Below are 144,179 nucleotides of genomic sequence, written 5' to 3'. Positions count from 1 at the left end.
TAATCTCATTTCTGATAGATAAAAATGATTCACCTGCTCTAACCGATAAGTGACCTTCTTTTCTTCTTATCCTCACAGCAGTTACCTACTGTATATGACTAAAATAAGAGCATCTTTGTAAAACCAAAATGGTGATTCATACATATTAGATGCATAACTTCATTGCTTTCAGGTTAGTAACTATGGGAAGACTGTATCCTTGTCTGTTTAATTAATGATGTAGGCTTTTATATTTGGTTTTCATAAGAAATCTGTTGTTGCCTGGTAACCGACTTGCCTGTGGGCTCCCAGAAGAAGCTGGGTTTTCTAAGCAAAGCCCCCCTGTTGTCTTATAAATAGGGCAGTAAAGCTTGCTCAGACATGTCTTAGGCATTCAGCAGCTCTTTTACTGTACAAGTATCTGATTCTGACTGAGAAGTTCTCTTCACTAGAGATACACTCAAGTGGACAAAGAGGAAGCAGAAGAAAGGCCCCAGTTTCCATTTTCGTTTAATAGTATGAAGGAAGGCAAAAGACCAGAGAGATATTTGCTCTCATTTCCCAAACTGGGAAAACAAACTACATTAGAGGAGTATTAATTAGCTGAAGGTAAAAATCGATTATGATTCCTGGACAATTTAGCTTTGGGACAAACTAAAGCACAGCAGGACAATGGCAAACAGTACCATCAAAGCAGAGACATTGAAAAAATACAGCTTACAAAAATGGATTCTGTAAGGTATGTAGCTCTGATCATGAGGAAAGGTTTTGCTCAGTTAGGTTAACTATGTCCCCTATGCTGCCTTTTATATACTCTATTAGTGCTAGTATAAAATTATATTCTATTTATTCTATATACCTGTTTTTTTTTTCCTATGACAATATAAGCTCCAAGAAAGGAGGGTACTTTTCTTCTTCCTCACCTATGTTCACAACACTTAGAGAACCGATGTGTAGACACAGTGGGAGATTAGGTATGACATAAATACACTACCATGTGTAAAATAGATAGCTAGTGGGAACCTGCTGTATAGTACAGGGAGCTCAACTCGGTGCTCCATGATGACATAGATGGGTGGGATGGGTGGGGTGGGAGGTAGGTCCAAGAGGGAGAGGATATATGCATACATATAGCTGATTCACTTCGTTGTATAGCAGAAACTGACACAACATTGTAAAGCAACTATACTTCAATAAAAAAATTAAATTAAATTAAATTAAAAAGAGCCTGACACAAGATTTGCACCCAATAAATGTTTGCTGAATAAAAGCCAAAAGGAATTTGAGTTCTCTATGAGCTCTTCAACGGCAGGACAACATTAACATTTTTTATTGTACATAACTGTTTCTCAGTAAAGTTTTATTAAGTGAAGATAGTATGAGTGAGTGGATGAAAAAATGAGATGAATGAATGAACAAGTAAACGAATAATAGAAAAGAAGAAAGGAAGAACAAAACTTCTTAACTGCCAAAGTTAAGTTAAAAGCCATTAAGCCATTAAGACTCACCACCATCATTTGGTGGTGACTAAATACTCATAGAAAAAACAGCTCAAAGAGTACTGAGGATGTACTTGGGAAAGCAATTTGGGCACAATTAACTAAATAACTATGGATATCCAGTAGGATAAAAATTATTGCCACATGTGTCTTAAGAATCCATTATGATATATATAATTTTTCACTAAAATCTGACTCAAAGAACTTTTGGCATTTTAAATTTAGCTACTATTTATTGAGTGCCTACTATATTCCAGGCACTTTCCTCAAACTATTTTTAATTATTAACATATAAAATTTAGGCATTACCTTCCCTTTTTCAAGTTAAGCAAACGAAGACAGAAAGAGGCTACAAGACTTGTAAATGCTCCATGTAAGTTAAATAAAATATATTTATGTTATTGTAGGGCACAAAATTTGTCACCTCAAAATGTGTCTTTGGTATGTAGATTATTTCAAACTGAAAACAATCAAGGTCCAAAAGACTCAGGAAGAAACTTTGACCTTCCCCCTAACTGCCTAAGGAATTTTGATAAGACCTGTTGCAGGAAGGGAGCTATCACCATTTGTAACTACTGTACAAATTAGGTGTATAGACAGGGAGGAACCTAGTAAAGTCTGTTTGTTAAAATTTTTCTCTGTGTCCCACTGTCTCTGCATGGCCCAGAAAACATTTGTTTACAAAGTATTTGCTTTTCCATCTCAATGTCTATTGCCTTCCTCCCTTTTGAGGTCCCAAACCACTAATCCCAACATCTTCTTTTGTCTTTAGCTGAAAATGATATTTAAGGTGAGGGTTTCAGCCATTTTGACAAGTTACTCAATTTTCTTGGGTCTCTCCCATGTTTATAATGTTTTTAATTTTTTGTTTAATTTTCTCTTGCTAATCTGTCTCATGTCAATTTAATTCTTGGACCAGCCAGAAGAACCTAGAAGTGTGGAGGAAAATTTCTTCCTCTCTGACACTATGCAAAATAAATTGAAGAAAAATATTCTGTATTTATTAAAATAATACCAAAAGGCCAAATAAATGTTTGTCTGGAGTCAATTTAATATTTACAGTTTATCTACACAGAAAATAAAATATTGACTGTGAAATGCCAAATCTTCTCTTACCAGTACCCTGGAATATTTAGTCAAGAAAGGAAAAATAATCCTATGACAATTATACACTAGGAGACATGTTTGGCTTTTGTTGTCTCTATTCTTATTTTTTGTGACAATGAGTAAAAATTCCAGAAATTTTATTACAGTGATGTTCTACTTCATGGAAACAACAACAAAAAAAAAATGTTTGGTAAAATACATGGCAAAAATAGAGTATTTATTAGGAAGGGTTAAACTATCAATTTCAGAATGGTGAAAATTTTTTTGTATATCTAATAATATTTCAATGCTATCTTCAATTCCCTTGATTACATCTTAGAGTTCCACAAGTAGTTATTGAAAACATAAAAGGGAGGGGAGGAAGCTTTATGAAAATAAATGTAAATCAGACTTTAACGTTTTCCATGCTGGCAATAGAGTAATGATTTATGTTATTATTATTTGAGTCTCAAAATAAATAATACATTTCTGAAAGCAAGAATTGTTTCTTGAAGTATATTTATTTTCTAAAATATACAATTTTTTTTGTTAAAACAATGGAATTGAAAGAAGTAAAAAAATCAAACCCATTAAATAGAGAATATTTTCTCTGTCCTTGAAAATAACCAATCATATCATGTACACTAGTGTTAGAACCTGTATGAAGTAGCAAATAAAATACAAAATGAACTGCCCATCTTTCTATGTATTTATAATAGTTTTCTCCTAAAATAGTCATTTTACTGCATCTGTCATATTGGAAACATATCAACTTCTAGGAACTTTAGAGGGGATAGTAAAAAATGATGGCACAGCAATGGTTTTGAAAATATAATGTCACAGTTGGAGCTAAGTGAAACAGAGCAACCCAACATATTTAACGTAGTAAAACTACAACTATTTTATATGAGTTTATTTCTTGAAATTCATACTCCTAACTTTGAAGCAAAGCCCATAAAGCCTAAAACTCAGTACCCTATAAAAGTGCACTGTCATATTTCTATTAGATGGCTCTTTAAAAATAGGACTCTTTATTATTACTTGAATTTTAAAAAATCTGTTCACCCAAATATTTATCATCATCAATAATTGGTTAATATACATCTACCAGATAAGATTAAAAATCTCCAGGTTGCTTTCATTGAGCCCTGTATTGATGTCTCTTTGTACAGATGAAAGCCACTACAGTAGCTGCAATGTATCATGGTGCTTAAGCATGAAGACTCTAGAATCAAACTGCCTGGGTTCCAGCACTTGGTAACTCTGTGACCTCATCATAACCCCTTTATACTTCAGTAGACTCATAAAATGGAGATAATAATAGTGCCTATCTTATAGAATTGCTATAAGAATTAAGATCAACGATGTTAGATATCACTATTAGTTAAATTTGGTAGAATAAATTTAAGTTCCACAAGGGTGAGAACCATACATATTTTGCTTATTACTGACTCCTAATGCCTAGTAAAATTTCCAGAAAACAATAGATACTCAACAAATATTTATTGAATAAGTGGAAGAATGTATGAATAAGAAGATGAAATATAGGATAGATGGAAAAAAAAACATCACTTCACCAGCTATTATTTTTCTAAGATGCAAAACTGAATATTCAACCAATATTTTTCTCCCCAGTAAATTGTTCTACTGTTGGGCTAAGTAAACAAAATATTATGTATGATCTCTGAACATGATATTTTCCACTGTTCCAAGGTACAGGCAATTTTCTCAGGAAGTAACCTACAATGTTCCTTTACATTATTAAGCTTTTGGAATGATATGTGAAAGTGATGGAAATGTTTTTGACAACTTAGGAAGGCTGCTTCCTTATAATTCATATTGTGAAGCATCAAAGGTACATGTTCATGTCTTCCCAGTGACCTACTGTTCTTACTGGGTGGACACAGGTATATGTTTTTGTACCTTGAGAGCTAGAGATGTCTCTAATCTAGTGACTGACATCAAGACTTAAGAGTCTTTAAACCTTTCCTATTTTGATTTGAAAAAAAGTAAAAGTTGAAATGAAAATAGTTAAATTAACATTTATTAAGGAACCGCTGTACTTTGTGTTCTGCACAATTATTCTTACATGTTCCTTAACTAATTGTAACAACAATTTATTTTATGGTTTGGGAATATGATGTCCAGAGAGATTAGGAAATTCACTTTAAATTAGGCAGATATAACATGGCAAAGGGAGAATCCAAAGTCAATTGTATCACATTCTGAAACCCGTTCTTATCTTATTATATAGGATAAGATTCCTTCAATTGTATCTGTTGCATTATATATAAAGGTGTTATTCCCTAAAGTGTGTTCTGAGTAATACTAATGCTCCTTGAAGTGCTGGTAAGTTAAAACAGGTTTTTTAAAAAGGGACTGTGTCAATTAATTTTGGGAAGCACTACATCTTGGAAATTTACAAAAAGTTTTATTAATCTTTGTATTCTTCATACCTGGTACTAAGATTAGCACATGAAAAAAATACACCGTAAACATCTGTCAAGTGAAGAAATAAAATGGTTATCATATATTCAAACTGTAGTGGTAGGCAAACATAGTGGTAGTAAGAAAGATTAATATTAACATATAAAAGGGGTCTTTGGTATATCCTACAGGAAATAGCCTCATATAATTTCATCTAACAGATTTTGCAAATGTCTAGTGCCTTGTAATTTCTTGACATGTAGACATCAATCAATAAATTATTTGGCAAAAATAATAACATAGATTAGTTCTCTTAGACTCTAGACACTGTGTCGGTGCATGTTTGGGTTCAAAAACAAAACACTCAGACTCGTATTTGATTATAACTGAGCCAGAATTGTTAGCCCATTTGTCACAGAAGAACAGAAATCACATGTGAGGAGCAGTTGCAGATGAAATCAGCTTTTCACAGACACTTTGTCTTGGATTAAGGACAAGACAAAATTCCAATGTCTTGTACTAATTTTCTAAACTTTAAATAAAACCTATAGTTTTTATACTGGACCATGACTTAAAACATATTTCCTCTAAAACAACAATAAAATTCCGGGAACCAGACATAATTGTGGATTTTCTAGATCTATTAAGTGGTCTATTATAAATTTTAAAGTCCTATCCAAATTAAAGAGAACACTTTTGGAAGGAATAGTTTATTCAATCCATAGTTAATTATGCCTCTTCTTTAGTCATCTACAGTTGCATTTTTGGTGGGTTCAAATTCTCTTCAATAGCCAGATCCTAGCTTCAGGATAATAACTACTATTTACAGGTATTTAAGCCAGTTCACTTGTGTGACACAGAGGGCTAATGGACCACCAATATCCATAATCTCTATAGTATAAGACGTACCTGGAAATATCTCCCAGCCCTTTGTATCTAGATAGTGCCAAGCAACTAATTCTAGCCAATGAAACATGAGCAGAATTGATATGTGTCAGTTCCTGGCTGAGACATTAGCCAGAAAGAAAACGGAAGAGGAGCTCTTTTTCCCTTTTCAACACATTTAGAAACCTTATTTTACAGCTAGCAAATTCATAAGCTGCATGGAGACTGAATTTGTGAGAGACACCACATGGAATAGGGTCACCCTGTAAAAGTACCTAATGGGAACATCGGAATTGGAATTTATATGAACAAAGAAATAAAATTTATTGTGTTAAGCACTCTAATCTGAGGCTTGCTTCTGAGAGAAGTTAGCTTACCAAACTAATAAAGATGTCTAGAAAATTCAGAGACCTTAAAGGCAATATTCATTACACTTAAAAATTAATCAGTTATTAACAGGAAAGTTGTATCTAAGGAACACCATAAGAATAAAAAAAAACTCTCCTTTGATGTGAATTTCTCTAGCATCTTCCCTCATTTATGTGTCAATCTTTATTTCAAAAAAACACTTTTTTATCACTTATTATGTGCCAGGTACTAAATATATATATTCAGTCTCTAACTTCTAGGAGTTCAGAGACATATTAAAGAGATGACACTTTAAATTACTATAAAATATGATGACAGGTACATACAAAGGGTATGGGAGAACAGAAGAACTGGTATTTCAATGTTTTTCGCAGTATCAGGGAAGTTTTCATCTGGTAGTTAATTTTTAAGCTAAAGTGTATGAACGGGAGTTTGACAGATGGCCAAGAAGGGTAGTAGATATTTCAGACAGATGGAACCATATGAAAAACCGCACAGAATTCCAAAAGGCATGGCAAGTTTAAAGAATGGAAAGTAATTCAATAAGGCTAAAATCTGGAGTTCTGGTGGGTGGTAAGGGGGGAAACAGAAATAGAGAGTGAAGGTATGGATATCAAGATTAACAGGCTAGATTGGAGTCAAGGTTGTAAAATGGCATATGTCTTACTTTAGTAAGTAAGAATTATTTATAATTTCTTTCCACAGGCCTTTAAACAAAATTCTTTTACATTTCATGAAAGATTGTACCATAACTCTTTGGTTCACTTGTCTGTCTCACAATATGAGCTCCTTAATGCTGGAGGCTCTGAAATAATAATCAACTTTGTATTTCTAATGATATACACAGTGCTCCATACATAAATATTACATATTGGTTTAAAAAATAGATTTGACAACTCACATAAATAGATTTAAAAATAGTCCAAGATGATAACAGGAATTGGGGTAGAGGAAGCTTTTGAAATATGTGCCAAAGTCCTCATCAAAGGAAAATGAATACCTTAGACATCTGTATACATGAGCTAAGAAGATGGAAAGTAGGAGGGGGGAGATAGTCTTATGAAATACATTTACAGAGTACTAGTTATTTAGAAAAGAATTAAATTTAATTAAAAATTAAATACTAACAGCATGTCAAAAAACAACTGACTTTTTGTTGCACCCAGAAATATTTTGGGGAGAAGAAAGTGTGGAATGAAAGGAAGAGGAGGATGGTCATCTTCTACTTGAGAAAGTTTAAAGTGATCTTATGGAGTTGTTTAAAGTCATAGATTAGGTGTTTTAGAAAAAGAATGAACTATAAGATAAACTCGTGTAAATAGAACAGAATTTTCAGAAGATAGGAAAATGTCAGAAGCCAAGGAACGTACAGGGTGAGATAAAGTATGATCCAATGTCAATGAATCTATTCTAGCAACATCTTGACTTTTAAGGAATCTATCATTTTGAAACCAACTGCATAGCATATTATATCAAATATTGCCTTTGATCAATGTAACAATTTTGAGAGCTTAAAGATTAATTGGGTCCATGATCCTCAACTATGTATTTTGTGTGACTGAGGGAGATGTTTCACATTAGTCCTATGGTTTGCTTACACACGGTCACACTGTAACTACTTTGTCTTCACCATGAAACTGGAAGGTCTTTGAAGGCAAGTCATGTACTTTGCTCATTGCTGCCTTCTTTTCAGGTGAATTAGGAAAGTTGGTGCTTTAGAATTACTGACTTCAAAAAATATTATGAGTGAAAAAAAAAAAAAACTCATTTACACTCATTTCAAGTCACCATGTCACTACCTAATGGAAAAAGTAGAAATATTTTGATAAACTCTATTGAAAGATTGAAAGGACTTACTATAGTTTCTTTTAAAGCTATCTTGTTCATCCATTTATAAATGCATTGTTGTCATTTTCTTCACAGAGAATGAAAGTTTAGCCATGTTTATGAAATGATTGCCATGAAATGGAACACTTGTTGCATTTTTTCTAAAGTGCAGGGGCATGATAATCTAACCAGATAATTCAATTTTCCATTTTTTTTTAAACACAAGAAATGATGAATCTATTTTTTTCAGATGTTAGAAAAAGGCTAAGTAAGTATATTTCTTAAAAAAAAAAAAGACATGGTATTCTTATCATCAACTAATGTCACGAAGACTGCATTTTCTTAAATTCTATAAGCCCTTAGATTCAAAAGCCTAAATAAAATGATTAATAAGAGAACTAAGTATTAATCTAGCCATGTCTTTTCACAAAGTTGAAGACTTTGCCTCATTCAGTAACAGTTCCTTTGGTTTTACTGCCTGGCCTATCAAACAAAAGATAAATGAAAAAGACAGCCTCTAGTTTTCAAATTATTAATTTATGAGACATGGCTAAAAGTTTTATATAAGAATTTGAGACAAAACCAAACTCTAAGTAGATTACAAACAATTGATGATGGCAGATTTTAATGAAGTTGCATAACAACTGACAATTTGATGGAATTAGTCTTGTTTGTTATAAATGGAAACAGCTACACATTCTCTTTGTCTCTCATATAAGGGCTATAGTGATATCATTTTGAACTAAGGCATGATGTGGCAAGCTTGAGACATATGATTATAATTCAACTGCATATAATAGATATTAGTATATAATTATTAAACCAATAAACTAATTTCCCTCTCATATATAAGCTTATGTTAATACCTAATACCAAGTGCACGTGCTATGGCTAAAATAATGATTAAAAGAGAGCTGATTAAATAAATTTTTCATTACACTGTTTTTACACTAACTTCTATAGTTAAGTAATTCTGTAGAAATAATGCTTCTTGGTCCTTAGAAAAGGGCAATTACAATATAACTTCCTAATTAAATATTAACTTATCGGGCTTCCCTGGTGGTGCAGTGGTTGAGAGTCCGTCTGCCGATGCAGGGGACACGGGTTCGTGGATCCCGTGTGGGGATCCGTTTGAGGATCCCACATGCCGCGGAGAGGCTGGGCCCGTACCCCATGGCCGCTGAGCCTGCACGTCCGGAGCCGGTGCTCCGCAAGGGGAGAGGCCATAGCAGTGAGAGGCCAGCATACCGCAAAAAAAAAAAAAAAAAAAAAAAAATTGACTCATCAAATTTCAGATTTGAGAAATTATTGTTACTATTGGTAGAATATAAATAATAATTGTTGAAAGTCAAGTTTATCCATTAAGTCTTAATAAATAAATATTTATTATTTTTGTGTTGTGAATACCTATGAGAATATGAATTTTTATCTGGTCATCAAAATATTAAAATATGATTGTGTTTGCTACATTTAATTGTCTTTTAGGAATCAAGTTTTTAAAGATAATTTTTTAATGAATATAGAAAATGTTGACATTTTTTGAGGTATAGCATAAATTAAAGTAATCATTATCTTGATCAAGACTCAGAATATTTCTAGTACCTCAAAATGTTTCCTGGTATCCTGGTATCCTACTCATTACTTACTCACCTGCTAAGGAAGCTACTGTACTGACTTCTTTTACAATAGATTAGTTTTTCTTATTCTAGAACCTCCTACAAATCGAATTATATGATATGTACTCTTTTATATGTGGTCTCTTTTGTTCAGTATAATGTCTATGAGATTCACCTTGTTGTTACATGTGGTGGTAATTTATTCATTTCATTGCTCCATAGTGTTCCATTTTATTAATATACTATACTTTGTCAATTTTGCTGGCATTGGACATTTGTTATTTGCCATTTATTTACGACTACTAAGAAAAAAGTAGTCTTGAATGTTCTTGTACATGTTTTTGGTGGACAAATGCACCGGAAATAAGTCTGGCAGTGTAATTTCTGGGCCATAGGATAAACATATGATTCACTGTTTTAAGTATTGGAAGGCAATTTTCCCAAGTAGTTTTGCCAATTTATGCTCCCACCACCAACATATAAAAATTTCACTTACACCATCCTCATGTCATTTCTTGACATTATCAGTCTTCTTAATTTTAGTCATTCTACTAAAAGTGTAGTGATATCCCATTTACAGGTATTTTTATAAATACAAAATAAGTAAATAAGATACACCTCAGAAAAATGACAATTTATGTTTTGCTAATACAATGACTATTTCAAAAATAGCCTGATTAGAACAAGCAGCAAATTAATAAACTATAATATTATTTACATTTCAGAGGCAGACACAGAGTGTTTCCTGTTGGGATTTTAAGGGACAATACATAGTATTTTTTCCCTTCTTAATCAAAACAGCTTGAGAGCTAAGACCCAAATATAGACAGATGGAGAAGAAATTACCATCTTTTCTATATTGCTAAAGCTATTTGGAGACTATGGCTCTAGATCTGCAACCATCACCCCCGTCTTAATTAACGCAGTTGCACACAGTGGCACAGATAACACAGATACCCCTAAGACCAAAGCTGTCCTCTAAGACCAAAGCTGTCCTTATGTTGCCTGCATGAAAGGAAACAAATCAAATACACCCACATTGCAGATTCAGAGGTCTTGAAAGAGAAAAAAATGGGAGGAATGAAGTGAACATGTCCTTTTCTTCAAGTTTAACAATTAGACCACCCTGCAGAAGTGGGGAGAGGAATGAGCTGAGACTGTTGAGGAGTTCTAGGAGGTTTATCATACATAAAGTCTCACCACATGGCAATACGAAGTCAGAAATTTCTTCCACTGGCCCTTTCCTAAAAGGGTTGCTTCTCATTTCATAGCATTATTATTAAGACTACTATCTGTATTACTCAAATATGTCTTTATGTCCTTTATCTCTAAAAAAGATAAGCCTATTCAAGATAGTCATTTTTCAAATTGGCCGGCTGAACATTATACCCACACCTATTCTTCCAGAAGATCAGAGGTTTACTATTTGAAGAGATTCTTTCAGAGACAACGTGGAACCAAGGACAACAACAGACTCAGTTGATGGAGAGATGCAATATTGAAAACAGCAGAATTAAGTAAAAGAATACCTACTGAATAATGAGACCATTAGACCTACCTCTAATATAGATGAAAGATGGTTCTTACCTAGGAAAATAAGGACCCAAGAAAAAAGTAAAGACCTACAGCCATTTCACTTTGTAATGAATCCCACAAATCAAGGAGTCCAGCCCATATAAACTGAGCTTTCCATTAGATTTTTATTTATTCTGTCAATATCTTTTATTCTATTTACATTTAATGGAATTAGTGATATGATTGTATTTATGTTTATTATTTGTTGCCTGTTTTCCCCTTCTGTACTTTTTCCTCTTTTCCTGTCTTCTTTTAAGATAAATAACTTTTTTTTTTTTTTTAAGAATTTCATTATAAGTGTTATGGCTCTTGTAGAGTTTGTCTAGCAGGTTTTCCGGTTCCCACCAGAAAACTTCCTAAAAAAAAAAAAACAAACAAAGAATTTCATTATAATTTATCTATTGGCTTTTTTGTTAAAACATTTTGCATTATTTTTTCTTTAGTGTTTGCTCTAGGGTTACAACATACAACTTTTCACAGTCTACTTGAGTTGATATTTCACTGCTTAATGCAAATTGCAAGAATTTCACAAACAGTTCCATTTACCACTCCCCACATCATTTATGCTATAGTTTTCATTTATATCTACATATGTTTTAAACTGCTTAATATAAGTTATATACTTTATTTAAACAGTCATATGTATTTTAAATTAAGAAAAATATTTTATAAGTATAAATATAATTTTAAATTCATAAATATAATTTTATACCCATAATTATAATTTCTAGAGCACTTCATTCCTTTCTGAAGGTATGTACTTCCATCTGGAATCATATTCTTTTAGATAAAATAATTCCCTTTTAATGCAAGTTTGCTGGAAATTCATTTTCTTAGGTTTTGTTTATTTAAATATGCCTTATTATGCTTTTACAGTTAAAGAATATTATCTTCAAATATAGACTTTTTTTTCTTTTAGCCCTCAAGATGTTCCACTGTCAAGATCAGTTCCACTACCTTGACTTCCATTGATTCTGACAAGAAATACATGGCTTTGAAATTGTTGTCCCCTATTCTAATGTACGCTTTTCCTCTGCTTTCAAGATTTTGTCTTTTTCTTTGATTGTCTTTCTTTGACTAACATGTAATTTACTTTGTATTTATTATGCTTTAGAGCCAGTGACCTTTTGAATCTATAAATCTATGACCTTTACTAAATTTGGGAAATTTTTGGCAATTGTTTTTTCAAATAGTTTTTCTGTTCCTTTTTTCCTTCCTCTGATTCTGGGGCTTCAAATGCTTATATATTAGAAATTTTGATATTACCAGATACTTTATGCTCTATTCATTTATGGGGTCAATACTTTTCCTCTGTGTTCTTCAAATTAGATTATTTAATTTATATTTCTTCTGTTAAGCCTATCCAGGTATTTTTTATTTCATTTACTTTTCAATTGTGGAATTTCAAATTGAATCTTCTTTATAGTTTCTTTATAGTTTCTATAGAGATTTCATATTTGTTCCTTGATTTTAAGTATGCTTTGCTTTATAACACTGAATGCAATAATAATAGCTTCTTTAAAGTGCTTTTCTCTTAGATTTGCTATCTAGTGGTTGGTCTTTATTGATTACCTTTTGTTTGGAAGATTGGTTGTATTTATTATTTCTTAATAAATCTAGTAATTTTGTGATTAAGTCCTGGACATGGTGAATGTTGTGTTGAAGAAGCTCTGGATTCTTTTCTATTCCTCTGAGTAATGTTGTTGTTGTTGTTGTTGTTTTCTTTTATAATACAATTAACTTAGACAGACTCATATTACAAACTTGGTCTCTGTTTACCTATTTTAACCTTTCCTGGGCTGCTTGGAGTCCTTTTTATGCATGCATAGATCAGAGCTCAACCAGAAAAAAGAAAAAGAAAAAGAAAAAATACAGTAAGAATGTGAGAACTTCTTCACTCAAAGCCTTTCTTTTCTGTCAAATGTAAATGTCTCTCCAGTTTCTCTATGATTTTGCTGTGGGAGGAATGGTCTAAATAGAGCTACTTGGTAACATTTGGACATTTCCAAGCCAGTAAGATTTTTAGTAATTTGCCTCTTAATTGTATCCAATTGAGAATCAGGGATCATGAAACTTTTGAAAAAAAACATTCCACACAAAAGGCAATAAACAAATGGATAAATAAACAAATTAATTAATTAACAATTAGTAAAATAATAGGTAAAGAGCTTTGGGCTTCCCTGGTGGCACAGTAGTTAAGAATCCATCTGCCAATGCAGGGGACACAGGTTCGAACCCTAGTCTGGGAAGATCCCACATGCTGTGGAGCAACTAAGCCTGTGCACCACAACTACTGAGCCTGCACTTTAGATCCCATGAGCCACAACTACTGAGCCTATGTGCCACATCTACTGAGGCCCACGCACCTAGAGTCCTTGCTCTGCAACAAGAGAAGCCCCCGTTCTCCACAATTAGAGAAAGCCCATATGCAGCAACAAAGACTCAAGGCAGTCAAAAATTAATTAATTAATTAATTAATTTTTAAAAATGTAAACAGCTTAGAAAAAAATGAAACAAGGCAGGGATAAGAATAAAATTTCCAAAATTTATGATTAATATCCACAGAGATATAAGAGAAGGTACTGTATGCAATCATTTTAACAAATATTAACTGAAAGATGATGACAAGTATTCTTCTAAGTCAGTGAACATAATAGACCAGTATTCTTCCCTCATGGAATTTACATTTTGGTGGGCAAGGCAGACCATAAATAAGATAATTAATATTGAATATTAAAATATACTAATTACTGACCATTGAGATTATCAAAAAGTAGGCCATTGACAAGAGCAGTGGTAACAAGTGCACAAAGTGACCTATTAGCAATAAAGACCAAATTTGCATGGGTTTAAGGGAGAATGAGATAAGGGAAAATGGAGCAATGAGTGTAGACAATTTTTCCAAGATGTTTTTCTGTAAAGGCAGGGAAAATGAGCAGTCAGGTGGAGGAGAAAGTAGGGTCAAGCCAGAGATTTTAAGATGGGATAAATTATAGTGTGATAATACATTGATAATAATAATCTTGTAGAGAATGAAAAGTTGATATAGGCAAAAGACTGGAGAATTGCCAGAATGGTATCTTTGAGTATGTGAGAGAATATTGGAGTCTTTGATAGAAGCATGGGTAATTCATCCATAGCACAGATGAGAGGCAAAACAGATGGGATCAGATTGTCGTATCTGAGTAAATGTGGTGCTAAGTATGAGTTTGTAAAAATCTTTAAATTAAAAAAAAATTATCCTCAGTGAAAAAGGAAACAAAGTCTTCAGCTGAGCATGAGCATGAGAGCATCTTGGAAATTTGTATAAGGGATTGAAGAATTCATTCATCATCTATGAGAAAAAGTGAATGATTACAATGTATCTAGTGTGATTTCAGGGCAGTGTAAAGGACCTGGTAATACATAGGATATAATGGAAGAGGAATATTCAGAGAAAGGAAATTCTTAGAAATTAACATGATATAATAAGAAAAAGGAAAAATTCAATTGAAGGACTAGAAAGAAAGTTGAGGAGATTTCTCAAAATATGAAACAAATAAATAGTTATAAAATAGGAAGAAAAATATTACAAAGGTAGAGGAGGTCAAATATCTAAGTAATAGAAGTTCCAAACAGAAAGAAATGGGAAAACATAGAGATGGGAATTATTAAAGATAAATAATACTAGAAGATGTCCCAGAGATTAAACATTTGTTTCCAGTCTTGAAAAGTACTGTATGGAGGAAGAGGGGGAAAAAGAGTCAAACCAAGGTCCCATTGTTATGATATAAAAATTCAACATTGGAAGTCAGAAGGCAAATGAATAATTTCTTCAAAATTCTAAAGGGAGTTAATTTTCAACTTAGAATTATTTACTCAGTCAAGGTAGCTATCGAATGTGAGACTGCAATAAAAACATTTTCAGACTTTCAAGGACTTAAAAAATGACTTTCCTTGCCCCCTCTCTCAAAAGCCTACTAAAATATTTGCTTCACTGAAATGAAGCAGTCATCAAGGAAGAGGAAGATTTTGGATAGTAAACCAGAACGTCCATTGCAGGCAAAGGGCATCCTGCTGATGATGGTGAACAGAGATTCTAGTAAGAACGCATATATTAAGCAATCCATTCAGACTGCTGAATGAAGGCCAGGAATGCTGGCAATAATGGTTAAAGAAAAACACAAAACCCCTAGAGTTCCTGATGTGTGTGAGCCACAGAACCACAAAGAATCTCACCTGACTCCTTGTAACTGCCTCTTAACTCTTCTTCCTGTTCTACCCTTTCCTCCTCTGCCCTCCCCTCCAAATAGTACCCATTATTCTCAACACAGCAGCCAAGAAGATCATTTTAAAACAAAGGTCAGATTATCACTTCTCTGCTCAAGCACTAAAAACTTCTTTCCCTCAGAATAAAACACAAAGTCTTAAGTGGGCCCCATTTCCTAACTTCATCTCCTACCTCTCACCTCCTCACTCCCTCAGTTCTTGCTACATACATCTCTCCAACATGCCAGGCATGCTTCCTTACTACACTACTTCCAAGCCTGTACTCCTTTAATGTCTTCTCAAAAGTTGCCTTTCCAAGTAAGTCTGTCCCAACTCCCTGTTAATGATGAAAACTGCATTCTACCCACTGTACTTACTTTTTTCTCCCCCATAGCTTCCAGCCCTTCTAACATTATTGGTAGTACATTTATTTATTATAATATTGTTTATTATCTGTCTCACCAGCCAGAAAGTAAGCTCCAAATGGTCAGGGAGCTTTTTATGGGATACTGTTATATCTGTTATATCGCAGATTCTCAGAGCAGTCCCTAGCAATCTAGCAGGCACTCAGGAAATTTTTCTTAGAGATTTATGTTTCTGCAAGAGTTTGAGAATGAATTAGAATAAATTCTTATGAAATTAAAAAAACAAAAATGGCCCAGTTATTAATTCCAAGGAAATCAAAAGTTTGCATGAGAAATAAAATACAGTGGTCCCTCCAAGTCCACAGGGGACTGGTTTAGTTTTAGCACAAACTAAAATCCACGGATGCTCAGGTCTCTTAGTCAGCCCTCTATATCTGCAGGTGCAGAACCTGAGGATAGGGAGGGCCACATAAAATCCTAGTCTGTTACCTGACTCAGCTGTGAAAATATTTACATAGTATTAATAATGTAAACTTTACCTATTGCTGTAAACAAAATTGAGGACATAAACTTAATTGGAAAAAGAGTAAAGATATAGTGTGTGTGTGTGTGTGTGTGTGTGTGTGTGTGTCTGTAATAGGGAAAAAAACAAATCCTCCTATTTCATTGTAGGAAGCAAAGATATCTAACTGAAAAATCATGACTGCAAAAATTCAAAAAATTTTTTGATAAATATTGACAGAAATTTCTTCTAGGAAGTGAAATTTGGGGAAGTTGAGTAAAGAAAGAGTTGTTTTTACATCATACGCAAAATTTTTTTTTTAAACTGCCTACATGAACTGCAACACACCTGTTAGGATGACTACTAACAGAAAGTGAAAATAACAAGTTTTGGTGAGGATATGGAGAAATTAGAACCCTTGTGCATTGCTGGTAGGAATGTAAACTGGCACAGCCACTGTGGAAAACAATATGGTGATCCTCAAAAAATTATAAAAGGATTACCATATGTCCCAGCAATTACATTTCTGGATACATATCCAAAAGATTCAAAACAGAATCTTGAAGACATATTTATATACCCAAGTTCATAGCAGCATCTTTCACAATAGATAAAATGTGAAAGCAACACAAGTGTCCATCCACATAAGAATGGGTAAGTAAAATGTGGTATATACAAGCAAAGGAATATTATGCAGACTTTTAAAAAAGTGAAGGAAATTCTAACATATGTTACAACATGAATGAATCTTGAGGAACATTATGCTAAGTGAGATAAGCCAGCCCTAAAAAGACAAATACTGTATGATTCCACTTATATGAAGTAGCTAGAATAGTCAGAATCATACAGACAGAGAGTAGAATGGTGGTTGCCACAGGCTGGGGGGAGAGGAGAATGGGGAGTTAATTTTTAATGGGTATCGAGTTTCAGTGGTGAAAAATGAAGAGTTCTGGAGATCAAGTATGGTGAGGTTGTACAACAACATGAATGTACTTAATACTACTGAACTATACACTTAAAAAGAGTTAAGCTTGTATACTTTGTTATATATATTTTACCACAGTAAAAAAATGAAAAAAGTACAAAATATCTTTGATTTTTTAAAAATAAATGAATACATATTTTTAAATGCAATTCATTATTATATTAACTGTTCTTCCCTGTCATGACCATAAGCTGTGTTTAGTCAATACACATGGATCAAAATCACTAAATAATTTAAACCCCTGCTTTATTTTGAGATCCAGAGCACTGACAAACTAGTTTAGTCAATCTGTAACATAAGATATGATCCATTTATTTAATCATACCTAATCTCTAAAGCTGTGTACAGAGGCCACAAAAAATAATAAAATAGATCATAGTCTATTAAATTGATTAATGATTAAAAATCATAGGTTGTTAAAGCAGATAAATATAACCATCCATGTCTAATCTACATGAAATTTGTCTTGATTATAATCCATCTAATTCATATGTCTCTTACATGGGACAGGTAGGTTTATAATTCTTTAGTTGTATAAGGGGATGAAATAATTGTGGGATATATATGATCATCACTTAGATTTGATTTAGCCTGAGCTCCAAATTACCCTCTCACTCAAATGACAATGTCATAAAACATGAAAATTCCTAAGATTCCAGGACATTAAAAGTTTGGAGAAAAATTAACTTCTGAAAGACAATGGAAATGAAGAAAACTCAAAAACAAGGAATCAGTTTAATATTGGTAACTTTCTGCAAGTATTTTGTAGATGTACTGCTTAGCTTCAGTATTGAATCTACTAAGTGAACTAATATGGAGAATGAAGTGCATTGTGGCAGCCTGATGACAAGTTTACCATCTCAATGCTCAAAATACTTTATAGCTTTTCAACCGGCCTGTGGTTAGAGGTGAATGTATTAGTTAAGCTAAAGATGGTTTTTACAATCTCAATTTTATCCTCTATGTATTGGGTTTACAGAGAAAAAAAAAATTCAGTAAGCTTAATCATAGACCAAAATACCAATAAGAAGAAGTACATTCTCTTTACCTTATATTTGAAAGGTCAGCTATCCATCATATATCCTTCTCTGCCTTGAAGACATCATGAGATTACACAATCTTATTTTGCTTGACTTACTCTGGATTTATTACTTTTCTATCAATGGAACACGTTTTATAGTATGCTGTTCATATAAGCTGTGATACGCACCTACCAGGAAAATATCCTACTTCTGTGAAGATTTCTCTCTCTCTTCTTAATAAGAGAAGCTCTTGCATTCCTTATTTGCTGATTTCAGTGGCCATCTCTTTTTCTCTCACCTGTTGTTATGTATGTCTAGTTGCAGTCATATGTGAAATTCTACTTTGGTTCGTGGTACAGCAAAAATATAATATGTGCTCTTATTCATTTAGCATAATTTTAATTAACAATCATTACATGCAAAGTTCTGTGGTAGATATTAATAAAAGAATGTGCATCATATGTTAGATGAAGTTTCAATATAAATAATAATACATTTTCCCAAAAATGAAATGGATCTACCTTAGAGGTAGTTTACTATCACTAGACATGTTGCACATTGGTTAGATAACTAGTTTTCACAATTATAGATGAGTAATTTTTCTGGGTCATAACATATGGAAGAGAAGAATCAATCACAGAGTAGAATGAGATATTGTATAGTAAAGAATGTAAACTTTGCTTCTAGGAGATAATCTCTAAGCCCTTGGAACGTCAAGCCTGATAGGAATATTTTTTTATGTCAGAAGCCTTTTATTTTTGGGGGAGGCCACGCTGCACAGCATGTGGGATCTTAGTTCCCTGACCAGAAAATGAGAAGGAGAGAGAGATGGGTAAATCCAGGGAAAAGGCAGGAATGCTATAACCGTCTATAAAGGTGGGGGGTGGAGGGGTGTGACTTCTGAAGATGAACTAGAGCTTGTGAGGAAGGGCTTCACCTTTATCTTTATACCATGCAAAAAAAGAAATATTGAAAACAAAGCTAGTATATTTTCTTATTTCCATTTTTCAAATAGGTTAAATGCTAAACTTAACTAAGAGAAAATCTGACGAGATAGTAACAGTGTTGTTTTTGTGAAATTGGACCCGTGGTAATTTATCTTATGATTTATAGTCATCTGTAGTTTTCACTTTTTCTACAATAAGCTTATGTGTTAAATAAAATTTTATAAGAAGTTTTCTTGGTGAAACCTGGAAAAGCAATGAAGATTATTGCTAGATCTGAGTATAGTACAATTATACCTCCTACCTCATTTATCTTTAAAGTAAATGGATTGTGATGCAGTTCATAATTTTGTGTTTAATTGCCACTTATGTATATTTCTAGCACTGGAGTCAAAATGGATGTAATAAAGAAAATTTTCATATCTTCTGTATAAATAATTAGAAACTGTCCCTCTGAGTTTCTCTGTCATCAAGTGTAGATGCAATGTTTATATTTTAAGCATCTGTTATAATAATATAAAAACTTATCTTGTTTATCCCCACAGTGCCTGGACTTGTGTTAGGTACACATAGGTTTAATAAAAGTTTATTGAACCACAGCATAATTGAATAACTGTAAAACTCAAATCAGTTTTTAAAAAGGGAAGTTTAATTCCCCTAGGGAGTTTTTTTCTGAAACAAAATTTTACAGCTCAAGGGGAATATCCATTTTGGAGTTGAACTCTTTATGGCTAGAACTGCATGGGGTGTAGTGATAAATATGTTTCCTTAAGGTTGCCTTTGTCTAACTGTTAGCAACTCACCGGGTGGCTGCAACTGTGGAAAAATATTTAGGTCTTTAAACATTTCAGTCAATGTGATAGTTATTTACACGATGACAAATAGCAAACATTTCTCCATAGTTTACGGCCTTTTTCTTAATAGGTTTTCCAGTGGGAGTGAGAGCTCCTATTTAGTCAATACTTAGTCAATGTTATTTTTCTAATTATACAATATGACTAATTTTAAATGCCTTAACTTTTAATCAAATTACCTTTTTGCCACAGCATGACTACCTTTTCAAATGCGTAGTTTCAAATTTTCCCCAGTCTATAAAGTCTAGTCAAATGCCATTTCTCCATGGAGCTTAATTATTTCTCCTTATTCAGAAGTGATTTTTCTTTCCTTTGAAAATTCATAATACTGTCTTTTATTTACATTTGAATACGGCTTTATTACAACCTGCTTTCATCTGTTATTTCTTTTGAGTCCTCTATTATTTATTTATATTCATCAATTTATTCAATAAGCATTGAATGCATTCTATATGGCAAGTACCATTTCTGAGCACTGAGGAAATCATAGTGTACATGAAGAGGTCCCCATCTTTAAGGAGTTTGCCATCTGAGTTTTGAATTTAGTGTATTCCTACTTATGTTAAAGTTACTCTGGTCTTCCAATACTAGAATGAAAACATCTTGAGGAAAGAGATTTAGTCATATTTATCCTTGGATACCCCTTTGCTCATCAGAGCGTACTCTACGTAACATGCATTAAAATATCTATTTGAGGAATGGATAATTTATACTTATACAATATTTTATCCTTTACCAAATATACTGTAATACATTCTCTTTTAATTTTCATTACAACTATGTGAGATATATAAAATTAACTCTATTTTAAAGATCTTAGTCAAATTCCAGTGTTCATTCATTTATACCTTAAAGTATATAGAAAATTTCCTAAGATTTCTTACATTGTGAAAACTGGAAAAATCTGTAATTCAATGGTCAAGAAATCAGAAGTTATATAGGTTAAACATTGTGATCATTTTTTCCTCCCTAAATAGAAAATGTAAGAATGCTAAGACTATCAAAAGTATTTGCAAATAGGCATAAATGCCAAATAACTAAGCATGTTCAAAGCATTTCTCACAGAAATGGCCATGAAAAAGCCTGGAAGTAAAAACTGCTGAGATAGATGTCCAATGTGATAAGACATTCAATGTGTAACGTTATTATTTTTAATGCAAATACTTGACCTTGTAATTACCACAGAACATACGGAGAAGTAATAGTCTAGCTTTTATTACTATATTTAAAATGTCAATTATTATAGAATACAACCAGTGTAAAAAATAAGAAATTCAGTCATTGTTCACAGATAAGAGTCGAATACTAGCTTCTTGAGATTAGAGAATATGTCCCATTTTTCTATATAACCCATAGCTTTCCTGACATTACACTCTTCTTGACTACTTTCCTTGGTCCCTAGCATCTACTCTCTGTCTCCCAAGCTAGTCCTTCCAACCTTCACATGACCATGAAAAGTTGAAGCTTCTCAGAATTCTGTGCCAAACCTCTTGTCTTCTGCCTTATTTTTCTACAAAGGTAATCATAATCACTCCCATAATTTTAAATACAAGTCCATAGGCCCATAACTGTCAGGTTTCTACTCTAGCACTTGTTCATTTTCTGAGCTGCAACTTGCAGAATGACTTAGGGACTAACTTACAAAAAAATTCCAAAGAATACTTTTCAAAGAATTCTTTATGGCCCATTCTGGCAGATATTCTAATTGTACCGAGTCATAGAGTGTTGTATATGCTATTGTAAGACACTGGTTTTTCCTTCAAGTGAAATGGTGAAAGCAGAGGACTGATATGATACAGTTTATGTTTCGGCTGCTGTGGTGACAAGGAACTATATGTGGGGTTGGGGGTGGGGGAGCCAGGTCAGGAAGAGGTGGGTTCAGACCAATAAGTTAGGAACCATTTAGTAGTCTAGCCATAATCCAGGAACAGGCTGATAGCTGATATCACTTAGACCAAGATGATAGCCTTGGAAGTGAAAGAAGTGCCCTGATTCTAAATATATCAGAGGTTGAGTGGACATAGTTTGCTGATGCAAGTATTACAAAAAGAGAGTAATTAAGGATGAATCTATGATGGGTTTTGCTTTGGACTTGTTAAGTTTTAGGTGCCTATTAGATATCCAAGAAGGAGATATAGAATAGGCAGTTGGATATTTGACTCTAGAGTTAAAGAGAGATGTTCAAATTGAAATATAGATATGGGAGTCATCAGATGGGTTTCAAAGCCATGAGATTTGATGAAATACCCTTTCAAGCAAGGATAGGCAAGAAAAGTGAATCTCACTTCTTTGTGACTCACCCCTTGACACCATTCAGAACAGACCTAGATCAGACTATGGAGAGACCACATAAGCCAGAGCAATTTTGACTCTTAATGTTAACTTGACCTATTTCATCTACTAACAAATAAGATCTGGAGAAAATCCAGTTCATAGTTGGATACTTGAGTACCTATGTGTCTCATTTACTAGACTAGGATCTCCTTGAAGCTAGAAATTATATATTTTTTATTAATCTCTGAATCACTATGCTTATTTCTTGAACATATCAAATGTCCAGTAATTGTTGGGTTAAACTAAATTGGAAAATGTTCCTAAAGCGAACGCTGTTGATGCCCACCCAGATCACCTTTGCAGGTCTGGTTAATGCCTCAGCTTTTTCAGTGTTGGTTACTAATGGTTCAAACCTACACTCTTCCCTGGAGGCTCATCCTTGGCTAATGGGAACTACCTTACAGGGAGGTTCCTGGAAGATTTGCCCCAGTCCCTCCCAAGGGCCACCAGTAGCCCATGGCTGACTTATGGAGAACATAACATAACAACCCAGGACCTTTGTCTGGTGTAATTCATGTGCCAGAACTCCCAGTAAGGTCAGGCCTGGGTTGTATTTCTCCTGAAATGCACATTTCTGCATAGCTTCTTCCCCTGCCTTATCACTCAGGTTTTTCCTTCAATGAGTCACTTTCACAAGGGTTTCTGCCACAGACCCTATTTCTAAGTAACTGGACCTAAGATAATAATCACAGATAAAGATTTTTGACCCCTAAAATATTTCTCTAAGTGCATTTGTACTTAATCTTTAAATTATTCAACTTTTCTAGTTTGGGGAGTGGAATGGAGAAGAGTTTTTATTCTGTATATTCTTCTCAGGTTTACTTATATAAATGGGACATCAAGTCATCACTTTTTCTCTCCATCTACCACCCCACCAAAGTTCCATGTTCTTTTATCCAAGGTAGGCATCTACACTTAGTTGAATGCACAAACGTGTATGCTGTGTAAATTATAGCAAGAATACCACACAAAGACTTTAGGAAATCTTTGTAATATTTTAAAACCTCTGGTGTTTAGTTAAAGATTCACTATGCTATTGTAAGAAATATTTACTTTGGTAGACAAAGCCAATATCTTGTGCCTCAACCTCATGATTTTATTTTTGTCTTTTCTTTTATCTCAGTAAATCATGGGTCAATATGTTCTGTCCACCTGACCATCTGTTCACATGTATGTAGCGTGCAACATGTGCCCCGCACTGCTTACAGAGTCACGGAAAAATATCAGACTCCAGTCTTTCTTCTTGGGAAGGGAGGTGAGGAGGAAGGGAAAGTGAGAGAAACACAGAGACCAGGGAGGAAAAAGAAAAAGGTATGAGGGAGGAAGGATAGCTGAGAATGACAAGTTCCTGGAAAGCTGACATCTGAGAACTGAAGCATGACATTTAACTGGTGGACTCTACTGTACGAAACTACTTTCCTTGACCCAGAGAATTCCTCTTTGCTCAGGAAAATAATAAGAACTGGAAAATATCTCCCTTGGCAATGCTCATATATATAGCTTAAGTTAAATGAAAGAAAACTAAAAGAGACAGCTCACATTGTGAGGAGACAGTGTGGAGAGAGTAACTTAGGGAGGACAGAATGTAAATGCTTTCATACTGTTAAAGGTTAGATGTAAAGAAAAGACTCCACTGGCAAGCCTAACAGTGTCAGCGATTTTGTCAAGGCAGCTTGTCTGGCTCTGGACTTTGTATGGCATTGTGCAGTCACTGGCTGGAGCAGGCAGCTCTTTTTCATTAGTGTTTTTTAGTCTCTGCTCTGCTAATGTAAAGGTAAATCTATTTTTATCTTCTCAGCTGTATCTATTGATATTTAATGACACACAGCTCACCTTTCAGTACAACTAAAGATATTACTCCTCTCAGGATTATTGGTTTTCTTTTTTGTTCCATCTATACTGAATAATGAGATCATCACAAAAATCTTATGCTACTTTAATGATGGTTTAAATTTATTGGCATTTTCCCCTTCGGGTGGGAGAACTCAAGTGAAGCTCTGGAACCTCTTGAGAGAAACATTTTCATCTCTTCATAGACCAGCCTGGTACACCCCACAGTCACCTTCTCGTTATTCATTCTCTCTGCCCAGAAGATAAAATAACAATCTTTTGTGTTCAGATTGTGGCATGCTGAGAGAACCTGCCCTTTCCTAGAGTAAATATTAGAAGTTTCAGGAAAAGGTCCCAGGTACTTAGAAATCTCAGCTTCTCTAATAAGGAATGTGAGGGACATGAGGAGAAGACCACCAGCAACGCCCCGGGAACATTATGTTTACTCACAAAGAACTAATAGTTTGTACTGAGATTCCTCACCTTTTTTTTTTTTTTAACATCTTTATTGGAGTATAATTGCTTTACAATGGTGTGTTAGTTTCTGCTTTATAACAAAGTGAATCAGTTATACATATACCTATATCCCCATATTTCTTCCCTCTTGCATCTCCCTCCCTCCCACCCTCCCTATCCCAACCCTCTAGGTGGTCACAAAGCACCTAGCTGATCTACCTGTGCTATGCGGCTGCTTCCCACTAGCTATCTATTTTACATTTGGTAGTGTATATATGTCCATGCTACTCTCGCACTTTGTCCCAGCTTACTCTTCCCCCTCCCCGTGTCCTCAAGTCCATTCTCTAGTAGGTCTATGACTTTATTCCTGTCTTGCCCCTAGGTTATTCATGCCCTTTTTTTTTTTTTTTTAGATTCCATATATATGTGTTTGCATACAGTATTTCTTTTTCTCTTTCTCACTTACTTCACTCTGTATGACAGACCCTAAGTCCATCCACCTCACTACAAATACCTCAATTTCGTTTCTTTTTATGACTGAGTAATATTCCATTGTATATATGTGCCACATCTTCTTTATCCATTCATACGATGACAGACACTTAGGTTGCTTCCATGTCCTGGCTATTGTAAATAGAGCTGCAATGAACATTGTGGTACATGACGCTTTTTGAGTTATGGTTTTCTCAGTGTATATGCCCAGTAGTGGGATTGCTGGGTCATATGGTAGTTCTATTTTTAGTTTTTTAAGGAACCTCCATACTGTTCTCCATAGTGCTGTATCAATTTACATTCCCACCAACAGTGCAAGAAGGTTCCCTTTTCTCCACACCCTCTCCAGCAATTATTGTTTGTAGATTTTTTAATGATGGCCATTCTGACCAGTTCCTCACCTTATTTTAACAGTTATGCCACAGTCAGTTTTCCAAGAAATACAACAGAAGGCATATTCCGTAAAAATACACAATATTGTTTCTCTACACAGCTCTGTCCTGGAAACTCTTCTAGGAATCTGAGATGACAATTTAGGAAGAAACCTGAAGATCCTTGTTCTCCATTAGTTCTAAGGCTGACCTGAGACATGAGGTCCTTTTAGCCATGCTCCCCCAGCCAGTTTTTATGTTTTTCAAAATTTAAATCCTGAGAATCCTCTTAATCCTGCTATAGTAAGACATTAACAATAATAACCCTGAGTATGTTTGTACCTCAGGGTATGGTCTTCACATCTCTTCAAATTCTTCTGATTTTCATCTCCACTAAATGAGTATCCATAAAGGCAGAAGAAGAAAAAAACATGTGACCAAGGTCAAGAGGAGGAAGTTCTACTCATTAGCCTTTACTAATATTTGTTAAACTGCTTCTGGGCATTGTGTCAAGTATTGTATATGTATTAATTCATGTTATCCCCACCTATTCTAATATAGGTATATTATTATCCTTTCTTATCTGAATTGAAGACTAAGACCCTAAGAGGATCAATAACTGGCCCACAAATACACAGACAGTAAGGGGCAGAGCCAAGTGTGAATCCAGAAAGCCTGGCTCCAGAGCCTTTCTGCTCAATCACGAATTTGAGATAAAAGTTGTTAATCTTCTAACATGGAAGACATATCTTTCAAGTCTTATCTTTTGATTTTATTTTATTTTATTTTTTTTATTTTTTTTTAAACATCTTTATTGGAGCATAATTGCTTTACAATGGTATGTTAGGTTCAGCTTCACAACAAAATGAATCAGTTATATATATACATATGTTCCCATATCTCTTCCCGCTTGCGTCACCCTCCCTCCCACCCTCCCTATCCCACCCCTCCAGGCGGTCACACAGCACCGAGCTGATCTCCCTGTGCTATGCGGCTGCTTCCCACTAGCTATCTACCTTACGTTTGGTAGTGTATACATGTCCATGCCTCTTTATTGCTTTGTCACCGTTTACCCTTCCCCTCCCCATAGCCTCAAGTCCATTCTCTAGTAAGTCTGTGTCTTTATTCCTGTTTCACCCCTAGGTTTTTCATGACATTTTTTTTTTCTTAAATTCCATATATATGTGTTAGCATACGGTATTTGTCTCTCTCTTTCTGACTTACTTCACTCTGTATGACAGACTCTAGGTCTATCCACCTCATTACAAATAGCTCAATTTCGTCTCTTTTTATGGCTGAGTAATACTCCATTGTATATATGTGCCACATCTTCTTTATCCATTCATCCGATGATGGACACTTAGGTTGTTTCCATCTCTGGGCTATTGTAAATAGAGCTGCAATGAACATTTTGGTACATGACTCTTTTTGAATTATGGTTTTCTCAGGGTATATGCCCAGTAGTGGGATTGCTGGGTCATATGGTAGTTCTATTTGTAGCTTTTTAAGGAACCTCCATACTGTTCTCCACAGTGGCTGTATCAATTTACATTCCCACCAACAGTGTAAGAGGGTTCCCTTTTCTCCACACCCTCTCCAGCATTTATTGTTTCTAGATTTTTTGATGATGGCCATTCTGACTGGTGTGAGATGATATCTCATTGTAGTTTTGATTTGCATTTCTCTAATGATTAGTGATGTTGAGCATTCTTTCATGTGTTTGTTGGCACTCTGTATATCTTCTTTGGAGAAATGTCTATTTAGGTCTTCTGCCCATTTTTGGATTGGGTTGTTTGTTCTTTTGTTATTAAGCTGCATGAGCTGTTTATAAATTTTGGAGATTAATCCTTTGTCAGTTGCTTCATTTGCAAATATTTTCTCCCATTCTGAGGGTTGTCTTTTGGTCTTCTTTATGGTTTCCTTTGCTGCACAAAAGCTTTTAAGTTTCATTAGGTCCCATTTGTTTACTTTTGTTTTTATTTCCATTTCTCTAGGAGGTGGGTCAAAAAGGATCTTGCTGTGATTTATGTCATAGAGTGTTCTGCCTATGTTTTCCTCTAAGAGTTTGATAGTTTCTGGCCTTACATTTAGGTCTTTAATCCATTTTGAGCTTATTTTTGTGTATGGTGTTAGGGAGTGATCTAATCTCATACTTTTACATGTACCTGTCCAGTTTTCCCAGCACCACTTATTGAATAGGCTGTCCTTTCTCCACTGTACATTTCTGCCTCCTTTGTCAAAGATAAGGTGACCATATGTGCGTGGGTTTATCTCTGGGCTTTCTATCCTGTTCCATTGATCTATATTTCTGTTTTTGTGCCAGTACCATACTGTCTTGATTACTGTAGCTTTGTAGTATAGTCTGAAGTCAGGAAGCCTGATTCCTCCAGCTCCATTTTTCGTTCTCAAAACTGCTTTGGCTATTCGGGGTCTTTTGTGTTTCCATACAAATTGTGAGATTTTTTGTTCTAGTTCTGTGAAAAATGCCAGTGGTAGTTTCATAGGGATTGCATTGAATCTGTAGATTGCTTTGGGTAGTAGAGTCATTTTCACAATATTGATTCTTCCAATCCAAGAATATGGTATATCTCTCCATCTATTTGTATCATTTTTAATTTCTTTCATCAGTGTCTTATAATTTTCTGCATACAGGTCTTTTGTCTCCTTAGGTAGGTTTATTCCTAGGTATTTTATTCTTTTTGTTGCAATGGTAAATGGGAGTGTTTTCTTGATTTCACTTTCAGATTTTTCATCCTTAGTGTATAGGAATGCCAGAGATTTCTGTGCATTAATTTTGTATCCTGCTACTTTACCAAATTCATTGATTAGCTCTAGTAGTTTTCTGGTAGCATCTTTAGGGTTCTGTATGTATAGTATCATGTCATCTGCAAACAGTGACAGCTTTACTTCTTCTTTTCCGATTTGGATTCCTTTTATTTCCTTTTCTTCTCTGATTGCTGTGGCTAAAACTTCCAAAACTATGTTGAATAAGAGTGGTGAGAGTGGGCAACCTTGTCCTGTTCCTGATCTTAGTGGAAATGCTTTCAGTTTTTCACCATTGAGGACGATGTTGGCTGTGGGTTTGTCATATATGGCCTTTATTATGTTGAGGAAAGTTCCCTCTATGCCTACTTTCTGCAGGGTTTTTATCATAAATGGGTGTTGAATTTTGTCAAAAGCTTTCTCTGCATCTATTGAGATGATCATATGGTTTTTCTCCTTCAATTTGTTAATATGGTGTATCACGTTGATTGATTTGCGTATATTGAAGAATCCTTGCATTCCTGGAATAAACCCACTTGATCATGGTGTATGATCCGTTTAATGCGCTGTTGGATTCTGTTTGCTAGTATTTTGTTGAGGATCTTTGCATCTATGTTCATCAGTGATATTGGCCTGTAGTTTTCTTTCTTTGTGACATCCTTGTCTGGTTTTGGTATCAGGGTGATGGTGGCCTCGTAGAATGAGTTGGGGAGTGTTCCTCCCTCTGCTATATTTTGGAAGAGTCTGAGAAGGATAGGTGATAGCTCTTCTCTAAATGTTTGATAGAATTCGCCTGTGAAGCCATCTGGTCCTGGGCTTTTGCTTGTTGGAAGATTTTTAATCACAGTTTCAATTTCAGTGCTTGTGATTGGTCTGTTCATATTTTCTATTTCTTCCTGATTCAGTCTTGGCAGGTTGTGCCTTTCTAAGAATTTGTCCATTTCTTCCAGGTTGTCCATTTTATTGGCATAGAGTTGCTTGTAGTAATCTCTCATGATCTTTTGTATTTCTGCAGTGTCAGTCGTTACTTCTCCTTTTTCATTTCTAATTCTATTGATTTGAATCTTCTCCCTTTTTTTGTTGATGAGTCTGGCTAATGGTTTATCAATTTTGTTTATCCTTTCAAAGAACCAGCTTTTAGTTTTATTGATCTTTGCTATCGTTTCCTTCATTTCTTTTTCATTTATTTCTGATCTGATTTTTATGATTTCTTTCCTCCTGCTAACTTTGGGGTTTTTTTGTTCTTCTTTCTCTAATTGCTTTAGGTGCAAGGTTAGGTTGTTTATTCGAGATGTTTCCTGTTTCTTAAGGTAAGATTGTATTGCTATAAACTTCCCTCTTAGAACTGCTTTTGCTGCATCCCATAGATTTTGAGTCGTCGTGTCTCCATTGTCATTTGTTTCTAGGTATTTTTTGATTTCCCCTTTGATTTCTTCAGTGATCACTTCGTTATTAAGTAGTGTATTGTTTAGCCTCCATGTGTTTGTATTTTTTACAGATCTTCTCCTGTGATTCATATCGAGTCTCATAGCATTGTGGTCGGAAAAGATACTTGATACAATTTCAATTTTCTTAAATTTACCAAGGCTTGATTTGTGACCCAAGATATGATCTATCCTGGAGAATGTTCCATGAGCACTTGAGAAAAATGTGTATTCTGTTGTTTTTGGATGGAATGTCCTATAAATATCAATTAACTCCATCTCATTTAATGTATCATTTAAAGCTTGTGTTTCCTTATTTATTTTCATTTTGGATGATCTGTCCATTGGTGAAAGTGGGGTGTTAAAGTCCCCTACTATGAATGTGTTACTGTCGATTTCCCCTTTTATGGTTGTCAGTATTTGCCTTATGTATTGAGGTGCACCTATGTTGGGTGCATAAATATTTACAATTGTTATATCTTCCTCTTGGATCGATCCCTTGATCATTATGTAGTGTCCTTCTTTGTCTCTTCTAATAGTCTTTGTTTTAAAGTCTATTTTGTCTGATATGAGAATTGCTACTCCAGCTTTCTTTTGGTTTCCATTTGCATGAAATATCTTTTTCCATCCCCTTACTTTCAGTCTGTATGTGTCTCTAGGTCTGAATTGGGTCTCTTGTAGACAGCAAATATATGGGTCTTGTTTTTGTATCCATTCAGCCAATCTGTGTCTTTTGGTGGGAGCATTAATCCATTTACATTTAAGGTAATTATCGATATGTGTGTTCCCATTCCCATTTTCTTAATTGTTTTGGGTTTGTTATTGTAGGTCTTTTCCTTCTTTTGTGTTTCTTGCCTAGAGAAGTTCCTTTAGCAGTTGTTGTAGAGCTGGTTTGGTGGTGCTGAACTCTCTCAGCTTTTGCTTGTCTCTAAAGGTTTTAATTTCTCCATCAAATCTGAATGAGATCCTTGCTGGGTAGAGTAATCTTGGTTGCAGGTTTTTCTCCTTCAACACTTTCAATATGTCCTGCCACTCCCTTCTGGCTTGCAGAGTTTCTGCTGAAAGATCAGCTGTTAACCTTATGGGGATTCCCTTGTGTGTTATTTGTTGTTTTTCCCTTGCTGCTTTTAATATGTTTTCTTTGTATTTAATTTTTGACAGTTTGATTAATATGTGTCTTGGCGTATTTCTCCTTGGATTTATCCTGTATGGGACTCTCTGTGCTTCCTGGACTTGATTAACTATTTCCTTTCTCATATTAGGGAAGTTTTCAACTATAATCTCTTCAAATATTTTCTCAGTCCCTTTCTTTTTCTCTTCTTCTTCTGGAACCCCTATAATTCGAATGTTGGTACGTTTAATGTTGTCCCAGAGGTCTCTGAGACTGTCCTCAGTTCTTTTCATTCTTTTTTCTTTATTCTGCTTTGCAGTAGTTATTTCCACTATTTTATCTTCCAGGTCACTTATCCGTTCTTCTGCCTCAGTTATTCTGCTATTGATCCCATCTAGAGTACTTTTAATTTCATTTATTGTGTTGTTCATCGTTGCTTGTTTCATCTTTAGTTCTTCTAGGTCCTTGTTAACTGATTCTTGCATTTTGTCCATTCTATTGTCCATTCTATCTCCAAGATTTTGGATCAAACTTACTATCATTATTCTGAATTCTTTTTCAGGTAGACTGCCTATTTCCTCTTCATTTGTTAGGTCTGATGGGTTTTTATCTTGCTCCTTCATCTGCGGTGTGTTTTTCTGTCTTTTCATTTTGCTTATCTTACTGTGTTTGGGGTCTCCTTTTTTGCAGGCTGAAGGTTCGTAGTTCCTGTTGTTTTTTGTGTCTGTCCCCAGTGGCTAAGGTTGGTTCAGTGGGTTGTGTAGGCTTCCTGGTGGAGGGTACTAGTGCCTGTGTTCTGGTGGATGAGGCTAGATCTTGTCTTTCTGGTGGGCAGGTCCACGTCTGGTGGTGTGTTTTGGGGTGTCTGTAGACTTATGATTTTGGGCCGCCTCTCTGCTAATGGGTGGGGTTGTGTTCCTGTCTTGCTGGTTGTTTGGCATAGGATGTCCAGCACTGTAGCTTGCTGGTCGTTGAGTGAAGCTGGGTGCTGGCGTTGAGATGGAGATCTCTCGGAAATTTTTGCTGTTTGATATTATGTGCAGCTGGGAGGTCTCTTGTGGATCAGTGTCCTGAAGTTGGCTCTCCCACCTCAGAGGCACAGCACTGACTCCTGGCTGCAGCACCAAGAGCCTTTCATCCACAGGGCTCCTTAATTTGGGATAATTGGTTGTCTATTCAGGTATTCCACAGATGCAGGGTATATCAAGTTGATTGTGGAGTTTTAATCCGCTGCTTCTGAGGCTGCTGGGAGAGATTTCCCTTTCTCTTCTTTGTTCTCACAGCTCCCAGGGGCTCAGCTTTGGATTTAGCCCCGCCTGTGCGTGTAGGTCGCCGGAGGGCGTCTGTTCTTTGCTCAGACAGGACGGGGTTAAAGGAGCCGCTGATTCGGAGGCTCTGGCTCACTCAGGCCCGGGGGTAGGGAGGGGCACGGAGTGTGGGGTGGGCCTGCAGCGGCAGAGGCCGGCGAGACGTTGCAACCTGAGGCGCGCCTGTGCGTTCTCCCGGGGGAGTTGTCCCTGGATCCCGGGACCCTGGCAGTGGCGGGCTGCACAGGCTCCCCGGAAGGGCGTGTGGCTAGTGACCTGTGTTCGCACACAGGCCTCCTGGTGGCGGCAGCAGCGGCCCTAGCGTCTCATGTCTGTCTCTGGGCTCCGCACTTTTAGCCGCGGCTCGCGCCCGTCCCTGGAGCTCTCTCAAGCAGCGTTCTTAATCCCCTCTCCTCGTGCACCAGGAAACAAAGAGGGACGTAAAAGTCTCTTGCCTCTTCGGCAGTTCCAGACTTCTCCCCGGACTCTCTCCCGGCCAGCCGCGGTGCACTAACGCCCTGCAGGCTGTGTTCACGCCGCCAACCTCAGTCCTCTCCCGGCGCTCCGACAAAAGCCGGAGCCTCAGCTCCCAGTCCCGCCCGCCCCGGCGGGCGAGCAGACAAGCCTCTCGGCTGGCGAGTTCCGGTCGGCCCGATCCTCTGCGCTGGAATCTGTCCGCTTTGCCCTCCGCACCCCTGTTGCTGTGCTCTCCTCCGCGGCACCCAAGCTCCCCCACTCCGCCTCCCGAAGCCTCCACCCGCGAAGGGGCTTCCTAGTGTGTGGACACTTTTCCTCCTTCACAGCTCTCTCCCGCTGGTGCAGGACCCGTCCCTATCCTTTTGTCTCTGTTTAGTTTTTTCTTTTGCCCTACCCAGGTACGTGGGGGGTTTCTTGCCTTTTGGGAGGTCTGAGGTCTTCTGCCAGCGTTCAGTAGATGCTCTGTAGGAGTTGTTCCACGCGTAGATGTATTTCTGGTGTATCTGTGGGGAGGAACGTGATCTCCGCGTCTTACTCTTCCGCCATCTTCCCGGAAGTCTCAAGTCTTATCTTTTATCATCAAAATTAATGCAAACTTTGCATGTGACATCTTTTATTGTTTTCATTAAAAAGACACTTTCTTACCTGACTTTTTCATTAACAGGGAAGATGCTGTTGCATTTTTTAAATCAACTTCCAAAATCTTGCTGAATCAAAATATGTGGACCCTGCATATCAAATTCTCTGCCCATACATAGATGCAAATTTGATGCAGAAAATGAAGACCAGTTGGTGAAAGAACAAATTAATAAATGTATATATTTGGTGGTGGTCCTTCATTGTGCAGTCCCAGGAATTAGATCTGGCATAGCTTAACAAGCAAGGTAATGCCACTTTTTTCTGACTAAAATCTTTCAGTGGCTTCCCATTGTCTGAAACATAAAGTCCTTACTATGGATAATACAGTGTTTCATGATCAACTTCTGGCTAATTCTCTAGATTATTATCTAACTCTAGTCATACCTCACATCACCCACAAATGCATACCCTATTCTTTAGTTAGTTCTGAATTTTTACTAAATTCCTGTTCATGTCCAGGGCACTGTTGCAGCTCTCTTGCTTATGGTCCTTGATGTAGACAAGTGCCGCCTCCAAGGAACCTGAGTGAAATTGTAATAGGAACAACGACTTGGTTAGATTCAGGCAAACCCATATTATTGCTTTCAGTGAATGTACTTCCACTTTATAATACAACTTAAACTATGTAAATTGTTCCTAGTTTTAGCTAATTTCTTGTTTAATGAAATTAGAATACTCAAATTTTATAAAAATAGAGTACTTATATACTTCTTTTGGAGGGCATTTCTGAATCATCTTCTGGACTGCCACATCCAACATTCTTGATGGGAGGAGCAATATCTTTCTGCTGCTGACTGTCATTAGTAACCCATTTTACATGTAGGGAGAAAAAATAAGGTTTGCTAAATAGTTTATTGGGAAAAGCAACTCTTCTACTTTGGTATAAGTTTTGCAAAAGTAACAGAGGGAGAGAAAATGCACATTGTAAAGAAGAGGCCAGTATCTTCTCTCATAATTTTGTGTATCAGTCAGTGTCCCAGAAGATAGATGGCACACTCAAAATAAGTAATTTGTGAAGGACTTAATAAAGATGCAGTATTTACAAAAGTAGTGGTCATAACCACAAAGTAGGACTAGTGCAGTACCCTGATGATATAACAGTGGGGCACCAAGAAGGTAAGCTTACCAGAACTTGGAGAGAGAGATGTGAGGAGAAGTCTGTGTGACTTTCACCAAAGGATTCAGCCTACTCAGTGTGTCCACAGGGAGTGGGTTTACTCACTCCTCTCCCTTCCTTCAGTCTCCAGTCAGTGCTTCAGAGTGGCTAAGTAGAACTAGAATCCAGAAAGAGAGCAAAGAAGGTCATCCAGGTAGTTCTTACAAATATGTCTCCTGTGGGACAGAGCAGGTCAGAGAAAGCTAAAGAGTAGATCTGGAAGGCCAAGCAGAAGTTCACCAACACAGTCTACTTTCTGGTTGACTCTCCAGCTTACTACCTACTACTGTTGAATAACCTTTAAATCTATAGGAAGAGATCATAATGAATTCAGATCAATCACCCACCTCCAGACCCTTTTACTGAAGCCAATGGCTCTGCCTCTATGTTAGAGGCAGAGACTGTGTGTCTTCTAAGGTTGACAGCTGCCCCCTGTGCATGTTCAAATGCCCCTTACTGTCACCCTATCACTACTTACTACACAGTTTTGTAGAGTTGGGGGAAGATGTGTGATTTCACTGCCCCTTCCCATCATCTAGAATTTTTATGTTATTGTAGTCATAACTCCTCACCCTACCGAATGGCCCCATCAATATGTGATTTCCCCAAGAAGGTGGATTATTCTCTCCATAGACCTTTGAAGTATAGTTGGTTTACAGTGTTGTGTTAGTTTCAGGTATACAGCAAAGTGATTCAGTTATACATATATATACATTTTTCAGATTCTTTTCCCATTTAGATTATTACAGAATATTGAACAGAGTTCCCTGTGCATAGGTTCTTGCTGCTTATCTATTTTATATATAGTAGTGTGTACATGTTAATCCCAAACTCCTAATTTTTCACCCCCCCCACTTTCCCCTTTGGTAACCATAGTTTGGTTTCTATGTCTGTGGGTCTATTTCTGTTTCCAATACAATTTCACTTGTATCACTTTTTTTTAGACTCCACGTATAAGTGATATCATATGATATTTATCTTTCTCTCTCTGGCTTACTTCACTTAGTATGATAATCTCTAGGTCCTTCTGATAAATATTTTCTTAAATAAAAATAATATGAAATGTCCTTACTCCATTTTTTAAATCTTTGACAATGAGAAAAATTTACCCTAATAAAATAATGTTTACATTTGTTCAAGTGTGGCCAAACCAATTTTCACCTCTCTGTCAAGACCTCTGTATTAATACAGATTTCTTACTAAATAGAATCTGATATTATGTTACAGGCTAAGAATTTATTAGGAGGTGCAATCCCAGGGCAGCAAGGGTAAGGGAGGGAAGAAGATAAATCAAATAAAGGTATGCATTTCCAAGCTACCTGTGATATGGTCATATGGAACGTGTAGGAGAGCTTGATGGGAGCCTTGGGGCTTTGCAAAAGTTGCCAAGGGAAAGAAAGGAGAAGGATTTATCTTCAGGCTTCTTGATTTTGTCTCCTGTTTCTCAGTGGCCCACAATTGACCACACGTATATTAACTCCAGGTAATATCAACTAGACATCCCAGAAAGCTACTAGGGAAGTCGGGCCCCATGTTCTACAGTATGATCCTTTATCTAAGGCCAGAATGGTGGGAGAAGCCGGAGTCTCTTCAGGGATGTTTATGTTTGGCCTGGACTCTTTCACTGCTAAAGGTCTCATTGAGTTGGGGCAAAAAGAAGCCAAGCCAGAAACTGACCTTCATCCAGGGGTGGCAAAGGCAGGCAACAGTGTTAGAAAATGAGGTAACATGACTCTCCATTGAGCAACTGCTTCAGAGCTTCTTTTTAGCTGTTTATCAATTAACTGTGTAATAGAGTTATCTGGAGAATAGAGAATCTGGAAAATATCACGCATTGGATCACTCAGGTCCACACACATGCCTGCATGGTATCTAGCTCTGTAATAAAATAAAAGTACTGATAAAATGTCTTCACTTCTTCCTTGAAGTCCAGTCCTTTAAAGTGTTGAAGGAAGATATCAACATCTTAAAGTCATTTGGTATCCTGCCTTAGGGCTTTGTCATTGAAATCTTCTTTCCCAAGGCAGGCTGCCCTTTTAGAATCATTTGTTCTAACACCTATGTGTATTTTTTACCTATTTTGGACTGAAGTAAGGAGTAACAAACAAAATTAGTAATGTTTTCAGAGTAAGTTCTAAAGATGAGGTATATTTTAATTTACACTTTATTTTATCCTGGCAAGAGTAAAATAACAATATAGCACCTCTTTGTGATAGGCGCGCCAATGGCAAATAGTCTAAGTGAAGTGGCACTGACTGAAGTTACCTTTATTAGTTTCCCTACAGAATTTTTCCAAAGCTATAGGAAAACTTGACACCTAGCCCAATAACAATTATACTAACAGTTGTGTTCATAAAACACTTATTTCTGAATGATAGCATAATCAAGGAAATAAAAAGCAATTTTGATATTCACCTATTTCTTAAGATTCCTCACTTTATTTTTTTAAAAGAATTCCTTTTATATAAACTCATAGAATGTTCTATTTTTTATATTTTGTATTTTATACATTGGTTTAGCTCTATTTATTTAGCATATGCAGCATGCCACAAAAAAAGTTGCTGGAGAAAGGAATACCCATTCTTTTTCTCTCTTTCTACTGCACTTTTTTTTTTTCTTGAAACCAATTCAGTTCAATCCAAATGGAGGTGATTCCATAACTCCATTAAAACTACTTTGTGTTGATGACCAATGTCTTCCATAATCCTTAATCTGATGGTCTCACCTCATCTCACCTGGAAATACCAGATGCAAGTGATGGAATTGTTTCTTCCTTTTTAAAATATTTTCATCACTTGACTTGTAGGACACAACAGACTCCTGGCTTTATTTTTCCTTCAAGAGCAAATATTCTTAATATCACTGGCATCTCCTGCTCCTCTGACAACCTTCTAATCATGTTTCAGTTTTGTCACCTCTTCTTTTTTCTATCTACACTCATATACCTAGGTAAACTCATCCAATCCCATTTTATTTATTTATTTATTTTTTACGGTACACGGGCCTCTCACTGTTGTGGCCTCTCCCGTTGCGGAGCACAGGCTCCGCACGCGCAGACTCAGCGGCCATGGCTCACAGGCCCAGCTGCTCCGCAGCATGTGGGATCTTCCCGGACCGGGGCACGAACCCGTGTCCCCTGCATCGGCAGACGGACTCCCAACCACTGCGCCACCAGGGAAGCCCCCAATCCCATTTTTAAAAATACTATTTATAGTCTGAAGACTCCTAAGTTTATATCTCTACTCTGGATCGTTATCTTGAACTGTATACTCATATATCCCATTGCCTTCTCACATTTCCACATCATAAACTATAGGCATCTCACACTTTTTCTGCTCCAAAACAGAACTGTTTTCCTCCATCTTAAGGCTTTCTCAGTTTTCCTCAACAAATTCCACTATTCCCTCAGGTAGTCAGGCCAAAAAACATAGAGTCTTCCTTTATTCTTTTCTTCCTACCATATTATTCAATCCATAAGCAAATACTAACGTATTAACCTTCAAAATATATCCTGAATCAACATTTCTTGATACTACCATTGCTACCGTACTGATCCAGGGCACCATCCTATCTTCCTTGGATTACTGCATGGAGCTCTTAATCTTGCCTCATTAAAGTACATCCCTTACAGGGAGATGAACTTTTAAATCCAAATCAGATTATGCTGCTCTCCTGCTCTCAAACCTTTAAGGGCTCCCACAACACTTAGAATAAATCCTCAAACCCTGGATATTTCTCAGCCTCTTTATTTCCACTTCCATCTCCTGGCGCTCTGGCCACACAGGCCTCTTTCCTCTCTTAGTGCACACCAAGGAAACTGCTACTTCAGGGCTTCACTCTTGCCATCTGCCTGAAACTTCGTCCCTTCCATGGCTATTTCCTCTCATAACTGAAATATCAATTCCTAAGATAGGCATTCCCTTAACAACCTATCATAAATAACATCCTTAGTGACTTCCTATTTCCTTTTACTGATTATTTGTCTTAATAGCTTAATATTCATAAGAAAAATTATCACTATCTGACATTTAGTGTTTTTTAATGGTTTATTTTCCCTCTCTTTCACTATAAGTTGTGAAAAGACAAACTGTTCCTGACACATAGAAGTGCTCAGTAAATATTTGTTAGATGGATAAATAACTTTCATTTACAGAGTTCACTGATAGCATGGCATCCTAAGATACTGTCTTAAGACTTGGTTGTGGTTAATTTTGCTGAATTATGTATTTTATTACAGCAAAGTCTAACCAAAGCAATTCTAATAGTCAGTGTTGGCATGGCGATCTCCCTCTACCCATTAAAACTCTTAAAAAACAGTAGTATGGCAAAGTTCCTTTTAGGAAAAAGGTAGGAACCACCCTTTTTCTCATTCATATCACTCTTTATCAGACCAAAATAGAGAAACGTGGATCATGCCACCTTCTTCTCCCCTAAGACACTGGCAAATAAGTAAATGTTGATTTTTTTTTTTATTTTATTTTTTTTTTTACTGCTCCTGTCTCAATAAATTTTCTAGGTTACTTCTATTTCCTGAGCTTTTCATTAACCTAGAAGAAATTTAATTGACTAAATTTTGAATTTTAAAATATTATAGACTCGGGAGTTCCCTGGTGGTCCGGTGGTTAGGATTCAGTGCTTTCACTGCAGTGGTCCAGGTTCCATCCCTGGTCAGGGAACTGAGATCCTATAAGCTGCAGCATGGCCAAAATAATAAATAAATAAATAAATAAGTAAGTAAATGAAAAGTATTACAGACTCAACTATAAAGCATCTTCTAACTAGAGAATTTTCTTAAAGGTGTTCAAGCATTTTCTTATTGAACTTTTTAAGCACATAACTGAGCACATTATAAACCTAGTGTTTTTGTCACACTTTATTCACACTCTATGCAAGTTCCAGAAAATTTGCATCTTAGTCAAATATGTGTAAATCAATTCGAATTAATGCAGAAGAGAGCTTTATTTAAATAAATTGTACAGTGAATCCTTCTTAAAAACATATTTTATTAAATGAATCATCACTCCTTAAAACATTTCATTTTAAATTTCAGATTTTCATTTATTAGGTTTACTTATCATAGGGTCCCTTACTTCTCCTATTTTAGTCAAAATTCTCTAGCCTAAAAAATATTTTGGGGGATTTGAATCTTTTCCTAGGAATAAAAACATTTTTTTTACAGTTTGATTAGTATATCATCTTAAATTGATTCCATAACTGGCACATTTCTGTGACTGAGTTCTTCTGTAGGGTAAACTATTGGTCATATGTGAACATCTTCTCAATCATCATTATCAGACACAATTAAACCTCCCCAAATTCCCTCCTTTTATTTGCATTTATTTTACATTTTATTATGTTAGAGTTTAAGCATATACAAAAGTAAACAAAAGTTTTTATCTAAAATCAGTGGTTTCTCGACCTTGGTAGTATTGAAAATTTAGACCAAATAATACTTTATGTGTGTGTGGGAGGGAGGCAGACTATCCTGTACCTTTTAGCATGTTCGGTACGATCCCTGGCCTCTGCCTCTAGATGCCAGTAGTCCCTGGCCCCTGGTCATGACAATCATAAATACCTACAGACTGTGCCTTACATCCACTGGGGGACAAAATCACCCCAGATAAGAACAACTACAAAGTCCATCTACTCTCCCACTTCCCAGATATCATATTATTTAATCCATGAATTCTCCAGTCTATCTACTATCTATCTATCTATCTATCAGCTATCTATCAGCTATCTATTTGATAATGACTTTTAAACATAATCAAAACACCATTACCAATCCTAAAAATCTGGAATAATAATCCCTGAATATCATTATATAGCCAATCCCCTTTTCAAATCCAATTATCTCATAAATGCCACACTTTTTGTTTTTTTCTTCTTGTCCTCTCTGTCTCCTCTCTCCCTTTCTCAATCTCTAGATGGAGAGATGATAGATAAATATAGTGATATATCACTCTACTACATATACACACACATGGAGATAATATATTTATAGATATAGTTATATAATACATACATATGCACACATATGCATGTGGGTAAGAAAGTGTGTGGGTATGGATAGATGGGCATGGATAGTTTCAAGTACAAATGAGGTTAACATATTACAATTAATTTTAAGCCTTTTTAAACCTTTAGCTTTAATATTTATCAATCTCTTATTTTTCCTTGTAAGTTCTATAGTAAAAAAATTACCTCATTTTTCCTGTAGAATTTCCGAAAGACTGGGATTTGCTAATTGTATCCCCACAGTGTAGGTGATTCTACTGTTATTAGTATTTCCTGGTAGTTGAATCTAGAGGTGTGATCACATTTAAGTTCAAAAATTTTTGATAAGATGGTTTTCACAGAGCTTTGTGTCCCTCCAGTAAAAGGTTCATGATGCCTGGATATCTCTCTTTATGAAATGTTAGACATTGTTGATGATCAATGCCTAGATCTTTCAGTTCATTAAGCATTGCAAAATGGTGATATTTCAATTCTATTATTCCACCATCAATTTATTAACTGGAAAACTTCTTAATAGAAACTTCTCTCATCAGCTAATGGACTGTTCAGGGAAGGAGATTGTATAGAAAATGCAGAATAAATGATCAATTCTTTCATTTTATTGACTAGTTTTCAAAAAAATGACCAATTTCACTAGAATCCTCCCAAAGTGACACATTAGTTTTCTTTTTTCATATTGTTATTGTTATATAATCATGGATTTAAACATATTTGATGCATTTGAATCCATTGTATTAGGGTTTTTTTTAATACGTAAATTTTCTTATATTTTTTTCTAGTAAGATCTCTTTAAACTGACTCCTAGATTCTTTTGACAAGACCCAAGAGTCTTTGAAAGCTTTCTTTTTTTTTTTGGTTCCACATATAAGTGAGATCATATGGTATTCATTTTGTCTCTAATGTCTCAGCCATTTTTCCAAGGAATAAAAAGCATAAGTTCTTCTTGCAACGAAAATAATGGCTTGATAGCTATATTATAGTCCTGTTAGACATATACCTATATCTATACATATTTCTTTATATTTATATCTATTCAATTTTCTCTATGTATAAGATTTATAAGTCATTGAAAAAATAAATCTCAAAATTTGCTGATGGAAATTACTATCTCTGTGACTTTGTTAAGCTACTTAATCATTTTGAGCCTGTTTTCTCATCTCCAAAATGGGCCTATAATGTTGATCTTTTTTAGATGTTGTATGATTAATTTTATCAGTATATTTTACCACTCCATGTGCCAAGGTATTTTCTAATGTGTGGACACAATAAATAATCTTAGCTATTATTATTATTCTATTTTTCTAATTGACTCCCATCTGTCAAGAAAACCTGTCTTGTTCCTCTCAAAACCTTATAGGGTATAGTCATTTTGGCAGTAGACATTATATTACCTGTCTGCCCCATGGTAATAATTTTATTTTTCTGCAACGCAGAATCACAGATCTATGAGATTACTATAGAGGGGATAAACAACGGCAATATAAAGGAATAATAACTGGTCATTCCTTTTTCTTTTGATACTAACATCACCTACTATCTTGTTTACTTTCCTTTTCTACCACTCTGCACTGAACTGATAGTTTCAATGATTCCTTCATAATAACTTCCCAAATCCTCTTCCTGGTCAGTGTGCTGAATAATTCTTCCATTTAACACCTACTCCCTTGACTTCGTTTCTGTCTCCTGGAGAAATGAAGATTTGACTTGCACTCTAGCAGCCACCTGCCTGTCTGGACTACAAACCAGATGACTTGTCACAGAAACTTTGGGGAGAAATAGAGTGGTTGTGATTTTTGAGGCTAAGACTATTATGCCAATTTAAATGGGTGAAACCACTTGCCTTATATTCTAACTTATTCCATCAATAAAAGGACTTTAAATTTTCTTGCAGAACTGAGAAACATTCTTTGGTTGAGTGACACCTTTAGAAAAACCAATACCTCAGTTCAGAGATTCCATTGCTGTGAAAGAATTTTTTTAAAAAGCTTTAAAAACTAAGAGAAAACAAAGCAAACCTAATGCCTGTCTTTATGGGGACTCAGCACATGCCTTGTTCTCAACCATGCACAAGTTAAACAGATTTAATTGCCTTTTCATATGTCAAAACCAGCCTGTCCAGAGGGACGCAATAAGAGAATCTTGTAAAAGAATATTTTACGCTGTATCTGTTCCTAGAGCAATGGTGCTTGTGTTTCCAGGGCTGTCAATTAAGCATATTTTTGCCCCAGTACATATTCATTAAGATACAGTTGCCAACTTCATTGCCACTGCATTTTTTATTATTTACATTAGTTCTGGTTGAAGGACAATTTAAGAATGTTTTATGGGGAATAAAGAGAACCTCTGGCTGGATGATTTTTCTATCATTTATTATACTATACTAGCAGGGCAAATGACTTTGTACCCCTAATGATACACTCTTACCTGCATTTAACTTAGTCTGATCCTTTGAATATTTTTTTTTGAGTAATGTTCTATCACCACAGAACTTGTTCAAACGTACATCCATTTATATTTATTGGCCATGCATTGAAGATGCATTACCAGATATTAGACAGTGTGGGTGGGAATGTGCAGCAAATGACCAAAAGGATTTTATAGCAAAAGGAGATATAGATACACTTTAAAAAGTCAACAAAACTGATTTGATTAGATGCTCATAGGAGTGGAAACAAGGGGGAGGAGGGAGAACAAAGAAAAAGAAAAAATGACAAAAAAATATGGGAGAAAAATGATACCTAGGAACAAAACAGGTATCATATAAGGCTATCTTTGAATATAGCTGAAAATCTTCCAGTTTTGTCTTTAAAGACTCTGTCCTAGCCCTAAGAGAGTAGAAAAAAATACTGCTCTCTGATAGATTGTGACCAAAATTGGGGTTTAGGACAGCATCCAACCTTATACTTGCAAATAATGATGCACAGAAAAGGAGTGAGCATGTGTCAAAAATTACAGAGCATAAGCAAAGGTTTAAATTCAGAGAGCTACAATTCTCTGAGTGGTGAATCACATGATATACTCAGAATTTGTTACTTTATAGTAGTGACTGGGAAGCCCCATGGAACTATTGTCAGAAAGGGTAGAAGAAAAGGATACCACTAGGAGGCTTGGTTTTGGAGAATATGTGACGCATTTTGCATCTTCTAGGATGTTTTCACTTTTCTTATCTGAGTCATGGCTGTTACAAAGAAGCAGACTCCAAGACAGCTATAACCATGAAGGAGGTTTATTCATGACTGCTCTTGGCACCAATATGTGTGAAAGGAAAGGGAAGAAGCAGGAGTGGGCAGAAAAAGAAATTAAGCTGTAATATATCAACAGACACCTCAACTAACCCTACAGTGGATTCTGAAGATAGGGTGATGCTTCAGAGTTATATGGAGTTGGGTTGAGAGGCATAGCTCTTTATAATCCCAAACTGAGAAGTAGTTGGATATGAGCAGTGAAGAGCTTGTGACCTGTGTGAAGTAAGTAGTTGGATATGAGCAGTGAAGAGCTTGTGACCTTGGGTGAAGTAACTCCGTTCAGCTGAGGCAGTGCCCCAAGGAGTCTGGAAGCCACGAGGTTTATTTCTGGACAACATTCCAAGCAGATGGGGAGATTCTGGATGCTACATTACCCAGGGAAAATGATGATGCTTTTCTCAAAGTGCTGTTGTGATACTTAAATTTAATCAATCTATTTTAGGACATATGGCATGGACTCAGTAAATAATATTTAAATTCTTCCTTCTTAAAACTATCAAGTCAGAATTTTGAAATCTTTTGAAATTTATAAAGATTTGTAAAAGATATTTCTGCTATCATATTTCTAGCCTCTTGAAGTTAGAACAAAATTTTTTGTATAATTATTTCATCTAACCTTCACAACAACTTTGTAACATAGGTGTTATATGCATTCCATTTTACCGAAATCTGAGACTTAGAATAATTTAGAAATATTTGCACAAAATCACAACAATCAACTATAAAGAACTGAAGATTTTATACGAAGCTGTTTTGTTATGTTTTGTTTTTTTTATTCTAGAATGAGAATAAAGCTTGCAATCAGAAGATCTGGTATATTCATAGATCTTCCCCTAACGAACTTTATGATTTGGGCTAACTTAATACCTTTTGATCTCTATTCCTTTATTTATAGGTGAAACTTACATTTTCAAGCTCTGTGATCTATGTTTGTCAGAAGTGCCTCATATCACAAATGAAAAACGAAGAGACGCTTTAAGGGCAAAGTAAAGAAAAAAGTGAAGTGTGCTTCAGTGGTGAGAAAGCATGATACATTCAGTTATCTGAAAATAGTTAACTATGCTTAGAGCATACAGTATGAGATGTGTTTCCAAAGAGAAGTATGAGTGGATAGGGAAGAAAAAGAACACTTAATGACCTAGTATGGAACTTAGACTTGAGGTTATGGCCAATGATGACATATTAAAAGTTAAGCAGGAGAGCAGCTAAAATCATACTGAGTTTTAGAAATATCACTCTCAAAGCAGTTGGGTAGGGCTTCCCTGGTAGCGCAGTGGTTGAGAGTCCGCCTGCTGATGCAGGGTACACGGGTTCGCACCCTGGTCCAGGAAGATCCCACATGCCACGGAGCCGCTAGGCCCGTGAGCCACGGCCGCTGAACCTGCACGTCTGGAGCCTGTGCTCTGCAACGGGAGAGGGCCCAACAGTGAGAGGCCCGCGTACTGCAAAAAAAAAAGCAGATGGGTACTAGAGAGAAAGAAAAAGTGGGAGGTGGAAGCCCTATTCAGAATTTGTGGCTAAAAGTATTGAGTGACTAAGCTGAAAAAATAATGTCAGGGAATATAAAGAGAATATAGGTTCAAGAAATATTACAGAGATAAATATGACTTAGTGGAACTTAACATTTAGTGATTTATTTAACTAAGTGTTGCGTACTCTCTTTTGTGACAATAATTCTGTGACTCCTGGGAGATTTCGCCATGGTTGAATGGAGAAAAATACATAAAACAATTTCTAATTGTTATAAATATTTTGAAAAAAACAAGAAGCATATATACATTTAACTCATCCCACAACTTTGCTGTCGTTTGTTGTCTATCTTAAAAAGGACCCCTCCTTTATGATTCCCCTTTCTTCCTCTTTCTTGACTTTCTCACTTACTTTGACATATTTTATCTGGAAATAATATGTGTATTAATTCCAGTATCAGAGTAATGCTAGCTCTTCAAAAATTAATCCCATAATATCTATGGCTTATCTCAATAACAGTTTAATTCTTATTCACATAATAAAAATATATGGATTCTTCTGATTGGTGAAAAGCCTTTTATTTGGATCCTCCTCAGAATCCATCCACTCTGTAGATATATTCAACTCTAGGTTTTCAGAGTTCTATGCATTCAACCATAAATTGAGAAAATAATCAGAAGATTTTTTTAAAAAGGGAGGTTATTATAGGGCCTGATGGAAATAGCACACATCATTTCTACTCATACACCATTAGATAGAATGAATCATACCGTCATATCAAAATGCAAGTGAGGATAATAAAATAGTTTAGTAAAAAGTAAAACTTGAAGAGACAGAAAGTACAATGGTGGTTGGCAGGAGTTAGGGGAATAAGAAAGGGAAATATGATGGTTAAAGAGTACAGACTTGTAGTTATAAGATGAATAATTTCTGGGAATCTAATGTACAGCATGGTGACTATAGTTAATAACACTGTTATATATTTTTACATTAAATATTATATACTCCAAATTTTTAAGAGAGTAGGTTTTAGTGTTCTCACCACAAAAAAAAAGGTAACTATGTGCAGTGATGGGTGTGTTAATTAGCTTGATTGTGGCAATCATTTTATTATGTATAGATATAAAACCATCATGTTGTATACCTCATATATATGCAACTCTATTTGTCAATTATACCTCAATAAAGTTGGTGGGAGGGGGGCTGGAACTGACACTGAAATGAACTAGATGTTGGAATTATCAAAAAAAACTTTAAAAAGAATTGTTATAGATATTTCAAAAGACATAAAATATTTGCATAATAAATGAGATAAAGAATCTCAGCAAAGAAGTAAATGTTATAAATAAGAAACAAATGGAAATCCTACAACTGAAAATAATAATTATTGAAGTAAGAAATCCACTTGATTGGTCTCAGAGCAGGTTGGAAATGGCAGAAGAAAATCTGTGAATTTGAAAGTAGAGCAATAGAAATTACACAAGCAGAATAAAGAAAATAAAGTTGAAGGAAAATGAACAGAACCTTATAATACTGTGAGGATTACCAAGTTTTCTAAATATACATCTTAGTACCAGGAGGAGACAAAAGAGAAAACAGGGCAGAAAATGTTTGAAATGCTAGTGACTAAAAACTTTCAAAAATTGATGAAAAATGGCAAATAAATATACAAGAAGCTTACTATATCCAAAAGAAAACTTACTAAGTTAAGGTCAGGATGACTTTGAAATTCTTTTTGATTTTAGTTTGCATTAATACATCAATAATTTCACACAAAGTATTCAACATTTTCTTGAGAAAAGCATTTTACTTGTTTATGTTCATTAATTTCATGTAGAGTTAATTTGTTCACCTTTGTATTTAATTTTAGGGTTTACTTCCATAATCTTCTTTATTCAACTTTATTTGGAATGTAGAAAATACTGACATGCTTCAAAACTCAAAGCCTATGCCTGTACCAACTTCCTCTTCCAATGACATCAGCTTAAAATATAACCTACACTCTGGGTGCCTCACAACATATGAATTTTTAAAAAGCCAAGTTCTTCATCTTCTCAGAGAAAGAAGAGGCTAGAAATTCCATTTTAGTAAGATTTATATTATGTCTATACTAAATGGACATTTACAGGATGATAACTGGTCATTAAAAGAATATTAAAGGAATATTATGAACAACTCTTTGCTCCCAAATTTGATAACATAATTTAATTGACCAATTCCTTGAAAGATACAATCTACTAAAACTCACACCTTCAAAAAATCTACAGCTAACATCATACTTGATGGTAAGAAAATAGATGCTTTACCACTAAGTTTAGGAACAAAGTAAAGATGATCCCTCTACCATTCTTATTCAAAATTGTACTGAAAGCCTTAATTAATGTAATAAGACAAGAAAATGAAATAACAGGTCAACAGATTAGGAAGGGGAAAATAAAACTATCTTTGTTCTCAGATGACATCATTATTTATGTAGAAAATCACAGAGTTAAAAACAACAACAACAAACTGATAACTAATAAACAATTATAGTTAAGCTGCCAGATACAAGATTAATACACAAAAGTCAACTTATTTCTTATACACAAGAAATGAACAATTGGAATTTGAAATTAAAACCAAAACACCATTTAAATTAAATCTAACAAAATATGCATAAGATCTAGATGAGACCTTGGATAATGGAGATAACTAATCCTCTACAGCTCTCATATCCCACCAGGGGGTCAGCATAGAGTGCTTGCAGCTGAGACTTGCAATTCCTGAAGCTTCTACAGCTTCTTATCCAGTTTTACCTGTCTCTGAGAGAAACTTTCCATGATATGCTTTTTATATGCTTATCAGAGGTCCATATGCCATTTGCTTTGCAGTAGGTTTATCTGTTCAATTGACAGTCTACTATAAGACAATGACAGAAGTAGTTTGTTTCTACTTTTGCCAAAGCAATACTACACTGTCGATTATTTTAGCTTTATTGTAAGTCTTTGTTCATCTTCTTCAATATTATGTTCTCTATTCTGGGTCTCTTGTATAGACCGAGTAAGCAAGAAGTGATATCTTAAAGCTTAACAATAATAAAGCAAAAACCCAATTTAGAAAAGGGCAAAAATCTGAAAAGACACCTCACCAAAGAGGATATGCAGGTAGGAAATAAGCATGTGAAAAAATGATAAATATCATATGCTATTAGAAATAGCAAATTAAAACAACAAAGAGACATTACTATACACTTAGAATGGTCAAAATCCGAAACACAGACAATGCCAAATGCTACTGAGGATACAGAGCAACAGAACTCTTATTCACTGCTAAAGGGAATGCAAACTAGCATAGCCACTTTGGAAGACAGTTTGGTAGTTTCATATAAAGTTAAACATACTCTTACCATAAGATCCAGCAATCATGCTCCTTGGCATTTAACCAAATAAGGTGAAAGCTGATTTCCACACAAAAGATTTGTACCTGAATATTATAGAATCTTTATTTATAATTACTAAACTTCGGAGGCAATTAACATGTCTTCCAATAAGTGAATGAAGAAACAAAATGTGGTACATTGATATGACAAAATATTATTCAAAAATAAAAAGAAATCAGCTCTTAAGCAATGAAAAGATAATAGAGAAATGTTAAAAATACATAATGCTAAGTGAAAGAAGCCAATCTGAAAAGGTTACATACCATATAATTCCATTAGATGATATTCTGGAAAATATGAAACTATGGAGAGAATAAAAACTCTGTCCTTTTTGCTCAGTTATTCCATAAACATAAAACTGCTAAAAACAGTCTATTATTTTTTTAAAAAACTTTGCATTTCTAGGAGTTTTGTGTTTCTGTGATTTTTTTTTTTTTTTTTTTTTTTTTTTTTGCGGTACGCAGGCCTCCCACCACTGCAGCCTCTCCCACTGTGGAGCACAGGCTCTAGACACGCAGGCCCAGCAGCCATGGCCCACGGGCCCAGCCGCTCCACGGCATGTGGGATCCTCCTGGACCGGGGCACAAACCCACGACCCCTGCATCGGCAGATGGACCCCCAACCACTGTGCCACCAGGGAAGCCCTGTGATGATTTTTTTTAAGTTATAAAATGCTGATCTCCTTTTGTTGAACTAAAGCAAACATACTCTGCTAGTGCTATTTTGAGCATGTTGAAGATTATGTTTGTTTCTTGTTCTTTGTTTTAATTCTGAGTGTTTGAGTGTTTAATTCAGTATTTGGGGACTAGACTTTTAGAGAGTTCTATTCTGTAAAAGCAGGGATTTAGCATTGGTGAATAGGATACTGAAACTTTCTTTTTTAATCAGTCCACTTCTTTATTCTATGAAAGAGAAGATGACTTTACTTCCACAGTTTGATGTGTGGTTTGGGCATTGTCTATCCATGTTTGTTCCCTGATGCTCTGAAAAGACACTCTTATGAGATGGCTACTGCAGGCATGTGAATGGGAACCACCCAGAGTACAAATACAGTTGACAATTCCTTACTCATTTGCCATTGTATAGCTGGTTTTACATGTGTGCCAAGATTTCTCAGAGCTGGCAGAAAGGGAGTATATTTTCTATCACTCAGAATATATTACAGAATGCTTTGGAGCATTGATCTCTTTCTTATTCTAGGCTGCTGCAAACTTGCCTTTTATGCTATTTTGCTAAATGCTTTGTTCCTGTCAACTCACTCATACTAGAAATATGAACATGATTTTTGCTTCCTAAAGATACCTGAAAAGTAAAGGAAAAGAAATCACAATGTATAGAAAAATAGATACATCCCAGAGCTATAACCTACTTGAAACTGGCATGTTCCTTTTGAAGAGATTAGCTATGAGTTTTCTTCAGCCACTGACCTGGACCAAAAAAATGGAGCATAGAGGAAAACTCCTCTCCTCTGCAAAAAAAAGATACCTAATATAAAATGAGTACAATTACATCCATGTAGTGAGATGCAGTTGTTGAAATTATAATGATGATAATAATGTTATAATTTATAAAACATTTATTTTGTGACAAATAATTGTTTTACATGCCTCATATCGCTTAAAAAGTTACCACTTACCCTTGAAATAATACCTTATGATTTTACACATCAGTTAATTAAGACGCTATATATTGATGTATCCTGCCTGCAGTCACAAGCTCATAAAGGATAAAGCCAGGATTTGAAATCAAGTCCACTTATTTTGAGGTCAAAGATGGCAAAATTAATGGTGCATTAGCTAAAACAGGTATATAAACAGCCCGTATAACTTCCTGTAAATAATGTTTTTCAATGGCCCAACATGCACTTGCAGAAATCTCTCAGATGCTAGTTTTTTAATGGCCCAATCTGCACTTGCAGAAATCTCTCAGATGCTAGCATTTGACAGGGGTTAGAGATCTCTCCTATTCCTCAGAAGACTTACCCATCAAAGTAATCTGACCCATTGCTTAATAAACTTCTATGCCAGTAAATGGCCCACTTGAAAGATCTCTATTGCAAGACATATTCTCCCGTCTAAGATTTCATGGACCACTTTACCATTCTTTTGTGTGTTCAAAACAAAAAAAACTCAATTCTTGCCACTAAACAAAACAAAACTTCATTTCGTTTATCAGAACAGGGTATGATCAAAATGAAGATATTCAATGATAATTATAGTCAGAATTTTTCATCAGTTTTCCTGTATCTCCAAGAATTCCTTAATCATCAACAGCTATAGATTTATCCCAAATTCAGACTGCTCATTCTCTGCTGTCTGACCAGGTGAAAAAAATCAGAGGTCAATATTCTGTTGGATTGAGAACACAAAGAGTTTAGTACTGTGATTAGATTATTCCAAAATAAAATTGTTTAAGTTTTGCAAAACATTGTCATGCAAAATAACAACTTCCTTTCATACATATTTTAGTTTGAGCATATGACAAAATCATTCTTCTAACTGAAAGGAGAGTAAAGGGAAGTGATACTGAGTATTGCTTGGACTTCATTATTGTAAAGGACTAGCCTCAGACTGGTTTCTAACTGATTAAAAAAGACTTTTAGTGTAAAATGATGGATCAAACATACATGGGTATCATGTGTTTCATCTGAGACTCCAGTGAACTCATGATAAATGGAGAAAAAAAGTAATAACAACAAATGAAAGGAGGATGGTACTTTTCAAACAATTAGAAAATAAAACACAAAGAATTTCTGAATTAAAACTTGGGAAAAAACACTGGATCTTAGAGCATATAACAAGGAAGCTGCAGCCAAGTAATAAATCTGTGTGTCCTACAGTACCCTAAAGAGGCTCAAAACTAGATATTTGAAGTATTTCAGAGAAAGAGAAAAGAACTTGAGAGGATCAATGGATCCCTGGTATATCCAGTTATACCAGTTTGGGAGAATTGATGGATCAGATCCTAATATATATCAGGCACTATTCTAGGCACTGGAGAAAAGAAAAAAGACAAAAGTCCCTGCTTTCATGAGGCTTAGTTGGATATAAACAAATATAGAAAATTTATGAAATGTCAGATTTTGATAAGTGATTTGGAGGAAAATAAAGAAGAAAAGAAAGAAAGAATGAAGGAGGAGAGAGGTAGCAATTTTAAATGGTATTGTTATGGAAGTCATCACTGAGAAGATGGTATTTGTGCAAAGACCTGAAGGAGACATGAGAGCAGTCCAAGCGAATATCTTTAAAAAAAGAAAAAGAATAAGTAAAAAAGTAATAATAATAAAAAACATTCTAAGGCCTGATCACACTTGAACATTCAATAAAAACCATAGAGGCCTGTGTGTCTGGGATGTAATAAACATACAGGTAAGTATTAGGGAGTGAAGCATAAAATGAGGCTAGATTGTGTAGGACCATGAAAGTCATTGGAAAGACTGACTTTTTTACACACAAAAAAGTACACAAACCTTAAGTACACACCTCAATGAATACTGACAGATGAAGAGTCCTGTGTAACCCTCAGTCAGATCAAGAAACTTGCCTCTCACTCCAGAAACTTTTCTGTGCCTCTTTCCATTCGGTTCCCCCAAAACTGGCAACCAATACTCTGATTTCTATCATTATGATTAGTTTTATTATATTCCTGAACATTATGTAGATGCAATAATCCAGCAGGTACTTTCTGTTGTCTGGCTTCTTTAGTTCAGCATAAAATGAGAGAGATAAGTATGATTTACATCAGCAGCTCACTTTCTATTACTGCTGAATAGTATTCCATTGTATAGATATGGTATGGTTTGTTTATTGACAAGAATTTGGGTTGTGTCTAATTTGAAGCTACCAACATTCAAGTTCACAAGTCTTTCATTCATGTCTTTATAAATTGATACATAAATTTAATGAATTCTCATCAAGATCTCAGCAGACTTTGTTAATTGAAAGTGATTAATTTATTCTATAATTTAAATGAGAATAAAAAGAACATGGGATAACTGAAATAATTTTGAAAAAGAAGAAAAAAAGATGGAATAGTAACACTATTTAACAATTTACTTTAAATCTACAGTAATTAAGGCAGTGAAGTGTTGCATAATGATGATCACACACCAGTGTTAAAGTCGAGAACTCCAAAATCAGTGTTAAAGTCTAGAACCCAGAAATAGACCTACACATTTCTAGTCAATTGATTGTTAATCAAGATTCTAAGGTAATGAAAATAATTCTGGAAAACTAGACTCCTATTTGGAAAAAAATAAGCCTTTATTATGATCTCACCCATCACAAAAATTAACTCAAAATAGATTATGGACATAAATATTAATATAAAACTACAATACTTCTGTAGAGGAACAAAGGGGAAAATCTTTTCAAACTTGGGCTAGGCTAATCTCTTTTTAATAAGTCACCAAAATCACAAATTGTAAAAGAAAAAATTGATAAGTTGGACCTTATCAATATTAAAAACATCTGATCTTCCAAAGACACCTTTAAAACTTAAAAATCAGGTCACTGACTGGGGGAAAATATTTGCAACATGACAAAAAATTTGTATATAATATAGGATATACAAATAACTCACAATAATAAGAAAAATAACTAAATTTAAAAGTGAAATAGTAACATGAATAAAAAATTAACAAAAGAATATATGTAAATAATCAATGAAGATATGAATAAATGCTTAACATCACTAGCATTCAGAAAAATGCAAATTATACCCACAGTGACATAGCAACACACATCCACTAGAATGACAAAATTAAAACAGGTAGGCATGTAAAATATTTATGAGCCTATGGAACAATTAAAGTGTTCAATATTTGCTAGTAAAATAGTACAAGCACTTTGGAAATTATTTTGGCAATTTATTATAAATTTAAGCATATACTTAATATCATCTAGAACTATAATTCTGTTTACCTGACAGAAATAAAAATGTATGTCTACACAAAAATTTATAAGTAAATATCATAAAAACCCCAAAATGGAAACAATGAAACTGCCTCTCAGAAGATAGATGGATTAACTGATTGCAGTTTATACACACAACTGAACACCACTCAACAGTAAAAAAAGAACAAACTACTGGTTACATTCAACAACATAAATGCATCTCAGAAACAAACCAAGCAAAAGAAACCAGACACAAAAGAGTCCTACTGTATGATTCCAATTGTATGAAATTATAGAAGAGGCAAAACTGATCTATAGTGATAGAAAGTAAATCAGTGGTGGCCTCCAGCCAGAAGTGAGGGTGATTAAGACACACGAGGGAGGGCTTCTCTGGTGGTGCAGTGGTTGAGAGTCTGCTTGCTGATGCAGGGGACACGGGTTCATGCCCCGGTCTGGGAAGATCCCACGTACCGTGGAGCGGCTGGGCCCATGAAAAAAAGACACACGAGGGAACTTTCAGGGGTGATGGAAAGATACTATACCTTGATTGAGGTAGTGCTCTCAAGGGTGTTTGCATTTAATTAAATTCATCAATGATATCCTTAAAATAAAACATTTTATTGCAAGTAAAATAAACCTTAATAAAGTTGATTTTTAAAAAATCAAACACTTAGCTTCCAACATAAGTTAATCACATTCACAGAGCATTTGGACGTCAGAGTAATCTTCTGTTCTTCTATTTATTTAAATGTAATATAAATCTGTTTCCCACAATACATCATCACTTTGATATCCAAGTAGCTACTAAACAGTTACTCAAATTACTATAGAATCTAAACCACAGGTATCAGATTTTATCACAAAAAAAAGAGCTTGAAATCAAAATCAACTATTAACTTAATGTTTTTCACAGAAATTTCTGACCTTCCAAGAATATACGTGCACTATAATATTTCCCATTTCAGAGCTTATCAAACCTAAAGAATTTTTGATTCTTGTGCAAGTCTATTTATTTTTATAATGAACTATTAAGAGACTAACATCAAGGGCTAGTTTGCTTCAGATATAAATATCATTATGAAAAAATGTCCAGTGATAGACATAGTTGAAAATTCTTGAAATTCAATATCATTAATTCTGAGTGTTCTTAGAAACCTTAATTGCCCTCTTGAGATTGGATAATAACTATATATTCTATTCTGTTTCCATTACTATGCTTTCAGTTTTGAGCAGGGGTGGGATTGTTGACTCTCAAGGAAAATTCCAAAACAGCTGCTTTTTATTGTTGCAAAGGGAGTTAGGAACAGGAATTGTGGTTTTGAAAACATTGTACGTATGTTATCATGAATTTGTGTGATAATATTGTTTACTGTTCATAATTAGCACTACTGGCACATATGAATAGTTTCAGAGACAGAATGGAACTAGCAGGTTTGTGATTTATTAGTAATCAAGTCTGAAGAAAAACTTTGAGTCTGAGAAAGTTAGGCAAATTATATTAAGGCAAAGAATGCCATCTGTGCTTCTATGGTCTACACCAAGGGAAACAGATTCCTAGGAAGCTTGTTTGCACCTTAGAATGCACTGTGGGGCTCAGCAGTTAAAAACGCAAAGGGTAGTCTTCAATAATAATAACCACACTTAAAAAGAGAAAGATTTAAATGTAGTCTATGCATTGATTAATCAGTACTAAGCCAGTGTTCTTTACACTTTCTATACTGCAACCATAGAACAGAACGCATTTTACAAGCAACCCTGTGTGCACACAATATGCACACATCTGAAATAACCATTTCTCAAAACTTCGATTATTCTTAAAATGTGCAGTATTTTCTATTTTATTCTATTCTAGCCTATGCCTTTTTTTATATTGGTTTCCTTCCATCTCAGTAAATAAAGTTCATAGTCAGTTAAACCACAGTTTGAAACATTGCATTAACATCTAAATATAAGACTGATGATGTTTATTAATTGTACTAGTCAGGGTTCTTTAGGAAAACAGAACCCGAAGGAGACATATAAAGTAGATTTATTATAGCAATTGGCTAACATGGTTATAGAGGTCAAGAAGTCCCACAGTCTGTCTGCAAGCTGGAGAGCCAGGAAAGCTCGTGTTATAATTCAGTCTGAGTCCGAAGGTCTGAGAAGAGGGGTTGGGTAGCACTGGTATGAGTCTCAGAGGCGTAAGGCCCAAGAACCAAGAGGTCCAATCTCTGAGGGCAGAAAATAGATGTCCCAGCTCAAGACAAGAAAGAGACAATTCTCCCTTCACCTTTTTCTCCTATTTAGTCCTCAAAGGTTTGGATGATGCCTGCCTATATTGGTGAGGGGTAATCTTCTTCACTCAGTCTACTGATTCAAATGCTTATCTCTTCCAGAAACACCCTCACAGACACACTGAGAAATAGTGTTTTACCAGCTATCTGGGCATCTCTTAGCCCAGTCAAGTTGACACATAAAATTAACCATCATCTAAATTCAATCCAATTATTTCTTATTCTGGATGGAAATTGGAAAATGGTACAACTAGTTAAATAAGGACCTGGAAATGGTCAAAAAGAACTAAACTCTTTTTTATTCCACTGTTATCCAGATCCTGGACTAGGCAGTTTAAACATGTGATTTCATGCAATTTTGTGTTAGTACAAAAGAAGAGGAAAAGACCCTGATGGTCTTGGCTGATGCAGAACTACATATTCCAAATATATGAACTAAGTCTTCAAAGTTTTAGTTTCCTTTGTAATAGTGTTTAAAATGGAGTATGTTCTGCCTATTAGAAAACAGTAGCTGGAAGCAAATTTCTCTAAAATGCTGACAAACATTAATAATTAAAGCTTAATGTAATGTTCATCTTATACCTACTTTCAGAAAATTAAAGAATAAATAGATTTTAAAGAGATTTATTTAATTCATTGTATTCAACAAGTAATTTTTGAGTCCCAACCATGGCCCAGGCACTAGATTTACAATAGTATTTAAAAAAAAATTGGTTCTCATGGAATTTACAGCCTAGTGGTAGAGTTAGAGAAGAGAAAGAAGAAAAAAATTAGTAAAATAGGTAGTAAGTTAAATGATGATATGAATACTTTGAAAAAAAATAAAACAGGAAAGGGAGCTATGGAGGAACTGGGGGTTTACAATTTTACATAAAGTAGGATATAAAGGTTTCACTAAGAAGGTAACATTTCAATAATTGTAGTAAATAAATCAAGGTGCCATGTGGCAGAAGGGCAATCTAAACAAAGATATAATTTAAGGGTTGTGAGAATTATTATTAAAAAGTAGATCTCTACATGTCTTATTTACTTATTTTCAAAAGCTGTTTGAGAAATGGGAAGAAGGACTTAAAAGATCTGACTTGTAGGTAATTTCTTCCCCTTTGCCAAAGGAGCACCGCCAAGATAAAGAAAAGAAGGCAGACATATTAGTCAGCTCCAGGTGCTATAACAAAATACCATGGACTAAATGGCTTAAACAACAGACATTTATTTCTCACACTTCTGGAAGCCAGGAAGTCCAAGGTCAATGTGCTGGTAGATTCAGTTCCTGATGAGACTCTCTTCATGGCTTATGGACAGCCATCTTCTCACTGTGTCCTCACATAGGAAAAACAAAGAATATTCTGGTTTTCTTCCTCTTCCTATAAGTACACAATTCCTATCAAAGGGGATCCCAACCTCATGACCTCATCTAAACCTATTCACCTCCTGAAGGTCACATCTACAAATACCAACACACTGAGGATCAGGGCTTCAATATATGAATTTCAGAAGGATACAAATATTCAGTCTATAACAGTAGGTGACTTAATTTATCTTCCTCTTAATATCATAACTGGACCTCTGTGCAAATGGACTAATTGTATGTACTAGGAAAGTGTACTTATGTAAAAAATGTTCTTAGGAAACCCCAGATGTCCACTGCTTATAGTAAATAAACTTAGAATCAATGTATTCATAAGGTGTGGCTCCCTGGAAAATGTCATCTAGGTTGCGTTATTAAGACTAAACACTTCCTGCTATTTGACTAATAACATGAGCACCTAACTTGGAGAATTTACTAACTCTGAGCCAGAGAGCATGTATTGAAGTGCCTGGGAGTAGCCCTCAATCTCTAGGATGACTCCATGCATGTTTCTTCTAGCCTCTTGATTGCTGGTATCCTTGACATTATTATTAGAGTTTGATACTCAGTAATTTCTCTGATTTCTGTGAATCTGATTTGACAATCCAATCTTTTGGGTTAGTTCAGGATAGGATATAATCTGACATATATTCTCAGGTGCCAGGTTTATTCAATGCAAAGTCATACATTCCTAAAACATTGACTTTGCTTAAGAGTAAATCATCGTATTGCCCATCTATTATTTATGCCTGACCATTATTTGTTCTCCCTCTTCAGTACTCACTGGAGAACTATGCCTTTATTTTCATGTTTTTCTATTGTGATTATCAATCAAACTTTGTTCATTACACCCCACTGCCTTCTCTTTTTCAAGGAGGGGCACACAAATCACAATAAACCACTTAGATCTTCTTTTTGGAGATCTGAGTCTTGAGCAAGGTAACATAAGGAGGAAAAATGATTAGATTCAATGGCAGTGTTCTGAAGGTATTGCTAATTTATTACTGTTCTTTAGACTCTAAATTGCTTTAGCTCAAGTAGTAACTGGAGTAAAATAATTTGTGTCCTTGACTTGAAGTAAATGTGTATATTTTAGATCTCAAATATATGATGGGAATTGTGAAGTATAAAATAGGAAAGTTTTATTATCTTAAATTTATTATTAACATATAATCACCTACACAGAGGAATCCATTTCTGCACAGACTATGTCATAGTATTTTGATACAAAATAGTCCAAACAGAAATGACTCTCAAACTTCAATGAAATTTCTAGAAGAGTTTATTAAAATTAATAATCATGGATCTCATCTGATTCAGCAGATCTGCCTTTTTAATAAACACCCTAAATGTTTCCCCCAAAATGGGAATTTCAGCTAAAAACTCTTGTTAGCAATGAATTTCAGATTTCATGTAGCAATGATGAGAGTTTTTCTTTGTTCAGTTAGGCTATAAACTAGCCAGTTGTCCTGTCAGTCCCCTATGTGGGAGTTGTTTCTAGTTCACTCTTGCACCAGGGATTATAACCTTACATGGATATGCCATATTAAATTTCCTTCCTTGGTAAGTTTCTGGGCTTTGTCTTCTTAAAAAGCCCAGTCTTGTAATATTGTGTAAACTAGAGATCAAGTTTGTCTTGTAGCAAATATCTTCAAGGAAAAAGGTAGTTTCAGTGTTATACTTTTCTTTCCAAGTTTATGCCCTCATTTCATTTTTTTGCAGAATATTCTTTATCTTAGTGATCAAAAGGACCTCAGTGTGAAATTTTAATTTAAATAAATCTACGATTGATAGTTTCCCCAGAAAAATGAGAGGAAACGGAGACATATTTTCTCTGGGAGAAACCCTATTCATATCAAGTAATGAGGTTCAGGACAGGCCACCCCAAGGTATATACTGATTATTTTGAGCTGAAAACAATGAAGACCCAAAAGACTCAGGAAGAAACTTTGACCTGCCCTTTACCTGCCTAAAAGGATTTAGATAGAGGACCTGTTCCAGGAAGAGAGTTATCACTGTAGATAACTACAGTATAACATGAACTAGGTGTAATAGACAGGGAGGAATCCAGGTAGGTCTGTTTTTTACAATTCCTCTCTGTGTCTCATTGTTCCTATATAGCCCAGCAAACATTTGTTTATCAAACATTTGCTTTTTCATCTTCCTGTGAATTTTCTTTCTTCCCTTTGAAGTCCCAGACACCTATTCCCTTCTCCTTAGTTAATTAAGGATGACGTATATATCTCATTTTACCTGACTGTTTTTGGAACCTCTCATGTTACATGGATTCCCTGTACATATGTAATTAAATTTATTTTTCTCCTGTTAATCTGTGTTATGTCATTTTAATTATTCAACCACCCAAAATGAGCAAGAGGGTAAGAGGGAAATTTTTTCTCCCCAACGCATGTCAAAGAATTCCCACAAATGAAGTTTCAAGGAAAATTATTTTTTAAACACACATACACACACACACACACACACACACACAGAAGCATAGCACAAGAAAAAAAAGGACAAAAGTTGCATATCAGTTTCAATGGGGTATTGAAATTATCAGATACAATATAAAATAAGTATGTTTGGTAGGTTACAAAATTATAAGATAAGCATGAAAAGTAGTAAAGAACTAGACAATTTTATTAAGAACTATATGGAATTCCTAGAAAGATATAAAACTGTTAATTGTAAAACACAATTAAAGAGTTTAACAGTAAATTAACAAATTAAAAAATAAAGCCATATGATCATTCTAATAGATGCTAAAGGGTGAAAAGCCTTAAAATTTAAAATTCATCCATAATAAAAATGCTTTCTTAAGACTGACACTTCAGGATGTGGAGAAAAATGAAAATCAATAAATTTCTATTCACTCTGACTGCCTCAAAAACTATTGCAGGAAAAAAAAGTGGAGCATGAGAAGATGCTCATGTCCTAGGTCTCAGGCAAGTCCCTGGTACAGCCGCCAAGTGTGGGTTCTTGGCTTTACGCAGGAAAGAATTCAAGAGCAAGCCATAGTAAAGAGAGAAAGAAAGTTTATTCAGGGAGTTACACACTCCATGGACAGAGTGTGGGCCAACTTGGAAGGCGAGAAACCCCAGGGGTTGTCAGTTTTTATAAGGGTGGGTAATTTCATAGGCTAATGAAATTACCAACTATTATTCCAGCTATTTTGGGGGAGGATTATTCCAGGTATTTTGGGGGAGGGGTAAGGGTTTCCAGTAATTGGGCCACTGACCACTTTTGACCTTTTATGGTCCTCCTTGGAACTGTCATGGCACCTGTGAGTGTGTCATTTAGCAAGCTGATGTGTTACAATGAGTGTGTACTGAGGCTTAAGGTCAAGTGGAAATCAATCACCCACCATCTTGGACCTAGTTGGTTCTAACCAGTTCATGTCATGTCCTCAATGGCTGACATTCTTTTAAAGGTTGTGCCCTACCCCCTTCCTGTCTTGAAACAATACAAAATAAAAACTTAAAATCAACAATGAGAGCAAATTGAACCATACAGATTGTACATTTTTAGCATTACTAACAGAATACATCTCAAATTTCAAATTGCCTATAAATAGAAATCTCACTGCCTCTGGGGATGGAGGATGGGTGAGGAGGGATGCTTAAGAGAGTCCATGAAAAAGAGCTCAGAGGAATGGAAAATTAAACAAAGCATAGATTAAATCACCTCCTGAAAGAGAAATTGGAATGAATGACAAAGTACTGAACACAAGTCAAGACTTGGTTACAGAAAAAGAACTTAAAGGTGTGTAGAACCAGAAATGGTAGCCTTGAAGACACATTGCTTCTGGAAAAGAGGTAGATATATGGAGAATATAAGTCACAAAAAGGGAAGAAAGGAAATGAGATCATATAGAAATGAAAAAGAAACAATATTCATCGACTTTTTTCCTGGACCATGTCACAAAACCATCACCATCCACAAATCAATACTACACAGGGGTGGGGAGAAGTGGTGGTAGCTCTCGAACTAAAAACCCATTACAGGAAATAAGAAAAAAAAAAAGGCCATATTCATACAAAACAAATGCAAAAAAACAGAAAACACGTGTAAAAACTTCCCTGCTAACAAAAAGTTTTTCTCCCAAAAAACCACAAATTTGAAGAAAACTGGAAGAGCCAAAACCTCAAGCTGAATCAAATGTCCTCAAGCAATCATTTAGATATAAGAAGCACTTTAAGCCTGAAAATAAAATACCAGGAACAAAAATGAAAAATAAAACTTGGAAAAAATAAAACAAGTCAAATTCAGTAAAGAAATATAACAAAAAGACACAATTATCTTACAAATGCAGACTAAGTCATAAGGCACCAAAAGGAGAATAGATTTAAACCAAAAGTTAATAAAGGCCAAAGAAGAAATCAAGAAAAGAATGAAGATAATTAGTCAATAAAATAAATGATTAATAAAATAAATAATTAAAATTTTAAGTAAATGTGGGGAGAAAAGGGAGGTAGTAGTTAAAGGGTACAAAGTTTCTGTTATACAAGATGAGTAAGTCCTAGAGATCTATTATACATATGCTATCTATAATAGCATAGTGCCTATAGTAAATAACACTGTTTTAAATACTTAAAAATTTGCTAAGGGAATAGATCTTATGTTAAGTGTTCTTATCAAATACACAAACAAAAAAATAATAATAAATAAAGAGAATGGGAGGAAACTTTTGGAGTGGATGGATATGCTTATTGCATAGATTACACTGATGCTTTCATAGGTATATACTTCTCTCCAAACTCATTAAGCTGTATACATTAAATATGTACTTCTTTTTGTATGTCAATTATATCACAATAAACTGGTTTAAAAATAAATAAATAAGAAATCAAATAAGGTAAGCAAGAACTAAAAAGCTAGGGTGAAGTGAGAGTAGCATCGACATATATAAACTACTGAATGTAAAATAGTTAGCTAGTGGGAAACAGCAGCATAGCACAGGGAGATCAGCTCAGTGTTTTGCAATGACCTAGAGGGGTGGAATAGAGAGGATGGGAGGGAGGCTCAAAAGGGAGGGCTTATGGCGACATATGTATGCATATGGCTGATTCACTTTGTTGTACAACAGAAACTAATATGGTATTGTGAAGCAATTATACTCCAATAAAGATATATTTTTTAAAAAAGCAGTAGAAAATGGCTGAAATGGAAAACAAGCAAAGGAGATAAATTTTATATATATATATATATACCATATATATATATAATTTTTATATAATTATATCCCTAAAGAATAAAATAAAAACAATGTAACAGAACTAATCATTAAAAGTACATTTTTTTTTTTTTTTTTTTGGCGGTACATGGGCCTCTCACTGTTGTGGCCTCTCCCATTGCAGAGCACAGGCTCCAGACGCAGAGGCTCAGCGGCCATGGCTCATGGACTTAGCTGCTCCGCAGCATGTGGGATCTTCCCAGACTGGGGCATGAACCCGTATCCCCTGCGTTGGCAGGCGGACTCTCAACCACTGCACCACCAGGGAAGCCCAAAACTACATTTTAAGAAAACTTTCAAGAAACAGAATACCTGAACTTACACATTGGCAAAAGTTGATCCAAAATAATCAGCTGTAATATGTATCCTAGTAAAACTATTGAAGATAAAGAAAAAGTTCTACAAACAAAAAAATGAAACTTATAAAGGCAAAATAATTCCACTGGTATTAAATTTCTCAAAAGAAATGTACAAGGCAACAGCAGAGAAGCAATTTCAAAAAAATTTAACTAAAACTATGCAAACTGGTTAAGCTCTTTTTCAAGTCTCCAGGCAATAGGAAAAACAGTGTTGAAGGGTGCCAGAACTCAGGGAACACTGTAGACACATGTCCTTCCTGAAGAATCTGCTAGAGCATAGATTAGGAAAAGTTTTTCTGCGAAGTGCTAGATGGTAAATATTTTAGGCTTTGAGGTCAATTTACTATCACAAGTATTCAACTCTGTGTATGTGGTACAAAAATAGCCATAGACAATACATAAGGAAATCATCATGACTGTGTTCTGATTAAACTTTATTTACAAAAAAGGAAGCAGGCCAGATAAGGCCTGTGGTCCTTATTCTTTCCTCCTATACCAAAAGATGAGTTTTATCCAACAAAATGGTGCCTGGAAAAACTTTTTCAGTAGTACTAATGGTGAGTTCTTCACATGGCTAATTAGAAGACTAAACCAGCCTTTTAATTTTTTGAGAAACCACGATACTGTTTTCCACAGTGGCTGCACAATGTTAGAGTTTGGATTAAAATATAATATGCAAACACTACGTGACTTGATGAAGTAAAAAGAGTTCAAATTTTTAAAAAAGAGAAGAAAGAGAAAAAGGGGAAAGTTGAATAAGATCATAGATTCTTTTTTTTTGAGATATAATTGATGTATAATATTATATAAGTTACAGGGTGTACACCATAGTGGTTCACAATTTTTCAAGTTATACTCCATTTATAGTTATTGTAAAATATTGGCTTTATTCCCTGTGTTGTATAATATATCCTTATAGCTTATTTATTTTATGCATAAGAGTTTGTACCTCTGAATCTCCTACCCCTATCTTGCCCCCCCCCACTGATAACACTAGTTTGTTCTCTATATCTGTGAGTCTGTTTCCTTTTTGTTATATTCACTAGTTTGTTTTCTTTTTTAGATTCCACATATAAGTGATATCATGCAGTACATGCAATATTTGTCTTGCTCTGCCAGACTTATTTCACTAAGCATAATATCCTTCAAGTTCATTCATGTTATTGAAAATAGCAAAATTTCATTCTTTTTTATGGCTGAGTAGTATTCCATTGTGTATATATACCACATAATTTTATCCATTCATCTGTTGATGGATACTTAGGTTACTTCCATATATTAAGTGTAAATAAGGCTGATATGAATATAAGGTTGTACGTATCTTTTCAAATTAGTGTTTTTGTTTTTTTCAGATATGTTTATACACACACACACACACATACATATGTGTGTGTGTGTGTGTGTGTGTATATACATATATATATATATATATATATGTATATACACACACACACATACACATACCCAGGAGTGGAATTGCTGGGTCATATGGAAGTTCCGTTTTTAATTTTTTGAGAAATCACCAGTAGTTCCACAGTGGCTGCACTGATTTACATTCCCACCAAAAGCATAAGAGATTTCCCTTTTCTCTATATCCTTGCCAACATTTGTTATTTGTGATCTTTTTGATGATAGTCATTCTGACAGATGTGAGGTGATACCTCATTGTGGTATGAATTTGTATTTCTCTGACAGTTAATGATGTTGAGCACCTTTTCATGTGCCTGTTGGCCATCTGTATGTCTTCCTTGGAAAAATGTCTATTCAGATATTCTGCCCATTTTTAATCAGATTATTTGTTTTTATGATGTTGAGTTGTATGTGCTGTTTATATATTTCGGATATTAACCCCTTATTGGTCATATTATTATCAAATATTTTCTCCAATTCAGTAGGTTATCTTTTCATTTTGTCAATGATTCCTCTTGCTGTACAAACACTTTTAAGTCTAATTAGATCTCATTTGTTTATTTTTGCTTTTATTTCCTTTTATTTAGGAGACAGATTGAAAAAAATATTGCTATGATTTGTAAAAGAGTGTTTTGCCTATGTTTTTTTCTAAGAGTTTTATGTTTTCCCATCTTACATTTTGGTCTTTTATCCATTTTGAGTGTATTTGCGTATATGGCGTAAGAAAATGTTCTAAATTCATTATTTCATATGTAGCTGTCCAGTTTTCCCAGCACCACTTATTGAAGGGACTGTTTTTCCTCCATTGTATATTCTTGCCTCATTTGGTGTAGATTAATTGACCATAAGTGTGAAGAGCATAGATTCTTGAATAAGAAATTGATGGGGGGTCAAAGAATTCCATTTACAACTTTTTTTGTATTACAACTAACACAAAAGTATTAATATGAAAGTAACCACTGTGTATAAAATTTTCCTAAACAGTAAAATAAATTGAAAAAGCAAAGTAGACAAACAAAATAGAGAAATAAATACATAAATATAACAAATACAATATATACAAGATAATATGACAGAATTGATACCAAACATAATTTCAAATTGTCTAGTAAAGTAAAACCCAATTCTATGCTCTGTATAAATGATCCATTTAAAATAGTGGCATATATACACTACCAAATGTAAAATAGGTAGTTAGTGGGAAGCAGCTGCATAGCACAGGGAGATCAGCTCCGTGCTTTGTGACCTCCTAAAGGGGTGAGATAGGGAGGAAAACTCAAGAGGGAGGGGATTTGGGGAAATATGTATACGTATAGCTGATTCATTTTGTTATACAGCAGAAACTAACACAACATTGTTAGGCAATTATACTCCAATAAAGGTGCTAAAAATAAGTAAATAAATAAATAAAATACAATATAATGATTCGGGGCTTCACTGGTGGCACAGTGGTTAAGAAACCACCTGCTAACGCAGGGGACATGGGTTCAATCCCTGGTCCCGGAAGATCCCATATGCCACAGAGCAATTAAGCCTGCGAGCCACAACTACTGAGCCTGCGTGCCACAATTACTGAAGCCCACATGCCTAAACCTCGTGCTCTACAACAAGAGAAGCCACTGAAATGAGAAACCTGCCACTGCAATGAAGATCAGCCCCCACTCGTGACAACTAGAGAAAGCCAACGTGCAGCAACAGACACCCAACACAGCCAAAAATAAATAAATAAATAAAATATAATGATACAAGAAGGCTAAAAATAAAGGAAAGACAAAGATTCACTGGGCAAATGGAACTTAGAAAGTGAGGGTTGGAATCCTGATATCTAACAAAGTAGGGTCTTGCCAAAACGCATTGAATGAGTCAAAGAAGGATACTTTACAACATTAAAAGTTACATTCTACGATGAAAATATAATAGTTATGATTATCTATGATAAAATCATCTATATAAAACAAAACTAAGAAGAAATAGCAAGGAAAATAGATAGAAAGACAATAATAACAGGAGACTTTAACACACCAGTCTCAATATAAGGTAAGTGGACAAAAAATAAGTAGACAGATGCAAACATATTCTACACCCAGATAATAAGAAATGTACTTTCTTCTCAAGTGCACCTGGCACATCTACAAAAAAATGACCAACCTTAAAGTAGAAATATTATAAACAATCTTTATGATTATAGTTCAATAAAACTGAAAATTAAAAATATCTACTCCCACCTCTCCCCTCTAAAACAGATCTCTTCCCCTGGAAGTGTAGAGATCTTCTATTAAACAATTTTTTGGTGAAAGGATAAATGCAAACAGAAATTATAGAAAATCTAAAAATAGTAATGAGTGAAACACTACATATCAGAATTTATCAAATGCATTTAAACAGTGAATAGAGGGAAATTCATAGCCCTAACATCTATATCAATAGATATTAAAGAATGACAAATAATTGTCGACATTTCCAAGTCAAGAAGCTTGAAGCTAATATAGTTAATCAAAAGTACATAGAAGGATAAAACAAGAATAAATGTAGAAAACAAGGTGAAAAAATCACGTTAATAAATCAAAATCCTGGCCCTTAAAAATATCAACAAAATAGATAAACCACTTGCTATTTTAATTAAGGAAAAATGAAAAAACACAAACAAAAGAAATTAGAATTCATTATTAAAATTAAAAATTACAGGGGAAAATAACTATTGATACAAAAAAATTGAAAAGATAAGAGACTAGTTTGCAAACCTTTATGCAGATAATTATTTTATTACTATTATTGTTTAGATTGTAAATATATGTTCATATACTTTGTATAAATTTAATACAATAACAAAGAAAATATATTAGGTAAGAGCATTAACTATGAATAAAAGCAATACAGCAATGATGAAACATTTTCTGAAAGAGTAGCCTAATTTTATTGGCATTTTCATGTAGTTGTTCCTGAAGTTTGAATGATACCAGGAGAAGTGGCCCTATTTACTTCATCAAGAAACCCATTTGACATGACACTAAATGTTGTCCCCCACCCATCATACAATAGAGTTTGCACTGTCTAAACTTGCCCTGGGGTCACTGTTTCTCAAAATTATCATCTTTTCAGGTCCATTAGGTTAGAACAACAGGAGACTTCTCTATCACTCTAAAAATAAAATTTCTTAACAAGTTCCCTACTTCTGTCTGAACTTTTGGTTACTCTTTGCATGATTTTTTCCACTTTATCCCCATTATTCTGCATTTTTATCCTCTACTTGAGGTCTTTTTGTTTCTATTTCTTAGATTCAATGGCCTCCTTGTTTCTTCTGCTAACTCACAGTCATTATGGTCCTTCGGGATTTTCAATCTCATGATCTTTTAGCTTATGCTCACTAAGAGCTCTGTTCCTTCTTTATTTCCTATTAAAATCCCTAATAATGAGAATCTGTCCAGACATTCCCTATTCACCATTCACCACATTGTGCCCATTCATGCATATGCCACTGGCTAAGCTGGGGGAGAAAATTTGTTAAAATGTGTACAAAAATGTGAACATCAGCTCTGATGAAACAGACAAATACAACTTCCCACTCTACTCTGTAACTGCTGAGCACCTTTGGAAGATTATTGAAACTATCTAAATCAAATTTCTTCATCTGTAAAACGGGCATAATGACATTTTGTTACAAGAATGTTGTGAGGATCAAATGAGATCCAGACAAATTTTGCATTTGTTGACTGTTATTGTTGTCATTGTTGCTATTATTGTTATTGTTATGGTATAGTAGTTCAGACGCACACCTTAGAAGTTAAAAAAAAAGTGTCAGAATTAGGTTGGTTGTTTTAGTGTTAAGATTCAGAAGGAGTAGTGACTATCAAAAGTGGCTATTGGTCTAAAAAAAAAGGCAATTAAAGGCAGAATGACTGCCTTTGTAAGGAATCTCTGGAATTAAATGGAATGAAGCAATGCTTGTTAATGTATGTAGAAGAATGACCCCAGACACACACTTAACATTTTATAAATGAGACTTTATTAAGACACTTTAATGCTATTTGTTAGAAATGTCAATATTTTACATGTTTTTTCAATGTACATTGTACCAAAATTTCTATAAGTAATCTTGTGCATAAAAATAAAAGAAAAATGAGAAAGCCTGTTTTATTACCTTCTACAATCATTTCACTAATTTATCATTCTAGATATGTTGATGATTAAACCACTACTAAAGGTATAACTATATATATATGTATGTATGTATGTGTGTATTTTAAGCTTCAACTGTACTTCTGTTCTGCCTTCATTCTACTTTCTTTACATATTCTTTTGACTGAATGGCACAGAGCACAATAAAATATAATTTTAAAAGTAAATTTTTCCAAAATTACATACAAGCTGTTTTTTCCCCAAAGTTATAAGAAAGATAATTTGGAATTTAGCATGTGGGAAGAATCTTATCCTAAGAATATGATTATTTATCAAATATAGTGAATACATCTTTTTAATTGGATCTATTTTAGAAAATATTTATTAAAACCTGAAATAGTACTTAATAATTTTAACTTCTTTGGAATTTAAAAATCATCTTTATAGAAGAAAGAAAAAAATCTAGCTACTGTATGAAGTCCCTAAATGGCAAAAAGACAACTTTTCAGCATAAAGCAGGATACATTATATCATTTATCTACTTATCTCATTTTCAACACTTTCTATAGGAATAAACTGTGGTCCTATACCTAGTATCAATGTGCACTTTATTAAGTCAGTAATGTGATCTGGTATCAAATTACTTGTAAGGCCCTATTTAAATATTAGTGATGGGTTAATTACACAATGATTAATGTCCATAAAACGGTAGTGTTTCCTAGTCATTTATCTAAGATTCACAATTATTTTTCTAAATTTCTGTTAGTATTTTAAGTTGATAAAATATTTGTAGCAATCAGCTCTGTTGAATACACTGTTTGAAAAAAGCTTAAAAACAGAAAAAGACCTTTCTAGTATGATGAAAACCAAATTTTTTTTTAGACAACATCTTTCCTTATAAATGTCAGATGATGAAAAAGAACATAAGCCAAGGACAAGTAGTCATTGAATAAGTCTGTACTGTAAGACTCCATTTAATTGAAACAAATTCAGAATATACTGCAAACTGTATCTATTTATGACATAAGAATTATACATGTAATATTTTAAATTTTGCTTTGTAAAGCCATTTCCAAAGCAAAAAATAAATCTATTAAAAATCTGTAGAATCTTCTAAGGGAAAAACTTATTATGTTTTCAAATTATGGGCTGAAAAAATTGATAGCTATATTTAACATTTTTCTTGTCTATATAATCATCATTTTAAAGTGTAGACCTATCTCAGTTGTCATTTTTTATTAGCATCTTACTTTCTTATTAGTAACAGCGAAACACCTTGACTAATATTTGCTCTGTGACAAACGTTCATAGCTATAAAAATATTTCCTAATTTTTACTAGCTCAAAATGTTCATACACACACACTGAAATTGATCAGATTTGAAGTCATATAATCTGAATTATTATTAAGGTCACATATAGTAATAATAATAACTTAAATTTCCATCAATAGTTATAGTTTAAAAAATGTTTTCTTATACAATGTTTCTCAAACTTTCCCACAACTACCTTTCATTCCATTAAAGTAAATATATATCTTTGTTGGTTTGGGGATACAGGCTAAGCAATTTCAGTAAGTACAGTCATCCCCCAGTATCTGCAGGGAACCAATTCCAGGACCACCATGGATACCAAAATCTGTGCATGCTCAAGTCCCTTATATAAAATGGCATAGTATTTGCACATAACATGTGTTCATCCTCCTGTATAATTTAAATCATTTCTAGATTACTTACAATACCTAATACAATGTAAATACTATATAAGTAGGTGCTAGCACAAGTCAAATTCTAGTTGTGATATTTGGAACTTTCTGGAATTTAAAAAAATATATTTTTGATCTGCAGTTGGTTAAATCCATAGATAAGAAGGGCTGTATAATTTTTCCCAAACTTCATATTTTATTTAAATATTTATGCAACATTCTACTGTCAGTTTTACCCATGGCCATTTTAATATGTTTGTCATGTCCGTTCATTTTAATCACTTGTTTGCAAATACCTTCAAGTCCTTTGCCTCTCTCTCATTCTTTGTTCTACCCTGGAAAATCTCAGCTCTGATTTGATCTCTCTTTTCACTCCTGCCCTGCTCTTGGGCAGCTAAAATAAGCCAGAAGAAAAAAGAAAAAGAAAAATCAGGACCATTCTGATTGGTCTCATTTTAAATTTACAACTCCTAATTTCAACTGGGCTATCTCTTCTGCGAACTATCCATTCACTTTTCCACTATCCTACAAAATGATTTCACACATTCTCTCTCCTCATACTTTCAGTATATCTCAGTACTTGGAGTGGTCGAGTCCCTCAATAACCATGCCACCTGAGGCTGGTTCCACTAATTACTTGACTGCACTGTTCCCAACACTGACCCTAGTCTGTATGGCACTGTGATTGGTGCCCCCTTTTTCAAACATATGGCATAAAATTGATGAAATAACTATACATATACAGGATGAACGTGAAGTAAGTGTACTTCTTGGACTTGTGCAAGGCATAATTTGAACTATGCCAACCTGATATAATCATTTTTTCTTAATGTGAGTCAAATGTGACAAGAAAATGGAAGCACTGCTATAAGAAAAATTTCAAAGAATTCTTAACCACAGGATGGAGAACAGCTCATACATTCAATTGGACAGAGGAGAAAAGAAAGGGAAGAAAAGAAAGAAGTAAAATTATTCTCATTAACCTTCTCTTAATTGAGGGCAGAGTGGAGGATTATAACATCGTGGTGGGAAAAACTATGCATCTCAGAAGAGGAAATGATTGATGCTACATTTGCAAATTTTAGTAAAGAGTTATATTTTCAATTAAAAGAATAGAGAAGCAAAAGTGTCACTAACAAAAAGAAAAATTGTAGTATGACTTTTAAATAAGAGAAAAAAAAACTAAAAATAGTTTGATCAAACCACCAAAATTGAGGAATTGCCAAAGATGTAAAATTAGTTTAAAAATTGATTATATCAAATTGGATTAAAAACTAAAAAAGATAAGTACTCTTTATAATAAAGACACTTAAAAAACAAAGTGATAACTTAATGACAGATTACTGTAAAAATGGTCCCATTTCTCTAAGGATGCTAATGTCCATGCTCTTTTCCATATAACTTCGCAGCTCTTCCCACCGAGAAGTAGAGTCTATTATCTTACCCCTTGAATCCTGCTGTTCTTAAAACTTGCTTTGGCATATTGAATTTGATAGAAATGACAATGTACCAATCTTGCATGTTTCTGACCTACCTCTGGGAATCCTGGCATTGTCATAAGATTAAGTCCAGTCTAGCGTGCTGGAGGGTAAGAGACCACATGAGAAAAGCCCAGTTTTCCATCTGAGGCCATTCTAGATGAAACGACAGCCACCTAACTCCCAAACATTTAAGAAAGCCCATAAGAGTTCAGGAGAACTACCCACTCAGCATGCAGCACAGAGCAGACACATGAATAGCTCAGCCAATGTAGGAGAACTACTTAGTTGTATCATTAACAAGAATATATAGTTGTTATATTTTAAGACACTAACTTCAGGGTGATTTGCCAATAAGCTTTGGGGTGGTTTGTATGAATGGCTAATTGATACATATTGAAAATAAAGAAAGGTAAAGAGATAGTATACACATACTATATAAAAGAAGCAGGATTGGCAATATTAATAACAGACAAGGTGAAATTTAAGTTTGAAAATAGTAAGTAGGATAAAGAAGAGTAATGTGATACACAGTTTAAGAAAATCCATTGTTAGTAAAAATGTAGAGATTTCTAAGACTACTTTTTCTAATGTTAAGCCAATAAAAGTAAAAATAATTTTTATTGTGGGCTTCCCTGGTGGCACAGTGGTTGAGAATCTGCCTGCTAATGCAGGGGACATGGGTTCGAGCCCTGGTCTGGGAGGATCCCACATGCCGCAGCGCAACGAGGCCCGTGAGCCACAACTACTGAGCCTGCGCGTCTGGAGCCTGTACTCCTCAATGAGAGGCCGCAATAATGAGAGACCCATGCACCGCGATGAAGAGTGGACCCCGCTTGCCACAACTAGAGAAAGCCCTCGCACAGAAACGAAGACCCAACACAGCAAAAATAAATAAATAAACTAAACTCCTACCCCCAATCTCTTAAAAAAAAATTTTTATTGCAAAAAATCCATCAACTATAAAAATTAATAAACAGTTCTTAGGTAATGCTTAAATCAAAGAGAAAATTGAAATGGAAATTCTAAGCCATCTATTAAGAAATGAAAAGGACAATACTTTATAAACAAATCCAAGGACAAAACAAAGGCAACATTTAGAGGATAAAAGTATAATCTTAGTTGCTATGATTACTAAAGAAGAACAAAAATTAATGAATTCAGTATCCTTCTTTTTAGGGAATTAAGGGGAAAAACTGAATAAGTCAAAGAAATAATAATGAATTAATAAAATATTAAAATTAATTAAATAGAAATATATATATTGAGATATCTGTATATAAGAATTTAGTATTGACAAAGCTAATTCAATACATGGGGAAAGCGTGAAACAGTTAATAAATGGAATTGTCACAATAGATGTTCCATCTAGAAGAAAATCTAAATAGATCATTTTCTTATCCAATACAGAAACAATTCCAATTGAATTAGAGCAAATGAAAAAGAATAAATGAATGGATATAGTATACTTGCTTAATCAACATTGAAAATAAAGAATCCATAAAATACAGACATATGATAATATGAAGATTTAAAAACGTTATATTTTATGAAAGATACCAGAAACAGAAATAAACTGGGTATATAAAAATATTTGTTAATTCAGATGATAAACAAAGGACTATATTTATAATACTAAATGACCAGAAATAAAGAAAAATAATCCAAGAGAAAACAATGGGTGAAAGATATGAATAGACATTTCATACCAGAGTAAATCCAAATCATTAAAAGAACTATGAAAAGATGTTCAAATTCACTAATAGTCATGAAAACAAAAATTAAATGAGCAATGAGAAATTATTTTATTCTCATTAGGCTGGCAAAAAAATTTGAAAAGAGCTTTAAGATTTACAGATGGCAGAGATGTAGGGAAAGGGATTCTCTCATACATTGAGGGTAGAAAAATGAATTATTTTGCCTTTTGGGGAAGAAGTCTTTTAACTTCCATAAAGTTATAGGTAGACATACCTTTCAACCTAGCAATTCTATTTCTGTGAATATATCCCAAAGAAACAAAAATCAAGTAAGGATATAGATAGAAATATATTTACTGAAGCATTGATTGTGGGGACAAAACTAGAAACCAAATAAATAACCATCAATTGCTGAATAAAATAAGGCACAGTAACAGCCTGTACTATCATGGAGTTATTAAAAAAGAAAACAAAACAAAATTTGAAATGGGTAAATAATCTGGTTTAATTGAGTAAATAAGGCCTAATTTCAAAAATAGTATTTATCTATTTGAGTATACAGACTCATATACTATTATACAAGTCCTGAAGAGTATGTGTTCAGGAGAGTATAGATTGCCTGTGAAGAGACATAGAAGGAGTAGGGGAGGGAATGAGAAAGCCTAAGGCTCACTTAACTCCAGAAACCTTCACTCATATTCCAAGTGAATGTAAATAGCACCACTGGAGTTGTAAATGGCACAGTTTACAGAGTTGTACATGGACTCCCTGATATGCATTGACAGAATTTCTATGTAAAGGAAAATTACCAACCTCATATCCATTCAGGTTCAACAAGAAAAGTTGTCTGAGTCTTTCAATGGTCTGTCATGTTGTTATAGACTCAATATTTATAGCTCCCCAAAATTCATATGTTGAAGCCACAATCCCTAATGTGATAGTCTTTGGAGGTAGGGACTTTGAAAGGTACTTAGGGTTAGATGAGGTCATGAGGGTGGGACCCCTATGATGAGGTTATTGTCCTTATAAGGAGAGATATGTGAAAGCTTGCTAATTTTCACTCTACCATGTGAGACACAGAGAGAAGCAAACCATCTGCAAGTGTTGTACTTCACCCTGCAGGCCTGCAAGCCTTGTAGTTGCCCAGCCTTGAGACTGAAGAAAGAGCCCAGAGACAGTGACAGAGACACCAGTGGCTTACGTGACAGGGAAACTTATACATCTGAAGCAAGGTCCTGGAGCAACACACCACCATATGTGGCAGATAGAAGGCAGGACATGGCAGCAGTCTTCACTACTGGGGGGAAAAGGAGGCAATTATTTATAGGGGGAATTGATCTCAGGTTGGCTCATCAGTTACCAGGGAAACCAGCAGCTGGTATGAGACAAGTACATAGGCGGTTACTAAGTAAGCCCTATAATTAAGAGAATTGGATAGCCATGTGAGTGAAGCAGGGCCATGTGAGTGAAGCAGGGCCTGATTGAGTAGGGAATGTACAATGAGCAAGAGAACAGCCTTCCTGAATGGCTTGACCATACAGCAAGCCAGGAAGAGAGTCCTTACCAGAACTTGACCATGATGGTATCCTGATCTCAGACTTTCATCCTCCAGAACTGTGAGAAATTAAATTTCTATTGTTTAATTCACTCAGTCTATGGTACTTTGTTATGGCAGCTCAAGCAGACTAATACACATGGGCTAGAGAAGGTAGAAGGTGGTAATAAGCACATCATATTTTCTCTTAAATTCCTGCTTTAGAATATAATCGTTTGTCATAATGCTTTATGGGAAAATAAGTTCATAATTTTAATTTAACATTCCATCAAGGAGCTCAGAAAGAGTCCAGGAGGAGCAGGATGCAGACACAATTAACTGTGATGAGTAATGAAGTTCTAATAACTTACTAGAGAAGCAGAGAAGAAAAAAATGGTTTTGTGTGAGGATTTGTAAAAGACTTCAAAGAAAGGATGCATTATTACTAGGCCCTGAAAGATTGACAGGTCTTCCAAAACAAGAGACGAGTAAGACCTTAGAGAAAGAAGGGAATTTATGAATGAATATGCACAGATTGGCAGTGTAAGGTTCACTTTGGGAAGAGTATAGTAGTTCTGATTAAACTAGAGTGTGGGTAAATGCATAAAAGTGGCCAAGAATGAACTTGTAATGCTCACTATGAGAGACATTTTTCATAATATGTGTCCTCCAGAATCAGATTCTGGGACAAGAATTTGAACGCAAGTAGTTTACGTGGAAGGAGCACCAGTAGAGGAGTGGGGAAATGATTCAGGGAAAGGAATGCAGTCAATGAATTTTCACTATTAGTCTAGCCACCACAATAGAGTAACTGGGTGGCTGGAGCTTAGTCTCATGGAGAAACTGGGAAACGGCATAAAACACTCACCTCAGAATTATTCCACCCAAAGTATGGGTGAGATTTGTAGTTTTAATTCACCAGCTCCCAAGTGTCATTATTTGAAGGCTATTCCCAAGAGTGTTAGTTCTCCAGCTATAGCAACCTGCTGCATGTACCAGCAAAGCTGCCTTTTATTGTACCAGAGGAAAATTTCTTAGCCACAGAGAAACCAATTTTAGCAGGCAGAGTACCCTGAAATGGTTAAGTCTATGGCTATGGTAAAGGACTTATAGCATCTAATATACTCAAATGAATATTGTGCTAAAGAGCTGGAACTTCACTCTATAGGTTATAGAGAATGAGCAAGAGTTTTTTTTAAAAAAGAAAATTGGTCACAGATGTCTTTTGTAAGCTATTCTGACAACAGTGTGGAGGTTAAATTGTGTTATGTGGACAGTGGAGCATTATGGTAGAATTTCAGATGAAAAATGATTAGGGCTTGAATTATTTGCAACAGGAAAAGGGAGAAGGATGGAATGATAGTGACATACCTTTAGTTATAACTACAGAGGTGAAAAGTCATCAGACATGTGAACCCAGGGACATGACACACTCAAAAGGATGTGTTATTTGAGTGGCTGTTTAAATGGTGAGAGCATTTAACCAGTTAGGGAATTTGAGAGAAAAATTGGTTAGAAGTAAAGATTTTAAGTATGGTTTGAGATATATTTACTGACTTGGAAATTCCTGTGAAATATTCTGATGGAGATATTCAGTAGATACTTAAGGAGTTGGAACAAGAGCTCAGATAATAAGTAGGAACTCCCAAAAGAAGAGAGATTTAAAGTCCTAATGTTGTATATGAGAAAGCATATGCCACCTCTCCATCTTGATGTACTTCGAATCAAAGATCTTCATTCTGGTTTCCAGGAAATTAAAACTGACATAACAGAAAGAAAACAAGACCTGAAGTAAAGAGATCTGGATTTGAATCTAGACTTTTTCAACAATAAACTGTAACAAAGGAAAGGGGAGGGGGGAATCTCAAAATGAAGACACTAGACATTTTGAAAATAAAGGCCTGTGATAGCAAATTTTTCAGGTGGGAGAATTTACTTGACTGTATTTGTGCCACATTTTGGTAAAACAAGTAATATGGTTGCATAAACAAACAAATACATAAAGTATTCCCTTGGAAAATCTATATGAGCAGGGAAAATAAATTCTAAGTGTCAAGTTTGATGTCATGACTTCACCTAAATTGTTTAAACTCCAAACGTAAATTGCAAAACTTAATGAAACGCCAAAGAACTTTTAAATTGCAGCTCCAAAATTTAGCAAATTTAAGTGATATAAAGCAACATTCTGCCTTATGGTAGAGTGTGCATGTATTTTTGAGTGATATGGATTAGGCTTGTATGTTTTATTTCTGAAAAGGAGATTATCCCTAAGAAATGCAGAGACGGTTTGCAGGGATTTGACATAGATGGAGAGCCCTGTACACCACAGATGAAAGAGTTCAGAGCTTTTAAATTGCACAATGTAAACCAAAGACCCTGGTTAACTAACAGATCCATACTTCTTCTTTTCAAATAAATTGAATACAAATAAAATGCTGACTTAGTAAAAATGTTGAAAAAGTGTGCTTCCTGAAGAAACATGAAACTTAATTACTATTATGTGAAACTTACATAGAAAATGTGACTATTAATGTTTTGCATGAGTGAGCAGGATGGTAATTTTGAGAGATAGTATAAGTATTCAGAAATCAAAAAACAAATAGGCAGCAATACTATGTTGGGTGACTTTCCATTGGGACTATTTGTCTATGTCTATTTGATATGTAATAAGATAGGAACAGAAGAAGCACAAACTCATTTACAAGAGGTTGTCTTACAACCATAGACAAAGAATTTACTGAGGAAATATATGCATTAAAAATGTGAGTTCAAAGATCCCTTTCATATTAACTAGCATTCATTTCCTCTAAGATCCAATCTGCTCAACAGACTTCAACCACGCTTTTACATGGCAACAATAAAGGACTGCAATTAAAAACATTTTAAATTTGACTTTGCAAACTGTTTAAAGCTTTTCCAGAGGAAATAATGTGTGTCTTTTACAACAGTACATTCTTCATTCTCTCCTAAATTAGCTGCATAATATGTGAGCAAATTTCCATGCCTAGTTAGAGCTCATTATTCAGTGAAGTCTCAGGGAATTAGGATTTTTTGAATCAATTTTTTTCCTTTGCCCTTTAAGCATCTTTCTAATTTAAACAGTCCCAAAGAACACTGATATCATTGTACCCATTAATTCCTACTTGTTTTTGATGAAATGACAAAGGAGCATGGATTTTTCACATTGATCATTTATGTGTGCATATATTTTTAAAGAGTTTTTCTATAAAAAGTTTTATTGTGAAAAGATACATAGCTTGGCAATTGCAAACTTGCAAATATAATATGTGAAGATTATGACTCAGAGAGGATTAAATGTAGAATAAACAGCCAACAAGACAGAAAAGATAAAGGCTGGATAAAATGAAGTCTTAAATTGCCAATCTGTTACTTAAGTATTTTAAGTTTCTTCCTCTGGGGTGATTATTTTCTAGATTTGATTTAAAGATGTATTAAGCATTGTTTGCAGCTGTTGCTTCAATGCTCTTTGCAACTTCAATCCGTGTCCGTGTCAAATCATAACGTGATACTGTCAAATTCATAAATAGAAGCCTTTTCTGTTGCTCATTTTTGTGTCCAGCGTATCCAGATGCAACCCTGCCAATTAAGGAATTTTTATGGAGTATATCTGTTTGATCTAAATCTTAGTATCTGCATATGATTTTCTGTTTCCTACTTGTTTGCAAGATAATTTGTAGGAGGTAAACAGTCAAAATTAATATAATTGTGTTTAATGAAAAGCAATGGCTCTTTTAACCATATCCAAATTGGATAATGAGATTTTTTTCTGTCAACAAAACAATATATAGGGAGAGATCTAAAAAGCTGAAAAATCTAGCATAGCAAAATAATATAAAACTGGTCCTAAAATGGTAAGACCAAATTGTTTTAAATCTGTATCTATGAATAACCGTTAATATTTAATACAATGATAAAAAATCTAAGTTTAAGATTATGATTGGCTTAAAATAAAATTTGGGTTTGGCATTTACCACTTTGTAGGATTTATCTTCTAGACACTTCAGTCATATCATTAGTAGAGTGGTAATATTACCTAACTCATCAGATTAATGAAGGATTTAAAGTAATTATATATGAAAAGTGTTACTGTATTTAATACCTATTCTTACTAAAGGTTTCAACTGAACTTTCAAATTAATTCATCATTCTGTTATATTGATAAAATGCAGAAGGAAGTAAACTGAATAAAGCCTTTGAGGGTGCCATATTACTTGAATATGTGACATTTGCTATTGTCAGTTTACCAATTTAGATTTTCAAATCCACCCTCTAAGACATTAATTGACTTAAAAGAAATAAACTGATCATTGAGGTACACTGCAACCACATGACAATAGGTACTTTAATATCATTATCAAAATGCCAGGATCTAGACTTAATATTATTATGGTGAGTCTCTAATTCCATCACTTTTAAAATCATGAGAAACTAACGATAAGCAATCAAGGCAATGAGATTTTAAAAATGGTCAAACCGTGTCCTGGCCTCTATGTCTCTCCATCTTGCTGAACATCATCTAATTTCTCCCTCAGTTAACTAATTCAAGAAAGAAACTGTCCCTGGCCATTTTTTACAATGGGGGGTTTTGTTCAGCTGTATTTCTCCTCTGAATTTTGAGAAGCATTGTTCCTCAAATTACCTTTTCTTTTCTGTCACTACATCATTAGCAAGCAATGGTTGCCTTAGCAACTCTTTAATAGGCTGCAACTCTCAAAACCTGTCTTTTCTAGAGAGAATCTTCAGACACGATTCCTAATGGTACCAATAGCTCTTCCTAATAGATATGCAAAAACATAATTTCTGATTAGAAAACTAATCATGTAGCTTAAATATTTAAAATATTACACACTTAAGAGTTAGCTACATGTATTTATCAAAAAACTAAGATATTGTTTTACAAAATAATAATAAGTGATCATGATAACATCTACCATTTACTAAGTATTGCATTATTCCAATTTCTTTTTCAATAACCCTAAAAGGTATGCAACATTACTTTTATAAATTTATCAGAGACTAAAATTTATAGGACTTAGTTCAGTGGCATGCTGGTAAATAGTTAACAATCAACATCCACCTCTCTAAAAAAATATTTTGTGTGTATATATTGTATATATATACACACACACATACACATATATATATACACACACACATACACATATATATATACTATATACGTAATTTTTATGAATATTACTGAAACAACCATGTGTAGTGCATAATTTTAAAATAATAATTACCTTTGTTTTTAATACAAGGTACTTCATTTTAATGTTGTCATTTAATTTTTAATAATGGCTGTGTTTAACAATTGCCTTGCAAAGTTCTTGAAAATTAAGCAATCAGCTCTTGCAATCTAGTACTAGTCTCCAGCTTACCACTAGGTTAGTTTCTTGCTAAAGGTCAGATTGCTACTAGGGACTATAATATATAGATGTAACAGAGCTTCTTCAGGAGGAGATTCAATGAAATATGGGTACAGGGCTTTCAGAAGTTCAAAGAAATAATTTTCTGTTAAAGCACTGCCTACACAAATTTTACTCAAATTCGTTGGCATATTTCTGTCTCTTATGTCCCTAGTAATTTACTGCTCAGAACCCAACACTTATTTCCACTATAATCTTCTGGCATAAATATATCTTTAACTTGTTCAAAGACAATTCATGATCTAACACCCGCTTTCATAGCCAGCCGCCTCTTCAGGTTTGACCCTGTCAACCACGTCACTCATGACCAGATCTCTGTGCTCAGTTTGATGTGTTCCCTGGATTTGTTTGTGCTCTTTCCATCACAGTTCCTTCCCTCACTTGCCAGCCTTCACAGAGGCCGTAATAGAAAAGGGATGCCCTTTGAGGGGTGTTGAAAAAAGGAAGTTAGAACATGGAACTCCTCAAACCCGAGGACTGGCGCTAATATACTGGCAGCCCACTCAAGAAAAGGCTCATCAGTCAGGCTGGCTCCTGGCACAACTGTGGAGGAAGTGACACTTATCTTTGACACCCTTTTATTCCCTTTTCATCACTCTCCCTTCGTGTATTCTCAGTTGAGCTGTCTTCTCTTTTTCCTTTAATTTCCTCAGCCTGGACTACCTTTCCCTAGGACTAGCTCACATGAAAATATTCCATGAAACTTTTTCCTCTGTCCGCCATCTCAATTAGTACCAATGGATTATTTCTTTTACCACCTCAGAATATTGCTTGGCCTGAGCTACAATCAGTAGTAAACACCTCTAACAGAAATTTATGTAGTGGCTCTTATGTGCCAGATGCTAAAATATGTTCTAGCAAAACAGAGACAAACATAACTGGAAAATACACCATGACCTAGAGAGTACTTTTTGGAAACACAAAGAATGAGGACATAATTGCAGTAAGGTAAGTGCTACAATAAAGAAAACTGTTTCAAAGGAGAGTGAGTAAACCTGGTTTCTGTTAATCCTCAAATGTCATAGTACATGTACTTACCTCGTCTGCTTCTACTAGAAACAAACTTTTTTTTTTAACACCTTTATTGGAGTATAATTGCTTTACAATGGTGTGTTACTTTCTGCTGTATAACTAAGTGAATCAGTTACATGTATATATATATATATATATATATATATATATATATATATATCACCATATACACTCCTTCTTGTCTCTCCCTCCCACACTCCCTATCCCACCCCTCTAGGTCATCACAAAACACGGAGCTGATCTCCCTGTGCTTTGTGGTTGCTTCCCACTAGCTATCTATTTTACATTTAGTAGTGTATATATGTCCATGCCACTCTCTCACTTCGACCTGCTTCCCCTTCCCCACCCTCATGTCCTCAAATGTATTATCTACGTCTGTGTCTTTATTCCTGTCTTGCCCCTAGGTTCTTCAGAACTTTCTTTTTTTTGAGAGTCCATATATATGTGTTAGCATACGGTATAGGTGTTTCTTTTTCTGACTTACTTCACACTGTATGACACACTCTAGGTCCATCCACCTCACTACAAAAAACTCAATTTCATTTCTTTTTATGGCTGAGTAATACTCCATTGTATATATATATATATATATATATATATATATATATATATATATATATATATGTCACATCTTCTTTATCCATTCATCTGTCGATGGACACTTAGGTTGCTTCCATTTCCTGGCTATTGTAAAGAGTACTGCAATGAACATTGTGGTACGTGACTCTTTTTGAATTACGGTTTTCTCAGGGTATATGCCCAGTAGTGGGATTCCTGGGTCATACGGTAGTTCTATTTTTATTTTTTTAAGGAACCTCCATACTGTTCTCCATAGTGGCTGTATCAATTTACATTCCCACCAACAGTGCAAGAGGGTTCCCTTTTCTCCACACCCACTCCAGCATTTATTGTTCGTACACTTTTTGATGATGGCCATTCTGACCAGTGTGAAGTGATACCTCATTGTAGTTTTAATTTGAATTTCTCTAATGATTAGTGATGTTGAGCACCTTTTCATGTGTTTGTTGGCAATCTGTATACCTTCTTTGGTGAAATGTCAATTTAGGTCTTCTGCCCATTTTTGGATTGGGTGGTTTGTTTTTTAGATATTGAGCTGCATGAGTTTCTTGTATATTATGGAGATTAATCCTTTGTCAGTTGCTTCATTTGCAAATATTTTCTCCCATTCTGAGGGTTGCCTTTTCGTCTTGTTTATAGTTTCCTTTGCTGTGCAAAAGCTTTTAAGTTTCATTAGGTCCCATTTGTTTATTTTTGTTTTTATTTCCATTTCTCTAGGATGTGGGTCAAAAAGGATCTTCCTGTAATTTATGTCGTAGAGTGTTCTGCCTATGTTTTCCTCTAGCAGTTTTATAGTGTCTGACCTTACATTTAGGTCTTTAATCCATTTTGAGTTTATGTTTGTCTATTGTGTTAGGAGTGTTCTAACTTCATTCTTTTACATGTACCTGTCCAGTTTTCCCAGCCCCACTTATTGAAGAGGCTGTCCTTTCTCCACTGTACATTCCTGCTTCCTTTATCAAAGATAAGGTGACCATATGTGTGTGGGTTTATTTCTGGGATTTCTATCCTGTTCCATTGGTCTATATTTCTGTTTTTGTGCCAGTACCATACTGTCCTGATTACTCTAGCTTTGTAGTATAGTCTTAAGTCAGGGAAACTGATTCCTCCAGGTCCATTTTTCTTTCTCCAGATTGCTTTGGCTATTCGGGGTCTTTTGTGTTTCCATACAAATTGTGAAATTTTTTGTTCTACTTCTGTGAAAATACCATTGGTAGTGTGATAGAGATTGCATTGAATCTGTAGATTGCTTTGGGTAGTAGAGTCATTTTCACAATGTTGATTCTTCCAATCCAAGAACATGGTATATCTCTCCATCTGTTTGTATCATCTTTAATTTCTTTCATCAGTGTTTTATAGTTTTCTGCATACAGGTATTTTGTCTCCATAGGTAGGTTTATTCCTAGGTATTTTATTCTTTTTGTTGCAATGGTAAATGGGAGTGTTTTCTTAATTTCTCTTTCACATTTTAATCATTAATGTATAGAAATGTAAGAGATTTCTGTGCATTAATTTTGTATCCTGCTACTTTACCAAATTCATTGATTATCTCTAGTAGTTTTCTGGTAGCATCTTTAGGATTCTCTTTGTATAGTGTCATGTCATCTGCAAACAGTGACAGCTTTACTTCTTTTCTCATTTGGATTCCTTGTATTTCTTTTTCTTCTGAATGCTGAATAATAGTGATGAGAGTGGGCAACCTTCTCTTGTTCCTAATCTTAGTGGAAATGTTTTCAGTGTTTCACCATTGAGAACGATGTTGGCTGTGGTTTTGTCATATATGGCCTTTATTATGTTGAGGTAAGTTCACTCTATGCCTACTCTCTGGAGGGTGTTTATCATAAATGGGTGTTGAAGTTTGTTGAAAGCTTTTTCTGCATCTACTGAGATTATCTTATGGTTTTTATCCTTCAATTTGTTAATATGGTGTATCACATTGATTGATTTGTGTATATTGAAAAATCCTTGCAATAGTGGGATAAACCCCACTTGATCATGGTTTATGATCCTTTTAACGTGCTGTTGGATTCTGTTTGCTAGTATTTTGTTGAGGATTTTTGTATCTGTGTTCATCAGTGATGTTGGCCTGTAGTTTTCTTTTTTTGTGACATCTTTGTGTGGTTTTGGTATAAGGGTGATGGTGCCTTGTAGAATGAGTTTGGGAGTGTTCCTCCCTCTGCTATATTTTGGAAGAGTTTGAGAAGGATAGGTGTTAGCCCTTCTCTAAATGTTTGATAGAATTCACCTGTAAAGCCATCTGGTCCTGAGTTTTGTTGGAAAAATTTTAATCACAGTTTCAATTTTGATGTTTGTGATTTTTATGTTTATATTTTCTATTTCTTCCTGGTTCAACCTCGGAGGTTATGCTTTTCTAAGAATTTGTCCATTTCTTCCAGGTTGTCCATTTTATTGGCATAGAGTTGCTTGTAGTAATCTCTCATGATCCTTTGTATTTCTACAGTGTCAGTTGTTACTTCTCCTTTTTCATATCCAATTCTGTTGATCTGAGTCTTCTCCCTTTTTTTCTTGATGAGTCTGGCTAATGGTTTATCAACTTTCTTTATCTTCTCAAAGAACAAGCTTTTAGTTTTATTGATCTTTGCTATCATTTCCTTCATTTCTTTTTCATTTATTTCTGATCTGTTTTCTTCCCTTCTGCTAACTTTCAAGTTTTTTTGTTCTTTCTCTAACTGCTTTAGGTTTAAGTTTAGCTTGTTTATTTGAATTTTTCTTGTTTCTTGAGGTAAGATTGTATTGTTATAAACTTCCCTCATAGAACTGCTTTTGCTGAATCCTGTAGGTTTTTGGTCATTGTGTTTTCATTGTCATTTGGTTCTAGGTATTTATCGATTTCCTCTTTGATTTCTTCAGTAATCTCTTGGTTATTTAGTAGTGTATTGTTTAGCCTCCATGTATTTGTATTTTTTACAGTTTTTTTTTCTGTAATTGATATCTAGTCTAATAGCTTTGTGCTTAGAAAAGATACTTGATATGATTTCAATTTTCTTAAATTTACCAAGGCTTGATTTGTGACCCAAGATATGATGTATCCTCGAGAATGTTCCATGAGTACTTGAGAAGAAAGTGTATTCTGTTGTTTTTGGATGAAATGTCCTATAAATAACAATTAAGTCCATCATGTTCAATGTGCCATTTAAAGCTTGTATTTCCTTATTTTCAGTTTGGATGATCTCTCCATTGGTAAAAGTGGGGTTAAAGTCCCCTACTATGATTGTGTTTTGTCAATTTCCCTTTTTATGTCTGTTAGCATTTGCCTTATATATTGAGATGCTCCTATGTTGGGTGCATAAATATTTACAGTTGTTATAGCTTCTTCTTGGATTGATCCCTTGATCATTATGTAGTGGCTTTCCTTGTCTCTTGTAATAGTCTTTAAAGTCTATTTTGTCTGATATGAGAACTGCTACTCCAGCTTTCTTTTGATTTCCATTTGCATGGAATATCTATTTCCATCCCCTCATTTTCAGTCTGTATGTGTCCCTAAGTCTGAAGTGGACCTCTTGTAGACAGCATATATATGAGTCTTGTTTTTGTATCCATTCAGCCAGTCTATGTCTTTTAGTTGGAGCATTTAATCCATTTACACTTAATGTAATCATAGGTATGTATGTTCCTATTACCATTTTCTTAGTTGTTTTGGGTTTGTTATATAGGTCTTTTTCTTCTCTTGTGTTTCCTGCCCTTTTTTTTAGTTTTCAATTTTTTTCTTTATTTAGAATGACATTAAATAAAAAATATAAAAGACCCCAGAACAAGTTGGAAGTGTCCATGGTAGAAAAGGGAATCATATTTTCACACCTTTAATAGCACTTTTCCCCTACTCTTTTGAACATGGCATCCTGCATTTTCATTGTGCACTGGGTCCCAAAAATTATGTAGCAGGTGCTGTATAATATTGTCATTACTAGCTGTAATTGGCTACTTACTTGCTTAACTCCTACTAGATTGGCCCACTGCTGAACACATAATAGGCCAGAAGGAAATGTCAAACAAAAACAAGGCTGGACATAGGTAAGAGGAGACCTTATTTTAAAGGATTATTGTGACTGGAGGAAAGGGACTATTGCAGTAAAGAATGCTCTGACCATAGGATCTGCAAGCATCTCAATGGTCTTTAAAAGAAGAGATCTGGACACAGTCTTTTAGCATTTGTTGTAAAGCTGATTTTGTGGTGCTGAAATCTCTTAACTTTTGCTTGTCTTTAAAGGTTTTAATTTCTCCATTGTATCTGAATGAGATCCTTGCTGGGTAGAGTAATCTTGGTTGTAGGTTTTTCCCTTTCATAACTCTAAATATATCCTGCCACTCCTTTCTGGCTTGCAGAGTTTCAGCTGAAAGATCAGCTGTTAACCTTATGGGGATTCCCTTGTATGTTATTTTTTGCTTTTCCCTTGCTGCTTTTAACATTTTTCCTTTATATTTAATTTTTGATAGTTTGATTAATATGTGCCTTGGAGTGTTTCTCCTTGGATTTTTCCTGCATGGGACTCTCTGCACTTCCAGGACTTGATTGACTATTTCTTTTCCCATATTAGGGAAGTTTTCAACTATAATCTCTTCAAATGTTTTCTCAGTCCCTTTCTTTTTCACTTCTTCTTCTGGGACCCCTATAATTCGAATGTTGGTGCATTTAATGTTTTCCCAGTGTTCTCTGATACTCTCCTCAATTCTTTTCATTCTTTTTTCTTTATTGTGCTCTGCGGTAGTTATTTCCACTATTTTATTTTCCAGGTCACTTATCCATTCTTCTGCCTCAGTTATTCTGCTATTGATTCCTTCTAGAGAATTTTTTTAATTTGATTTATTCGGTTGTTCATCATTGTTTGTTTGCTCTTTAGTTCTTCTAGGTCCTTGTTAAACTTTTTTTGTATTTTCTCCATTCTATTTCCAAGATTTTGGATCATCTTTACTATCATTATTCTGAATTCTTTTTCAGGTAGACTGCCTACTTCTTCATTTATTTGGTCTGGTGGGTTTTTATTTTTCTCCTTCATCTGCCTTGTATTTCTCTGTCTTCTCATTTTGCTTAACTTACTGTGTTTGGGTTCTCCTTTTCGCAGGCTGCGGGTTCATAGTTCCCGTTGTTTTTGTTGTCTTCCCCCAGTGGGTAAGGTTGGTTCAGTGAGTTGTTTAGGCTTCATGCTGGAGGGAACTTATGCCTGTGTTCTGGTGGATGAGGCTGGATCTTGTCTTTCTGGTGGGCAGGACAACGTCCAGTGGTGTGTTTGGGGTGTATTATGATTTTAGGCAGCCTCTCTTCTAATGGATGGGTTTGTGTTCTTGTCTTGCTAGTTGTTTGGCACTGGGTGTCCAGCACTGGAGACTGCTGGTTGTTGAGTGGAGCTGGTTCTTAGTATTGAGATGGAGATCTGTGGGGAGCTCTCACCAATAGATGTTACATTGGGCCAGGAGGTCTCAAGTTGTCCAATGTCCTGAACTTGGCTCGCCACCTCAAAGGCTCAGGCCTGACATCTGGCCAGTGTACCAAGACCCTTTCAGCCACATGGCTCAGAAGAAAAGGGAGAAAAATAAATAAAGAAAGAAAAAAGTAAAATAAATAATGTTATTAAAATATTTTTTTAAATATTAACAAAATAAAAAAAAGTAAAATAAAAAAGAAGAAAGCAACCAAACCAATAAACACATCCACCAATCATAACAAGTGCTAAAATCTATACTAAGATAAACATAAAAATCAGAAACTTGTCAGTCACATACAGCAAACCCCAAGTCTACAGTTGCTCTCAAAGTCCACCGCCTCAATTTTGGGGTGATTTGTTGTCTATTCAGGTATCCCACAGATGCAGGGTACATCAAGTTGATTGTGGAGATTTAATCTGCTGCTCCTGAGGCTGCATGGAGAAATTTTCCTTTCTCTTTGTTTGCACAGCTCCTGGAGTTCAGCTTCGTATTTGGCCCCACCTCTGCATGTAAGTTTCCCTCTGGCGTCTGTTCTTCGCCCAGACAGGAGGGAGTTAAAGAAGCAGCTGATTAGGGGGCTCTGGCTCACTCAGGCTGGGGGGAGGGAGGGGTATGGAATGCCAGAGCCTGCACTGGCAGAGGCCAACGTGAAGTTGCAACAGCCTAAGGCCTGCCACGTGTTCTCTCGAAGTTGCCCCTGGATCATGGGACCCTGGCTTTGGCAGGCTGCACAGGCTCCTAGGAGGGGAGGTGTGGATAGTGGCCTGTGCTTGCACACAGGCTTCTTGGTGGTTGCAGCAGCAGCATTAGCATTTCATGCCCTTCTCTGTTGTCCACACTGATAGCTGCTTCTCGCGCCCATCCCTGAAGCTCATTTAGGCGGTGTTCTGAATCTCCTCTCCTTGCACATCCAGAAACAATGGTCTCTTGCCTCTTAGGCAATTCCAGACCTTTTCCCGGTCTCCCTCCTGGTTAGCTGTGGCACACTAGCCCCCTTCAGGCTGTGTTCATGCAGCCAACCCCAGTCCTCTCCCTGGGATCTAAACTCCGAAGCCCAAGCCTCAGCTCCCTGCCCCCACCTTCCCCAGTGGGTGAGCAGGCAAGCCTCTCAGGCTGGTGAGTGCTGGTCGGCACTGATCCTCTGTGCAGGAATCTCTCCACTTTGCCCTCTGTATCCCTGTTGCTGCGATTTCTTCCATGGCTCCAAAGGTTCCCCCTGACCTCTGCCAGTGAAGGGGATTCCTAATGCATGGAAACTCTTCCTCCTTCACAGCTCCCTCCCAGAGGTGCAGGTCCCATCCCTATTCTTTTGTCTCTGCTTTTTCTTTTTTCTGTTGCCCTACCCAGGTACGTGGGGAACTTCTTGCCTTTTGGGAGTTCTGAGGTCTTCTGCCAGCATTCAGTAGGTGTTCTATAGGAGTTGTTCCACATGTAGATGTATTTTTGATGTTTTTGTGGGGAGGAAGTTGATCTCCATGTCTTACTCCTCCGCCATCTTGAAGGTCCTCCTAGGAACAATCTTAACATCCACTAAATTACAGCAGAACCTTAATTCTACCAGCAAAATAATTTTTAAGTGTTATTTTGTTAGCCATTATATTATTTCATTAATGCATGAATGCTATCACTTCCAAGTGCTAAAAGCTGAGATGGGATAAGAGACTATCAGTATTGAAAATATACCAAAAGTAAACATATTTGGGATTCAACAAACATTTATGGAGTATTTACTATGTGACAGGTAATAGGACACTGATTTTCAAAATGACATTTAATCATTCCTACCATCTCCTATTTTATGGGTTAGAGAACAAAGTTATCTTATAAATTAAACCTATAGCTTCTAAGAGTTTAACCATGACAAATGGGAAAAATAACACAAATACCAGTGTCCTATTTATGTAAGAAGAACAGAGTATAATGTCATTAATTCATTGATATCTTAGACAAATATAGAAAGTTTAATGTAGTCACTAATAATAACACACTGTCTATATGCAGTGATTCCACTGTTTGCACTTACATAGGCAGCATGTGTTTGTTGTGTTGTTGTTAGTGTTGCTTTCTACAAGAGATAAATATTTTCCTTTTATTGTTTTATTCATTTTTTGTTTTTTTTTTTTATAGAAAGAGAAGTACTGTGGACATGAGTTGATGCAGATGAAGTCCAAATAATTGCCTTGAAACTTGCATGGCATTCCAAGTCAACTTAAAACGCCCATGAAATTCAAAGCAGAAGAATCTAGCATGAGGCAATACTTAGGCTTTAGCCCTTCCTAGTTTTGTAATCATTTGCTTTTCTTTGCTCTATGAATTCTTTATGACTCAGAATATCAAAATGCACCAACAGTTGCAGTACATAAAAGATCCTCCACCATGTGCAATCCATGCGGAGAACACCATTGGAGACCAAGGGAGCAGTCTGACCTTTCCCAGCACATTCACTCCATGTAGGAAGTAAGGATTTTATAGGACTGGTTTCAGTATCATCATAAAGGTCTACATCTCTGAAATATCTGGCCCTCTAGAAGTAAAACTTTTGATGTAATTATCAAGTAGCCATCGGTCTAAAATATTACTCTTTTTACTGTGTATATTAGGCTATGATTTTTGTTACTTATAAAATATGAAAATTAAAATCCAAGTAATTATATATTCTTTGACTTTGGCCCAGTTTATCACAGGGAAATAGCAGATCTATAATCTTGACAAGGTTGTATCATCTGCTATGTTCCTAATAACCATAGACATATAGTTTATACTTATGAGTTTATACTTATATATAATAAAATAAATTCAGTATTTATGAAATATCTTCACACACTCTTATGATATGCCGTGAATACTGTAAAGGATTTAAAGTAATCTTAAAACCAATGAACCTATAAAACGTATCTCTATCATGTAGTTACAGCATCAAGGAAATATATCTTGAATTGCACCTACCCAGAGTAGTCTTAAAGAGCTTTAAATTTTTAAAATTATATGTGAAGTCCTGCTGAGGAATCATGAATTATAACTTATTTTGGATTTGTAACAAGAAATAAATATATAAATGTACAAACATAGAAAAATAAGTTATTTTCCTGGTATCTTAAGTCATCAGAAAAAGACAGGGCAGATTTTTAAAGAATCCTTCATATCTTGTTTTCTTTGATTTGATAGTGTTCTTTTAAAGAGATTGAAAAAGACTAGAATTCATTACAAGTCCTTAATTGCCAGTTTCTCCACAAAATAGATGTTTATGTGCAGGCTTCAGAATAGCTACCATTCATTTGAGGGAGATCTTGTACAGCCGAAGTTGAAATAAACAGCAATGTTTTACTAAGTTTGCAAAAGCATAATTAGTCCTAGAGGCACAATATTTTTAAGCGTCAAACACTTGTTCTCCAGCTGTACTATTTGGATCTGTAGTTTCAGACGCGGCTTATAGCTCTCTCTTTGAAGTCCAAGCTTTTCCATGACTGACAAGCACTTTCACTATGTGTGTGCTCACAGAAACAGAACAATGCATTGCCACTACTTTGATAGGGGCATTTGCTACCTTATTTTTTTTTAGTTCAGTAGTGCATATAAACACTTCAAAATGGATTCCATGGGGGCCCAGTAGCATTAATTTGTGTTTGTTCTGTCATGCAATTATAATAGAGAAATGAAATAACTGATCAGGAAATTCACAGGTGGGAAGAAATGGTAGTTTAAATATATCTTTTCTACAATACTATGTTAGAATCTACAGGGGGGTCACAGTATTCATTTCCCTTTTTAAGAAAAATATCCTAGTGGAAATCATTTTGAAGTACTCAAAGGTTTTTGTTTTTAAGTAGCAGATTTTAAAAAATTTCTTTCGTGTATATAATAAATAACAAAGGCAGCATTTATAAAATATGTTCACTTTAAGAATCTCGTAGGGACTTCCCTGGTGACGCAGTGGTTGAGAATCCGCCTGCCAATGCAGGGGACACGGGTTCGAGCCCTGGTCTGGGAAGATCCCACATGCCATGGAACAACTAAGCCCGTGAGCCACAACTACTGAGCCTGCGCTCTAGAGCCCATGAGCCACAACTACGGAGCCCACATGCCACCACTACTGAAGCCCGCACCTAGAGCCGGTGCTCAGCAACAAGAGAAGCCACCGCAATGAGAAGCCGGCGCACCACAATGAAGAGTAGCCCCCGCTCGCCGCAACTAGAGAAAAGCCCATGCGCAGCAATGAAGACCCAAAGCAGCCAAAAATTAAAAAAAAAAAAAAAAAAGAATCTTGTAAGTGATGCAACCTTCTTATTGCAGCTGGTTCAGTCGGTACCTTCATGAGGTTGAGACCCAAGTCACTGGCATGGCACTAAGTGTTGGTCATGACACCTCAAAGCCAGCAGACCATGTTCTGTACTTTGGAATGTGTATATCCTTATAATAACTGCATTCATCTGAAGCCATACAAATTGTGATTGTTCCTATAAAGTATTAAAATGTATACCATATCATTTGGTCCAAATTCATCCTGCTACTTAAGGCAAAAAAGAAAAAAAAAAAGAAAGAGTTAATAGCTACATGATAAAAAGAGATGATAGGGTTTCCCTGGTGGCGCAGTGGTTGAGAGTCCGCCTGCCGATGCAGGGGACGCGGGTTCGTGCCCCGGTCCGGGAAGATCCCACATGCCGCGGAGCGGCTGGGCCCGTGAGCCATGGCCACGGAGCCTGAACGTCTGGAGCCTGTGCTCCGCAACGGGAGAGGCCACAACAGTGAGAGGCCCGCATATCGCAAAAAAAGAAAAAAAAAAAGAGATGATAGATAATTGAATCCCTTTGTACCAGGCAACAGACTCCTTGATTCTCATTCTTTTTGCTGTTGCTGATGATGCTTCAACTTGAAATACCCTTTCCTTCTAATTTCACCATTGAAATCTTATGTATATTTAAAGATAAACCAAATTCTACCACCTCCCTTTGTTACTTAAATGGCGGTAACATCCTTCCTCTCTTGACATTGAAATTTTGAGAACAAGGATCATGTCTTTTTACCTTTAAATCCCTTGTCACATAGTAGATGCTCAAACATTATAAGTATGATAAATGATTTTATCCTTAACCTACACTAAGAAAAAAAAAAGAGAAATGTCATAAGATCTCACATGTTCTTGAGTCATATGTTCCTTATATCTCTGTTAAAACACTTTTCAAAATATATTATAGGCTTCTGACTCTAAAGAAGAGAATGATTTCCTCCCTGTAGCGTGACAATTTTATGATGATATAAAAGAATAATAAAAATATATATCCACAACAGCAAAGAGAATGGCAAAAAGACAAAAGCAGACAGAAATCCAATGGAAGAGCAGTGACTGATTAGTCAAAGTCAGAGAAGCTACAGTTGAAATACTGAAGCCTGAATATGTGCAGTGAGAACTAGGGCCAAGGAGATGGTCATGCTTTAAAGTATAAATCTGTATGCCTAGAGCAATGATGAGCTATTGAAAATTTTATGTTGGGAAAGTTGGCATAATCCAATCTATTACATTTTGCAAAGACAAATGAGACCTGGGGAAATATTTGGAATATATGTTGAAGACACAGGTTTAATGAACCCATTATATAAAAAGTTCTTATAAATTTATTTTGGAAATAGAAATACCAGCTGACAAATGGGCAAAAGATATACAAGCAGCCAATTCACATAAAGTAATTACAAATGTCTAGTAAATATAAAAATTTGAGTATCAATGAAACATTATTTTTTATTTATAAAATTTCAAAATCAAAAATTGTTAATGTTCATACTATTATACTCTACAGCCATTAGAAATTATATGACTTGTAAATCAAATATACTTCAATAAAATTAATTAAAAAAATAAATCGTATGGCTTAATTACATATATTGACATCAAAATACATTAATGATGCATAACTAATAGAAAATAGGGGTTTCAAAAGACTACGTGTCACATTTTATATTTTGTGATAGTTATGCATGCATTCACACATACACATATGTGTGTTCCTGTGTGTGTGTGTTGCACAGAATAGAAACCTGGGAAAAATGATAACATCACATTATCTCTAGATGAGAAAACTACTTTGAAATCAGAAAATTATAAAGCTATTCTCATTTTTTTTAAAAAATGAATGTGTATTTTCATTCAAATGTTGAATATGCTGAGCTCTATTTTCTGTACTTAGTACTGTAGCAAATGGTGTTGTGTTTGAAATGTTTTTTTTGTGCTTAAGAGCAGCTGCTCTCATTAAGAGACAAGAATAAGTGTATTTTAAACTGCTAAATCAATGCAAACCATTGCTAATAACAGGATAAGAAGTATAAATTATATATGCTACCTGAATTCACAGGAGAGAGGACTGTTGATTTTCAATTAGAATTCTCAACATTCACTTACTCATTTCACTGAAAAATGCTGAGTTCCCAATTCCTATCAGTTGTTGGTAAGTCCCAGAAATATAAAAGGTAAAATAGATTTCCTGACCTAAAGAATCTCAAAAGGAAGACAAATGGGTATACAAAGGAGGACAGTACATCAACATACACACAATAATATAAGCAAGCTCTGATTTGGTGGACTATGTAATAAGAATGCTTAGCTCAGCACTTCCCTTAAACTTCTTGGAGCAAGACTATTCAGAGTCTCACCACCACATCCTACACGCACGTGAGCGCACACACACACACACACACCACCACCACCACCACCACCACCACACTAAAAGTCTGTGACTGGTACAATTCATTACTTTCTCACAGTATCTTATGTTCCCCAACTTATGTTATATCAGTAATAAGAGTGATAACTCATTCTACCTCAGTCTGATGCTTTGTCTTAATTCTCAGTTGTTTCAAATCTCTGGAAGGAAAATGGAGACTATGGTGCCTCAAATAGCAGCCCGACATTACTGAGAATGAGATAAAATAATCTAAAAATGAGGGTAACATAAAGAATTGAGCAAAGCATATTTGGGCAAAAGAAGCTGACTATTATTTTAAAATCAATGGCATATTTTCACAGTAAGAAATAATATAAGAAATAGTAGTGACTTTGCTACATGAGGAAATGAGCTAGGATCTTTCCTTGTATTGTTTAATGTAATCTTCAAAAACATCCTAAGCAAGTACTCCCTCACTTTACAGATAAGTAAATTAGAGGTCAGAGAGTTGAAATAATCCAACTAAGACATAATAAGCAGTCAGATTAAGGTTCAAACCCAGTTCTGTCTAGCATCAAAAAATGCATATTCTTTCTACTAAACCATGTAAAGTTTTATAGTAATCGTTTTTCAAAATGTCTTCTTTAACAAAATAAATAGTTTTAAGCACTTAATAATGCTAAAAACTTAACTATGTATTGTGAATAAATAAGTCAAAATCTCTTTATTTAATAATCTCACTTTCTAACCAATTACTCTCGACATACCCTGTTATTTCCCTTCTCTAATGCTAAGGTAATATAATCAAATAAATAAACAGAAACTATTTTTACAGAAATGAATGAATAGATGTAGGGAACTTTGAGTTTACCAGACAAAAGCATTCTATGAATTTACGGTGGTATAATTATTACAAAATGATGCAAAAGTTCTATGACTCATTTTGTCATGTACTTTGACTTTACTTTTCAAATGTAAACTTCCATACTCCTATTTTGCTCAATTTTAAAATTTGTTCATGTTTTAAACAGGAATTTAATACAGAGATTGCCAGTTCACTTGCATTTAAATTAGCATGAGATCACACTTAAAGGGTGGTGAAGCATAGGCCCTATTTCAAAAGGGCTTGTACACAAAGAGACAGAGCAGTTCAGTGCAGAGATACACAGCTGCAATTCTAGACATATTTTCGTCTTGGCAGAACATTCCCTGTTAAGCACACAGTGCTGAGGAGCAAGGAATCCATATGAATCAATTGTGATTTATTATGTTGCCATTTAATCTATAATTTTTTGCACTCTGGGGAAGTTTGTGAAAACCCCCGATGGTAACAATGTACTTAAAGATAAAAACAAAGGCAAACCACATTTTCTAAAATAATGTTCAAGTTCACTCTTTATTAGCTCTTATCTGGAGAGATAAAAAGTATAGTAATTATTCTTTTTATACACAAGAAATGTTCAAGCCTCTGCAAGTTTCCCTGTTTTTCTCCATTTCATTGATGTCTGTGCATGCACTCTAAGATTTCTTTAGATATTTTACATGTATATATTATGTTAACGTGATAAATTTTCAGTTCACTTATAGTATAAACTTCTGATAAGGAGGAAAGTTTACACTTTGCCCAAGGACACTAAATTTGGAATTTTAAAACTGGGATCAAGTTAAAACACTAACACTTTTAGAACAGGTTTATAAACAGAGGGGAGTGGTAAAGGACAAAGCTGTTAGGTCAGTTGATTCCCCCAAAGGGAAGGGACTTTAATCAAATGCATATAAGACCACTTGAGGGAGAAGAATAGGCATATGAAGAAAACTCTAAAATAGTATGCAATGGAAATATCCACCAAGAAACTCAATGGTTTTGCACTGGGAAAAAAGCACTATTAAAAGAATAGCAAGATAAAAATGAAAGGAACCCAAATGCATTGAGGATAACAGCACAAAGAAGGGAACAGAAAAGGGTTGGATTTTGATTGAAAAATAGAAAGAAATATGGGACATAGAGTGAGATGTTTAGATGAATAAGATTTTGTTTAATTTTGGTTTAATCAAGGGGGTGTTGATATGTTGAGGTTGTCATTACTCGAGAGAGTCCCAGTACAGTCAATCTACAAGAAAATAGATTTCAGAAGTCTTGTACCTGGGAAACTGCTTGAGTTCTGCTTGGCCCAGACTTTTCCCCATACGTATATATACACAATTCTTTGCCGTTTATGATTCAAATAGGTAAAACAACACCAATCTATCATACATAACTTGATGAAATACTGCCACACACAGGTGAGACATGCCAGGACTTTAGTTAGACTAAAATTCCCCAAAGGAAGCTATCAGGTCCTCTTGGTCACTGATACATGTTAGCATCACACACACACTTAGCATATAAAAAATTCTCAGTAAATTCTTGTTAAATAAATGAATGAAGGGAGGATATAAGAAATAAATAAAGGAATGAACATAGATTATTTTGAATAAACCACCAATAAGGACTGTCAATAGGTTTTTTGGTAGGATTACATGAGTCAATATATGCAAAGTATTTTGGACAGTATCTAAAAATTAGTAAGTGCTCTGTTAGCTATAATTATTTATTCATAAAGAAGGTAGAAGTTAGGGATAATAAGTTTGGAAAACAAACTGACTCAGAGCTGTTGAATAAGATTTAGAAAATAAACATTTTCTAAAGAGGGCTGGAAAACTCATATGGAGTCTAGAAGGCATTAGTGTCTTGGTATCAGGAACTGCATGCCTGAGGTAAGACAGATTTCTCACAAATCTCAATTTGAGCGTTGGTATCTGATTGTTAATGATAAGTCCAGTTTCAATAAGGATTTTACTCAGTGGCTGGGAACATACAGAATAGATCAAAAAGAACAGCACTCACAGGAACGTGGGGCTGTCCTTAAAGGACCTAGAATGAGAGGAGGCTTCCCTGCAAAATCGTCAGAGAAAGCATTAAAACACATCTCCATACAATATACCCAGACCACCCTCCTGCTCACCACTTTTGAATTCCTGCTGCCCACTTTTACCCAACCTGATGAGACAGTCCCTTGCCATCAACCACCTGGGGGTAGCAGAGAAAGCTTAAATTTGTTTTCTTTCTACACACATTTGTTGAAAAATTTGTTCAGCATCCAGGTCTGCTGAGTTATGAAGAGGAGTATTTTTACCAGCAAAAGTAACAATTGGCCTTCTGTATCTATGAATTCAACCATATTTTTATATTTAAAAATATTTGAAAAAATTCCAGAAAGTTCCAAAAAGCTAAAATTGAATTTGCTGTATGCTGAGCACTATGAGTCCATGTGAATGATGTGACAGGTAGGCGTGCCCTGCCTGTAGCCTCCTACCATTCCACAGATTCTCAGTCTTTCTCCAGCATTCGTTATTTGAGCTACTTGTGTTGGGTGTACCCTTTGTTTCTGTGAAAAAAAATGAATCCTAAAAAGCAATGAACTGAACAAAGCAATCCCTCAAAGGCTAAGAGGGACAATAAAGTGCTATGTCCTGACTAGAGAATAAAAATCTCAGGTCTTTTGGGAAGTGGCACGCATCTTGCCAAAGTAGGCTGTGAGGTAAGAATGCATTGAGCATTTGCGCAATAAAGCAGAAGGAAGCTGAAACACACGGAAGTGTTAGTACTTCCCCTAGAATGTCAAAAATGGTTTCTGGTTCATGATAAAGTGCTTGCAAAGACTAAGAAAGCATTCAAAGTGTGGCTAGAGGACATGTCACAGAAGCATATCCTTGTCGATGGCAAAATTATGCATGATAAAGCACTATGAGCAATGCTGTGAGAAGGCTGAGGAGAGCCAGAGGAAAGAATTTAAGGCTAGTACTGTAAAAGATAGCTGGCTAGCTATGCAAAGCCCTACAGACTCAAGAATTTAAAGATCACAGGGGAGTGGTCATTGACTGATGCTGAGGCAGCACCAGTGTTCCCAGAAGATCTCAAGAAACTCACAGAAGAGAAAGGCTACCTTCTAGAACAAGTCTTCAACTGTAATGAAATGGGCTTGCTCCAGAAGAAGATGTACAAATTGCACATTCATAAGAGTGCCAAGCCAACCTCAGAGTTCAAGGCCTGGAAATGTTGCTTTACTCTGTTGCTGTGTGTGAACACAGCAGGTCACATGATCAATCCAGGCCTCTCTGCCGAGCAAACAATTCCCAGACCCTTAAGAACAAAATCAAAAATTGCCTGTCTGTGTTCTGGAAGCACAACTAGAAGGCTTGGGTGATGATCACCTTGTTCTTAGAATGGTTCCATCAGTATGTCATTCCTGAAGTGAAGAAATATATTAAAGAAAAGGGACTGACATTCAAGGTTCTCCTCATAATTGGCAATGTTCCTGCCCATTCCCAATCTCTCGGTTTCACTGAAAAGAACATGGAAATGATGTTCCTGCTTCCTAACACTGTCACACTGCAGCCACTTGATCAAGGTATCATCAAGTACATTAAGACAACTTATACTCACCTTATCTTCAGGAGGATTTGTGCTGCCCTTGATGCTAACTTTGGCTGCAGCATCATGGGTTTATGAAAGAACTTCACAATTGTAGTTACAATTTGATTATTGCATAGCCTATAGAGGCCCTCAGGCCCAAGACAGTCAATGCATGTTGGAAGCCTTACGGAGTGAGATGGTCATTGATTTCAGGGACTTCCCCACTATTGATACAGAAGTCAAGAATATCTTGAAGGTTGCAAGGGAAGTTGCTGAGGAAGGTTTCTCTGACATGATCAAGGACAATGTTGAGGAACACATAGAAGAGTATAGAGGAACCCTTCCTAATGAGGAACTTGAATATCTGCTGAAGTTCTCTGCAGATGATGATGATTATGATAGTGAAGATTTAGGGGAGGCAGGGCCATCAATGTGGACACTTGAAAATTTTTCAGCAGTTTTTAAATAAGTGCAAGAGTTAAAGGACATGATCTTTGAGTATGATCCTTCTATGACAGGAAGCTTCTGTGTCACCCAAGGAATAACAACATGCCTACAATCACTGCAAGATGTGTTTAAGGATGTAAAGAAAAAGAATAAAGAGCTTCTTATAACAATGTTTCTCACTAATGCACCTGCAATTGTGAAGCCTCGACCTTCAACCTTGAAGATCTTCAGCCCTCAAACTCTGCAGATCCTGACATTAGTATTACTGATCCTCCTCCGAAGCATCAATGGCTGCAATCAAAACCCAGTCCCCAACATAGATGATCCCTCTGACATCCTGTCAGAAGGTTCAGGTTAGCCTGGTGTCTCACACTTACATTTAGTGCCACACACCTCGCCACCTCTCCAGATCATCACTGTAGGCAGCATACGACAGTCATCATTTGCCATCGTCTGAGGGTTGTCAAGAGAGAAGAACCAGAGTTTTGGTGTTAACGGTGCATGTGTGTATGTGTGTGTGTGTGTGTGTGTGTGTGTGTGTGTGTGTGTGTGCGTGTGTGCGTGTGAGAGAGAGACAGAGATAATGAATATTATAAATATATAATATTTATAATTATAAATATATAATATATATAATGAATATTATAAAAATATTCCATGTTTTATTCCATGTATTTCTCTTCCAAATCATTAAAGGAAAGCAAACTGTAGGTGTTGAAAGAAAAAAAAAGCATTACATTGTTGCTGACGTGTACTGTATAATTAGGCCTATGAGATCCTTGCATCTGTACTAAACACATACAGACCTTTTTTTTTTGTCATTATTCCCTAAACAATACAGTATAACAACTATTTACATAGCATTTACATTGTATTAGGTATTATAAGTATTCTAGAGATGATTTAAAGTATATGGGAGGATGTGCATAGGTTATATATAAATCCGACACCATTTTATATAAGGGACTTGAGCATCTGCAGATTTCAGTATCTGCAGGAATACTGGAACAAATCCCCTGGGGATTCTGAGGGACAATTGTATGGTCTTTTAGTGTTCACTTATTGTATTTATTTGGAAGCAAACTTGCAATTTTAGTGACATGTTCTCATAGTTGTTAGATTGTATTGTTATGCTAAGGTCCTGTGTTTTTGTTTTCCTATCTAGCTGCCTTTGTTTGCCACTCATTTTTGGCCAACATAATTGCTCAGAGGAGATTATTCCTACCTCTAGCACCCTTCTCCAGGCTTAAGAAACAAAGGCATTGCTGGGCATCTCCGCCAGCACTAGCCTTAAGAAGCTATTGCTGTGCTATTTTTCAGCAGTGAAGGGAATGAACATAGCTTCAAAGAATGTATTTGCCATTTTTCAACTGTCCTAGCCTTGTGGGTTCTCAGACATTCAGCTTGCGGGAAACATCATGAATTGATTTTTAAAGTACTTTCCTACTCTTTCCCACCAAACCTTACTGTCCTCTCCATAGAGATATGTATTTACCCTTAATATCATATCATTTTTTAATGCGTCCTCTAAAAAACCATACTCATTTCCCTATTTTATGCAATGAGGAGAAACTGTCTTTTGCACTTTCTTGTAAACATATATTTTGATCAGTTTATGGGATATTTTCAGGGTGACTTTTTATTTTAATCACATATGGTGATGAACTGATATACTATTTCTATTTGGCATAATTCTGTTTCTTTTTTGCTCACTAAATAGTAATGATAGACATGTTGATTCCCACAGATAACAGAAACCATTTTATTTTACAAATAATATGTGGAAATGGTTTGATAGTTGTGATAAAGTGCATATAAACAAGATAATGATAAGCATTTATTTTTAATGCTATATTAAATGATTCATAAACAAAAACATATTCCTTCCAAACCACTATAGTCTAAAATATTTATCCATGACCCTAAAGTAAAAACAAACAAACAAAAACTAGATCCACTTTAATGAAAATCTTTAATTTTTGCTGCTTATATTAGTAATCAAATTTTGAATTACCTTACTCTCATGATATCATAAGCAAATGAATCCAAAAATAGCACAATAATCAGAATCTAAAATGCAAAATGTAATAGCACAAATCAAATGGAGAGATATATTGCAACTTCAGAGAGGTTGGTGTTTCATTGGAACAACTTATTTTTTAACAGCACTGCATTAACGTTTATTCATAAAAAGATAAGTCAAAGATTGGGAAGAGGTACTTATACCAGGCAAAACTTGGTAAAGTATTATTATCTTTTATACATAAAGGACTCATAAAAATGATAAATAATACAACTGAAGTAGAGAAAATACCTAAGTAGGTATTTACCATAAAAGGAAACATTAATGGACAATAAAAGTCTTAAAAAGGACCTTGTGAGAAACATGAAAATGAATGTTAAGACTGCAATGAGATACTTTTTATACTTAGCAGATCGGTAAACAATTTTGACAAAATCAAGTATCTATAAGAATGGAGAAAGGGGAACATTGCCGGTAAGAGTGTAATTTATTTAAACAACTTTTTTTTTTTTTTTTTTTTTTTATGCCGTACGCGGGACTCTCACTGTTGTGGCCTCTCCCGTTGCAGAGCACAGGCTCCAGACACGCAGGCTCAGCGGCCATGGCTCACAGGCCCAGCCTCTCCGCGGCATGTGGGATCTTCCCGGACCAGGGCATGAACCCGTGTCCCCTGCATCGGCAGGCAGACTCCCAACCACTGCGCCACCAGGGAAACCTTAAACAACTTTTAAAAACATTTGACATAATTTCTTATTATGACATATGCTGTAAGCAATGATTCCTTTTCTATACATATACTCTGGAGAAATTTTTGAATTTTGAATTAGTAGACAATCACTAGAATGTTTTTAATAGTATTATTCAAAATAGCAAAATTCTAGAATCAATCCAAATACCTTTCAAAAGGAAATTGAGTGGATAATTTGGGATAGGTTCATACAATAAAGTAGTCCATGTAGATGAAGAATCAATGAACTATAGGTTCCAGCATCAACATGGATGAAGTTTTGAGGGTGGTAAGTTGAGTTCATAAAAAGCAACTTACAAGAGGCTTCACATATTGTGATATCATTTTGATGAAGTTTAAAAACTGCCAATGTTGAAAAATATATTATTTAATGATATCCTATTTATGAGATTAAAATCTATAAGCAAGAGTATGATAAGCTAAAAATTCAGAATAAGAATTATCTCTGTGAATGAAGGAGATGCATTGTAGGAAGAATGTATAAGGAGCTAAAACAATATTGGTTTGATCTATGCCTTAAGTAGAAAGTTAGAAGCATGTCTGTTTTCATTATTATACTTCATAACTTACATATAAAGTTCATATATATATAAATCATTACATAATCATTTATTTTTTATCTATATACATAGATATAAAATTCTTATACCTATATGTATATATATAAATATTACATAATAACCACATTTTTACAAAAAAAATAGAGTCTGGTAGCTTTAGCAAGTAGATTGCTTATATATGTTCTGAACATAGGAAAACATTGATCCAGCATTCAAAATTCATAGAACAAATAATCAGTACTAAATATTAAGAACTGTCAGGTTTTCACTCATTGAAGGCCTTCAAAGACAGGAAAATTTTTATTTTTTCCTGATTATACTTCATAGACAATCAAGACATAGAACTTGGGAAGCCCACAAACCCTTTCTGCAAAGTTCTTTAATATGTGCCCCCAGGCTGGTCTGGTGTCATGTGATCTGTCCACCTGGCACTACTTTGTACCACAGGTGGGAGGAGAGGAGGAAGGGAAGATGTCAAATTACATGTTATACAAAGGCCTATAGGGTGGTTACTAATAGCAGGATTACCCAAATCAATCATATATTCTCTGTAATGGAGTAAGTAGATAAATCTCAATAATGGCCAATAGAAATTATTACATTTCAGCTACTGAGCAGACAATGCATATCACTCAATTGCTAGAGTTGTTTTGGATCTGGATCAACATTTTCATAGCTAAACCCTCTTCTAATCTCTGAAAGTCCCAGTTATTTTGTCATTACATTGTTTCTGTGGGGTTTGGCTGACCAGCCAAGATCACTGTCTTCCCAATATTCACATCTATATTTAGGAGAAATACCTATTATTTTTGATAAAAATATTCTAAGACATAATCTTGCTGTAACTGCATCAATATTCACAATAACGTTTCATAATATGTATGGACAATTTCTCCAATACAACTTAAGATGTTGCCATGTATGTAGTTCTTTGTGTATTCATACATAATTTTAAATGCAACATATTATTAGATTTTCTAAAAAATTAAGTTTATATTCAAAAGTAAACCTGTATATGGCAAAAAATATTAACTGTAAAAGTATAACATAAGATGAAAAGTAAAAGCCTTTCTCAACTTGATCTCTCACTCATTCTCCAAGTGTAACCACAGAGATTCTTATGTATCTTTCCAAAAGTAAATCTTCTCTGAGTATATCCACTTATTTATCTCTTTCTTGGACAAATGATACAATGTTCTATGTAATGCTTTACACTATTTTGCATTTTTTTATTGGGAAACCTTTCCACGTCAATTAGTTCAGTTCCATAGTTTCATTTGTGTTTACAAACAAGGCTTCCATACGCATGTCACATATATATATATATATTTTTTTTTTTTTTCTTACTTGTTCAAATATACATCATGCATTACTGTACTCCCGGGGAGGGGGAACATTTTCCCTGTGATCCAGAAACTATATATACGTATAAAATCGTGTGTCACAGAACTGTTCGTTAACATTTGGTCTAAGATTAAACAATGAAATTAGACACATACCCAGTCTGACTAAATCAGAATCATCTCTGAAGGAATCCCAAAGAATTTAGCTAATATGCTTCATTGTTCTTTTTTCTATACATATCTTCCTCCAGCATTTCTCTTCGTTCTGGCATCACCACCAGCTTTGTCCTATACATTTTCCCTACTGTGATTCTGATAACTTTCTCCCAACCACATGTGCTGAATTATTCATTTGAATCATATGAAATTTCTATTTTAGTAGGTAAAAAATGATTGAATATTGGCAATTTCATATGGCACTATTCATATTTGCTTACTCCTTTAATGCTGGGAGTGGAAATACACCTCATTGGCCATTACTACATGTTGATACACATTTGTATTTGCATAATCAAAAATATTATTAATATAATTTCCTTCCTTTGGCCCCCCTGTCCTTACCGTAACTGTCACTGATCTTTATACTTGACTACTAAAGAGCTGCAATTTACTGTTTTGAACTAATCAGTTTTCTTGCACCATTGTTTTTCTTTTAGGTTTACCTCACTTGAAGCGTTATAGCAAAATTGAAAGAACTGTTCATACTTAAGTGTAAATCCTAAGTGTAAACATAGAACACTCCAACTTTACCCCAGCTGTTCCATTCCAGTAAGCTCCATATTTCCTTGTACCCTATACAGATCTATCTTCATTATTTATTAATGGTAAACTTTACTACATGAGGCATGCTTTTGATTCTTTGTATAATTACTGTAGTGAGCATTATCTATTCCATGTCTCGTCTAATATGCCAATGAGAAAACCTCTGTTTTTTCTAAATTAAAATATTTTTACTTCCAAACTAAATGTTGTGCACAATGAAACAGAAAAGATATGTTTTTTTTCTTCAGATAAGAATTTTTAGTTTACTGCTTTGGATGGCAGGAAGGTCAGAGCTAAAATCAGAGCATACTGAAACTAAAACAACTGAAAAATCCCTAACTTTAGTCCTGACACTAATCCTAAACCTAACTCTAGTTTGCTTCATTCCTTTCCACAACTAGAATTAAAATTGAAATGTCTACATTGACATTCTTAACAAAACTTACATTATTTTAGTAACTTCATATCTTTTTTAAGGAATCAAGGAAAATAAATAATAAACAAAAATAATATGGAAAACCTATTATAGGATAATTTAGCGTAAATCTACCAATGAAATTAGTATCCATAAAAATTAATAAATTTATTTTTGAAATAGCATATGGATCATAACTATGTCTTGATTTGATTTTTAAAATAATTTAATATTGTGAATTTCAGAGTCAGATGATGGCTGAAATCAGGATTAAGCCAAAAAAATTTTTTTTAAGAAATGGAAAATACTGTGTATGATACTATAATGGTGGATATATGTCACTATAATTTTATCCAAACCTATAGAATATATAACAGTAAGAGTGAAAGAGTGAACCGTAATATAAACTATGGACTTTGGATGATAATGATTTGTCAAAGTAGGTTTATCAATTGTAACATATGTACCACTCTGATGTACGAGGTTGATAATGAAGAAGGCTATGCACGTGTGGGGACAAGGAGTATATAGGTCATTTTCCAATTTCTCAGTTTTTCTGGGAATGTAAAACTGCTCTAAGAAATCATCTTTATAAAAATAGATTGAAATGATTATATAAGAATAACTTTTATTTTGTATCTACAGAACTTGAATGCTTACCTTTAATTTCATGAAAATTCCTGGTTTAAAAACAATGCTACCTTTCATAACAAAATATTTCTCCTCCATCATCTTTTTTTTTTTTTAACTCATTGTGTTTTGGCTTACAAAGGTAAATGTCTGCCCAAATCTGAGTAAATGTGCACAAATTCAAAAATAAAGTGTTTAGCCAATACAGTTTAATGCTTCTGAGAAAAGCCAAACTAATTCCAATTCCTTCGTAAGTACTCATAATTGAAATGGAGGCAGATGGCTTTGGATCTAAAATATTATCAGAGGTAAGAATTATGGTATTTACAGTTATCAATAACTAAACTTAAAAATTGATTTACCTTTCTGTGACATGAGTCTAAGTTCAGTCCTTAACTGTACCTGTATTGTCTGCTTCTCATTTATCAATAAAACTATATATATGCACATATATATATATATATACATATATACCCTTTTCACTTTTGTTTTATGAAGGAAATGACCACTGACACACTCACTTATATCCTCACTCCCAGCTTAGTGGATATGTGGTTCATGATGTGCAAGGTAATAACACAAGATGATACAGTCTGATACTACAAGTGTCAGAGTGGGAGACTATGAAATCTCATTAGGTATACTGGCAAGTAGCCTTGTATTTATGAATCAAAGTTCTCAATTCCCACTATAAGTAAGTAAAGGCATCTGTTACCACATTCTGTTCAAGTGAAGGCATGTGTTCTGCACAGAATTCCAAAATCAAATGTAGTCTGCAGCCCCGTGCTTTGGAAACTCATTTTTCTCTAAAATTTAAGTGTTAAAGTATGTATGTTGCATGTGATATCATCCATTATTTCAAGCATAGTCTAATTTAATTTATCTAATAATTTTGTATGTTGACCCTCTGTGACTCGATGTTCTGGGACTACCCATTTTCATTATGTCATTTATTTAATGGGTAAGAATATTAGGTTTTTCATCAGTTTTGTCATTTGTAAAATGAGAGAAATTACCTACTTCATTGTACTGTTTTGAATATATTTATCAACTGCTCCCTGCTCAAGCGGGCAACAGGAGTGCTGCTTTGTTTTCTAGGGGACGTATGTGATGTGCAGGACAGGGGGTGGGGGGCAGCAGTAAGTAATTCTTAAGGATTTTTAAGAACTAGGACTTGGATAACCGAGAGGAGGGGGAAAAAAGGGACCTTGGAAAACTGTAAGCCAGAGGAAAACTTTCTCTCAACTAAACAATAAAACTGTTTCCCTGGGCTGCAATTGGAGAGAGATCTGTGAGTCCTGGATAAACTCAGGGGGTTGCAATATCCTGAGAAAAAGGCTATGTGGCTTTTCTTAGGAAACAAACCCATACACCTCATGGGTACCCAGCATTACAAAAGATTCATCTGACCTACTCATTGCAGAAAAGTAGTAGAGAGACCCTAGGTCTGAAAGAGCCAGGTAATCAGAGACAATGGATGCTCAGAGTTAACCAGTGAGACACATGAGTGATGATCAAAGGCCTAACAGTCTGCAAGCTCCCAGAACTTTGACACAATTCTAGGAGCAGAAGGAGGAAGCATTTGAATGACAGTTTTAGAATTCCATGCCAATTCAACTGAATGCAGACTCAGAAGCAACATGCTGTTAATTTGTAGGAGCTGAAGACGTACCATGTTTCTTGCACACCATGTGGTGTGGACAGAGATTTAAACTTAATCTGAGTGGCTAACACAGTGCTCAGTATTTAGTAGGTGCTGAATAAAAAAAATATTGTATCTGTTTTTTCTTTTTTGGTCTAAATTTTAAAAAATATAAATTAAAGGAGCTATGGTACTCTGACAGGAAAACACAAAGTTCTCAAGCTTCATATGCAGGAGAATAGGGAAGAGTCACAGTCCAAAAAATAAAGTGAAAATTGCTTTACTATTAGGGTTTCAACACCCTATTGGACAAGTAAGTTATCTGTAGAAACCAAGAAGACTAAATATGCTATATTGCTGACCCAACTTTTCTTCCTCATGTTTCCCAGGCTTGAAGCCATAATATTCCTGATGAGCTTGCTATGTTACCTCCTGTTTCAACGGAAACTCAAAATTCCAAATTATCCTTCATCCAACACTGGAACAGCAAAAGGATGTAAATGAAAGAATTCGTGAAATCTAAACAAAGTCTGAAGCTTAATTCATGGTAATACACTAATGTTGGGTTCTTAGGTGTGACAAATACAGAACAGTAATGTAAACTGAAACTGGGTTGAGCTTATACAGAAATTTTCTGTATAATCTTTGAAACTTTTCTGTGAATTAAAAATTATTATAAAATTTAAAGTTTATTTGTAAAAAATTATAAATCTTTTGATGTCAACATATTTTTTAATCGAAGTGGTTCTGGACAAGGCACAAGGTGAAGCCTGATATAGATTCCATCAGGCTTATATTGAAAGCATTGTGGTGAGTACCTACTCTGTACAGTGAGTTGGAGGATATTTTGATGAATTACATATAGATTATTTACTAGCAGGGGCTCAACTGTGTACATGAATAATTATAATTCAGAGAGTTATATTTGCCATTCTTATTAGAATTTATAGGTGAGAAAGTACCTTGTCAAATTACAGGATCAAGAAAATTTTTGATTTAAAAAATTTAAGGAGAAAGTATCATTTGAATTAGACCTTGAGTGATTGCTTGTGTTTGAACATGTACTGATTAGGAAAAGGATATAAAGAAAGAATATATCACATAAAGTCATTAGAGTATACAGAGGTTTTTTTTATTTTATTTTATTTTAACATCTTTATTGGAGTATAATTGCTTTCTAATATTATGTTAGTTTCTGCTGTATAACAAAGTGAACCAGCTCTATGTATACATATCCCCTCCTTCTTGCATCTCCCTCCTACCCTCCCTATCTCACCCCTCTAAAGCACCGAGCTGATCTCCCTGTGCAATGCAGCTGCTTCCCACTAGCTATCTATTTTACATTTGATAGTGTACAGAGTTTAGGGGACATAAAATACAATGGTGATGAGTTTTCCAGTACTGCATATAAGGAGCTTGGAGTTCCCACTCCATCCTAACAAGTAAAGAGCTAAACAGACTGAAAGATCAACAATTCTTCTTGAATGTGTAAGAGAAGGTAGGACTCAGTGGGAAATGCTGACCCCAAGATTATAGAGAGACAGACAGTTGAATAAAGAGAGTTACAGGGCTTCCCTGGTGGCGCAGTGGTTGAGAGTCCGCCTGCCGATGCAGGGGACGCGGGTTCGTGCCCCGGTCCGGGAAGATCCCACTTGCCGCGGAGCGGCTGGGCCCATGACCTATGGCCGCTGAGCCTGCGCGTCACAGTTTCCCAGAGACTCATGAGCAGAAATAACCACGGGAACCAGTGATGGGGTAGGAAAAACTGAACTGTAATTAACAAATGTTCAAGACTCAGTGCGGACAACTCTGAGAGCTAAAAATTCCAGAGAAAGCCAGTCATAAAGGGGTCCCACAATATTGGGAAATTTACCTCCAGTTTCTCAAAGTAAATACTGTATCTAAGAAAAATTCCATCCTGCTTCAGGCAGAGGGAGGAGAAAAGTAACCATTTTGAAATGCACCAGAGCACTCCATTCTACTTAACAGAGCCTGCCTTCTCCGGAAATGAGTTAACCAGATCCTAACCTTCTGGGGTATTATCAGAGCCTACCTTACTTAGAGGAAAGGAAATAATTAACCATAGCCAGCTCTATCCTTCCACACAGGGGAAAGAAAAAACCCAAATGCAGCCCACTCTACCCACCTTGTCCCACCTAAGAGTGGAGAAAAAAAAAACTCTTGTGAAGTTCACATTCCAAGCAAGGCTCACTAAAAAACTGAGACTTAACCATAGGACTATATGACACATAGCTTTATTCACAATTGCAACACTTGGAAGCAACTAATATCCTTCAGTAGGTGAATGGATAAACTGTGGTATATCCAGACAATGGAATATTATTCAGTGCTAGAAAGAAATGAACTATCAATCTATGAAAAGACATGGAGGAAACTTAAATGCATATTGCTAAGTGAGAGAAGCCAAGCTGAAAAGGCTACATGCTGTATGAGTCTAACTATGTGACATTCTGGAAAGGCATAACTGTAGACACAGTAAAAAGATCAGTGGTTGCCAGACGTTGGGGGAGCAGGCATGAATAGTCAGAGCACAGAGGATTTTTAGAGCTGTGAAAATACTCTGTATGATAACTTAATGATGGTTACATGACATTTTACATTTGTCCAAACTCATAAAATGTACAACACCAAGAGTGAACTCTAATATAAATTGTAGACTTTGAGTTATAATGAAGTATCTATGAAGGTTCATTGATTTTTAACAAATATACCACTCTGGTGTTGGATATTGATGATGGGGGAGGCCATGTGTGTGTGAGCAGAGATATATCGGAAATCTCTGTGTTTTCCTTACATTTTGCTGTGATCCTTAAACTGCTCTAAAAACTAAAGGCTTAATTTAAAAAAAGCACCTTTAAAAATAGTGGAAACTGAAAATAGATTATGTTGCAGCATTTTGCAGAGCACATTAAAGATCACATTATTGTGTTTTATTTAACTTTGCAGTGTTTTGACTTAGGAAGTAATTTATCAAGGCACTAATTACAAAATACTGCATTCTTCTAGAAACAATGTCTTATTTTAATACAGACTCAGGGAAGGTTCCAATAACTTTCTCACTCTTTAGGATGAATTAGAATCCCCCAGGAAAGAGATCCTGGGGAATAGAGAAAGCCAGCAGCTGGGAAAGTTCAATGTGAAAGCAGAACAGTTCATCAAAAGCAAAAGTTGACATACACCACATAGTGATGTGGGAAAGTAGTTATTCCAAAGGACAGAAAGTAACCGATTTCCCCACAGATCAACAACATATAAGGATATGGAAAACAGGACAAGAAAATTGTGTAAAAAAACATATGGTCACACACTACCAAATGTAAAATAGATAGCTAGTGGAAAGCAGCTGCATAGCACAGGGAGATCAGCTCGGTGATTTGTGACCACCTAGAGGGGTGGGATAGGGAGGGTGGGAGGGAGGGAGATGCAAGAGGGAAGAGATATGGGGATATATATATATATATGTATAGCTGATTCACTTTGTTATACAGCAGAAACTAACACAACACTGTAAAGCAATTATACTCCAATAAAGATGTTAAAAAAAAAAAAAGCATATGGTCAGCATAAGGAAAACCGAGATCTGAGTCCAAGTTTTTGTGCTCATATTTAAGATTGGACTCCAGATTTGCAAAGAAAAGGAATTGATAAGATCAGTACTTGGTCTTTGTAAAGAGAGGATAAAATAGGAAGTTGATTATTATAACTAGATTCCTAACTCCTTCCAAATTCATAGACCACGCTATTCCTTCCCTGACAAAATTAAAGGTACCTCTAATCCATGCCCCCTGCCTGTGTAAGAAATCCCTGAGATGGCAGGAGACATTTAACGCTATTGAAAAGGGCTGTTGAAGAATGAGAAATTCTTGGCCAAAAACAGAGGTTCAATAGAAATTATATACCAAGTACCAAGGAGAATCGCCAGGACCTTGGACCGAGAAATGTTGGTTGGTACCAAAAAGTAAAAACAAGACCCGAAGGATGGCCAAAAATAGACGTGCTAAGTCTACTTAAACTAGACCACACAGTGATACCTGTGCACGTTAGAAAGTATACTTGATGCAGGGGAATTAACTGTTCAGATTTCATTTTTTCTTCTGTTCTCCCCAACTTAGAAAAGTTAAACATTTCCCAAGGTATGTGCAACTTAGGTTAAATACACCTTCTTTCCTTATCAACTTTCAAATAGAAAGGTCATCATAAATCCCTGAACTCTAGTCTTGTTCTGAGTCATATTAAATCCTATGATCCATGAGGGTGGCCACAGATGCAGGAGTTGCTGCCTCTGGAACAGTTAACAATATAGAATAAGGAATATCTCAGGTTTCACTTACCAAAGCCAAGTTATCAGTTAGACACTGAGCCCTTAGAATGATACAGAACCCAAGTTTTCCAAATTGGAAAACATGTTTCTATTTTTCACAATTCTTCAGGTCTAATATGACAAAGCAATAATGCCTAAAGAATCTAACATAGAAAATAAAATATGCATTAGTTTATTTAGCATGACTGACCATATCAATGATATTTCAATACCTTATAATCTGAGGCAGAATCATTCATATGTGAAAAACTTTATAGGTAATGTCTATGCTCATGTAACTGCACTTTCTGTGTAAAGTTAATTAAGCTCAGATCTATTGAACCCAAAAGGAAAGGAAACTAAGAAGTGTTAACTGGCAGTGATGTCCTAAATAATGCACTTGCTGTTTTACATAAATAAATTTATGCTCTGAAAACAGTAGCAAAATTATATATACCTTACATCATGTATGTGAGTCCTAGCATATTTTATTTTACATTATCTTTTAGAGAGATCAAGATGAATAAATAAGCTTATTGGCAGGTTGTATTTATTTTCTAACAATATTTTCTAGAAATAAAGCTGTATAAATAAGTAAAAGAGAGACTTTGATGATGAGAGAAACTATATTTTAAATGGATATATTATAAAGATAAAATATACATTAGTGTTTTTAAGCAGGAAGTGATTTAATTGCCTCTTTAAAAATCACCTTTTGTCTTCCTATAAACTGAATATTCTCTTCTGACATTTTAATACACTCATATCTCCAGCCTCTTTGAACATTCTGCATCCATTCCTAGGTCAGGTATTTCCATCCTCAAATCATTTACTCTGTCATCATTAAATATGAAATTAAAAGAAGTTTTCGTTACTTATCTTCAATAATATTCAAACTGATCAACCACAGTGAAATGCAGCTTAAAGTTTATGAGTTAATAAATTAAAAGGAATGACAAGACAAAGTTGAGTTGATCAACATTTCTGCTTTAATTTTCCAGAAATCAATAAAATTAAATTATTTTGACAAGGACATAAATAACTTGATCCATTTAGATACAATCTAAAATTATAGAAATAATATGAATATCATTTTTCTTAAAAAAGAAAAAAACTAATATATTTATGAATGGGCTGTGATAAGGAAAAATTGGTATTTTTCATTTGCTATAGCAAACAACACTTTACCTAGAGTGTACAGTTTTTTCAGCTAAATTTTTTTGGCAACCTCTTAAATGACCTATAAATTTGTGAGTCTTTCAATGTTATCTTGTTAGGAAAGTTCTCTCTGAGATGTAGCCAGAGAAAAATCTGTTTTCATTTAGAAAAAATAAATAGATTCTGTCATTGTGATGCCATTCTAAATTAACTCAGTGTACAATTTAAAAATAAAATATTTAAGTGGTTAAAAAAGCAATAGTATGTTCGTACTTGTTTGTTTTACATGCTTAGTGATATATGCACTTTAAATTATTTCTAATGAAAGTTGCATGAGATAAAAAATAAATTCCCAATGAAGCACAATAAATGTGGGGCAAAGACTATAAGGGCTGTAACTAGGAGATTCACATAAAGTAGGAATAGGCTCTAATAGCTTTAATTCAGAAAGTATCCATTCTGCTTTCTATTTCTTCATCATTTTACAGTCCAACTTTTTCCCTATCAAAGAAAAAACTATAATCATAGAATTTCAAGTTTTAACTTTTTATAGTTGGTTCTGATCAGATATGGGGCTTGATGCTGTGATTTCAAATGTGAAGATAAGGATAGCTGTTCTGAAGAGATTACGGACTAACAGAAGGAGCTGAGACTCACAATTAATTACAAGTCACTGTCATTTATGTTAAACCATATAAAATTCCAAATATATCATTTTACCTACAAATATTGTAAATTTATATGATGCAATCTAAGATTATGCCAAAACATAATGATTAAAATGCCGCCGAATCATAGAAGTAAAAAAAAAATTGTTGGCCCCCAAAAATATATGAATATTAAGTTTAATAAAATTACATACTAAGCTATGAATCTCAGAAGTTTGAAGGATAAAAAGAAATTTAAATATGTTTTAGAAGTTTATTAGAACTTTTTAAATACAAAATTCTGGTAGTTTAAACTATAAATCTTAGGAATTCTGAGGTCATCCTTAAATACATACACACATAAATACATGCATGCACAGACATTTGAACTTTTTTTCACTCCTAAAATTTGATTATGCTTTACCCATTTAGAGATGCCAGGTCAGTGTTTCCTAATCAATGTAAAAGCCATAACAAACCAGTATGCCTCAGAACTTGCTAATGACTATTAAATATAAATTTAATAATAATTCTATAAAGATGGACTCTGGCTGATTAAGCAAAATCCTCTTTAAAGTATACTGCCACACTGGAATAAGAAGTGATTATATAATTAATTAACTGAATTATAATGAATAATATTTATTAACTTATTTTTTAATACTATAAACATTATTTTCTTCATCTGTAACTCAAAATATATATAACTAAAAGTAAGAATGATCTAGGTCAAAATGTATTTTTTTAATATCTGAAATATAGCTTTTAGTTCTCCAACATTTAGGAATTTTCTAGATATCTTTTTGTTATTTATTTCTAGCATAGAACATATTCTGTATGAATTTAATCTTTGGAGATGTGTTGATATTTGTTTAATGGACTTCTATATGGTCATTTAAAAAAATGTTCCACACGTGCTTCAATAGGTTGTATATTCCACAGATGTTGGGTGAGTATTCTCTAACTATCCACTAGAGCAAATGTGTTAATTCCGTTGTTCAGATTTCTATATCTTTATTTTTTATCTACTGGTCAATCAACTACTGAAAGAGATGTTTAAAAAAATATATATCTCATGCTGTGATTGTGGATTTGTCTACTTCCTCCTGTGGATCTGTCAATTTTTGCTCTATGTACTTTGAAATTTAGAATAGTTACCTCTTCCTGATTAATCGAGTCTACTACCATTATGATTTGATCCAACTTTTATTAAATAATGCTTTTTGCCTTAAAGCTTTTTTATCTAACATAAGAACCAGCTTTATCTTGATTAGTTTTTGCATGGTATATATCTTTTCTCTCAACATTAGGGAATCCTATATTTTTAATGTGTCTCTTGTTAAAATATATATAGAGAGAGAGAGATGAATATATACATATATATATACAACTGATTGTGCTTTTTAAAGGTCTGACAATCTTTAACTGAAAGTTTGTCCATCTACATGGAATGTAATAATATTTTAGTATAAATAAGCATCTGGCCATGTATTTACTCTTTATCTCACCTGTTCTGTATTCATTTTCCTTTATTTTCTTCTTTCAAACTTCCTGAAATTTGTTTTCTTTTTTTTTCTTCTATAAGATCTTTTCATGATTGCCTCAGAAACTACAATATGTATCCTTGACTTTTAAAAATTTGGAATTGATTGGTAGTTTCGTTTTTTTTTTTTTTTTGCTTCTCCCTGACTATGCAAGAAATATATATCTCTTTAACCCCACTTATTTCCTTTTCATCTTATGCTCTTTTACTGTTATGTATTTTATTTTTCTATATGTATTAAACCCTAAAAGGCACTGTACCTATCGCTGTGCAGTCAACATTCATTCAGTTTAACCCACATATTTACCTTTTTTATTGTTGTTGTTTTGTTTTGGGGGGTTTTCTTTGGCCGAACCACATGGCATGTGGAATCTTAGTTCCTCAACCAGGGATCAAACCCACGCCCCCTGCAGTGGAAGCACGGAGTCTTAACCTCTGGACTGCCAGGGAAGTCCCCATTTTTGCCATTTTATTCCTTCCTTCCTCCCTCCCTCCCTTAGTTTTCCTTCTTTCTTTCCTCTCCTCTCCTCTCCTCTCCTCTCCACTCCTCTCCCCTCCCCTCCCCTCCCCTCCCCTCCCCTCCCCTCCTCTCCTTTCCTCCCCTCCCCTCCCCTCCCCTCCCCTCCTCTCCTCCCCTCCCCTCTCCTCCCCTCCCCTCCCCTTCCCTTTTCTTTCTTTCTTTCAGCTTTCCATCTGGAGTAATTTTCCTTCTGACTGAAAAACACATTTTCGAGTTCCCCATTGGAGTTACCAGTTGGGGTATGCTGGTGATAAACTCTTGCTTTTGTTATTCTAAAAATGTCTTTATTTTGCCTTCATTCTTGTTGAATACTTTTGCTGGTTGTTGACTTTTAAGGATATATGTATTTTCTTTCACTGTGTGAAGTATATTTTTCCACTAGCTTCTGGTTTCCTTGTTGATGTGGAATAATCTGTTGATTGTTCTTTTCTTCTAACTGCATTTTATTTTGTTTTGTTTTGCTTTTTGCTTTATGTGAGCCTCTCACTGTTGTGGCCTCTCCCACTGCGGAGCACAGGCTCTGGACGCACAGGCTCAGTGGCCATGGCTCACAGGCCCAGCTGCTCCACGGCATGTGGGATCATCCCGGACCAGGGCACGAACCCGTGTCCCCTGCATCGGCAGGCAGACTCTCAACAACTGTGCCACCAGGGAAGCCCTCTAACTGCATTTTAGATGTTTTTCTTTGTCTTTGTCATTCTGAACTTTCACTGTTATGTGGATGGATGTGGATTTCAGTCTACTCTCTCTGCGAGGAATTCTTTGGGTTTCCTAATTCTATAATCAGTTCTGGGAATTTCTTAGCCATTGTATCTTTGATTATAGATTCAGTTTTTCTCTCTTCTCAGCTGGAACTCCCAACCTATGCTAGATCTTGTTTGTTGTTTGTTGTAAGATTTTCTCTTCTGTATTTTCCATCTTTATCTGTGTCTGTGATTCATTGTGGATAGCTTCTTTTTCTTTTTCTTTTTATCTTTTCCTGTCCTCTTTTTTGGGCAGCTTTGTGCAATAGAACTGTCTGCACCTATTGAAATGTTCTATATTTGCATTTTTCAGTACAGTAGCTGCTAAACACATATGGCTGTGGAGCACTTGAAAGGTTGCTAGTACAACAGAAGAGGTGAATTTCTTCTTATATATAATTTTATAAATTTTTTATTTTGAAATAAGTTTAGTTTTACAGAAGAGTTGCAAAGACGGTACACAGAATTTCTAAGTACCTTCAGCCGGCTTCCCCTAATGTTAACTACAACACACTGATCAAAACTAAGATGTTAAGTAGTGGTAAAATACTACTAATTAAAGTATAGTCTTTACTTGGATTTCACTAGTTTCTTCACTAATGACCTTTATCTATTCCAGGATTCATCCAGGATACCATATTCCATTTAATCACTATGCCTCCAGTCGGTGATTTCTTACATGTCCTTGTCCTTCATGACCGTGGTACTTTTAAAGAGAACTGGTAAGATATTTTGTGGAAGGTTACTCAATATTTATTTGTATGATGTTTTTCATAATTGTATTGTGAGTATGAATTTGGGGGAAAATTATCACAGAGGTGGTATGCCCTCCTCATCTCATCATATAAAGGAACGTATGTCATTACTGATCACATAGCTAAGGAGGTGCCTGTCAGTTTTCTCCATTGCAAAGTTACTATATTTACCTTTCCATACTCTCTGTGTTAGAATACAGCCCAAATACAAAGGGAGGAGAATTAAGTCCTACCTCCTGGAGAGAGTACTATCAAAGAATTTGTGAACATATGTTAAAACCACCATAGTAATTAATAAATTTGGGGAGGTGAGTGATACATTCAGAGTATGCAACTACCCTGTTTCTCCTTAAAGTTTCACCTACTAAATTTAGTATTCATCAGTGGTTCTTTCCTGCAATAGTTATTACTATGGTATACTAATGGTGATTTTTAAATTTCCTTATTCCTTTCACATTTATTAACTGTAATTCTTCTGTAAGAAAGATTTGTCCTTCACATTTATTCATTCATCCATTCATTTATTCAATCACTTATCTATAACAATATGGACTCATGGATATTTATTTTATTTCTTTTTATACTATATTATTATTTAATTTGTTGTTTACATTTTTCTAGCTTTGGTCAGAAGGAGCTTTTTTCAAGTTAGCTTGTACGTCCTTTTGACATATTCTATCTGTGTGTGTGTGTGTGTGTGTGTGTGTGTGTGTGTGTGTGAAAGAGAGAGAAAGAGAGGAAGAGAGAGATAGAGGGCACTTTCTTACTTTCTAGAACCACAATATGTTCTAGACTAATGACAGATTGAAATTATTATGTAGTAATAGAGTTCAGGCATACAAAAATGGAGTTAGGTGGCCATTGAGGATCTGGTCTCAAACGGGTCTCTGCACCACTGGGAACTTGAACTTTCTTTGAACTATACCAGAACCAAAGACACTACCAGCCCAGCCATATTCAGAACAACACCTGCCAACTGCAACCTTATGGTCTCAAGTTTTCCCCCTGTAACTATATACACATTTCTGAGCCCAACCAATCCCTACTTAATAAGCACCTTTACTTCTTGCCAGCTCCAACCATACTTCATGTAATTAACTGTATCCTTACTGTTTGCCTTTATGAGCCTCCACCGCGTTGTAGTCCAGCAGAACACAATTCAAGTGCTTCTTGAATATATGTCTCCTGGACTGCAGTTCTAACAAACCCCAAATAAACACCCTCTTATTTCAATCAGGTCTCTATTTCTGAAATTTTGGTTGATAAAGCTCATTTTGTTTCACCTTGTTTTGTTTTTCCTGCCCCAACCCTAGAACCAGACAGTTTTTAAGGAACTCTAGTTCCTTTTAATAGAGAATGATATTTAGGAACAAAATCTGGGCAGTAGGTGTAATTTTATCTAATTGTAATGAATGCAATTTTAATTTGAAATAGCCATCTGTCATTAATGGCTACCATATTAGACAATATAGCACTAGATCATTAATTCTGCTCACAGTTTTTCCTAGCTAAAAACTATTATCATTCCTGAATCTTATTATTACCAGTAATTGCAACCCTCCATATATCAATGTTACACATCATATTCTGACCATCATCCCTTTTTGCCCAGGTCACACTCTCTAATATCATGACTCCAACTATCCTTTATCCCCTTGAATTTACTAATCCTAACACTTTTCACTGTATCCTTAAATTTCATGATCAATTATCAAAATTACTCCCTTGAGTCACTTGTTCCTCTCTCCATCATACTCTGAACACTGTATCCAGCTCTCTGGCTTCTTAGCTCTCCTTCTGTGAATTTGAATGTAAAAAGGTAAAAGATAGCACTGCAATGACCAATCTCATTTTGAACACATGGTCACAAACCACAGTGCTGTCAGGGAAATATTCCGTATATTGCTAATTCAGTTACTCTGCATTCTTTAAAATGACTATGTAGAACCTTCTTTTCTATCCTCCAATAATACCTCTCCCATTTTCACTCTCAGATAAGGATTTTGTTTCCAATTTCACTAAGAAATTTAAGCAATAAGAAAAGTTCTTCCAGATGCGTACACCACAGCATCCACCTACAAGCATCCTCCCTTATTTACTCTGCCTTCTCACCTGAGACCATATGTAGCACCAGACTCCTATAAAAACCAATCCCTCCATTTTTGCACCATATCCCATCATCTTTCACCTTTCTTAACTTTTCTCCTGTTTGAATGAGAAAGAAGTGAGATAAAGGCAACTACTTAGTAAGATAGAGACAGAAGCTGCTGATGCTTAAGATTACCCAAGTCTAGAAAGAAAATATGTTTTTCAAGGGTCATAACTCCTACATAAAGTTTACCAGCAACATTCCTCAGAGAACTTTGAAAAGGATATGTAACTTCAGAGAGAAATTTCTTGGTAGTGGCTGTACTAAGTCTCCAAATTCCACAAGAATGTCCACATCCAAGATTGGCATGGACATTTTTACATTTTCTCCTTAGAGAAATAGAAAGCATGCATCTCAGAAACAACATGAGGAACTGAAAACTAATGATTTTTCCCCCATTTTCTGGTCAACTTATGTCGTCTTGCTTCTTACATAATTCTAGGGAGAAGGAAGGACAACCACAAATCAGTTTTAAATTCTCACCATTCTAACAGGTGGAATTTCGCAGTAAGATTTAACTTGATTTAGAAGAATTAAACCAATGCAACATTTCTTGAACTCAGATATGGTGACTGAAAATTTATACCTGGCACATATATGGGTCAATTTTTAGGATCATTAAAAATTTTCATGTACCACATGACAACATCGCAGACAATAAAAACCCTAGAATTGGAGCTAACTGATTTAAAACAATAGCCATTACCTGAGAGAGAGCTACTGTGTAAAGGTGAATTGAGCTCCCAGAAGTCACTGGTGATTTGGTGAATAAAAGTTGACTTTCATGAGTCTAAGTTTGCAAAAATACATCAAAGTGCTTTAAAATCCTTGAGAAAATACAAGATGACAGGGGAAATTGTTTTTCAGAAAGGCAAAGAGTGTGAATGCTTCCTTTTTAGAGTTTTTTTCACAATGTTAATTTCTGTGTAATTCCCTATAACAAAGACTTAAAGTGATTTTTTGCCCTCCTGTTTCAGACTATGGATCTAACCAATTTGAATTTTCACCTAGCCAAAATAAAGATGTACACCATACTTAGTCTTGATTAAGTCTAGCAGAAAAATGTCCCTGTTTCCCTAATTCTGGACTTAACACTAAGTTTTGAATAGGTGGTAGGGAAAGTTGTTTTGCCTGTTTTAAAAAATGACAAATTTCCCCAAATCAGGATGTGTTTTAGGAATGAAATGGCTGCCACTGGAGAAGAGTAAGCTAAGTATTAAATGGGACACACAATGGCATTGCTGCAGCAATGGTGACTCTTCAGGGCTAGGAAATGGTGACAACTGATAGAGTGTCTAATTTTCCCAGACATTGTGGCCATTCATACTCACAGAGCTAATGATACTTCATTGACTAGCTGAACAGCTGAATATATTGGAATAGGCTCCTGGAATTAGTAAAATCTACATCAGTTATACCTCAGGTCAAATATTCAATTCAATGGTGTTGTCCTGGAGAACTTCATACTCAAGAAGTATGTACCTCTGGTACCTTAAGACCAATAGGTGGGCAGGGCAAGATGAGTGGCATGCTCTGCTCCCAGCTCAGTCAGACTGTACTCCATTATGCTCTCAAATTTTCCCAACTACTAAAGCTGCTGGGGGAAAAAAAGAAAGGAGAGAGAAGAATATGAGAAAAAGAAGTTGATTGATTGCCTCCACAATGAGGCTAATCAGACGCAGATCAATTTCAGTGGAACCAGCCCAAGCCTTTCCACCTGAAGACTTATAGCAGCAGAAAGTCTTAACTATTTGTCAAGCTTTTGAGAGGTCAGGTGAGAGCACCTTTCCATACGCCTCTCAAAACTTTGCTACTCAAGGTGTTGCCCATTGATCAGCAGCATTAGCATCACTAGGATGTTGCTAGAAATGCAGAATCTCTAGAGTACTCAGATGTATTAAATCAGAATCTGGATGTTAACAAGGTCCTTAGTTATTTCATATACACATTAAAGTTTGAGAAACAATGCTTTAAAATTTTCCTTTCAGAGCAAAAGAACCTGCATATTATCCTAAATCTTAAAGTCCCTTGATCATGTACATATTTGGTTGCCTGGTGCTCAAGTGACTTGGAGAGAGAGAATAGACTGCATAGTAACACCGCCCAAATGCAAAGAAATGTCAACATTTGCCAGGGTAGCACTAGTTTATGCATGGTATTAGACAAACACAGAAATCTCAATGGCTTAATACAGTAGAAGTTTTGGGGATTTTTGTTTTTTATCACATGTGTTGCAACTCAATATAGGTATGGTAATCTACTTTATAGGGTTGTCATCTGGAACAAATGGTTTCCAAGGTCACTGTGGCAGGAAAAGATGAAAGTGGTTCACTAGCTCTTTTTTACCTTAGCCTAGGAATGACAAATATCAGTCCTGTTTATGATCCACTGGGCAGAACTGGTTAAATAGTGAAGTTCATGAATATTTAGTGACTGCTGCTTCAATCTCCCTATATGCTTTCATAATTATCATTTAAAAAATTTGATTCACATTTTCATGTTCCTTCTATAGCAGTTCAGATCATTAAAGGCCATCTATTTTGCCTATTCTGCTTATTTTCCCTCTGACTAATGGGTCTTGTTAGAATATATGTTATTTTTATTTATCTGCATATTAGAGCTCCAGTCCAGCTTCTGGGATACCATAAGTAAGTGGTCTCCAGTGAATTATGAAAGTGCAGATGTCTCTACCCTTGGAGCTGACAGGTCTAAGGCATCAGGATATCAGTCTCCAGTTGTCGCCAAGCAGAAATCTCTCAGTTCCACCCAGCCCCCCAAACTCAGAGGAAAACTGAACCCAGCCCATCTTTGCGGTTTGTTCTTAGTTCTTCATGTACCATAATGACACAAACACATTAAATTCAACCTCCCATCACCACCCCAGATAATTTGAGATCTCTGTAGACCAAGCTATCTGTAGAATCTTCTATGTACCAATGCTCACTCCCAGGATTCTTGGATGCTATCTTCTTTCACGAGGACATAAACTCTCAAGCCAGCTCTTACTTTCAGCAACAAGACAGAATGGACTCACTAGAATTACCTGCCTCTTAAGCCTTGCTGCCAGACGCTCAGCACCATAAAGATACATAAGAATGCAGGGGAACTCAGGGGCACCTAAACTATAATTTACCCAGAACTTCTACTCTCCCCATCTTACAGGAAACAAACAAACTCAGCTTAAGATATTTTATATTCTTTGCACTAGGTCAATTAGGCAGTAAAATGCAGAGATTAGAACCAAGGTTAACTGTCTCCAGTTTCCAAGCTATTTGTATCTAATAGGTCCTATTTACTCACATCAGCTTCATTATCAAGAGCAGGAGGGTAGAAGAGGGTTTATGCTGGGATCACAAAAGCAAGAGGAGCACACCTGTAGATATGATTGCCACAGAGTCAGAGATGGGAAAGGGGGGTTGCGAAGGATGAAGGGAGGCCCTACTGTTATCGACTCTTTTGAGTGAGGCCTCAGCAAAGATCCTTCTGCCTGGTGTCCTTTGAGCCAACAGAACAAGGCCAAGTTTGGTTCAGAAGTAAAGGAAACTGTATTCTTTGATCAAAGAATGGAAAGGTACAAGTTTGCACTCAAGAGTACAAGCTCTCTCTGAAAGGCCATGAGCAGGTCTGCCTTATAGGGTCTTGTCAGCAGGGAGGGGGTGGAGTCCATGCCCCTTAGGCACAGCTGTGGTGGGGCTGCTTTATAAGGTTCTAGTCAGCAGGGACGGGGAGGAGTTCTCCCAGGTTTGGTGTAGCCGTGCTGCTCACAGCTTTTGCTCTCGATCACAGTGCCCGGCACAGCGTCTACACACAGCCTGCCACCACCATCTTGAATTGAAGAGTCGGGTGCCTCCGTTTTGCACTAGGAGCTCTGGTCTGAAGTGTGGGGTGCTAGGTCTCTGTACCCTACAGGCAAATGAAGCTAGACCCAGCACAAAGGGAAAGAAAACAAAAAAGGTCAGACTTTATTTTATTACCCAGATTCTAATTTTATTTCCTGGGAATTGTTAATGGGCTTTGCTGGTAACAAATCCCTCCTCTGTCATCTGTCCTGCTCCTAATTCTCGAGGGGTGCTGAGGGGCGCAGGTCTGTCTTTTGTAACTATTTCCTGCTGATTTGAGGCGTCATCAAAACCCAGGTTGAGGAGCGGTACTTCCTAGCTGTCTATAGATGTGTTTGATTGTCCCCAGACCTTAGCCCTGTTTGCCCTAAGCAACAACCATTTGTCTAACTTTTAGGAGACAAAGGGTACCAGACAATTTAAGATGCATGGCGTAAATATTAAAAGAGAATAATGGTCACATGTCAATTTTTTCCTGAAAATTAAGGCATCTAGGTCTTCTGTAGGCAAAAGTGTGCCCTGATGTTGAGGCTCACTGCCGCGGCCTGAATCTCCCTGGTCACACTTTTGTTGTTTTCCAGAAGAGAAGCTTCAGGTCAGAGAAGGATTCACAGGAGTAGTCAAGGGGGTCCATTGCCCCAGGTTGTCTCTCTGGAGGTTGGGGCTCAGGGTCCTCTTCATTTGAGTGTGATGTGCCTACAGAGTCATCCCTGCAACTTCAATGCACACTGGGTGGTTAGGATTACCAAGTGGGGCCCATTCCACTTAGGAGTGAGCTGATCTTTCTGGTTTTCCAAGTTTTTAGTTCACCCAGTCTCCTGGCTGAAAGGGGTGGAGGGCCAGGTCAGCGGATGCAGGCAGCACCTGGTTACCATATTCAGTGAGAGCTTTCAAGGTTTCTCCTATCTCGAGGGCATACTTGAGTTGTTCCATTTCAAGGGGGTTAAGGTGTCCCTTCTCTTGGGCATGAGGAATGGGTCTACTATACCTGAGTTCAAGTGCACTTAACTTTAACTTACCCCTTGTGGCTAAATTTACGTGGAGGAAGGCAATGGAAGCAACTTAATCCAATTTTCTTGAATTTGCTGACATAGCTTGGCTAAAACCTGTTTCAAGGTCTGATAGGATCTCTCTACTTTCCCTGACAATTGGGATCCCAGGCTGAGTGCAAGTTTCATTTTATGCCCAGGGCACTTGTTATCCCATTTGTCACCTGAGATACAAATGCTGGACCATTATCATTTTGTAAGGATCCTGGGAGCCCAAACCTTGGTATTATTTATTTTAGTAACACCTTAGCCACTTCAGCTGCTGTTTCCGTTCTAGCAGGGAATGATGCTTCTATCCAGAAAATGTGTCTACTAACATCAAGAGATACCTGAAATTACCCAGTACTCTCGGCAGGACAGGAAAATCAATTTTGGCCAGGATATGTCCCTCTGGTCTGAATGGGTCTTATCTGGTGACCTCTGAGGGGTCTGGTGTTGGAGTTGTTCATTGTGTGTATGGGGCATATCTCAACGACCTGACTGATTATATTTTTCATGCCAGGAATTACCATGACCTCAACCCAGTTATATAGGGCTTCCCTGCTGTAGTGAGTTTCTTGATGAGCCTCACTGATGGCTTGACAAGCTGCGGTTGGGGAAAGAATTATTGCCCATATTCATTAACTAGCCACAGGTGGCCTCCTAGGTCTCTACTGCAGCCCCATTTTCAGGCTTTGTCTATTTCTTCCTTTGTGTAGGTTGGGGAATAATTGGATGGATCTGGCCTTGGAGGTATGAGGGGTAGTTGCCAAGCTACTCGTTCTAGGGCTGTTCTTTTGGCAGTTGCATCCACCTTGTTTTTTCCCTTTATTACCTCTGCATCCCCCTTTTGGTGACCCCTACAATGAATCACTGCCACCTTTTTTGGAAGCTGTACTGTTTCTAAGGGCTTCAATATACTCAAGCCATGTTTCACCTGTTTACTCTCTGCAGTAAACACACCTCTTTCCTTCCAAATAGCCCTAAGTGCCTGTAGAATGGCATATGCATACCAGGAATCTGTGTAAACATTTAATATCTTCCCTGTCCCAAGTTCTAAGGCTCAGGTGAGGGTTATCAGCTCTGCCTCTTGGGCAGACTTCCCAGGGGTAGGCTTTGCGCCTCTGTGACTTAGGTCTGGGAGGTCACTATGTATCCCACCAGCTTTTTTCCCTCTCTGATAAAACTGCTGCCATATGTGAGCCGTTCCTCTTCTGCCTTTGGGAGAGGCTTTCTTCCTAGGTCGGGTCAACTAGACTAGATGGAGTCTATGATTTCTATACAATCATGCTCCAGGGGGCCCCATTTCTGTGGGCAGCAGGATTTAGTGTGTGACAGGTTTTTATGGTAACCACTGGGTTGTCTAAAAGCAAAATCTGAATTTTAATCGACCTTCTGGGGGATAGTCATTCTGTTCCCTTAGAACTTAATAAAGCCTGAACCACACAGTGATTGGCTGACCAAATGTTAACTTTTCAGCCTCCTTTAGCAAGGATGTAGTAACTGCAAGGAGACCATCCTTTAGTGGTTTGATCTAAGTGTTAGAGAAATAAATAAGTACCTGAGTAAGGGGTCCTAGTTTTTGAGCTAATACCCCAAGGGTGGTTTCCCTTCTCTCATGAATGTAAAGGTCAAACAGTTCAGCTAAATCTGGGAGGGCAGGGCAAAGGCCTGAAGTAACTGCTTTTTCAATTCTTAAAAGGCCCCTTTGCATTCTGAATTCCATTCAAAAGGCTAATCATCCTTTCCTTTCAACTTTTCATATAGTGGCCTAGCTATTAGATCAGGGTTAGGGATCTAGATGCAGCAAAACCCAGCCATCCCAAGGAACCCCCTAAGCTGTCTTCTGTTTTTAGGAAGGGCAAGGCTGAAAAGGGCTTTTTTACTTTCCTGGGGTAGGCTTCTCTGGCCTGTGAGAATGAAGAGTAGGTAAGTCACCCTAGTTTGTGATATTTGTGTCTTTTTCTTGGGTACCTTATATCCTTTATCAGTTAGGTGGTTCAGGGTGGTTACAGTATTTTAGTCAGAAGCCTTCTAAGTTAGGGCTGGTGATCAGAATGTTGTCTGTGTACTGGAGGAGGGTTCCCTCCTCCAGATGTGAATCTTTTAGATCTTTAGCTAAAGTTTCCCCAAAGATGGTGGTGGAATTTTTGTACCCTTGGGGCAGGACTGTCCACCAGTATTGTTGCTTTTGTTGCGTGTTTGGGTCCTACCACCTAAGAGCAAAACTTTCCTGTGACTCTGGGGCTAATGGAATACAGAGGAAGGCATCTTTTAAATCTAATACAGAATACCAGGTCCTGTGGATGGTAGTGTGGCCAGCAGGGTGTAAGGATTATGGAATACTGGATGTATATCTCAGGTGGCTTCCTCGACTGCCCTGAGGTCCTGTACCATCCAGTATTCCCCACTGGGTTTCTTTACAGGGAGAATGGGGGTATTACAGGCTGATTGGCATGTTCTAACAAGGCCCTAGTCAATTAGGCACTGTATAACAGGGGCAATGTGCCCAATAAGGCTGCCCAGTAAGGCCTCCTGATGGAGACGGTACTGTGTTCTATTGGACCATGAATGTCCGGGTTTTAGATGGATTATCAAGGGATTGGCTCCTACAGCTCTTGCTACCTATCCCTGGGCTCAGACCTCGGGATTTACTCCAGGGAGACTGACTTGCTCTATCTGAGGAGGTTTGTCCCCAGACATTAACATTATTGTATTGTGCCCTTTGTCTAAGGGGACGCTACTCTCCAGTTTTTCTCCCTTTAGGTGGATAGTAGCCTCCAATTTATATCTCTTTCTAGCAGGTTATAGAGCATTTGGGGACATACAGGAAGGAATGGGTGAGTGTGTGTTCATCCAATTTACGTTCTAATGGCTCTGTGAATGCCCATTCTTGGATTTTCCCTGATACTCCCATAATTTTACAATTCTTGTGATCTAGTGTTCATAATTCAGTAAGCGGCACCAGAGTCAGCTAAGAATTTGACAGGCTTTCCCCCTATGTCCAATGTCAGCTGGAGCTCCTTGTGGGTCAATTGGAGTGCCAGTTTAGGACACTTTTGGCCCTATTGTTCTTCATCTACTTGGACCATATTCCTTCGAGGGTAGTGGTCAGGATCTGCCACTTCCATCCCCCCTTCAGGGGTGACAATGGCATTCTCTCTTCCTGTGTCCCACTTTTTTACATATGGCACACAGATTGGGTTCTAATTTTCCTGGCTTGCTATCTCTCAGTGGAGGATGGACTCACCAGAGTTGAGAATCTCCGTGAGCAGTTAGTCCAGGTTCTCATACCAATCAGTTGACGTTGGAGGGCAACAGCCAGTAGGTGGGCTTGAAAGGGCTCCAGGCCCTTTCATCCTCTGAATTTCCCTCCTCTATATCTGAGTTATTAAAAACCCAGTAGGCAACCTCTACCAGGCGAGAGCTTGGGGTATCTCGATCTATTTCCAGTTTCTGAAGTTTATTCCTAATGTGGGGGGCACTTTGGGAAATAAAATACTCATCAGGATTGTACTACCTTCCAGTGACTCAGGGTCATTGGAAGTATAGATTCAGAGACATTCCCTGAGGCACTCGAAGAATGCCGAAGGGTTTTCCATTGGCTCCTGATTGATTTCATATTCCAATTGACAGGTTTATTTCCTGCTGCCTGGATTCCCTTTAGGATCATATTTTTATAACGGGTCAGCCTCTGCTTTCCATCCCCTTCTCCATTGTCTCTGTGGTCCCAGTTGGGCTTGTTATCTGGGACTGCTTGATTCCCCAGTCTACAAATAGCATGACCTGCATTGTCTTTGTTCTCTTTATCTGTCTGGTTTGGGAAATTTGGAACCAGCACCAAACTGTTAATAGATTCCTTGAAAGACCAAAAGAGGAGGCATCCAAATGGTGTGGACTCTGATATAACTGGGGTCCCCCTTGAATTGGTACAGTCTGTGCCTAAGATAATTAGTCTCTTCTCCGTCAAAATTTCCCACAGGAGTTTCGACAGGGCTACCTCTGGGCCAGAGCAGCTTGGCCACGTTAGTTCCTGACCAACTTGGGCCATTAGGGGGTGGCACAGCTGTCTGAGGCCGGGGTCTTCTCTTTCCTCCTTTTGGCTGAAAGGGAGGAGTTTTTAGACTTTCCACTGGGTGACAACTAAAATCATGAGGGATTCCCATAGGGTACTCACCAGATCACTGGGGCAGCTGGTATTCTGTGCTGATACCAGGAGGAGAGCCCATGGAACCTCCACTGATAAAGAATCACTCAAGGTCACCCTCACAAGCAGAGGAGGGAGGAGAGGTCCAGTGGTGGGTGTTTCCTGTTCTTACCAGCAGCTCACAGGGCTTCCTGATCATCTGATGATTGTATTCCTGGTCTTGCAAGCAGTTCACAGGGTTCCTCAGCCCACTTCAGAGAAACTAGTGCCAACCTGAAGAGGTCAGGTCAGCAATCATGTACTTACCTTGGGACAATTTTGCACTCGGGCATCCCCTGTGCATTTCCTGAACTCAGATGGAACATCATCATTCCACTTTGTCAGGCGGTCCTCATTACCTGGACCTTTTCCTGGTCTTGCCTCGGCTCACAAGGCTGGCCACTTTCCTTTACCAAACCAAAAGTGACTATGGAGAATACTACTGTTCACCCCAGAGGTCAACAAGGAGGGTAAAAATCCCTGGTTCAGCCACTACTGCCTGGTACAGGGGTCAAGAGGATAGCACTGCTGGCGACACAGTAGGCAAGACTGCTATGGCTCCCTCTTGTCCATAGGTCCCCACTGTCCCCCAGCACCTGGTACCACGGGAAGGCTAGCCAGAGACAGCAGGCAGACATGCTGCATGAGTTTTAGTTTCAGGTCCCCAACAATGCCATAGTATGATCCCCTCAAGACAATTCAGTCCAGATTACTCTGGGAGCTATACTCTGTGTGCACCACACAACAGTATGCAGTTGCTGGGCAGAGTTGCTCTGAACTCAGTTGAAGGCTGCTGTCATTCTACCCCATCAGAGTGAACTCAAAGATCAGAGTCAGTCATCCTCACTGAAACCTCCCAAAGCCTTCACCTTCCTCCCACTGGAGTGGGGTGATCCTGGAGCCTAGTGGATAGGTGCATGGTCCAGCTCATCTGAGTCACTGAAATTTGTTACCTACCCTTTCAAGTTGGGCCCCAGCAAGGGTCCCCCTGCCCAATGTCATTCAAGGCTATAGAACAAGACCACATTTGGTTCAGAAGCAATGGAGAGGTGCAAGCTCACACTCTAGAGTATATGCTCTCCCCAACAGGCCATTGGTAAGGCTGCTTTATAGGGTTCTTGTCAGCAGGGAAGGGCATGGAGTTCTTGCAGTTCAGGCATAACTGTGCTATTCAGGGCTCCAGTTAGAAGTGCAGGACACACTGTCTCTACACACAGCCCACTGCCACCATCTTGAATTGAGGTGTTGTGTGCAGCATCTCTGCACATGGAAGTGTCAGGTACAGCCATTTTGTACTAGGAACTCTGGTCTGAAGTGCCAGGTGTAAGGCCTCTACACACAGCACCCTATGAGCAAATGAAACTAAACTAAGCACAAAGGAATTTTTTTTTAATTAGACTTTATTTTATTACCCAGATTTCATTTTTATTTTCTAGGAATCGTCAATGGGCTTTGCCAGTGACACTACCACACAGTTACCCTGAGACATGCTGTGATTTCACTTTTAATTTGACCTGTTTCCTGCCCCCAACTTAGGTTGAGGAGTTAGATGGATGAGGGTCTGATTGCCCCCTACTGCATTTCTGGAAGGGCTAATTGAAAAGGTCAAGTGTCTCTGCAGGAGGGTAGACCAGGAGCCCAGAAGCTTTGATCCAACATGAAAACTGCCTGAGTTTCTCATGCATGAAGGCCTCTGTCTCTACCTAAGCCATGGTTATCCTAACCGGAAGAGCAGGATTTCAGCCAGGTATTCAGAAGAATGTAAGGGAAATTTTGGTATGGTCAATAATCCAATTAATCCAGAAAGACTGTCCAGGCTAATAACCTTTACAGATAGAGAAGCAAATCCAATCATACTCTGTGTATAGACACACAGTTAGCAAAGACACACTGACAGTCTCAGACTATTGAAGCCCCAAAGAGTTAACCATTATGGTTACAACGATGGCCTAGATACTCAGAATGTTCCAGAACATGGACTGGCTCAACAAATCTTAATGTACACACATAGTACAGTGTAGAGTCACTGATCACCTCAGATCTGACCAGCTAAGATCAGTGACTCAAAACAGACAGATAAAATAATTATACCACCATCTTGAACCTGCTGACCCCTATTCCCTTCCCCAGCAGCATCCAGGAAGCCATCTGCCTATACTGTGTTGGCTGCCTTTGAGAGTAAGTAGAGCCCAGAGAAGGCTGGGATTGCTCAGACTCTGCTTCAGGGCCAAACCTTCCCTAAATTTCAGTTTGATGTAGTTTATCCAGGAATGCATTTTCTAAACAAACACAAATGTATTTTGTGAAAACTACTCTAAATCTTGACAAGGACATGTGATAAGGAAGTTTTAGCTATTTTTGAGTTTCTATACACTATTTACAGTTGTATAGACCTCTGAGCCTGCCACAGAGACAGACATTGAACTAAATCTTCTTAGTCTCTAATCTGTTTTTACTTATATAAAATATATGATGCTCTCTCAAGAATGTCATCATTATACTAATTGTTATATCTGAAAATTTTTAAATCTAGAAAATGAACAAAATGAACTAATATTTTGGTAGTAACTATTAAACATGCTCAATTTGCATATATTATACTCTGAAAAGACCATTCAAGCTACAACCTGAAGAATGAGAGAGCAATAGGAAAGAAGTCTTGGAAGTAGCTTAAACAAACAAAAATGACTTTTTAAAGGATAAATGCCTTTGTAGAAAGCAGTGAGGCCAAGAGCTGAGCATTTCATTCATTAATTTGTTCATTCACAATCAACCTATATTGAATAACTACTTCTAAATTTCTTTTTGCTCTTCCCATGTAAGTAAGCCCTGAGAAGGTAATAATGAATACGATAGTAAGATGACTTATTTCAGAAGAAATAGGAAACGGGGTGAGTCAGGAAAGATATAGCAGTACTATAGAGCTAGGTGAACACTAGATTGAAGGGTATAACTGCTGTTTTGAGCTCTTAATTGGTGTTTAATAGATAATTTTCATTTGATCATCTAGGTGACAGTGGAGAATTATGAAGGACGTTGATAATAAAGGATATAGGGAGAAGAAAACAAAAAAGTAAAAAGTGAGTTCATTTCATCAGTGTTTAATTGCAGAGGATATTATAAGAATGAAAGAACAAAATCCTAAACATTGAGAAATATAATGAACTCAATAGCAATTTCAGATAAAAATATATTCCTAAAGTTACATCTCTGTAGAACTGTTATAAACAGGCAACTAAATAAATCATCTCATGTTTAACAAATAAGTATCTTTCAAAATACAGATTTTATTTTTAACTTGGCAAAGCAGTTTTGCATCTGTCAATGAATAACTCAGGAAAGTCTTACTAACAAAAGAGCCATGACAAAGATTTGAGAAATTCCAGAAGAATAATGGAAGGCTTACTTAGGGAAAAAATAATAATTTTCACTACATTTAAATACACATTTAAATTTCTCAGCTGTACTTTTTGTCTGCATAAATGAGATGACTAGTTTGATGATTCCCATAGAGTTTATATAGATTCTGAATATTAAATAAATAAATAAATATAAACACCTTTGCTGCTATTCTCAATGAGCAAAGGAAGCCAGGAAAGCCAATTGACAATCTTTCCTAATCTTCTAAATTTATGGGAAGTGACATTTTCCAAGACTGTGCTCCCATCTGATAAAATGCTTTGTTAAATTGCATGATCTTTGGGAAAAGTAATTTTTTCCGTTATTCTATGAAAGACTCCACAGCATACTTATTAATGTTTTATACCCTGCAGCCAAGTTGCCTGTGTTCAGATTCTAGTGCTGCCACTTACCAGCTTTATGATCTAGTTCTCTGTGCCTCAGTTTCTCATATATTGATACAAAATCAGGACTATAATTATAGTACCCATGTCCTATGCTTTTTAGAAGGAGTAATGTCAAAATACTTAGCACAGTGCCTGGTAGTGTTAGACCTTACTACATGTGACCAATTCATACTTGGCTCAGCTCTGGAGAGAGTATTGATGATCATTAACATAACAATACTAACTGAAGAAATAGGCATTCAAATGTAAAGGAGACAGAGAGGGGAGCAGATGATAGAAAGGGAGAATGCAGAAAGGAGAAGGGAAAATGAAGAAGGTAGACTTTATGGTGAATTTGGGTGGAATGAGGAAAAGAGAAAAAGATATTGTCCTTTCTAGGGAAGAAAAAAAAGTCATGGCAACATCATGGACATTTAACACTCACCCCATTCTCCAGTCTTTTTCATTAGGATTTATATACTACCTAAATGACTACCTAACATTTCAGACACAAAGCTCCAATTAAGCAAAAATTCAGTATAGCTATTGAACTAAATGCATAATAGAATTAATTGTGTAGCTGACCACTAATATTGAAAGTATAAGATAAATCATTCTTTCCTCCAGCACTCAAGTGGACTGTTTAGTGGTTATTACTAGACGTAAGATTTGCCAAAAACCAATATAAAGGGAAGCTATTGTTTCTGAACTGTGTCACACATTTTGAAAGATTACTCATTTATTTTCTTCTTTCATCCTACTCAAGTAGTAGTTAGAAATCAGTCCATGGCATAAAAATCCACAGAGTGAAAAGCCAGATCATGAGGTACTACAGCCAGAGGTCATCAGTGACAGCTGGGGTATCCAAAGAAAAATCATACAGTAGAGATACTACTGGAAGTCAGAAGCAGAAATTAGAAAGAATTTTGCTATTTCATTTTTAAGTTCCACAGTGTGGTAAGTCTATTCTAGATATTTGTGCTTTTACTAATACTGAGATTTATCGACGATGGCAAAGAATGGTTAGAAGCTTCAGTTCATGATCTGTTAATTCTTTTGACCAATTTCAAGCGTCAATCAATAATTCAAGGTAGTTCCAAATTAAGTCCTTAGTGACTTTTCAATGTATTAAGTAGAGTATTGTCTATTTATTACCTGAGTTTCTACAGTTTCTAGTTCCACAGGAAGGAAAAACATTCAGCCATTTATTCTTCTGAACATTAGCACAAGGCTTATTTCAGGTTAACTTTATCTCCTGGTTCATTGTAAAAATGCAAAACACTTAAGTATAAGTCACAAATATATGCAAAATTCCAAATATTACAAAAAGAAAATTTTATAACAGTGGTGTAAAGGATCTTGGAGCAACTGCTGGAATCACAGGCAAAGCCCCTGACATGGAAATCAGGCTGATTTAAACCAGTAAACAATTGAAGAGAAAATCAACAAGGTCCTTCAAACAATAATGCTTTGAGTTTCAACGCATAAAAAGTGGCTTTTGGAAAAGATTATGACACTCTAGTATATTTTGTAAAATTGATCCTTTTTAAGATGCTGCTGCAAACATCGAAGTTGAATTTAATATATTATGGTAATATCACACAACTGTTTTGTCTAAATGTAAAAAACAAAACAATTGTTAAGCAAGTCTACATTTTAAGAATTACTCATTTTAATTGTAGCCTAGATTTTACTAAATTAGAATAAAATTACTTATTATTTTTATTTTTCAGAAAACTTTAGTCACACCCCACCTCCTTCAGAATTATTTTGGCCTTATTTTAGGAGATTTACTTTTGTCTATTATTTTATGCTGTTTCCTTGTATAACAAGTACTCTGTGTGTGTCTAAGAATTATGGTTATAGTACTGACTTTACCTTCCTGATAACTTGTTACATTTAATTCTGAATGTAAGAGGATTTTTCTGCAAGGTGCTAGAGGGATTCAGAAATTCAGCCAACTAGAGATTACTTAGTATTCACCTTTCCAGAGAATACAATAATGATTTAAAATAGGAAAACACAAAGAAAGCCCATGCATCTCACATCAGAACAAAGAGCTCTTCTGTAATAAAGCTGTATTAAAGAAATGTGTTTCTAAAACATAATTTTCTGCCCTAATTCTCCAAATGTGTAAAGAACACCCAGAAACAAAAGTAGTGTCATTACCTTTATTACCTGATATACCAATGATAAGGTAAATTTTGGAGTTCGTGGAGAAGATATGGCAATTCCTGAGGTTTAGAGTATTAACATTAGACTGTTTAAATAATAACTATTCAAGCACACTCATGGAAATCATTGCGTGTGTGTGTATATATATATAAGCTTAAATCCATGTTATTCATGCTCAAGTGTTAGCCTAAGACTGCTGAGGCTTTCTGGGTAAGTGACTATGCCTAATAGGAAATGTTTTAATAATAGTCATTTCTATACCCTTTCCACTTATGTTCTAGCACTCGGTGTGCAATTGGAAGCTTTCTCTTTTGATCTCTGATGTAATGATAAACTGACATATTTTCATAAAAAGAACTATTTTTTACATTATTCAGTACATCAATATCTCATTTTTTCTGAGTAGAATCTCATCATTTCAGTGTACTATATTTGGACAGTCTGTGCAGGACCCTGCTATAGTTGTAAGCTCATATTTCCATCTAATGCTATTTGTCTAACAAGAATAAAATGGCCTCAGGTGCTAAAAGCATCTAACAGTTTAAGGTCACACAGTCAACTCTGCCACCTCTTTAGAGAACTCTTTACTGTCTTTAGGCTTGGCTTAAATACCTTAATAATTTATCAGAACTCTCAAAGTGATTGAGAGTTAATGAACAATTAAGGCGGCTCGACTAGTACTGTGCTAAGTATTTTGGAACCTACACAGCTACAGGAGAGAAACAAGTAGAAAATCAGCCTGGATGAGTTGTAAGGCAAGATAATTAACAGAAAATAAATTGTATCTATTCTTTCTGTTCAGTGTAAGAATTAGTTTAAACACAAGCCCAAGGACAGTTTGATATACCCTTCTTTCCAAAAACAGAAGTAGGGACAGAACAAAAACAGAACAGTGAGACAGTGAGACAGGGACAGAAAGACACAAAAGAAAAGACAATTCTGTTAGGTACACTTGTCCCCTAACCAATTGTAGGTAAAATGTGTGTGAACAGTTAAATTGTATTCTTATATCAGCTAGAATCTTTGGCAGGGAACTGAAATCAGTGCTTGCTAAAGGTATTTACAGGATATGGGGTAGAACATAGAATTAAAGGAAATAATTTTTTTAAAAAAACAGTTCAGATAGTTCAGGAACAGCAGCTATAGGAATCTGGAGTCAAGAACTAGTGAGAAGTCTCTTTGGGCCACTACCAACAGGACCAATCAGCTCCAACCATATCTTTTCTTTGTGATTCTCAGCTTAGGAATCAAATTTTAGAAAGACAGAATCCAGTTTGTTGATCTTAAATCATGGGTCATTGCCCTGGAGAAGGGAAGTCCCTTTTATAAATAGTTTCATTGTATCATATTCAATGGGATAAGTCCCCCAAAGCAAAATCACTGTACTCATCTATAGGAGGAGGGATACATGTTGAACATGCAAACCAACAAATGTCCACTATATAATTCTGTGCAAGTTAGACAGGTAGAAAAAATTTAAACCTGGATAATTTAAGAAACATAGTCTGAACTGGAGTCAAAAAATCGTCTTGGACAAAAATGGGGGTGGGGGGATAAACAATTTCACTAATTCCTTAGTAAGAATGTTGACCTGAAACTAATAGAAAGCCAGATATTTTCCAGCAAAGATGAGTTTATTCAGGATCAGCAGAGAATTGCAATTAGGGATTTGCAACTGTGTGCAGCCCCAAAAGGCAAGGGGAAGGAGAATACTTTCATAGAGAGGAAGTTGAGAGGGATATAGCTAAAAAAAAAAAAAAAAAAGTCCATGGCTTTTCATTTGCTGAGTCCTTGCCAGGAAAGAAGAGCAGTTTTTCTTGTTGGGCTCTGCTATTATCCCTTCTAGTCTCCCAAATTTGTTTGAGTTTTCTGTTTACTTATTTTTAAATTTTTCCCTTTTGATCAAAATCTTTCTCTGAAAGCATCACTGATCAAGAGTCAGGTTTTCCAGTTTCAGTGGCTTTTTGTCCCTCACTGTTAGAAAGGATCTTTCCTGGGTATAATGTCTCACATCAGAGCGAAAGTACACAGATTGAAAACTATGAGGGTCACATTCAAGTAACAAGGAGTGTTAGGAGGGAGAACTTGTAGGCACTTTTTATCTAATGTACATATATTATCAAATCAGATGCTGAAGATCATCTAAAGGGTTCTACCATCATCAAAGGTTTGAAAACAAAATTCCAACTGGCCTGGTCCAGATATCTTTGAAAATCTGTTTCATCAGGTGTCATCTGCTTCAATTCTGGGAAATCTTAACTTTCAGGTCACCAAATGATGTGCAGTTCCAGTCAGAGTCCAGTGTCTTCTTTAGCTGTGTCACATGAGTCCAAGAGTCTATTCCTTGGAGTCTGGCAGCACAAGCACTGGTTAGTGGTTAGTAGTACTTGATAGTGGCCTTTCCATCGAGGTTGAAGAGAGCTTTACTAAAGGTGTCTTTTCCAATAGACAAAATATCCAAGTTGCTAAGTGTGATGCTTAAGGCCTTTGTCTCCCAAGAGTGCACTGTGAAAAGATTGTTCTGCCAAAACATGGTTATTTTTAGTAGAAAAAATTGGGCCTTTACAGTATTGGAGTATCTCTCCTTTTCTAGTTGTAGGTCAAAAGAAGCAGGAACCAAGTCATTGGGAATCCTGTGACTATCTCAAAGGGTGGGAGTTTGAGTTCCAAAAGAGAGTGGATCTGAGATTTAGAAAGACCAATGGCAATGCTTTTAGCCAAGGGATTTAGAGAGCCTCTACAAATTTGCCAATTGAGTCTTAATAATGCTGCTAAGTTGATTTGACTATACCAGAGGGTTGAGGGTGGTCAGCACAGTGAAAGTGTTGTAAAATCGGTCAAACAAACTTGTTGAAGCAGCTGGCCTAGTAAAATGGGTTCCTCAAAGTTTGAGAAGAGTTCTCCAGATAGAGGATAATCTTTTCCAAAAGGACCTTAGTCACAGAAGAGGCAATAGTCTGTCTGCAAGGAAAGGCTTCAGTCCAGTGTGAAAACATAGACAGTGACTAAAACATATTTATATCCATTACACAGAGGAAGTTGTATGAAATTCATTTGCCAGAACTCGAATGGTCCATTCGGCAGTTTAAAATGTCTGAAAGCACTACAAACAGACTTCCCTGCATTGTAATTTAAACGAGTGGGACAAGTGAGGTGGACACTTATTGCAGCCTTGTTAATGTTCCTCCACCGATATTGGTTCATGAAGGCTATCATTTTGTCAGTAGACTGATGATTTAGTGCATATACAGTAGTGAGCAATGGGAATTTTAGTAGGACTGTGTTGTTATTTGGTCCAAACCAGAGCTTTTTCGTTTTATCAGGCCAACAACTGTTGAATTGCCAATCCTGATTTTCTTTTTCTGAGGCTAATCATTTGGTCTCTCTAGCCAGTTTTTCTAAATTATCATTTGTAGAAATATCCCATTGCACCATAAAAGTGGTTTGGTTGCTATTGGTCCCTTTAAGGACAGCACTTTTTTTGCAGAAATATCAGCAGAGTAATTTCCCTTAGCTTCCAGAGAGTCGAGTTTAGAATGCCTCAGAATCTTAATAGCTAAAACAACAGGCAAAAGTGTTGTATTCAATAATTCCCAAACATAAGGCCATTTTTAAATTTTATTTCTGCTGGAAGTAAGGAAGACACATTGCTTCCACAACACTCCAAAATCATGTGCTGCTCTGAAAGCATATCTACTATCAGTATAAATATTGGCAATCCTTGGCTAAAGTACATGTGTGTTTAATACCATATATTTCAGCCTGTTGGGCTGAAGTAGCCATAGGTAAAGATGCTGCCTCAGCAACACCAAAAAGAGTTGCAATAGCATACCCAGTACAATATTTGCCATTGTCATCTTTTAAATAAGAACCATCAATGAACCATGAGAAGTCAACATTATCCAATGGAATTTTTTGTAGATCAGCAGGAGGAGACAGGACGTGGTCCTTCAGTGTTAAGCAGTAGTAAGGGACTTCATCACTGATGGAGGCGAGAAGAGTAGCTGGGTTAAGGTGATTACAATATAAAAGAGTTATGTGAGTGACAACTTATTTTTAAAAAAAGGACTTCATAGGAGGTGAGGCAGGGCTGGCTGAGAAATGTTGAGTATAATGAGAATTTAGGAGAGATTCTTCTGCATGGGGAACAAAAATATTTAAAGGGGATCCCACAATGATTTTCTCAGTGGTCCTAACTGAAATGGCAATGGCTATAATGACTCTATGGTAAGGCAGGGGGAAGGAGTAATACCTATGCCACAGAATGCAGTTGCTGGCTATAATACCATATGCATCCACGGTGGTTCCCATGTTTCTGGGTGAATACTAAGGGCATTCCCTTCCTTTTCATATACCAAAAGGAAAAAGGAAATCTGATTATTGGGATGTCCAAGGGCAGGTGGGTTCATCAAATTCTTTAAGGCCTAGAAGACTATGTTTTCAGGTTCTTTCAATAAAATTGTGTCAGGGTTGTTATTGTTGAGTAAAACACATAGAGGTTTGGCCATAAGAGAGAAATTTGGAATCCAATTTCAACAATAACCAACTAGCCTGAGAAGACCTCACAGTTGGAGCTCAGTTTGGGGTTTTGGGAAATTTAGGACACCATGAAGCCTATCTGGATCTAGGTGTAGCCCTTGTTCCAATAACAGATGCCCTAAATATTAAACATGGGTTTGAGCAAACTGCAATTTTTCTTTGGCAAACTTATGTCCCTTTAAGGTTGAAAGCATTAGCAAGTGAATACCGTCTTCTTGAGAGGCTTGAGAAGGAGAGCAAAGAAGCAAATTTTCCCTGTAATGCAACAAAGTAGAACCTCTGGGGGACTTTGTCATCCAGATCAGTCTTCAGGATTTGTAAGAAATAAGAAGGACTCACAGTATAACCCTGAGTCATTACTATTCAGGTGAATTAGGGTTTTTCTCCCCAAGTGAAGGCAGAAATGTATTGGCTAGATCAACTCGATTACTAAAGAATGCCTCACATAAATCAATTACAGTAAAGAATTTACTTCCAGCGAGAATGGAATTTAGTAATGTATGAGGGTTAGGAGCTACAGGGTGTTGAGGGATAACAATGTTGTTTATTGCTCAGGGCTCCTGGACAAATCTTGACCCTCTGCCCTTAGGTTTTCTCACTGGTGAAATGGGAGTGTTATACAGGGGATAGTACAGGGATAATGAGGCCTTGAGCCTTGTAATCTTCTATTATGAGTTTTATGCCTTGAAAAGCTTCTTTACTTATAGAGCATTCATTCAGGGAAGAGGCTTTGAGGGATCTATTTGAATCTTGACAGACAATGCTCTGTACATTTTGCAAAAATCAGTTGAAGATTTTTCCCGTAGGGAAGGTGATAGCTGATTCAATAGGGAAATGATCAGTGTTTCCAGAATCTGCTCTAGTACTTTCAGAGATGAAGCAACTAAAAGATGTCAAAGAATTATGTAATTCACCTGGTTGGTTAGTTTGACTACTACTGTCAAATTCTAGAATGCTTTCCCCCTTCTGGGAGAAAGAAACTGGCATGATACTTCTCTAAGAAGTCTTGTGCTACTAAATGGATATAGGTAGAGGAGAAAAGGGTGTGTATCTCTCAAAGGGTCTAAACAAAGGGAAATAGGTTCAGAGAAAAGACCCTCTTGAAGATCACTAGAGATCACCACTCTATGAACTGTTTTAGTACTCCAAGGCAGGGGCTGGCTGCTTTACAGTAGTGGGGTTGAGCACCAAGAATGTGGCTCTGATGTCAGAACTGGAAGAGATTCATCCCCAATCTGGAGAAATGTTTCTCCAAGCTGATTAAGAGGGAGGATTGGGAAGACACCCTCCCCCCCCCAACCATAGATCCTCAGAACTCTTTGAGAATTGGAAGGATGTTGGAAAGGCTGGTTAGAGGTAGGAAGGTAACCAAAGTGCTTAAATTTGTAACAGTCTCTTGTCCACTGTCCTGTTTTTTTTCAATAACAGCAGAAACTAGGAGGGTTTGTTTTGGTTTTGGAGCCTTCATTTGCTGGATTTGAAGATTAAGAATTATGGCTGTCTTCCTTTTAGGTAACTCATCTAGAGTGTGAGAGAGCTGGTTTGCCAGATTAACTAAATCTGAAGGAGACATAGTTTCCCATTCCATTCTAGTCCTTTTTACTAGAAGGGAAAGATCCTGGTTCAACCTATTAATAAACATAGAGTTAAGAGCAACCTGGGTGGAATCAACATCTGAAAGAAGACCAGAATTTCCTTTAAAAACATTCTGAATTGGATTATAATAATCATGAAGAAGTTCATCAGATTTTTTTGTGTGCAAGCTTGAATTTTGTTCCAATTAGCAGGCTTTGGAAAAGCCCTAGGAATTGCTCCATAAAGTCGCCTAGTGATTGCCCAAGTCTGATCATATAAGTTAGTGAACTGGTCTCCAAATTGTAGTTCTAGAGACCTTTTCAGGAGTTTCCCAGTTGTGAAGTTTTTATCCAGTGCTTGTCCTGGACTTCAACAAGCATATGGACTAGCTGATAAGAGGCAGAGAAATCAGGTTGATAAGTTTGAATGACTATATTAAATTCCTCAGCAAATCTGTGAGGAATTACCTTGGGAAAATCTTTGTGGCATGCAATTCAGCTTTAGTCCAGGGAAAATAAGAAATTAAGGGTTTAGTTTCTGGATCCTCAGATGCTTAATTTTAAAGGGACAGATCCTGATAAGTTCAGAGGAAAAGGGAGCGGGAAGAGTAGCAGAGAAAAGGGAAGTTTGGAGCGAGAATTTGTTTGGGGGATTTGAGGGTATAGTGGAGGCATAGGAGTTATAGAAGAAAAGGAAGAAGGTGGAGCTGAAGACAGAGGCTGAGACAAAGAAGCCAATGAAGTAGAGCCTGAGGCTTCAAGAGCCATTTTCTTTCTTTAATTGTTTGTTGACCTCAGTCTTAATTTCTTATTTTGCAGAGAGGAAATTTTAGACTCCTGATAATATTGGGAAGTCTCAAAATACCAATCAAAATAAGCTTTCCAATCAGTTCTGGAAATTTTTGTGCTATTACAGTCCAATTCAGTTAGAAGAAAATGAAGTTTGAGGATTTCAGAAGTTCCCCATAATGGCTATTGATATTCTAAATTGCCTTTGGTCAAGTTGGTCCATTTAGGTTAGAAATGCCCGTGAGGAAGGACAAGGTTTTTAAACATAAAACTGGCCAGAGTATCTGTGTCGGGGGGGGATCCCTCAAAATCTTAGATAACTGGGATCCCATTTACTAGGGAGTTTTCCTCTAGAGCAAACAACAATTTTCAAACAGCTTGCAAGCCAATCTCAGCCAGTTCTAAGAAGACTATTTGGTCCTGGAGAAGCCAGGCTGAAACCATTTTTTTTGTTTGTTTTTTTCAGCCAGTTTCCAGACAATAGATTTTTCAAAGGAACAGGCCAAAGGCTGAAAAACTGGCACAGTTTTATTTGAAGCAGCACCTTCCTGAAGGAAGTGAGCTGAAGACCTTTTCAGCCAGCTTTCATTGAAACAGTCTGATCTCAGGATAAGACTGAAGTGCCAAACGAGTACTCACATACAGAACAAGGCCTTAACTAGAAAAACAAAACCTTTAAATAGATCCCGAATAAAGCCTGGAAAGCTTCAAACACAAAGAGGGCATGAACTCAGATCCAGGAGAAAGATGTGCGTTCAAACCCTAGGATCAGTGAGAAAAGCAGTGAACCACAATGGACTCAGTTCTGAGTATTGCACCTCGTTGCTCATCAGCTCCAGGGTCATCAGGGGTCTCCTCTGGTCCCCATATAGGCCACCAAAATGTTGACCTGAAACTGCCAGATATTTCTCTGGCAAAGATGAGTTTATTCAGGATCAGCAGAGAATCGCAATTTGGTGTCTGCAACCATGGTGAGATTCATGCAAGGCCTCCCAGGCAACGGAAGGAGAAGGCTTTAATGGAGGGGAAAAGGATGTAGGAAGGGCTGTAGTTAGCAGAGTCCATGGCTTTTCATTGGCTGAGTTCTTGCCAGGAAAGAAGAGGAGACTTTCTGCTTGTCATTGGACTGCTGTTGTCACAGGGTATGGAAGCTCCCCCTTCTTGTCTCCCAACTCTATTTAATTGAGATTTCTGTTTTTTGTTTTTTTTTTTTCTGTACGCGGGCCTCTCACCGTTATGGCCTCTCCCGCTGCGGAGCACAGGCTCCAGACACGCAGGCCCAGCGGCCATGTCTTACGGGCCCAGCCGCTCCGCGGCACGTGGGATCCTCCCGGACCGGGGCACGAACCCGTGTCCCCTGCATCGGCAGGCGGACTCTCAACCACTGCGCCACCAGGGAAGCCCCAAAATTTTTTGAGTATACTAAGCAATGCTACGGTTATTGCCATTCCCAGAGGCCAACAGTTTACTCCTAGCAGAGTACTCTTACTGCTGAATCATATGTCCATCTTCTCACTAATACGGGAACACTGGCCAGGAGTAAAATGAGGCATAAGGAAATAGCACATTGTTCCCAACTGAAGACATAGCTTTAAATGACAGAGTTCAAAAGGGGCTTATATGACTGTTAAAAGAAATGTCAAGTTTCTTTTCACAAAAAGTTTGTTGAGAGTTTTTCTTAATGAAGACCATACTTTAAAATCAATATAGGGCACAGATTCACTAAAAGTATTGGTTTGAGTCATAGGATCCCTGCTTACTGACCATCAGGAAACACAGTGTCCAGGAGAGCATGCTCTCTGGAGTCAGATGAATGGGCTTCCATCCCAGCTCTGCCAGTCATATCCATGTGACCCTGGTTATGCCATTTAATTTCCCTAAACCTCAGTTTCCTCACCCATGAAATGAGAACTGATTTCATAGATTAGGGGGATATGTGTGATAAAGTATGTTATGCTTATAAAATACTTAGCATAATGTCTGAAACATAGTAAGCATTCACAAAATATTAGTTTTTATAAGTTGCTAAACTTGTCTCGGGTAATGGTTTTGTCCATAAACCACAAATAATAATCCATGCTTTCATTACCAGAGTGCTATTGGAATCAAATGAGATAATACATGCAAAACTTTTTATAAATAGGAAGCAGCATTTAAAGAACAGTATTTTGTGATTATTATAATAAAGACTTAAAAATAAACAAAGACACTGAACCCTGATCTTACCTATATTATGTCCTCTGTAACAGACAGAAAATGTAATACACACCAAAATGTGTAAAATGGGATTCACTGTACATGTTACCTACTGAGTCTGAACTCTCACCAAATCAGACTAGTGTGATTCGTAAAGTGAATCATACCCTTTTCAGAATAAGAAGTCGAGGACACATATAAGGGAGACAGTATTTTAAAAGTTTGGAAGCAAACTCAGGTAAAAGCTCCCTCTTTTCAACAATTGAAATGATCAAAAGTCAAATCAGCCTTTTTTAGAAAAGCCTGAAGCTATGAAACTATATATGTTCTGAGTACATTACATTACAGTGATACATATCATGATATACAGAGTGTGTCTTCTGAATCCAAGGAAGAATGGGGTGTTTCTCAAAACAAAACAAAATGTTTATACAATATAACAATTTAATACGTAATTAATATGACATTCTAACCGAAGGGCTGTCGTCTACCTGGAGGATAAAAAGTGGATGCCGAAAGATAAGGATCAGCTGGTGTCAATCCAACCCTAATACATAGTGACTATACCCCTGGCCTATGGACAGTTGCTACATCAAGCTTCCCTAAGCTGATGAAAAGAGACCTTCACACTAGCTCATTCTTTTTTAACTCTGACTCTTTCAAACTAACTGAATATATTTACACACCAGAAGTTAATCAGCAGAGTTTTGATCAGTCAGATATTGCTTAAGTGTCAGGTGAATCTGTTGGCATTCTTAAGTGAGTATAGGTAGCCTTAGTCAGTTTATTAGTGATAAACTCTGTGAGATTAAAACACACATTTTATTGTGATTAACAAATGACACACCTGTAAGATGCTACCTGAAGCAGCTGGGTCACCCCTTTCAGTATGTTTCTTTTTCTCCCAGTTATATATTTATAATTTTCAGATTATTTTTCATTATAGTTTATTATAAGATATTGAATATTCTTCTCTGTGCTATACAGTATATTGTTGCTTATCTATTTTATGTATAGTAGTTTGTATCTGTTAACCTCATTCTCCTAATTTCTCCCTCCTCCCCTTTCCCCTTTGGTAACCATAAGTTTGTTTTCTATGTCTGTGAGTCTGTTTCTGTTTTGTAAATAAGTTCATTTGTATCACATTTTAGATTCCACACCTAAATGGTATTATATAATATTTGTCTTTCTCTGTTTGACTTCAATTAGTACAATATTCTCTAGGTACATCCATATTGCTGCAAGTGTCAATATTTCATTCTTTTTTATGGGTGAGTAATGATCCATTGTATATATACATATATCA

Source organism: Grampus griseus (assembly GCF_964374135.1).
Source record: "Grampus griseus genome assembly, chromosome: 1".
Taxonomy (NCBI): Eukaryota; Metazoa; Chordata; class Mammalia; order Artiodactyla; family Delphinidae; genus Grampus; species Grampus griseus.
The sequence above is the reverse complement of the archived record's forward strand: the minus strand, read 5'-3'. Positions refer to the sequence as shown.